The sequence below is a fragment of the Vicia villosa genome, linkage group LG1, assembly GCF_029867415.1.
Source record: "Vicia villosa cultivar HV-30 ecotype Madison, WI linkage group LG1, Vvil1.0, whole genome shotgun sequence".
Lineage (NCBI taxonomy): Eukaryota > Viridiplantae > Streptophyta > Magnoliopsida > Fabales > Fabaceae > Vicia > Vicia villosa.
In genome coordinates, this window is record NC_081180.1 from 144,564,699 (window position 1) to 144,708,877 (window position 144,179).

General features: G+C 34.6%; 7 protein-coding genes and 1 pseudogene across 10 annotated transcripts; 2 read left to right on the forward strand and 6 right to left on the reverse strand.

Annotated features, from left to right (window-relative positions):
* Positions 1-25,215: 25,215 nt before the first annotated feature.
* On the forward strand, positions 25,216-35,025 carry LOC131644403 (basic helix-loop-helix protein A). The gene is made up of 7 exons (XM_058914891.1): positions 25,216-25,630; positions 25,770-26,024; positions 28,389-28,485; positions 28,834-28,848; positions 28,980-29,036; positions 29,255-29,765; positions 33,765-35,025. Exons 1-7 carry the CDS (start codon positions 25,509-25,511, stop codon positions 34,670-34,672), a joined length of 1,965 nt encoding a protein of 654 aa, XP_058770874.1. The 5' UTR covers positions 25,216-25,508; the 3' UTR covers positions 34,673-35,025.
* On the reverse strand, positions 34,994-36,143 carry LOC131656438 (uncharacterized). Its single transcript, XM_058926162.1, has 4 exons — positions 35,862-36,143; positions 35,505-35,809; positions 35,329-35,418; positions 34,994-35,216 (listed from the first exon to the last, which is right to left on the reverse strand). Exons 1-4 carry the CDS (start codon positions 35,963-35,965, stop codon positions 35,062-35,064), a joined length of 654 nt encoding a protein of 217 aa, XP_058782145.1. The 5' UTR covers positions 35,966-36,143; the 3' UTR covers positions 34,994-35,061.
* Positions 36,144-44,098: 7,955 nt separating this feature from the next.
* On the reverse strand, positions 44,099-47,854 carry LOC131644404 (pentatricopeptide repeat-containing protein At4g02820, mitochondrial). 3 transcript variants are annotated; one of them, XM_058914893.1, is made up of 3 exons: positions 47,291-47,854; positions 45,761-47,055; positions 44,112-45,302 (listed from the first exon to the last, which is right to left on the reverse strand). In XM_058914893.1, the coding sequence occupies exons 1-2, from the start codon at positions 47,561-47,563 to the stop codon at positions 45,784-45,786; spliced, it is 1,545 nt and encodes a 514-aa protein (XP_058770876.1). In that variant the 5' UTR covers positions 47,564-47,854; the 3' UTR covers positions 44,112-45,302; positions 45,761-45,783. The 3 variants fall into 3 exon arrangements, with proteins under 3 accessions (XP_058770877.1, XP_058770875.1, XP_058770876.1); XM_058914894.1 differs by having other exon boundaries at positions 44,099-47,031; XM_058914892.1 differs by having other exon boundaries at positions 44,105-47,055.
* A 4,159-nt stretch (positions 47,855-52,013) lies between these two features.
* Positions 52,014-61,456, forward strand: LOC131644405 (mitochondrial Rho GTPase 2-like). Of its 2 annotated transcripts, XM_058914895.1 has the most exons (14): positions 52,015-52,342; positions 52,461-52,593; positions 52,691-52,840; positions 53,296-53,472; positions 53,577-53,825; positions 54,361-54,429; positions 54,551-54,606; positions 58,286-58,367; positions 58,996-59,207; positions 59,359-59,428; positions 59,626-59,738; positions 60,570-60,720; positions 60,850-61,033; positions 61,113-61,456. In XM_058914895.1, the coding sequence occupies exons 1-14, from the start codon at positions 52,119-52,121 to the stop codon at positions 61,178-61,180; spliced, it is 1,938 nt and encodes a 645-aa protein (XP_058770878.1). In that variant the 5' UTR covers positions 52,015-52,118; the 3' UTR covers positions 61,181-61,456. The 2 variants fall into 2 exon arrangements, with proteins under 2 accessions (XP_058770879.1, XP_058770878.1); XM_058914896.1 differs by lacking the exons at positions 60,850-61,033; positions 61,113-61,456 and having other exon boundaries at positions 52,014-52,342; positions 59,626-59,763; positions 60,570-60,706.
* Positions 61,457-89,457: 28,001 nt separating this feature from the next.
* On the reverse strand, positions 89,458-91,149 carry LOC131656459 (uncharacterized). The gene is made up of 2 exons (XM_058926175.1): positions 90,253-91,149; positions 89,458-90,036 (listed from the first exon to the last, which is right to left on the reverse strand). Exons 1-2 carry the CDS (start codon positions 91,147-91,149, stop codon positions 89,458-89,460), a joined length of 1,476 nt encoding a protein of 491 aa, XP_058782158.1.
* A 17,709-nt stretch (positions 91,150-108,858) lies between these two features.
* Positions 108,859-109,341, reverse strand: LOC131656479 (uncharacterized). Its single transcript, XM_058926191.1, has one exon. The coding sequence runs from the start codon at positions 109,339-109,341 to the stop codon at positions 108,859-108,861; it is 483 nt and encodes a 160-aa protein (XP_058782174.1).
* Positions 109,342-112,603: 3,262 nt separating this feature from the next.
* Positions 112,604-114,312, reverse strand: LOC131656490 (uncharacterized; annotated as a pseudogene).
* A 17,867-nt stretch (positions 114,313-132,179) lies between these two features.
* On the reverse strand, positions 132,180-139,350 carry LOC131644406 (probable transmembrane GTPase FZO-like, chloroplastic). The gene is made up of 11 exons (XM_058914897.1): positions 138,697-139,350; positions 138,046-138,590; positions 137,854-137,922; positions 137,086-137,280; positions 136,840-136,971; positions 136,664-136,750; positions 136,103-136,543; positions 135,843-136,007; positions 134,357-134,587; positions 133,332-133,447; positions 132,180-132,623 (listed from the first exon to the last, which is right to left on the reverse strand). The coding sequence occupies exons 1-11, from the start codon at positions 139,199-139,201 to the stop codon at positions 132,341-132,343; spliced, it is 2,769 nt and encodes a 922-aa protein (XP_058770880.1). The 5' UTR covers positions 139,202-139,350; the 3' UTR covers positions 132,180-132,340.
* Positions 139,351-144,179: the final 4,829 nt, after the last annotated feature.

Below are 144,179 nucleotides of genomic sequence, written 5' to 3' on the forward strand. Positions count from 1 at the left end.
TCTCCACGTTCAAATTTCTTTGAACTTCTGACGCCTCTGAACTTCCTTTGCTTGTTCTTCCAGAGTTGATTTAGCCTTCTGGAGATCAAGGACAGTTCATCTTCTTCTTCAGATTCTGATTCTTCAGGATCTTCTTCTCTAGCCTGAAAAGCGTTAGTGCATTTCTTGATATTGGATTTTAATGCAATAGACTTACCTTTCTTTTGAGGCTCATTTGCGTCCAGCTCTATTTCATGACTCCTCAAGGCACTGATAAGCTCTTCCAGAGAAACTTCATTCAGATTCTTTGCAATCTTGAATGCAGTCACCATAGGACCCCATCTTCTGGGTAAGCTTCTGATGATCTTCTTTACGTGATCAGCCTTGGTGTATCCCTTGTCAAGAACTCTCAATCAAGCAGTAAGAGTTTGAAATCTTGAAAACATCTTTTCAATGTCTTCATCATCCTCCATCTTGAAGGCTTCATACTTCTGGATTAAAGCAAGAGCTTTAGTCTCCTTGACTTGAGCATTTCCTTCATGAGTCATTTTCAAGGACTCATATATGTCATAGGCCGTTTCCCTGTTAGATATCTTCTCATACTCAGCATGAGAGATAGCATTCAGCAAAACAGTTCTGCATTTATGATGATTCCTGAAAAGCTTCTTCTGATCATCGTTCATTTCTTGCCTTGTCAGCTTTACGCCACTGGCATTTACTGGATGTTTGTAACCATCCATCAGAAGATCCCATAGATCACCATCTAGACCAAGAAAGTAACTTTCCAGTTTATCTTTCCAGTATTCAAAGTTTTCACCATCAAATACCGGCGGTCTAGTATAACCATTGTTACCGTTGTGTTGCTCAGCAGAGCCAGATGTAGATGCAGGTGTAGACTTTGCACTTTCATCAGCCATCTTTTACTGAAGCGTTTTTCTCTTCCTGAATCTTTTCTAAACACGGTTAAGTGCTTGCACCTTAGAACCGGCGCTCTGATGCGAATTGAAGGATAGAAAAACACTTAGAAAGGGGGGGTTTGAATAAGTGTAGCTTTAAAAACTTGACAGATAAAAATAAATTGCACAGTTATTTTTATCCTGTTTCGTTGTTAACAAAACTACTCCAGTCCACCCCCGCAGAGATGATTTACCTCAACTGAGGATTTAATCCACTAATCGCACGGATTATAATGGTTCTCCACTTAGTCAGCAACTAAGTCTTCCAGAGTCTTCTGATCACACACTGATCACTCCAGGAACAACTGCTTAGATACCCTCTAAGACTTTCTAGAGTATTCTGATCCACACGATCACTCTAGTTACAACCTGCTTAGATAACCTCTAAGACTTCCTAGAGTATTCTGATCCACACGATCACTCTAGTTCCTTACAACTTAATGTAATCAATTCTAAGAGTATTACAATTGCTTCTTAAAAGCTATAATCACAAACTGTGATATTTCTCTTAACGTTTAAGCTTAATCTCACTAATATATTACAACAGCAATGTAGTGAGCTTTGATGAAGATGAAGATTCTGAGCTTTGAGTAGAACAGAGTTTCAGCAAGTTAATGTAAGTTGTTTTTGTGCAGAATCGTTAACCTTGCTTCTCATCAGAACTTCATATTTATAGGCGTTGGAGAAGATGACCGTTGAGTGCAATTAATGCTTTGCGTGTTCCGTACAGCATCGCATTTAATGTTATACGCTTTTGTCAACTACCTCGAGCCTTGTTCACGCTGTGTCTACTGACGTTGCCTATAATAGCTTTTAACGTTCCTTTTGTCAGTCAGCGTAGCTTGCCACTTGTACTTCCTTCTGATCTGATGTTTGTGAATACAACGTTTGAATATCATCAGAGTCAAACAGCTTGGTGCAAAGCATCTTCTGATCTTCTGACCTTGAAGTGCTTCTGAGCGTGATACCATCAGAACTTCAGTGCTTCTGATCTCATGTTCTTCTGATGCTTCCATAGACCCATGTTCTGATTCTGCTTCGACCATCTTCTGATGTCTTGCCAGACCATGTTCTGATGTTGCATGCTGAACCCTTTGAGACAAAGCTTCTGAGCGCTGAATTATGCATACTCTTTATATATTTCCTGAAAAGGAAATTGCATTGGATTAGAGTACCATATTATCTTAAGCAAAATTCATATTATTGTTATCATCAAAACTAAGATAATTGATCAGAACAAATCTTGTTCTAACATTATGAAGACGGATTGGAGAAGCTCCGTAGGAAGCTGCAAAGAGGAGTTGGATCTTCGTCAAAAGCGTTCCTTTCTAGTTTTAAGCTTTTCCGTTGTTTTGTAATATTGGATCTTTGAATCCTTTTGTAAGCTTTTCCATTACTAATGAAAGAATGTTGTTATGTTTTATGTTGTTTTTGCTAATGTTTACAATTAATGTCTTAAAGTTCCTTGAAAACCAATAAAAATCATGTGCATTGCATTTCATGTATCATTCTGCATTTTGGTCTTGCTTCTGAGAGTATTCCCGAGGTCTTATTCAGTGTTCTTCATACAGAATCAAGCTGTCTCACCGGTATAACACTCGAGCTAACTGCAAGAAGAAGATGGAAGGTCTTGAACAAGAGAATCGTGAGCTACGTGAAGAGGTTGTTACTTTGAGATCTGGTGTGGAACGTCTCACTGCTCTAGTTGAGACATTGATGGCTGCTCAGAATCAGAATCAGAATCAGGTTCCTCCTCCCAATACCCAAGCTCAGGGTCAGGCTACTGTGATTTCTGAAATTGTCGCTACAACAATTCCTGCGGTTCCTGTTGGTGCTACTCAGCAACGTATGCCTAATGGATATCCCTGGAGTATTCCTGAAGGTTATCTATCTGTTCCTGAGATGACCCGTCCTTTGACTCCTGTTATGGTCAACACGTCTCCTATTGTTCATACTGGTCCTTTTGTCCCAGAGCCCATTTATGATGCTGCGCCAAGTGAAGGTTTGGGTATCCACGACAGAATGGATGGTTTCCAAGATCAGTTTGAAGAACTGCAGAAAGAGATGAAAGCCCTGCATGGGAAAGAACTGTTTGGAAAGAATGTGCATGACCTCTGCCTTGTTCCCAATGTGAAAGTACCTGCTAAGTTCAAGTTACCTGAATTCGAGAAGTATAAGGGAAATTCCTGTCCTCAGGAACATTTGGTGATGTATGTAAGGAAGATGTCCACTCACACCGATGATCAACGTCTGTTGATCCATTATTTCCAAGATAGTTTGACTGAAGCTGCTTCAAAGTGGTATATGGGCCTTGATAGCACCCATATTTGCACTTTTAATGACTTAGCTGAGGCGTTTGTGAAACAATATAAGTATAATGTGGACATGACTCCTGGTCGAGATCAACTACGAGCCATGATGCAGAAAGAGAAGGAATCCTTTAAGGAATATGCTCAGAGATGGCGTGAGGTTGCCGCCCAAGTGATTCCTCCGATGGAAGAAAAAGAGATGACTAAGATTTTCCTGAAGACTCTTGGCCCGTTTTATTATGAGAAGATGATCGCGAGTGCTCTTGTAGACTTCACTGAAATGGTGGGTATGGGTGTTAGACTGGAAGAAGCTGTGCGAGAAGGTCGTCTGGTTCAGAATGACAATCCGTCTGGTGGTACGAAGAAGTATGGTTCTTCTTTCCATAAGAAGAAGGAATCAGATACTAATGCTGTTTCTCATGGGAGGAATAGTCGATCCAGAAATCAACCTCAACAAGTGGCATCAGTGACTCCTGTTGTGAATTCAGTTCCTGTAGCTCCTGTTAATCAACAACCAGCGAGGCGGAATCCGTATCCTCGAATTAATTTTGATCCAATTCCCATGACGTACACTGAACTGTATCATGCTCTAATTCATAAGAAGTTGGTTCAACCAAGGCCACCGCCTCCTGTTCCAGAGAAACTCCCCTGGTGGTATAAGGCTGATGCCACTTGTGCTTTTCATAAGAATGCTCCTGGGCATGATTTAGAGAATTGCTGGCCTCTAAAGAATGAAGTTCAGATACTGATCCGTTCTGGTATGCTTTCTTTCCGTGATATTGGCCCAAATGTGCATAATAACCCATTGCCGACTCATGAAGCGTCTGCTGTGAATATGGTGTATGGGTGTCCTGGGAAGTATAAGATTTATCGTGTGGAACACATCAGAGGATCATTGGTAGAGATGCATGTCACTCTGTGTGAATATAGTCATTATGAGCATAATCATGCTGCTTGTAGGATTTGTTCAGTCAATCCTCGAGGATGTTACGTTGTGAGAAGAGACTTACAAGAGATGATAGATCAAAGGCTCATTGAGATTTTGAGGGATAGAGATGAGAATGATGTCAATGTGATTGAGCCGTGCTTTGAAATTCCGGAATGTGTGGAAATTGGTTATTATGGAAAAGCTGCTGTAGAACCTCTTGTGATATGTCTTCCTGGATCTGTACCTTATAGTTCTGATAAAGTTGTACCCTACAGATACAATGCCACCATGCTGGAAGCTGGAAAAGAAGTCGAGATTAAGCCTCTATTTTCTGTTGAGAATATAGCAGATGTTAGTAGAGTGACTAGAAGTGGGCGAGTTTTTACTCAGCCCCAAGCAGTTGTGGGTGTCGAGAGAAATCCTACTCAAGTGCCTGTGAACGATGCGACAAGAGTTAATGATGGGTCGTCTTCAGGAAAGGAAATGGATGAGATTTTGAATCTTATCAAGATGAGTGATTATAAGATCGTGGATCAGTTGCATCGCACTCCGTATAAGATCTCTATAATGGAATTACTAACGAGTTCTCCTGCTCATAGGGATTCTTTGATGAAGATACTTGATCAAGCCTTTGTGGATCATGATGTGACGTTGGATCAGTTTAATAGGGTTGTGAGTAATATTACTGCGTGTAACAATTTGAGCTTCAGTGATGAAGATTTGCCTGAGGAAGGAAGAAATCATGATTTGGCTTTGCACATCTCTGTCAGTTGCAAGGAGGACTCAATGTCTAATGTGTTGATCGATACTGGCTCATTGCTGAATGTCATGCCAAAATCCACTCTTGCTAAGTTGTCTTATGGTGGTACACCAATGAGATTTAGCAATGTGATTGTGAAGGCTTTTGATGGATCAAAGAAATCAGTGGTCGGAGAGGTTAATTTGCCTGTTAGTATTGGACCGTTTATCTTCAAGATTACTTTTCAAGTGATGGGTATCTTTCTTGCATACAGTTGCTTATTGGGACGCCCATGGATCCATGAAGCTGGGGCCGTTACTTCGACTCTTCACCAGAAATTGAAATTTGTGAAAGATGGAAAGATGATGGTCGTGAATGGAAAACAAGCTTTGTTGATTAGTCATCTCTCTTCATTCCGTGCCATAGAAGCTGATGAAATGGTCATTGGAACTGCATTCCAAGCCATGTTTGTTAACGATGAATCCAAAAAGGATGAAGCTTCCATTGCCTCCTTCAAAGATGCTCAGCTGGTGGTTCAGAATGGACATTCAAGAGTATGGGGACAAGTGGTGAGTCTGCAAGAGAACAAGAACAGAGTTGGTTTGGGATTTTCTGCCTCAGGCAAGTCTGTGATGAAGCCTGAGTCTGCTTTTCGTCCTTATCAGGAAATATTCCATAGTGCTGGGTTCCTACATCCAACTCTTCCAGAAGTGGACGCTATCATTGAAGATGAACCAGAGCCAGAAGTGCCAAACTATGTGACCCATGGAAAGATGATCAAGAACTGGATCACCATTGATGTTCCTGATTGTACTCATGCTTCAAAGTAATTTGCTTTTATGTTTTTCAAAATCCTTTCATTCTGCCCAAGATGAAAGTGAAATTGTTGGGGCTTTTTTCTGTTTGTTTCAAACATTAAAATCATCAATAAAAGTCATTTTGTTTCTGCATATATATGCTTTTTACCTTTTTGCTTTTTCTGGAAAGTGGTAACACACAAAAACCTTTAAAATATGTTTTCATAATCTGCACGATTACATGTTTGCATATATCTTTCCTTTTCCTGAAATAATAATCACTTGTGCAGATTAATCAATAAAACCGTTTAAAGTAATGACCCTGCACCCTCTCCTAACTTCGAGTGTCCTGTGTATGAGGCGGAAGAAGAGAGTGATGAATGTATTCCTGATGAGATTTCCCGACTGCTTGAGCACGAGGAAGACACCATTCAGCCGTATAAAGAGCCATTAGAAGTCATCAACTTGGGTTCTGAAGAGGATAAAAAGGAAGTCAAGATTGGGGCACTACTTGGTCAAGATGTTAAGAGGATTGTAGAGCTTCTTAAAGAATATGTTGACATTTTTGCGTGGTCCTACCATGTCATGCCTGGGTTGGACACAGATATTGTGGAGCATCGTTTGCCATTGAAACCAGAATGTCCTCCTGTCAAGCAAAAGCTAAGAAGAAGTCATCCCGATATGGCGGAGAAGATTAAGAATGAGGTCTTGAAACAGATAGGCGCAGGTTTCCTTGTCACTTCTGTATACCCTTAATGGATTGCCAATATTGTGCTTGTGCCAAAGAAAGACGGAAAAGTTCGCATGTGTGTTGATTATAGAGATTTGAATAAAGCCAGTCTGAAAGATGATTTTCCTCTACCTCACATTGATATGTTGGTTGATAGTACAACAAAGTTCGAGGTTTTCTCCTTCATGGATGGTTTTTCAGGATACAACCAGATTAAGATGGCACCTGAAGACGTGGAAAAGACAACCTTTATTACGCCATGGGGGACATTCTGCTACAAAGTAATGCCTTTTGGGTTGAAGAATGCTGGTGCGACGTATCAAAGGGCCATGACCACTCTTTTCCATGATATGATGCACAAAGAAATTGAGGTTTATGTGGATGACATGATTTCCAAGTCTCAGTCAGAGGAGGGGCACATGGAAGATCTTTTAAAAATGTTTCAGCGTTTGAGAAAGTATCGTCTCCGCTTAAATCCAAACAAATGCACTTTTGGTGTCCGTTCCGGAAAATTATTGGGTTTTGTTGTCAGTCAGAAGGGAATTGAAGTGGATCTTGATAAAGTCAAAGCAATTCAGGAAATGCCAGCACCAAAGACTGAGAAACAAGTGAGAGGTTTCCTCGGACGTTTGAATTATATTTCCAGGTTCATTTCCAATATGACTGCTACTTGTGAGCCAATCTTCAAGTTGTTAAAGAAAAATCAGGGATGTGTGTGGAATGAAGATTGTCAGAAAGCTTTTGACAACATCAAAGAATATCTGCTTGAACCCCCCATTTTGCTCCCTCCAGCTGAGGGAAGACCTCTGATTATGTACCTCACGGTGCTTGAGAATTCAATGGGATGTGTGTTGGGTCAGCACGACGAGTCTGGTCGAAAAGAGTATGCAATATACTACCTTAGCAAAAAGTTTACCGAGTGCGAAACAAGATACTCGCTGCTTGAGAAAACTTGCTGTGCTTTGGTGTGGGCTGCTCGCCGACTGAGACAGTATATGTTGAACCACACCGCCCTATTGATTTCCAAAATGGATCCAATTAAGTACATATTTGAAAAACCTGCGTTAACCGGAAGGATTGCTCGCTGGCAAATGCTGCTATCTGAATATGATATTGAATACCGAGCTCAAAAAGCTGTGAAAGGAAGTGTGTTGGCAGAGTATCTCGCTCACCAACCAATTGATGACCGTCAATCTATCAGAATGGACTTCCTGGATGAAGATATAATGTATTTGAGAGCTCAAGATTGGGATAAGCCATTGCCAGAAGAAGGACCAGATCTTGGATCCAAATGGGGTTTAATTTTTGATGGAGCTTCTAATGTTCATGGCCATGGTATTGGTGTTGTTATTATCACCCCGCAAGGTTCACATGTTCCTTTCACTGCAAGGATATGTTTTGATTGTACAAATAATATTGCTGAATATGAAGCTTGCATCATGGGACCTGAAGAAGCCATTAATCTAAGGATTAAGATCCTTGATGTTTATGGAGATTTTGCGCTTGTGATTAATCAGATTAAAGGAGAATGGGAAACTCGTCATCCTGGTTTAATCCCTTACAAAAATTACGCCAGAAGGCTATTGACATTCTTCAACAAAGTTGAATTCCACCACATCCCTCGAGATGAGAATCATATGGCTGATGCTTTAGCCACATTGTCTTCCATGTACAAAGTGAATTTCCATAATGAGGAGCCTCGGATTACAATCAGGCGTCTTGATAGACCTGCTCATGTATTTGCAGTTGAGGAATCAGCAGATGAGAAGCCTTGGTACTTCGATATTAAGCATTTTCTTCAGACCCAAGAATACCCACTTGGGGCATCAAATAAGGATAAGAAAACTTTGAGGAGATTGGCTGGCAGTTTCTTCATCAATGCTGATGTTTTGTATAAAAGAAATTATGACATGGTTTTGCTCAGATGCGTGGATAGACACGAAGCAGACATGTTGATGCGTGAAATTCATGAGGGTTCTTTTGGTACTCATGCTAATGGACATTCGATGGCTAAAAAGAAGCTTAGAGCAGGTTACTATTGGCTGACAATGGAATCTGATTGCTACAAGTTTGTAAAGAAGTGTCACAAGTGTCAAGTGTACGCTGACAAGATTCATGTGCCTCCGACACTTCTCAATGTTATTTCGTCTCCATGGCCTTTCTCTATGTGGGGTATTGATATTATTGGCATGATTGAACCCAAGGCTTCGAACGGACATCGATTCATCCTGGTAGCAATCGATTATTTTACCAAATGGGTAGAAGCCGCTTCATATGCTAATGTGACAGGGCAAGTTGTGGTCAGATTTATCAAGAATAACATCATCTGCCGATATGGTGTACCAAGCAAGATCATTATTGATAACGACTCAAATCTAAATAATAGCATGATGAGAGAACTGTGCAAAAGCTTCAAGATTGAACATCACAACTCTTCGCCTCATAGGCCAAAGATGAATGGAGCTGTTGAAGCAGCAAATAAGAATATTAAAAAGATTGTTCAAAAGATGGTTGTTACGTACAAGGACTGGCATGAGATGCTCCCATTTGCCTTGCATGGATACCGTACATCTGTTCGGACTTGAATTGGGGGAACTCCCTTTTCTTTGGTTTATGGTATGGAAGCAGTGCTCCCCGTCGAGGTTGAGATTCCATCATTTAGAGTTTTAATGGAAACCAAGTTATCTGAGGCTGAATGGTGTCAGAGCAGGTTTGATCAATTGAATTTGATAGAAGAAAAGAGAATGACGGCTTTATTCCACGGTCAGTTATACCAGAAAAGAATGAACAAAGCTTTTGATAAGAAGGTTTGACCTCGGGTATTCAGAGAAGGCGACCTCATGCTCAAAGGGATCTTGTCTTTCACCTCCGATTCAAGGGGCAAGTGGACTCCTAATTTTGAAGGACCATATGTTGTTAAGAAAGCCTTCTCTAGCGGTGCATTAATTCTTGCAACTATGGATGGAGAAGAGCTCCCACGTCCCGTGAATGCTGATGTAGTCAAGAAATACTTCGCCTAAAAATAATAAAAGAACAGCCCGCTAAGTTGAAAACCCGAAAGGGCGGCTTAGGAAAAAAAGAGCGTCTCGGTGGATTGAAAACCCGAAAGGGCGGTCCAAGCAAAAATTAGAGACATAAACAGAATAAAAAACCCGGTGGACTGAAAACCCGAAAGGGCGGTCCAGGCAAAAGTTAGGGATTCATGGCAAGTAACTACATCAGGCAAGACTTGATCATCAGCAGTCATCTGTTTATCATGAGAAGTTCAACACATTTCAACGGAAGCCTTTGCTCAGGAATTCCAAGTTGAGAGAGAGGATGGGGTCATTACATTTCAATGTACGTTTTTCCACAAAATTACCACTTTCCAAACTTTGTAATCATCCATGGGGTCTTGCCTTTTGCAGGCTACCATTCCATTAATAAAGTTTGAGCCTTTACCCTTTTATTGGCAATCTTATTTCTTTCATATCTCTCAAAATGTCATTTATTGTTGATAGTACTTTTTGAAACAAAGAGAAAATTGATTTCAACAAAATCTTTTTGAAAAATATAAAAGAAGTTTTGTTTTGATTCATGAGTGAATTACAAGGAATGGATATGTTGATGTATTCAGGTGCAAAGGGTATTCTAGTTGGTGTACCTTTGGCCTGGTTCAAATATGATGTAGAACTTAGCTATTTTGTTCTCTCAGCTCCAATGTTTCCTCCGTGTTGGGTAGCATTTATTCTGAAGCCGTCAAGAGTTTGTTGTAGCGATTTTCGATCATATTTGTGGATGATACCTCGAGTGCTCAGCTCGAGACATGCTTGATTATGTTATTTTTTGTACTCTATCTCTTGAGTTAATCCTTGTGCTAAGTTTTGGCAGCATGTGCATCATTAACATGCATCAAAAACAGTCATGCATTCATATTTGCTATCATGAAGTTTACTGTCAATCAGATTTCTCTTCCATTTAGAGTGTATTTAGGCAGAAAATACTCACTTTCATTGAAATCACCACTGAATTTGTTTCTATGTGGATAATATGTTTCAGTTATTCTGTTCAGATGCTTACGAACAGAAATCTAGTGGGTTATTCCCTCACTTGATCTGGTCTTATTTGGCGGTTTCATTCCATTTGGACATGGATTGAATTTTGGTCGCTGGATGTTGAGATTGTGCGTTTATGTTTGCACCCTCAACCTTTGATAAGAAAAGAAAAGTATTATTAATTGCTCTTCATCGTTAGTGGTACGTCGATGTATTTCTCTTTAATATCATCAGTGGAACGATGGTATATGTTATCGTCAATGGTACGACGGTACATCTCTTTTTTACCTCCAGTGGAACGTTGGTAGCTCACCTTCAGTGGAACGTTGGTGTATCTTGTTATATCTTCATCGTCAATGGTACGTCGATGTATTTCTCTTTAACACCTTCAGTGGAATGTTGGTATATTTTATCATCAATGGTACGGTGGTACATCTCTTTTCTACCTCCAGTGGAACGTTGGTAGCTCACCTTCAGTGGAATGTTGGTGTATATTGTTATATCTTCATCGTCAGTGGTACGTCGATGTATTTCTCTTTAATACCTTCAGTGGAACGTTGGTATATGTTATCGTCAGTGGTACGGCAGTACGTCTCTTTTCTACCTCCAGTGGAACGTTGGTAGCTCACCTTCAGTGGAACGTTGGTGTATCTTGTTATATCTTCATCTTCAATGGTACGTCAATGTATTTCTCTTTAATACCTTCAGTGGAACGTTGGTATATTTTATTTTCAATGGTACGGCGGTACATCTCTTTTCTACCTCCAGTGGAACGTTGGTAGCTCACCTTCAGTGGAACGTTGGTGTATATTGTTATATATTCATCGTTAGTGGTACGTAGATGTATTTCTCTTTAATACCTTCAGTGGAATGTTGGTATATGTTATCGTCAGTGGTACGGAGGTACGTCTCTTTTCTACCTCCAGTGGAACGTTGGTAGCTCACCTTCAGTGGAACGTTGGTGTATCTTGTTATATCTTCATCGTCAGTGGTACGTCGACGTATTTCTTTTTAATACCTTCAGTGGAACGTTGGTATATGTTATCGCCAATGGTACGGCGGTACATCTCTTTTCTACCTCCAGTGGAACGTTGGTAGCTCACCTTCAGTGAAACGTTGGTGTATATTGTTATATTTTCATCGTCAGTGGTACCTCGATGCATTTCTATTCATATCATCAGTGGAACGATGGTATGTTCTCTGTTAATGAAAGATTGGTATTCTGATTCCCCAGTGAAAGAGGATGCATATTTTCTCATCCCTAGTGAAAGAGGATTCCCCCTTTTTTTTCTCATCCCCAGTGAAAGGTGATGCTTTAACCTCTCTGGTGCGAAATGTTTTCCCCAGTGAAGTTTCGTTTCCCAGCAAAGTCTCGCTTCTCCAACAAAGTCTTGTATTCCCCCAGTGGATTTCTTCCTGCAAGACATTTTCTTTCCCCAGTCGAGTTCTTTTTCTCCCCAGTGGTGTTTTACTTCATCATCATATACATTCATTAAACATTGCATTGCATCTTAGGTTCAAAAATTGTGTGTTTTATATATTTAAGTCTCTTCAATCTCGTCAAAACGAAGATTTGCAATCATCGTATCTCCGGATCGAAGAAACTTAAATAGGGGCATCTGTCATACCCCAATTTTTTACCCTAAGATTATACATCATTTGCATTTTAATCACTAATCAAGAGCACCATTGTGAAGCTCTATCTTTGGTACTGTGGTTATCTCTGAGGTGAATGATCGAGCATTTAGCTTATTATTTGTTTAATACTAACCAAAATCCCAAAAATATGTATTTTGTCTCTTTTGTTTATGTTTTACAGGTAAAAGATCGGGCAAAAATCAAAACAGTGCAAGAAGAAAATTTTTGAAAATTTGAAGGTGGAAATCGATTTACCCATATGGGAAATCGATTTCCTGTGCGCAAAATTCAAAAAAATAAAATAAAATAAGGAGGGAAGTGTGACATCATTTTGGCACCTATTTTCTTTGATCATTTTTGCCATTTTACCAATTTTCCACCTCACCAAAATTAATTCCCTTCATTAAACCCATTTTAGTCTCATTTTACCATTTAAACACCCATTAAACACAAATTAATTACCAAATTCAAAATGACCAAATTGCCACTACTCTTGCTCCCATCCTATAAATAGAGGTCTCTACTCTCTCATTTCTCAAGCTTGGAAAGCCAACAAACCCCTTGCAATTTCTCTTCCCATCCCTACCAAAATCACCAAAGCTCTCTTTTCTTTCATAAAGTTTGTGAGTCACATCTTGAACCTCACAAACTTTGAGCTAAACCACCATCCATTTCACTCTTTTTTCTTCAATTGTTGAGAGATCAAGATTTGTGTTGGTGATTCTTGAAGTAGATCTAAATTTTGTTCAAGATTTGGTAATTTTCTTCATCTTTTTTCATCTATCATAATGTGATTCTTTTGTGCTTGTGTTTGATGCATCATTGATGCTATACTGGTCCTATTTGATGGTAAATTGATGGAAAATTCGTGCTCTAATTGATATGTGATCATAAGGTGTTTGAATTTTTGCCTAAATCAAGTTTTATGGTTCATAATGCTGTTTTTTTGAAAACTGTGCGCAGGAAATCGATTTCCTACAGAGGGAAATCGATTTCCATTCTGTTTTTTGCGCAAGATTTGAATTCTGCAGGCAGGAAATCGATTTCCTACAGAGGTAAATCGATTTCCAGTGAGGCAGAATGCTTGTTTTTGCTATTTTTGACTTGTTTTTGGTTCTAACTCTTCTTCTACTCCATTCTTTTGATATTTTCTTCGAATCACAAATTAGAGGCCTAATTTCTCTCTAATTTCAATGGACTTAGGGCGTCGATAGGATGAGAATCCAAATCCGCAAAATTAAGTGATTGAAATTATGGATGAAAGGAGCTTTTAATGTGGTTCCATCTTTTATTTCTTTTTCTTTTGATCGATGAAAGTCTTAATACCTTGACAATTCTTATGGATTTTTGGTGAAGACTAGATCGCTCCTTATTTTTATTTTCGTGCGGTATTGCTTTCGGAGAGTGATCTACATATCGCTTCTCTCGCATGCATTAGCACATAAAGTTTTGACCGGCCTCGTTGTAGGGTGATTTCTACATAAATAACTTGGCGATCTGCTTAACATAGCGCAATATTTCGTGTCCCGAATAAAAAAGATCAAATATGTAAGAGAATTGTATGCGGTTGATTTAAGACTTATGGAGGTTTATCATGTAGTCGCTATGATTCTATCAAGCTTCTAATAAACTTTCATTGAATTTAAATCCGAGAACATCCTTCATTCACCATCGATCTTTCTTACTAAATTTGATAACATACTTGACAAGTTTCAAGATGGTTATCTTTGACATCTAACAATTGACTTTAATTTCCGCAATTTATTATATTGCTCTTTATATTTTGCTTTATGCTTTATCATTCCATCATATTTACATTCCGCTATTTTCTCTTTGTCCATTTGGACACTATGTTTAAGTTTCCGCTATTTTCTCTTTGTCCACTTGGACCATACTTTACTTTTATGCTAAAACACTAATAATCAACAAAAATATAAAAAACTCTTAAGGCTCTCTTATGGACTATTGGTTACTATCCCGAGCATTTTGGAGATTCGGACTTATGGACTTAGTGCCTCTGGACCCTTATTCTGTTATTACTCTGTGATTGTTCTGTCTGTCTGGCATTGGATTGTTGTTTGTTTGTGTATGCAGGTATTTCCTTGAAAGTCCTTGATGGTTAATTCCAAGGCATTGAGATAAGGATTTTACCCGAAAACAACCGTTACTCTGCCCGATTTTCGTCAGAATTTTAATGTGCTTAATGCAAAGTGGTGCTAAGATAATAAGTTTCTCTGGATCCCCAAGTGATAATGTGTTGGTATTAATAGTCCAAAGGATGGGAAATCTACCTTGACTCACAATGTCAAGTGTTGGCTTCTTATTCCGGTTAGACCGATCTTTTCCTTAGCTTTTATTTTACGCAATAGGATAGCCTCTTCATCTCCTCCCATTCTTAAATTTTCAAAATCTTCTCCCTTTTTCAAAAACCTTCTTATGTTTGCAATCTTTTCAGAACCTTTTCTTTTAAAATATCTTTTGGCCCTTAGTGGCCTTTTCTTCAAAAGGTTTAGACACGACTAATTGTTGAAACGAGTGGCGATACCCCACGATTTTGAAATTAATTGATATAATGAGATCTTTTCCGCGTGAGAGAGCTAGTGGCATACTCGTTGATTTCTATCCGAGTTGGAGCCCTTCTTTCATTTTGCGATGCAAAGAACTCGTTTGTTCTCATGCTCAAGATCAATGGCTGAGTATTTCTCTCCGACGATGATAAAGTGTTTATTCGTTTTTTTTATAAATGTTTTCCCTTTTAAGCGGAACTACATTAGCTCTGACTTCTCCATTGCACCGAGGAGGTATGTAGGCACAAGGCTTAACGTCTTGCCGAGCTTATTTTAAAAATAAAACAAACTCTCTTTTTCTAGCACACACGACACATATTTTCAAAAAGGTTTCTGTGGAATACCACATATATGAGGGGTGCTTAAAACCTTCCCCTTGTATAAACAACACCCATACCTTAGATCTCTTTCTTGTTTTAAACTTTGGGTTTTACGTTCTTTTCCCTTTTCCTTTGGAAACAATAAAGCGCGGTGGCGATTTCAAACGAAATATTGAGTCGAGTCAATTCCTATGGCTTCGATCTCAGATTTTCCTCGCTACACCCGCGACAATGATAGAAGGGTATTATAGGATTTATATTATTAGTATTGTTATATTGATAGGGGTAATAATAGAACTTTTATTATTAGTATTGTTATTGGGTTTTTGTGTATTTGAGCTTTTAATTGAAAATCCATTATGGGAACTATATATGTAGTGTCTTTGACACAATTAAGGGTATCAAAGAAATCAAAGTTATCTTTATCTTTTATTTTAATTCTCTTAATTTTTAGTGTTCCTCCCCTTTTAGTGTAGAAAACCCTAATTTCATAGTTTTGATAGGAAACTTCCTATCAATTTTCCCTCTTTTCATCAGTCATTAACCATCTGCACCATGACCCTCTGGTCATGAGTATGCCTAAATCATCATTTGCATAATTCATCTGCATATCATGACTTCCACAATTGATTTCATAAGCATTCATCAAGTGAATAAAGGGTGATGACCCTAATGCTCATTTGTTTTTGTCTTTGTTTCTTGTTCTTGCTTTTTTTAGATCATGTGGTATATGAAAGTCAAGAAAAGCCTGGTTTTTAAGTCAATCCTCATTTAGCCTCCATAAGTTTCTTTACCTTTTATTTCATGAATACATCCGTCATTTGATTGATACACTTTTAAAGTCAAAATACTTGTTCTTACATTTTTGTTTGTTTGTTATAAACAAAAAAATTTCATTTAAAATTAAATCAAATCAAAATCATATCCATTTCATCATTAATAGACATGTTTTGATTAAATAATAAAATATATGGAGAAAAATGAGAATAAAGCAAATAATAATATTTCTATTACATTGGTCTATGTTTTAAGGGGACTTCTATGGTGAAGTCGACAAATTGACTTATTTGAAAAAGTCATTTTGACTGTCCAATCAAAAAAGACTAGTAAATCCTAAAATGCCATATCACTATTACCATACAAGCACTTTACCATAATTTTTATTTTAAAAACTTTCATTTATTGTAAATTAGTCCTTTATCAATTAATAACAATTAAAAAATATTTAATTAGAAAACCACTTTTTTACGTGTTTCTGGTCCTCCATCTTCTTCTTCCTCCACCTTCTTCTTCCTTTTCCCGTATCTCCTCCATCTTCTTCTTCATCCACCTTCTCCTTCCTTCTCTCGTATCTCCTCCATCTTCGTTGCTCAATTCCCTCATCGAATGGTTCAAAGTTATGCCCTCCCTTCTCAGGTAGTTTCTCATCTCTAAATCTTATATTTGCCTAAAATCAAGTTAATTTGGGTTAATACAGAGAAAAGTTCGATTTGGGTAATAGGATTTATATTTTAAGTTGAAGTTGATTTGAAATCTTAAACGATCGATTTGGTGATGAGGTTAAGTATTTTAAGTCGAAGTTGATAAACCCTTCATACCCATAAACAATCGATTTGGGGATTAAATTCTTACCCAGAAACAATGGACTCGATGATTAGTTGTGTATATAAAATTGAATTTAATTTGAATTCGATTTATGATATTTGGGATTAGGGCTTGTATTTTATCTAATTCTTACCCAACATTTATGAAATTGGGGATTAGGGTTTCAATTGAATTGTTAGCGTTTTCGGTTGCATAGACAAGAATCTATATTGTGATATCATTCAAATTTAAGTTGTGTGTTATTGTGAATTATGTTGATGATTTATTCTTCAGATGCTGAAATTTAAGTTGTGTGTTATTGTGAATTATGTTAATGATTTGTTCTTCAGGTTCTCAACAGTTAAGTAATGGGTGCAAATAGTTTACTCAGAAAGAGTTTGAACTCGAAAACACACACCCGAAGAAGGGCTTGCATGGGTAAACCAATCATAGTTAATGCGTGATATAAATAAGCACAAATGCGGTCTTTGTGAGGGATGCAAGGACATAGCATGATAAACACATGCCTGTAAATTTGAGATACACTCTTGTGCATTAACTGTTAGAATTTGTATGGCCAAGTTGTGTATTTGAGTTAAATAATATCAACTTTTTAGACTCAACTGAAGCTTGTTCTTTCTGATTATAATTTATCCAATATAATGATAAACATTTAAATGTTAGTCATCAAGAAAGTACAGAATTTTTTTAAATATAAAGTGAAAACTAAGTCTAATAAATTGAATATTTTGTCTCAAAGCAAAATGTTTGTTTTTTTATTACACCGGTGAATTTAGTATTGGAGTTCAATATCAATTTTGAAAACAATGCTAAATTATCACATTGAGCCTATTATTTGAAATTGATATTCACTTAAGTTTTGTTGCATTTTGAAACAGGGTAGATGAGTATGCAGCATGTTGATTAGAGATGAAGTCAACTTGTGAAGAAGGAGAATGTTAATATAAGAGAGCTCAAGTCAGATGTTAGCTCAATTAAGTTGTACATATCCGTCACAGAGGTATGTTAAATCCAGACGTAACATATCATTATTTTTTTGTTATTTGGAAAAAATTGTTATGTGTATTTGGTTTGTAATTATCGCATAGTAATTTGGTAGTGAATTTTATCAAAAAGGTCAAAACACATAATAAACGATACAATTATACAAAAGATAACCCAATTATCCATAGAAAAACATAGAAAACCGATAAGTTTAATAATCATAAGATAACACAATACAATCACATTTGATGTTTCATGGAGACCAAACCATGTGCAAATGTATCAGTACTTGTACTTTGCCTTAAACCGAATTACACATAAGACCCATTAGAAGTGACCGCCCCGACCTTCAAAAAAGAGTGACCAAATTACACAACTGACGTTTTAAACAAGAGAAGAGAATAGGTTCTTTAAAGACCTAACCTAGAGTATATAATATAGTAAAATACTAGTTTAGAAGCCAAAGAGGTCTTCAAGAACAATCTTCAAGAAGTCCAAAACAGTTGAGAAGTCCAAAATAAATAAAGATCAAAGAAATTTCAAAAACATTGAAAAGTCAAGCCATAAAAACAACAGATGAAGACAGAGAGTTAGATTATCTAAGAATATTTAATGGGTACTTGGCCTTAAACCAAAGTAATACAAAATAAAAATAAAAATCATCCAAAAGTCAATATGAAACAGCCTGCCATCATATCACAGGACACAGATAACCAATATTCTGCTTTTCTTTTTATTTTTTGTAAAATCAACAAAGTTACCACGTGGCATCATGCCACCCGTTGAATTATTCCAACGAACCAAAACATGTAAACGGCAGAGTGCAGTTCACAGAAAAAAGTTAGAGGATCTGTTTCCCATATTACAACCCAATTATGTTTTGTTAACACTTCAATAATGCAACATTTTTCTTTGAAACTAGTAGCATAAACCAACTACATTTTCCTTGAAAGGGAAAATAGAATTAAATTGAAACCACTAGCATAAACCATGCTAAGAAAATGTTAGATACACAAAATAGACCCAATACTAGCAATAACCAAACAACATCAAATCTAATCACCAAAACACCAACTACAAAGGCCTAACTTCCCCAACACGCACACCACCTACACCAGAAGGCATCACTTTGCTAAAAACGAAAACTAGACGCCAAAAAAACCAGACAAATAAACCCCCTTTCAAAAAACAAAAACCAGAAAAGCATTTCCTGTTACAAATAACACAAAAAATCGCATATTGGCCTCGACAATAGACAGCGCTACCGAACACAAACCCGTGCTGCACCAGAACAATAACCGTAAAAACTTCATTCCAATGGATTGACAACCATACAAAATCAAACTTCAAACTTCCTCCTCACTTTACCAATGCCTTCCTCCGTTTTTCTTGACCCTTCCAATAAGATTCACAGTTCAACACCACTTCATCCAACATGTTATTGCGTGAAAACACCAAAAATAGTGTGAGTTTCATTCTTGCAGAAGCCAGTGCCTGCATATAATGTATATAATTATGAAAATTTAGGTCAATTAGAAATTTAGCTATAGGAGAAATGATTAAATTAATGATATCCCATAAATTCAACATACAGTAGTGATGTCATCGAAATCACTATGGAAGACACACTCAATCATCCATCTACACAGAAAAACTCCACAGTCATTTCTGTGGGCAACTAGTAAAGGCATTAGTCTTTTCCTAATAGGTAATTATGTGGTCAGTCAGTAAAATAGAGTAATGTATGAGAGAACTTACAAATTAATCTGTTGTTGGTTAACACAATTTGGTTCAACAAGGGTGAATGTTGTTATTACATTTCCCGACAAAGTGGAATGACATCAGCAACATATTCATGACTCATAATTTCCTCAAGAAATATTGTAACACCCTCTAAACCCCACGAAAAATATCTTGCATAAATTAGAGTAAAACATGCATATCAAGAGGGCGTCATATGTATTTCAAAATACCACAAACTATAAAACGACATTAAAGTCTCTGGTCATGTTCATAACACACGTTTAATTATCATGTTTCATATGTACATCATAGCAGAAAAATAAAGTGATACCAATCATTAGATCTCAGAGCATATAATCATGCATAAACGTTAGGCACTACGACCACATCACTTAATTCAACATAATCGAAATGTAAAGAGAGTAATAAAATATCTCTCTACAACCATAAACATGAATTAAACGATAACCCCCAAAGTGTTACATAACCAGAGCATGAGTCCATCTATACCTAAGAAAACGATAAACGGAAAATAAAGCTTCTCGGCTAAATCCTCGAAAGCAACAAACACTTCTACTCCTCAGTACCTGAGCAACGTCGTATAAAACATCATTCCAACATAAGGGTGAATATTCATATCATTACGGAGACATATAATAATAAGCAATGTATATCAAATCATACAACCAACAAATTCATTACACTTCCAACAATATGGATTAAACACTTTATAAAATACACATAACATGTTTCGCATATACAACATGGCTCAAAAGATACAAGATATCAAGTAATCCAATAATAATTATCAACCAAGTACCAATTTACGCAATTAGCCCCTAACACACCAAATACAATTCATGTGACTCAATGCAAATGCATGTGGTACCATGTTATCCTTAGCGGATTTCTTCTGTCTCTCATCTCCAGACAGATAACCACCAAAATAAGTCTATCCTCTAGACTTCAAACTCATCTCCATGATTTGGGACAAGCCAATATCTCCCACATAACTACCGAACATTGCCTCTTTCTCACTTGATAAATGGATGCATGTGCAGATATCGACCACCATATGCAATTAAGACCATCTCTCAATCTTAATTATGCAAGCATATATCTCACCAATTCATCACATTTGAGTTCACCACACATTTGCACAAACATACACGTAATCATGTTATCACAAAGAATTGATTCAAAAGTCATCCAAACATCAATTCACAACATATACACACACACACACACACACACACACACACATACATATCATTTTACACAACCATGTAATGATTAAATCACCTACTTCAAACAAAACTATTTTTATTGAAAAAAATATCGCGCTAACTTTTTAACGCTTCAGACAATGCTTAAAACGGAGTTACAGTTCAAAAGCTATGAAAATTTTGAAGTTTAGAAAAGTTTACCAATGCAATGATGTAGCCGGTTACACCACAAGGTAACTGGTTACCTCAATCTCAGAATGCTGAAAAACCCAATTTTGCACCATATAACCAGTTACATCACAAGGTAAACTAATACGCGTGTGCTTAGTTCTGCGGGGAAAAAAATTGATTTTCAGTGAAAAGCACATTTTGTGCAAACCAAATGTCCTAATTCGCACATAACACACAATCGCATATTATAAGTATTAATCCTCAAATCAAAACTTAACATGTCAAAACCTAAAATTTCAATTCCCAAACCTAACATGTTACTACCCATTACTCATGCATCATATATCTCATAATAAGATGAAGACCCACCCTTATCTTAGTTGATTTCTTTCCCTAGGGTTGCCTCCTTCTTCTCTCTTTCTCTTTTCTCTTCTTTAACCTTTTTTTTCTTCCTTTTTTCTTCTCTTTTCTTACTATCTTTATCTTCTCTCTTAATTTTGTGAAAACCCCTCTAACTCATATTCTAAATTGGCTTACTAATTAACACCTCCACTATTTTTTTATACTAACTCAACATAGGCCCAATTAGCTTATATTCTCATTTTCACACTTACTAACCCAAAACACATATATCATAATTATATCACAAAACACTTATTTAATCAATTATCATACCATATAATAATTAATAAAATAAACAAACAACAAAAATAATTAATAAAATAATAAATACTAAAAACGGGATGTTACAAATATGGTCAACCACATAGTAGAAACCAAAGTTTAAGAAAGATAAACAATTGATTGGAAAGTAAAGAACACATTCACACACACACAAGCATACCACTTTTAATATTGCACGACATTTGAAATGATGTCTTTCAGGATCATCCCACGAGTCCAACCAATATAATTTTTGGTGGAAACAATCGACAATCAATAGATACTAGTGCACCCCTTGGTCGTTGAGTGGAATAAAAATATGTAAAAATGTAATATTAAGTTTTAGGAAGTAGAATTTTTAATGTGCCAAGTGTTTTGGGAACAAAGTAACACACAACTCACCCTAGAAATAACATTTTTTTGTTGTCAAGAATCGAGTTTGGTATATGTTCCTCACATAGTTCAAGATTGTTGTCCATCCAAAGCAAATTCAGTAGGCAGATACCAGATGGACTTGGTTTTTCCCACACAATCTATAAACCAGTTTTGTCTTGCAAGATACCGATCAAACAACTACTAAAGTTCCAAACGCGTGAGTTCATTATTGTGATACGTTATACTAGAAGATGGAGTCCAAGGCTATATATAGGATTAAAGTTCTTCTAAGTCCCACATCGCTTAATTTAGTGATGGAAGAGAGAATCTAAGGTTATATATAAGATTCAAGTTTTTCTTTACAAGATGTATCAGTCAAAAGCACTTTAAACTTGTATTTGATTTTTTTCTCTTATAATCTTGTTTTAGAGTGTTGTGAGGGGTAGTTAAATATTTGTTTTGGAGAGTGCGGGTGTGTTGGGGTCTTAGGATGGTTGGGGGTAGTATATGTGTTATAATAATTTTTACATAGTATTATTCTCTGGTTGTCATTTGACAACAGTCTTGATTTTTTCTCCAATTTTAGAGTTTTCACGTTAATCTCTTATGTTGTTATTTTGTTACTCTTTTTCTCTATGTTTTTTTTTTTCAAACACTACCTGCCTTTAAACTTGACCAATTTACTTTTCCAAAATGATCATATGGGATATTATGTCTAAACACATTACAAAGATGCAAGGTGAGATATGACCACCTTATCTTAGACCTTTTCTAGTTTCAAAATTATAATCAAAGATTTAGATAAAATATTATTGTAGAATTTGATTTATCTAACCGATTTAATTTAATAAGATAAGGCTTGGTTGTTATTGTTTTATTTTTTTAAACTCTAATTAAATTTAAAAAAAGAAGTAAAATTAATTCTTTTTAATTTCCTAAATTCCAATAGTTTAAGTGTTTTTTTGTCGATGTATTCTTTTTTTAGAACAACAAAAAGTTTACAAATAAGTGAAATTTTATGATTTTATTTTATATTTTAATAATAATAAATGTGTCATACTCAGAACTTTAAATTTGAAGGTAAGTTAGGTATATGTAATATGTATGGACATTTCACATCCATTCTCCATCTTGAAAGAGAATGGGAGAAAATGAAACCTTAAATAATCAGTATTCAGTGTTATATAATCATCCTTTTTTAAAAACTGAAAGAGTAGAGAGACGTGCCCACGTGTGAGCCTTAAAAAGGTTTGCAAACCTTTAATCTATCTATTACGAAGGAAAATGATGCATGGACACACAACATCTATTTCTAAACCTTGAGAGCAAATGAAATAGAGAAAGAGTGACGTGATAAGAAGAAACGCATAGATAAAGAAGAAACGCATAGATAAATGGAAGTGTTTAATGAATATATAAAGGTCTCATTTATTAGTTTTAAGAAAATGAAATTCCAACTATTTAATGAATCATTAGATTAAAGAATAAAGAAAATTAAAGGAATTTAAATATAGTCATTAGATGTCAACTTCCATTCTGATTCTCTAATTGAGACTTCCGTGAAAAAAAAATTCATTTAGGGCTCTAAAGATGAGAAGGTATTTCGAAAAGGAAATTGATTATTACTAAGAAAAATACAAAAATTAAATCTCAACCATTCATTATTACCACTATTCTAAAATTCTTATTAAAAAAAATCAAATATAAAATAAATTTAAAATTATTCTTTAAAATAATGACAAGTATACATTCTTATCTTTCTTGCTTAAATGATTCTTACTATATAGCATTACTCTTTCGAAAATAAAGAGGACAAAAATATATTATTCGGCGAAGTCTTTGTCCCATCTAAAATGCAAAGGACAATTATGGAGAGTTTTGGGATGCTTTGCAGTGAATTTAGAGGTGCAAAATATTCTTAGAGTAAAGCTTAATTCGATTGTGATTAGTATTAGAGGAGAGGCTCGTTAAATGTTTAAATAGAAATGAACTCTCAAATTTCAAAGCAATTTATTTTGAAAGATGATCTGATTTTTTGGAATCTTCGTAATAGATGGTTTAATTGTAAAATGTTACATGTCAATAGGGCGTACTTTACAGAAAAGAAGACAAATATGCCGATAGTCTTGCTAACTAGGATAATGAGGTTACAAATTTTCATGGGTAGGATACAGTTCTTCAATTCATTAAGAAGGTTTACTTCAAAGACTCGTTGGATTTGTGTCAAATTTCTTATTTGTTTGACATTCGTTTCTCTAGATCTTTAGTTTTGCAGTCATGCAAGTAAGTAGACTTAGTTACGGGTTTGGGTTCTCCTTTTTTTTGTTTTGTCTCGTTAGAGCATCTCCAATAGAGTTTGCTTAATGCATATGTGGATTATAAGTTCTGAAACTTAGTGTTTTAACCATTAGAGTAGATACACGTAGTGTTTTCTCTGCTGCTTAAATTTTTGTGTAAGTTGTTTCATGAAACAAAGTATAAAATGTGTTACTTATCATTGAATAATATTAATTTTAATAATTGGTGAGACCAAATATAAATTGATTGGGTCACGTATACATTACTTATTGAAATCACCGTTTGAGTAAAATTGATTTAAATTACTTAGATATTGCTTAAATGCAATATAATAATTAGTCCCACACAAAATAACTCAAAGAATAATTCTCTCATGCTCTTAGTATTTCGAATAAGGTCTATCCGATTTAAATATTTTTATTTTCATATATATAGTAGTATTTTATTTCTTTAAAAAAACATATATTTCTCGTGTTGGTTAATTTTCTTTTTCTTATAAATTTATTTTATTTTAAAACATATTTTAAAAACATTATGCTAGCAGTACTTTTTTTTTTAAATTATTTTGATTTAAAATTCACATAAACCCCATCAAATTTATACTAAACTTTCATAATTTTTAAAAGTATAGATAAAACTTCAATAATAATTTTTTTTAACACTTTGGTACCCTTGAGTTTAATTGGGTACTGGTACCCTTAACGAATCAGACACTATAATTCAACGCCACGTCATTTTTTATTTTATTTTATTTTTAAAATGAATTAAAATTTTAACACAAATTACATTTAATGTACAAATACTCAATTTAAATTCATGGGTACCTAAGAATTTATTATTTTATTTTTTTTATCAAATAGTGTGTTATAGATAATTTCTTGAAAGCCCTTGTCATTTAAAAATAAATAAACAAATTGGGTACATGTATATTTCAATGTTCAAATATGGTAACTGTTGTGAAAATTAGTATCACAACTAACTAACAAACCACAACTGTGGTACTGAGATACTTATACATATAGAACCCAAAAACTGTCTGGTAGACCAACCAGTCAAAAAAACACTCCATAATCTCATCATACCCATCATGCTATTCCTCAATTTCCTATCTCTTTTCTTTTTTCTCATTTCTTAACCAACAAACCTTCCTCCATTATCTCATCTCTTTCTCAATTTCAACTACAAGCCACACCTACAACTACAAGTCTACATACATATATATACACTCCTTTTTTGTTGAAACTTCACCTTACCATCTCTTCTTTCTTATATCTTACATGGTTTGATTTTCAGTTCATTTCACAAAAAACCTCATCCAAAAATCTCATTTTCATTGTCTACTTACTTGTCATCAAACAACACAACCCAACTTTTATTGCTTCACATTTTTTTACTATTTTCGAAAAAATATGATTATTGCTCAGAGAATTGAATGAGTAAACAAGAATGGCTGCTCCAACTCCATCTCTAGAAGGTGGTTGTAATAAGCTTCAAAACATGTTACAAGCCGCAGTGCAATCGGTTCAATGGACTTATAGCCTTTTCTGGCAAATTTGCCCACAACAATTGTACGTTTTCTTTTTCTTTGTTTTTATCTCGTCTTACCCAAAGACAGACACAGACACGCCTTATTAGACTTTTTTTTTTAAAATCTTAGTATCTGACCTTACGAGATTATACTTTATTATAACTATAATTGCGCTTTAGGATACTGGTTTGGGGCGATGGATATTACAATGGAGCAATCAAGACAAGAAAAACAGTGCAACCGATGGAGGTTAGTGCGCAAGAAGCCTCACTACAAAGAAGCCAGCAACTAAGAGAACTCTACGAATCCTTATCGGCCGGAGAGACGAATCCACCAACGCGACGGCCGTGTGCTTCTTTGTCGCCCGAAGACTTAACAGAATCTGAATGGTTTTATTTGATGTGTGTCTCTTTCTCATTTCCTCCTGGTGTCGGGTATAATTCACCTTCTTCTATTATTTGTTACCTAGCTATTATAATTTATAACTCTCTCTTTTCATACTATGAAAATTTCATTCACCTATACTATAGCTTTATCTAAAAACAAAATTAGTTACTTATTTATAAAATAATGAAAAATATTAATATACTTATAGACACTATATAAGTGTACCTAGCTAGGAGATGAGAACAGAAAGATTATAGTTATTTTTGGTGAGAGAGAAAAGCGGGGGATCTAGGTAGCTATTGAGAAATGAAATGCATGTGATCGAGTTTTAATGCAAAAAAAGCATGCAGCTGTAAAAATTTAATAACATGCCAATTATGTTAACATGGTTTTTGAAAACGAAATCTTTCCTTTCTTTTGATAGAACAAAATTGATGGCTGTTAAATCATTTTCTCATAAAAGAGCTTTGGCTTGTGATGAATGTGGAGTAGTATACATAATATCAATGCAGTTCCTTGGGTGGGATATGTATTTTGGTGAAGCATGCAGACGGTAACAGTGGCCCCTATCAGTTTGCTTAAATGCAACATCATCATTTTCCAATTTATGAAGTGTCACCAACAAAAATGAACATATACAACATATGTCGTCTTAGGTTTTCGCAATATGATTATTTTTTTAACTGTGACTAATAACTTATGAGGTTCTATTTTGTTATGGTTTAACAAAATAAATTTTATTTAATTACGGTTTAAATGTGTAAAATGTTGAGTATTATGTGATTGCTTGTCTTGTACGCCTTTATACGCCTTCAAAGACGGCCTGCAACAAAAAAAATTGTGGTTAAATGCAATATTATAGTTCTAATTGCGGTTGCGGTCACAAATGTAGTCTTAATTGTGGGTATTGTGATTGAGGTCATTGCGGTTGCTCCAATGCGCACTGCAGCCCGCCGTTGCAACACAAAATTTTGATTGAAAAGAATTTGAAATACGCCATTAAAAAACACTTAATCATTTTTCATAAGTAAATTGAGTTTTGGGGTCTAACTTTTGAATTTTGACCCCAAAATTCTAACATATAAATATTTTATTAGAACTTATTTAACTACGGTTTAACTGTGTAAAATTTTGAGTATTATGCGATTGCTCAAAATTTTGAGTATTATACGCCTTCAAAGACGGTCTACAATAAATTTTTCCCGTGGTTAAATGCAATATTATAGTTCTAAATTGCGGTTACGATCACAAATGTAGTCGTAATTACAGATGTTGTGATTGGGGTCATTGTAGTTGCTGCAATGCGCACTGCAGCCCGTCGTTGCAACACAAAATTTTGATTGAGAAGAATTTGAAATACGCCATTAAAAAACACTTAATCATTTTTCATAAGTAAATTGAGTTTTGGGGTCTAACTTTTGAATTTTGACAAAAATACTTAAAATTGCTTGATATGGTTTCTAGTGTGAAAAGACACGTTAAATCTAAGCGCAATTGCATTATGATTCGGTTGCAGAGACGGCCACATCAATAATATTGTAGTCACAATATTGCGGTTGTGGACCGCAACTTAATATATTCACTTATAGCTAGTATCAAATTGTCTATAGGCCAAAAAGGTAGCTAAAAACTTTATTACTTGATTCTATACTAGATACAATATGTTTCATAAAGTATAGTAGTAAAGAACTAGACCATATGTAAAATAGTGGATCTGACAATATTGAAATTGAGAGTTTGTGTTTGAATATATTTGAGGAAGAATATATTCGAAGCATTCTATAGAGTAAGAGTTTTTCTTAGCTGGTGAAGTATTTAGTTGCACATTATATGCTTGAATATGACATGCAGTTACTTGCTTCAAGAATTCAGACAAATATGAATGCATTTTCAGACTTGAAAATAAGTAACTTTGCTGTAAAAAATTCATACTACTTTTACTTCCATCCTATATGTGGAACTTTTCAACATCACATTTCACTGTCTTTGTCTCTATCAAAGTTTAACTTTTCACATATCATTAGTATTTGGATGATACCTGTTTTTATCATAGCTTCATATAGTTTCTCCTATATTGCTAATAATCCATTTTGCAACAACATCATAATGATAATATCAATTGGTCACTGTATATGCATATTCCTTACAGTGAGTCTAAGTAGTTTTGGAGTATTATAGAGTAAGAGGTAGGATAGTATATCTATAATAATATATATACTCCATAGTTACATTACATACCAAAGCTAAAGCTAGCTATAAGTATATATAATTGAATTGAGGACAAAGAAAAAGCATATTATAGTTGAGACTTGAGAGGGGTATAATAAATTGATGTTTTTTTGTTGAAAAACTTTTGAAATTATTAATTTTGGTAGAGTAAAGAACTAACTTATTTTTTATGTGTTTATTAGGTTGCCGGGAAAGGCATATGCTAGAAGGCAACATGTATGGCTCACGGGTGCAAATGAGGTGGATAGCAAAACATTTTCAAGAGCTATTTTAGCTAAGGTAATCTCCGATTATCATATAGTTAATACTAATTACTCTATCATGTTAAAATGTTAAATCAACTCAGCTGAGAACTGTGCAGATGATTAAAGATTTGATCATTAGACTATTAAAAATTTTATTAATTTTAAGATATTTTATTATTGATTTTTTTTAATAAAGTATAGGAATTGAAAAACACAACCACTTTATCAATTAAACTACTTAGTTTTGGCAAGTTTCCATTTAAAAATAAAGTTATTGGAAGTTGCTTTCATAATATGTATTTATTGAACATTATGAAGCATAATTTACTAACATTATTTTTCCTATGGCTTCTCAATGATGACAACTTTTTCTATTGGCTAGAGTGCTCATATACAGGTAACAATATTTCCAACTAGTTTTATCTATTTTTAACTTTAATTTTGTACTTTATTAAATTCTAATGAAAATCATAAAATAAACAAAATAGTACCTTTTTGTCTAATGATCTGTGCATATACAAACTTCAGACTGTGGTGTGCATTCCTGTCTTGGACGGTGTCGTTGAGATTGGCACAACTGATAAGGTACACATACTTTCTATTAGTAGAATAATTTTGTGAATTGAATTGCAATATAACACAAACAATATTAAAGGTGACGCTTAAAATTAAAGAATATTTATCTGTCTCGTTAAACCAACTCAGTTGATAATCGTGAACAGACATCAAACTGTATAGACGTGAATACAAACCTGCGATATCTTATTACATCTTAATTATGTTTGTGTTTGTTAACTTTTTAGGTTCAAGAAGATCTTAATTTCATCAAACATGTGAAGAGTTTCTTTTTAGACCACCACTCTTTCCCATCAAAGCCAGCACTCTCAGAACACTCAACCTCCAATCCAACTTATTCGACCGATCACATTCCCGCCATCATGTACACAGTGGCAGACCCACCCTCCACAGCAAATCCCAATCAAGACGACATGGATGAAGACGAGGATGAAGATGAAGAAGACGACGAAATTGAATCAGGATCGGAAGATGAAGCGGATCAAGGCCATAACCAACACGCAACCTCTATAACAGAGGTTGCGGAGCCGAGCGAGCTCATGCAAATTGAAATGCCCGATGATATTCGGATCGGGTCACCAAACGACGGGTCAAATAATTTGGACTCGGATTTTCATTTGTTGGCAGTGAGTAACCAAGGAAACCTATCTAGACAAGTTGACTCGTATAAAACCGAGAGATGGGGTTCAATCGAAGAACATGCAGACGATTCACTACAAGTTCAATTATCATCTTCAGGTAAACCTGCAACCATTAATAAAAAATTATTATTATAACTTTGAACAAACATAAATTACAAATATTTTTAAATTCCTTGATTTTTAAGGTATGTGCCAAATAAAAAAAAACATAAACACGCTTGCATGTAGAGTGGACTCACAAACTAAAACATACAACTAATAAAGTTTTTGATAGTGAAATGATCTGTTAATGATTTGAACATCTTAGTTTAGTTTAGTAGTATAGTGATTAAAATTCCGCTTCTTAGAAATGAATAAACGGAATGTCGCGGTTCAAACTCGCATCTCTAAAATCAGAAATCTCTACATTGCTATCAATTAAACTAATTTAACAGAATAATTGATTAATTATGTATGAGAATAGGACCACATACATTGAGTTTGGGGGGCTAGCTAGTCTTTAGATCCAAACCTATTTTCACCATCAATGTGGTCCATACTAATTAAGACCATTGTCTACCCCATTTTTGGTGGGGTCCCCTATCTATGAAAAATCGAATTCATTTTACTGGTCACTCACCAAAAATGTTCAACAGCCCCACATTACATTACACAAGTAATACACATACAACAACATACATTAAACTTATATAGTAGTAATAAAACTTATATGTTCCCTCAATAATTATAAAAGTGTGGAGTGTAAATTTGGATTGGCTTCAACTAGGTACTATTTTGTGGGCCTTAAAAACTTGCATGTAACGTTAAACAATGGTCGGAGTCTGTTTAGAAGCAGTGTCTGGTGATTAAGAAAAAATTGCAGAAAGCTACAGATTCTGACATTGGCAGGTGCTAACCGGGGGAAAAGATAACTTGATCATGTTTGAAAGCTATGGCTCAGAATTTTTCATGTTTGGAACCAAAGAGGAAAACAAGAAAAACATTAATTGCATGCATACGGAATTTGTCTGCACCAAAAAATCCATTTTGAAATTAATAACACCATTCGTACGTACTTGTTTATTTATGTTTGCTTCACTTCTAAAAGAACCAACAACTTGGAGGAGTGTATACTTGTTTTTTTTTTTTCATTGATAGAAAACCAACACAAAATTTGAAATACAGAACTATCATTTTCAACATCTTTGTGAGACACTATAAGTTCAACAACTTTTAAATGGCTCATACAATTCACACCCTTGATTATTTTGGGTATATTTGGATTGATGTAATGCGACGGAATAGAGCGGAATGGAATGGAATAATATTATGTTCCATCATTTGGATTGGTTAAAAGAGAATGGAATGGAGTGTAAGACAAATGGAATGCATTTCATCCAATTCCACAACTTACCTTCATTTTTGTTTCATCCGATTTGGACGGAATAACATTTTTTATTACATACTACCCTAAAATATCCAAACAATGGAATAAAATATTCATTTCGCTTCATTCTGTTCCACTTCATTTCACTCTATTTCATTCCGCTCCACTTCGTTCGTTTTGAAATATTCAAACTTAGCCTTAGTTAATAGATATAGTTATTTATTTAGGCTAGTTGTTAATACATAACCAATTGTGTCCTATATTGTTAAGTGATTAGCGGCTTAACAACTAACTAACTGAGTTAGTTAGTTAATTAATTAGATGGATTGGTTACTTTACCAACAAGCAATATAAAGTTATTGTGTAATTCAGTTTTCAATTAATCCAATAATTCATTCACTTTCAACACAACCTCATCTTCTCTATTGTGTATGAATTTTTGCTTGCATCACAAGAAACAATAGAGTTGTGTTTACAATTAACATCGAGAGCCTGGTTTGATTTTAGGAAAACACGAGAGAATTGTGGGGGGTTAACCATTGGAAAATATAGAGGGAGAGAGAGGAGTACATTTCAATATTCTTGATCAGCAAGAATGAACACAAATGACGACTTTCAACCAAACATCTTGGTTCTTGATAAAAGTAATTGGAAAAGATGGAGTGTTTTATTTGAAGCTCAATAAGTGCTTGAGATGGTGCAATTTATGAGAAATTGGGAATAGAACCCTCATAAGTGCAAAGAGTCATAGTCAAGGAGTCAAAGTAGTTGGATTACAAAGCTTTGTTCCACATTCAACAAAATGTAGATGCTCGTCACTTTGAAAATATCTCTAAGGTGACAAAAGATAAAAATAGGTCTGAGATATTCTAGAGAAATAGTATGATGGCGGAAAAAAGGTGAAGCATGTGAAACTTTAATCTTTAATGACGAAGTATGAACGAATGCATATGGAAGGAGACCAAAAAAATAAGTAATTACTTCACTAAATTGATTGCAATGTTGAATCAAATGAAGACTTGTGGTAAAACTATTACTAATCAACAAATGGTTGAGAAATTAATGTGGTCACTAAATTCAAGATTTGATTTCATAGTGGCGACAATTCAAGAATCCAAAGATTTGAATATTTTGAAAATCGAGGAGTTGTGGAGTTCTTTGGAAGCTCGTGAACTCAGGGTAATTGATAGAGAAGCATAAAGGTCAATTCAACAAGGCTTACAAGCTCATGTGATGAAGAAAGATGGTCATGAAAGGAAGTTTAAGACGAAAGGCAAAGGAAGCTTCAAGAGTGGAATTTGGCCCAACAATGCCAAAGTCAAGGTTGATGACAAAGTTAAATTCTCCAAGATATGAGAAGATCCTGGCACCCATAAATCAAATAAAAAGGAATTTAATAAATAAATAAAGCGTATTTCTACAATTTGAGAAGTATGGACATTTTGTTGATAAATGTTGGCACGAGAAAGAAGGCAATAAGAATCAAAGAAATGATGAAGAGGTGCACAAACCTCTTAATGATGACTATGATTTATAAGTTGTTTTGCTAATAGGCATAACAAGTGAAGAAATCTATGTGTGAGTTATAGTATCTAAATTCATGGTGTTCAAATCACATGAATGGACACAAAGAATAGCTCATAATTTTTTATCCAAGCAAAAGAACCAATATCATACTAACAAATAGCAAGTTCATGAGTGACCCTAAGAAACCACAACTTGTGGCTACAAAGAGAATACTCATGTACCTAAAAGGAACTACGTGACTTGATTTGTTATTTCCACCTGTTGTGGATGAGAAGAAGATATGATTGATATGTTACTTAGATTTTGATGTTGTGATGGCATAACTGATAGAAGGAGCCCTTCATATTATGTTTTCAAGTACAACTATGTTGTCATTTCTTCATGTACAAAGAAATAAATTGTCGCGGTTTTGTCATCTGATGAAGCAGAGTACATAGTTAGCCATTTGCTTCATGTCAAACAATTTGGTTAGATTCGTTGATGAAGGAGATGTAATATGAAGTACATAAGTCCTTAAAGTTTAGGATTGATAATAGGTCTGCAATAAATATTGCCAAGAATTCAATCTCACATGAGAGCTAAAACATAAAGACTAAGTTTCATTTTTTACGAGTGAATAAGCATGAAGAAAATGCTTGAAGACACCTATTATTCAACAAAATTGCAACTTGAAAATGGTTTCACAAAAACTTTAAAAATTGTTAAGTGATTAGTAATTAGTGATTTAACAAAGTTAATTTAGTTGTTGGGTTGGCTACTTAACTAAAAGTTATATAAAATTATTATGTAAATTTAGTTTTCAATTAATACAATAATCCATTCACTTTTAGCACCACTTCATTTTCTCCATTGTGTATATATATTTTTCTTCCCTAATAAAAATAGAGCTTCTCTAACAATTCAATAAACTTTAATATTTGTAAAGTTTTGTTTACAAAGAAGGAAGGGAGTGCTAGTATATCACACATAATCACATGTTCAAATTTATATATGTTGCAACATCTAAACTTGTAGTACTTGAGTTTAATTAACTAATGGTTAGTATTTGTTATCTAATATATTTATATGCCAATTAACTCATTTGTTTATTTCATAGAAGTATAATTAATTAATTAACTTATTAGAATTGTAGTAGAATCTCAAACATTGACATGTATATTGTACCAAAAAAACATTGACATGTACTTGTTCTTTTCTATGCAGTGCTTCATCATCCATTAGAAGACTTAACACAAGAAGACACACACTACTCTCAAACCGTAACCACCATTCTCCAAAACCAACGGAACGATTCACCTTCCATCAACTTCATCAACTACTCCACCCAATCCTCTTTCACCAACTGGACCAACCACCACTTCCACGCGCCACCGCCTTCAGACACCACCACCACCCCCCAATGGCTCCTCAAATACATCCTCTTCACAGTCCCATACCTCCACACCAAAAGCCACGACGAAACCTCTCCGCAAACCCGCGACACCGCCGGAGCCAACGCCGATCCCTCCGCCAGACTACGCGGCAAGGGGACCGGAACTCCACAAGACGAACTCAGCGCGAACCACGTCCTCGCTGAGCGACGGAGGAGAGAGAAACTCAACGAGAGGTTCATAATTCTAAGATCATTGGTTCCGTTTGTGACGAAAATGGATAAAGCTTCTATCTTAGGCGACACGATAGAGTATCTGAAACAGCTTCGGAGAAAGATTCAAGATCTCGAGACACGTAACCGTCAGATGGAGTCCGAGAAAAACGGAGTAACGGTTTTGGTGGGTCCCACTGAGAAGAAAAAGGTGAGGATTGTGGAAGGGAGTAATGGTGGGGCCGTTAGAGCGAAAGCGGTTGAGGTTGTTGCGTCGGTTCAGGTTTCGATTATAGAGAGTGATGCTTTGTTGGAGATTGAATGTTTGCAGAGAGAAGGTTTGTTGTTGGATGTTATGATGATGTTGAGAGAGCTGAGAATTGAGGTCATTGGAGTTCAATCTTCGCTTAACAATGGCGTTTTTGTGGCCGAATTAAGGGCTAAGGTTAAGGAGAATGGTAATGGGAAGAAAGTTAGTATTGTGGAAGTTAAGAGAGCGCTTAACCAAATTATACCTCATAATATTTAGTGAATGTTTGAATTCACAGCGAGTTTGACGAAATCAGACAAAATCAAGATGATTGTTGTGATTCTGTCAAACTCGTTGTAATCCAAACATAGTCTAATGATACATTAATGGTACACATTGGCTTATAATATGTACATAAAACTCTCAACTCGAACTCGAGTCAGATATGAACTGAAGTCTAATGATTAACAAGTAACGACATTTGCAGATTTGGATTATCTGAATTACAAGAAAGGAATATGTATTGTCTTTAGAATCTAATGGACTAAACTAGGTAGTTTTATTGAATATTAATTTATGCATAATTTATGATGTAGAAGAATGAATGGAAATTGATTTGTGTTCCTCTCAAATTTGATTCTTCTCTTATTTCAAATGAGGAGCTACTTTTAGTAAGTCCATTCCTTTGGGAGAAATATCTCTTGAGAAGAACATTTACTCTTAGATATATAACTACATTGCTTAGAAGCGTCTTTCTGGTCATTTTTCTTTTCGGTTGAACTTTTATAGTACGCTTCTCTGCATTTTGGTTTATATTTCTGAGCTGCAACCAGATGAAATGTCGTGTTAATTACCTTTTGTTGCAGAAAAAGAAGAAACTATAAATTTTGAAATTGTAAATTAAACATGTAAGAAATCATGTTCTGTTTTTAGACCTTGTGGAGGTGAAATCTGCACACCTAATGCATGGACATTTATGTTTAGAGCTTCAACAACTCGGGCGGGAAGTAGGACTGGTGCACAAGCTGCAAAACAGATGCATACATAAATCAAAATTCAACATATTATATACCTTTTTTTCGGAAAGTGATAGATGAACACAAATATCAACCTGGCCTTTTTCTTGGTTGGAACTTTGTGTCTGCTCTTTGAGGTAAAAACACGCCAGTACCACAGGATCCATTCCTCGATTCTAAAAAAATAGCCCGCATTCCGTTTCCAATGCCATGGTTCACGAGTTTTGGCCTTTGGTGTGAAATTGAAAACCTTGAAGCAGATATTGATTCTGATTCTCCAGATGATTTGTGATGATGCAACTTTTGTTGATTTAGTACCTTTTGATTTTGATGGTGATTTCTTATACATAGCTGAAGAAAGGGAACTATATTAAAAAAATTTATAAGATAAAATAAAAGTCTCATTTACATTTGATCAATGAATTCAATAAAACAGTTCATGTAATGTAAACCGAGTTCGAAAAATGCTTGCCTCGTCGAGAACATAAGAGGGTAACCAGAGCATTCCTTCTTCAAAACCAACTTCACAATCATCATGAACAATAGTAGTGGCCATGGCTAGAAAGTGATTATTAACAGAACAGCTTATTGTTGTTTTTTCTTAATGCTTTAGACTTTGAAGACAGATGTTATGTTATTCTGTAACGGTTGAGACTATAGACAACCTTTTAAAGCTCCAATAAAGTGTAAACTTTGATGCTTTTAGTGTTGTAGTTGCATAATAGAAAATTGAAAGTAACTTTGGTGGGTATGGTTGAATGATATGGAGAATATATGGGTTGGGTAAACCTCTATTTCTCTACTTCTTGGCTTGGTAAGCAAATTTTTAATACTATAAAATGTTTTGTTCCTAACTTTGTTATTTGTCTTTTGGTCACACTACTACCTTTGACTTTTTTTTCATATATTGTTTTTGATGGTCAACAGCTTGTTATTTAGGTGATCAGTTTAAAAGTATGAAGTTTATCATCCCAACTTGTCAAAAGGACAAAAAAGTAGAGAATGATTATATGATAATTTAAGGAGAAAATAAAAAGGCTTATGTAAGTTATGTTATCTAGGTCTTATGTTGTATACCAATAAGTGGAAGCTCGAGACTAGTATTTTCTAACCCACCACACCAAATCATCACATCATCTTTGAAATAATTGTGAAACAATCATGTCTAAATCTAATAGAGTGTTTGGTTAAGTGTAGTGTATATCAAAATGCACTAAAGAGAAAACAACATATATATATGAAATAAATCAAAATATCCAAAAATAAATAAATAATAATAATAATCAAAAATCAAATCAAAAATATATTAAATAACACATGTGGCACAAGTAAATTATAAAAATACCTTAAAACAATTATAAAAGTTAAAATAAATTACTAATAAATAATATACTAAATATTTAAGATAACGTTTAATTGTTGATATTTTCATCACCAAAACATTTTCATATATGCTCTATCAAATCTTGTTGAATGTGTTGATGAATTGTCAATCTTTTACATAGAAATGTTTTAAAATCAATATTAGAATCGTCGGGTGGTACAGTCGGATAATTGCCCAATGATCAATGCATTCAAGTGATATGATCGGATTGAAGAACTCCAAAGGCCTATTCCATATCCTTTCTTGCGCCTTTTTTTAGTTGTATAATTAAATCGACAATTCAAACCAAACCAAACCGAAATAAAACCTATTACTATTGGTTTGGTTTTCGAACCAAAGCAAATCAATAAAAACCGATATGGTTTGGTTTGGTTCTCGATTTTAATTTTAGGAACCGCCAAACCGTTGAACCGAACCAATAGAAATAATGACGCTATAAATATTTTATTTCAACTATCATTAAGCTCAAGTTTTTTATCGGTACAATCATTATCCATCTTTATTTACACTTCATTTCTTTCAACAAAACACACATCTTGAACCGAACTCTAAAACATAGAAAGTAGAAACCATAAGTCGCTAAAAAACATCTTTTCACTAAACTACTGCTATTGCTGACCGCAACCATTATTCCTCTCACTACCGTCAGTCTGATATGTTATGGTCGTCTTCTTCGTGTTCAAGTTTTCTTCGTTAATTTTCACATGTTTTGTTTTTCCTTTTTTGTTTCTTCTTCTTCAACAAAATTCATTCTAGTCTTGTTACAAAATAGTTTTAATGCGTGTTTGAGGTGTGAAACTTGTTAATTGATGTGTGTTTTGTTGTGTTCTATTTGTTAAGCTTTGAAACCCCTTTCCAACATTCTGATGTCAAGTGTTAACTTTTATATTTGATAGTGAACTTATTTCATGATGCAATGGAAATCATGTCACTGTTTATGGATTAAGAGCAAGTTGTAATTTGTTTGAAAAAATGAAGCATTAAAAAAATGACATGAAATATATAATTTTAAAAAATAATAGCATAACATACACAAAAAAATATGATAGTGGGGAATATAATGATGAATATAATATTTCTAAAAATAAACATTGTAAATCGATCAACCAAATCAAACCGAACCAAACCAGTTAGTTTGGTTCAGTTCCATTTTTAAAAAATGTTGAAAATTGAACCAAACCAAACCAATAAAAATATCATTGGTTTGGACTTTTTTTTGCTTAAAACCGGTCCAAACCAATCCAATTACACCCCTAGTATCATACTCCCTCCGTTTTTTATTATAAGTCGTTTTGGAAAAAAAATTGTATTTTAATATAGGTCGCTTTACAATTCCAATGAATAATTAATGTTATTTTTCCTATTATATCCTTAAATATTTATTATTCTCTCTCCTTTCAATTATATAAATTTATCTTCCACATGTCATTAATGAAGGATAATTTTGTAAAAACCTTCATAATTTATCATTTTCATACAACAATTATTATTTTTCTTAATCTGTGTGAAAAGTCTAAAACGACTTATAATAAAAAACGGAGGGAGTAGCATATAATAAATATATCATATAAATAATTATAAATATTTAATGAAATATTGAATGATTTTAATATCTATATGTGATTAAATTAGTTTTGTTGCTATTAAAACCTTTTAAAAAATTATTTACTAAAGTAGCCATTAGTTTACAAGTTTGTTTCTAATTGTAAACGCAAACTTATACGCAACATAGGTGAAATATAATGTTTAATTTTCTCTCAAGCTATTGGGTTAGAATTTCATTAAGTACATTTAATTTATATAATAGGCTAAGTTTATGTTAGGGCACAAGGATCAAGATGATGGAATAATGAATAAAAGAGGAATGACGGCGGTACGCACACAGAGAGAATAATTGTTGTTTTTATTACATGACATATACTCCCTCCGGTCTCAAATATAAGCAACAAAAAAAATTCTATGGTCTTAAATATAAGCAAAAAAAATTAATATTTATTACATTCAATGTCACTATTCTAAATATACCCCTATAATTTTTTACATTTTAAATGTTTGCAACAATTTTCAAAATAAAAAATAGGGGTAGAATTAGAAAGAGAGTAAAAATTAAATGCATTGAGACATTCTCCTTAAAGGGTGAGCTTTTTTGCAAATTTGCTTATATTTGAGACCGGAAGGAGTACTAGTCTATTTATACAAGAATAAAGTTGCCACATAGGCCCTAATGAAAAACTTGCTAACAAAGTTAAAAGGTACACAAATAGAAAATACTAAATTACCCTTAATACCATCCCTTAATTTATATTTTCTAAATAAAATTAACTACACCAATTTCATTCCTTAAGAGGAGAAATTGATCTGTCTTGATTGCCTTCGTCAGAACATCTGCCAGCTGCTTCTGGGTGCAACAGTGCACAACTTCTAATGTTCCATTCTGGACTTGGCTTCTCAAGAAATGATACTTAGTCTCAATATCCTTTCTTCTTCCGGGTAACACGGGATTTCTAGCAAGATTGATTGCAGACTTGTTATCAATCATCAGCTTTAGAGGCTTCTTCACTTCAATCTTTAGATCTTCTAATAAATTCAGAAGCCACACAGCTTGACATGCAGTTACAGCGCCTGCAATATACTCAGCTTCACATGTTGATAGAGCAACAATAGCTTGTTTCTTGGAACTCCAAGAAATAGGACCTCCCAGAAACTTAAACAAGTATCCAGAAGTACTTCTTCTATCAACTCTGTCTCCACACCAATCAGAGTCAGAATAGCTCACTAACTCTGATTCTTCCTTTCTCCCAGAAGGAAACAATACTTCGTACTTCAGAGTTCCCTTGATGTATCTCAAGATTCTGACAACAGCTTGATAATGAGACCACTTAGGTTTGTTCATAAACCTACTAACCATTCCAACTACATAGCAAATATCAGGTCTGGTATTGCATAAATACCTCAGAGAACCTACCAGCTGTTTGAAGATCGTAGCATCAACATCTTCACCTTCAGAGTCAGAATCCAACTTTTGATTCATTTCTGACGGTGTAACAACAACTTTACAATTCTCCAGCTTAAATTTCTTCAAAAGATCAAGTTCATACTTTAGCTGATGCAGAATGATACCACTTTCTGAGTGCAGAATCTCCATCCCTAGAAAATATACCATATTTCCCAGATCAGTCATCTCAAATTCATTCATCAGCACCTTCTTGAACTTGCTCAGATCTTCTGGACAACTCCCTGTAAGCAGTGTGCCATCAACATAAAGACACAACAGAATCATATTACTTCCAGAATGTTGCACGTAAACTCCATATTCCATCTCACATTTCTGAAACCTTTGCTTCTTGAAAAAAGAATCAATCCTCAAATTCCAAGCTCTGGGTGCTTACTTCAGTCCATACAGAGCTTTATGTAACTTGTATACCATCCCTTCCTGATTCTTTTTAACGAAACCAGGAGGTTGTGACATGTATACCTCTTCTTCTAATGGAACGTTCATAAATGCTGACTTTACATCCAGATGCATCAGAGGCCAGTTCTTATTTGTAGCTAGGGCAATCACCAGTCTGATTGTTTCATGTCTAGCTACAGGTGCAAACACCTCAAAGTAATCTAGTCCAGGTTTATGAAGAAAACCTCTAGCCACTAGCCTTGCTTTGTGTTTACCAACTGATCCATCTAGCTTAAGTTTCACCTTGAAAACCCATCTAACGCTGATGGCTTTCTTCTCCTTCAGAAGCTTACTCAAATCCCACGTTTTGTTTCTTTCTATAGCCTCAAGTTCTTGTTTCATGGCGTTCAGCCAGACTTTCTTCTTGAGCGCTTCTTCAATACCCAATGGTTCAGAGTCTACTAACATGGCACACTGAATGACATCTCCCTCTGAGTCAACTTCTGTGTCTTGCAACATGTCAAAATCTACAAACCTTCTAGGTATGGTTCTGATTCTTTGTGACCTTCTGGGTACGTCATCTTCTGAACCTTGTCCAGAAACACTATTTCCAGAATTACCACCTTCAGCAACGTGATCATCTCCAGAAATTTGTTCTCCGGAGCCTACATCTTCAGAGTTTGCTTCAGAGTTTATCCTTCCAAAAGCATGACCACCACCAGATTCTGGATCATCATCAGAGTTTGGACTAGAATCAGAATCACCATCTTCATCATCTAAGTCTTCAGAGTTATCTTCAGAGTCATCTTCTAACTCTGACTCTTCTTTAGAACTTTCAACTTCTGACAAATTTTCAGAAGTAATCTCCACATCAGAAGTGGGTTGAGACTTGCTCCAATCCCAACACTCTGATTCCTTCACAATGGTGTCTCTGCTGACTTCAACTTTGTTAGTTTCTGGACAATAGAGCTTGTATGCACCTGTACTGTGGTATCCTACCAATAACATCACTTTGCTTCTATCATCCAACTTCTTCCTTCTAGATTCTGGAATGTGTTTGTAACACACAGAACCAAAAACTTTCAGGTGGCTAACACTCTGCTTCTCTCCAGTCCATTTTTCTAAAGGAACAATTCCCTTCAGCTTCTGCGTTGGACACCTATTAAGCACATATGCTGACGTAGCAACAGCTTCTCCCCACAGATTGTGAGGAAGCTTCTTCTCTTTTAGCATACTTCTTGTCATATCAAGCAAAGTACGATTTCTTCGTTCAGCAAGACCATTGTGTTGAGGAGTATAAGGGGCAGTCACCTCATGCTCAATTCCATTATCATCACAGAACTTCTGAAATTATGTAGAGCTATATTCACCTCCACCATCCGTTCTGAGAATCTTTAACTTCTGACCACTCTGATTCTCAGCCTTCACCTTGAACTTTTGGAATTCTGTAAACACCTCATTCTTAAACTTAATGAGAGTTACCCACGTCATCCTTGTGAACTCGTCCACAAAAGACACAAAATATCTATTCCCTCCAAGTGAAGGTTTTGGAAATGGTCCACACACATCAGAGCATACAACTCCCAGAGCATGTTTTGCTCTTGAGGCTACCTCTGATACAAATGGCAATCTGGGTTGCTTGCCTTTCATGCATACCTCACATGACTTCTCAGTCTTCACAATTCTGGGAATGCCATGTACAAGCTTCTTAGAACTTAGATGCCCTAGGCTTCTATAGTTCAGATGCCCCCATCCTCTTATGCCACAACTTACTATCTCCTTCAGAGCCTTCTGCACTAAGACACTTTGTTTCAGCTGTTTCTACATTCACCTTGAATGTTCTGTTGCTTCCCTGTTCAGATTGCATAATCAACTTCTGATCAGAGTCATACAACTTCAGAAGATTGTTCTTCATAACAACTGAGAAACCTTTTTCAATGAGCTGACCCACACTCATCAGATTGCTTCTGATTCCAGGAACATACCAAACATCTTTGATCAGAACATTCTTCCCATTCTTCACTCTGACTTTGACATTTTCCACTCTTTCTGCATAAAGGGACTTATCATCAGCACATCTGATCTTTGTCCTCCTTTCAGAGTCAAAATCTATCAGCCATTGTTTGTTTCCAGTCAAGTGATTTGAACATCCAGTGTCCATATACCACCACTTTGACAAAACATCTTCCGTCATACTTTGAAGCCATCAATAGCACATGTTCATCATCTGAATTTCATCTGGCTATGTTTGCTTCTTCTGATTTCCTTCCTTTGTTTGACCAGCAATCTCTAGCAAAATAGCCAAACTGCTTACAACAGTAACATTGAACTTTCTTCTTGTCAGACTTTTCCTTCCCCTTCAGATGTTTCTTCTCATCAGAAGTTGATGTATCTGACTTCTGGAATCTATCACCATGTCTATTCTTGGCCTCTGACCAAGACTGCTTCTGGTCCTTCTTGACAAAAGAGGCTTTCAGAGCTTGCTCAACTTCCCTCTCAGAAGTTCTTTCAGTCAGATGCAACTCATGCGCTTCCAGACTGCTTTGCAGCTCTTCTATTATCATGGTTTCCAGATCTTTAGAATGTTCAATTGCTACAACAATGTAATCAAATTGAGGAGTAAGTGACCTTAATACCTTCTCTATGATTACTTGTTCAGAAAGAGTTTCTCCACAAACCTTCATCTCATTAGTGATCACAATCACTCTGGAGATATACTCTGAAACCTTCTCATTGTTCTTCATGTTGAGATTCTCATATTGCTTTCTCAAGGACTGAAGTTTCACCTTCTTCACTGATGCGTCACCACCGTAACATCTGACCAGTGTGTCCCACGCCCCCTTTGACGTCAACGAATCAGCAATCTTCTCAAACACATTCACATCCACACACTGATGGATGAAGAACAATGCCTTCTAATATCTCTTCTTCGCGTTTCTCTGCGCCTCTCTTTCTTCTTCCGTCGCATTTGCTGCAATCGGAGTATACCCATCCATTACAAGCTCTAGAACATCTTGAGCCCCAAATAACACACGCATCTGAATCATCCATCTGTTCCAGTTCTTGCCATCAAAAACTGGAAGTTTGGTACTCAAACTGCCGTTTTCGTTCATCTTCTACCTTGTGCAATACACTCAAATCCTCACTCACAGTGTTTCCCAAACCCACAGAATAAAAAAAAAAGTGATTCTGTTACGATTTTGTTCAAAGATTCAACACGAACCCAGAAGCAAAATCAAACACACAAACTCACGTTCACTCGTGTTTCCCTGTGTTTCTAACCGGAGCTCTGATACCAATTTGTTAGGGCACAAGGATCAAGATGATGGAATAATGATTAAAAGAGGAATGACGGGGGCACACACACACAGAGAGAATAATTGTTGTTTTTATTAAATGACATATACTAGTCTATTTATACAAGAATAAAGTTGCCACATAGGCCCTAATGAAAAACTTGCTAACAAAGTTAAAAGGTACACAAATAGAAAATACTAAATTACCCTTAATAGTTTATACAGAGTTCCAGCTCTCATTTTGTCAGGTAACAATTGGATATCATAAAATGAATAGAGCGGAGTGGAACGGAACAGAGCGGAATGGAGCGAAACAGAGTAAAAATTTTAGGATGGAATAAGAATAGTTGTTAAATTATTCATTCCGCCCAAATCAAAAGGGAGTGAATATGGTTGTAAGTGATGGAATGGAACAGAATCCATATTCTATTTCATTTAATTCCGCTTTGTACTAGTTGATTTCATCAATCCAAACAAAGTCCAAGGCTAAGTTTTGATACAATAAAATGAACAGAGCATAATGAAGTGGAATGAATCGGAGCATAATAGAATAAAAAAGACATTCTATTATTTGAGTATTTTATGACGGAGTAGATCAATTTTCTCATTCCCCTCAAATTAAAAGATACAAGAAGTGATAGAAAGTAATGGCATGAGATGTCCATGAGATTCGGCTCAATGCCATCCATTTTTAAGTAATCCAAATAATAGAATATAAATTTATACCATTCTATTTATTCTATTTCATCAATTCAAGCATATCCTAAATGAAATAACTCGCCTAGTCAATTAGGCTTGCTCCTATAAAGATATCAACTAGAAATCGCAAGAATCCAACCATGGTGGTGTCACCTGCATGCATGATGCTCAAGAAGAAACTAAGAGTTGGTTCTAGACATAAAAGACTGTGGTCCATATATAATATATTCAACTACTTATAAAAGACAAACATAATAACACCATCAAACAAATAGCCAAGTAGCTTCATTCCCAGAAACACCAAGTGGGTCATACTCACCACAAACTTAAATGATTAAATGAAGCTAAAATTTAGATTACACAGATAAGTTTTTTATGTTGAGCAAAGATATATGTATGTTATCCCAAAAAAAGTGCCAGCAGAACTGACTTGCAATAAACTCATTGTTACAGATATGAGATGTCATAAATCAAACTTTATGCATAGGATTTCAAAAACAAAAAGAAAATAAATAAAAATAAACTAACAAGGGTTCACGATTGCAACGACCTTCATAAGGGCACCAACAATCACATCCCATATATTACAATTGTCATCAATCGTCATCAATCGTCATCATTGCTACCAGAACAGATGAAGAAAGGATTGTGTTTAAAGTGAGCAGCACCACAAATCTGAATTATTCGATTCTTCACATCAATGATTTGTTAACAAGGGAATCAACCCTAACTGGAGAAATAATAATGATTCTTCAACATTAGCTGATGAATTCTGTGGCTTCGGCAGAACTGCTTATCACAGTTAGGCCAACCAATTTGCAACGGATCTATCATTGTTCCATGTATCTCGCGATGGCTAGGGTTATTGTTTGTGAATGTATACCTTCCACACTCTGACTTTGATGATATAGTGAAATAAACTTTGCAAATCTCTCATCAGAAGTATTTGGTAAAAAACTTGGAATGTATGTATGTTGTAACTTACAGGTCAGGGACTTTTGTCCTCCCTCATTGTAGATAGCACCACACATCCAGACTCGAGACTTAGGTCAACAAAACTCCCATCTTAAAGGGCTGAGCGGTAATTCAAATTACAACACTACTCTGATTCTCTAAACAAAACCTGTAGTTACAAAAGAAAGTAAACTGGAAAATCATAAGACGAAAATGGATCGGGAAATGCATTTCCTCAATTGCATGTTTGATAACCAGTGAAAACTAGAAATTTAATTATTCTCATAAATTTCTGAAGCTCTCTGATTGGTGCTAAGACTAGCAATGGCTTGTCCGTAAGTAAGTCACACCAGGACAGCAAAAGTGTGAATTTGTGACAAATTGGAAGAAACAAAATCATAATAAGCCGGCAACATGTCATCATGAATAGATTGAAGTATAAAAAAAACCATGAAGTTCAACTGGTTCTGCCACTAAAGTCAAGGTTTGGTACTTGATTTCAAAATCGGTATTTATTGAAAATTCGTATTACATTCACAAATACCAACAATCCAATCAAGATATTCAGAAATGCGATGGATATCACACAAAAATAGCAGCCAAACACGTATGAGCCTCCCACATTACCTTAAAACTCCTTTAGTGTGAGCTTAGGACAGAACCCCAGAAACATCGCTCACACACATTTTACCAGTTAGATCCAAGAGCCTATGTGTCTCTTCATCCGGAAGAACGTTGTCCTTTTTCATCCTCTCAGCAACAATGAGAGGCATTTTACCAGCTGCAGCATAAGTTTTCAAAAATAGGTTATATATATTAGTATTCACATGCCCAGCATTTCGAAGGATAACCAACAATTGTTCTGCTCCTTCAATATGAACTTGCTTCTCCATGACTGTGAATGCTTCTTGTACTAAAATAGGATCAGGAATCCAAGTGTTCACACTAGATATAGCTTTCCTAAAATAAAACAGAAATTTTTTTACATCGCTCTTTTTCAAGTACCCCCTTGTAAGTAGCTCCCACGTCGTGTAAGTAAGACAGACACCCTTTTCCACTAACTGATTACAGAAATTTTCAGCCATTTCCATCTGGCCTTGGTCAACATATGAAGTAAGAAGTAAGTTTGAAACTCTGACATCATTGGTACCAGAAACAGATTCCCACTCCCTATAGAGATTCTCAACTCCAGCAAAGTCTCCAAGCTTCACAAGCGATGATATCATGCAAATGTACTCTTCATCACTCATTTTGCGAAAGCAATCCTTCATTTTCTTCCATATCCGATTAACTTCGTCCACATTCCCCATGTTCGCATGCAAACTCAAGAGAGAGGAATATGCAGGTCGAGTTTTCCGCCAGGTTCTCTTCTCCATCTCCTTCAAAGTAGATGCCGCTTTTTCTAAACAATCATTCTTTACGCTAGCATTTCTTATGTACAAATTCGTCAATGTACTATACGTTACCCAGTCCGGGTCTACTTTTGCCTTCTTTAACTGAAGCATTACCCTTTCTGCAGTTTCAACGTCATTTTCCGAAGCACAAGCCGTCAACAACAAATTGAAGGTAACAACATCCGGAGAAGTATTAACCTCTAGTTCCTCAAAAAGTTTAGGAACCTTATCTATCTTCCCTTTCGAGATATACAGCGACATCATGTGATTATAAGGCAAAGGACTTCGCATATAACCACATTCCGACATTTTTGACACAAGGGCTTCCGCTTTATCAACCAAATTGTTTTGTACATAAGCATGGAGAAGAGCGGTGCAGGTCGGTTGGCCTCTCATCTTGTCGGGAAGATCCTCGAAGAATTTTTCTGCACTGTTTAAACCGCGAACTTTGGTTATCAAATCCAAGTGAACGGCATAGTCTCCTTCCACTAGCTTGATATCCTTCTGCAATGTCATCCATTCACATACCTGAATTTTCAAATTTCAATAACAAAACAAAACTCCAATCACTATATTCAATAATTCATAATAATTTCCAATTCTCCAAGCAACATTGTTTTTACATAATAGACTCTATTATACAATGAATCGGTTTCGAATTATAGTATGCAAAACAATTTTGAATTAATATTTAACAATCAAGAATGAAAAATTTCAGTGGTGCGCATAGATTAAGATGAGAAAATGCGTAGACAGAACGAACCTCGAGCGCGTGTTTGAAGCGTTTGTTCTTGCGGAGTTCGCGAACCATACGATTGAGCTGGTACTTGGAGGGGAGTGTGTGGCCTTCTTCCTTCCATTTGTTGATTGCGATGACTGCGCTTCGTTTTGGATACACGAGACTGAGAAGCCTGCGTCCTAGTGTGTCTACTCCGCCGGTGCCGCCGGAACCGGCGGTGGAGGTGGTTCTTCGTGCCGCTTCGGTGGAGAAGTGGCGAGCGAGTGCGAGATATTTTCCGATGGAACGAAGCGACATTTGGGGTTTAGTAAAGTCTCGAGGAAACTGGGTTTTATCGTTCGTTCGCCCTTTGACCTTATGAATGCAAGGTGAACTGCTCCTTAAGCCCTAATTATTGAAGTACACTAGTATGTTTTTGAAGTAGTAATTTTTATTTTCTTACTTTACAAACATGCCCTAGTTACCTCTCTAGAAAAAATTTGTGTCTTGTACTCATGAGAACGTGACTTGTTTCAGGATGTTGGCACTCGAAAGAGAAGGTCAGGGTGTTAATGGATATGGGTTTATTCCCAAACTTGCTGATCTAAAAGGAACTACCATTCCTTAGTTGTGCTCATGCATCTTTGTCCAAAATAAAAAATATTCCAAAAATTTAAAAATGTATTTTTGGATGTATCTCATTTCACATTTCATGTATTCTTAAGTGAGTCACACTTTATTTTGCAAAAAATTAGTAGAGAGATGCATATTCGTAACATCTTACTCAAATATACATCTTGATAGGATTTGACTCAAATACGCGTTAGACATTCTTCATCCTCATATCTATCCTCATATCTAGCAAAATCACTCTTAATCACTTATAAGCTTCTCTATTCAAGTGCATTTTTTACATTCAATCCAAAAAGAGAAATGGTGGTTCTCAAGTTTGATTTTGGTTCATTCAATATAACAAAGTTCATTTATGATTTCAAAATTCAAAAGTCAATTACAAAGTCCAATACATTACACCATTCCAAAATTCATACATTCCAACATCCAAATATACATTCCAAACCATTCAAAAGTCCATACAATTCATTACAAAAATAACCAAATGTCCATTCAATATTCAAGTATTCATTTCCATACATCATTTAAAGTTTCATACAAAATTACACAAAGAACCAAATTCTGCATCAAACCACACAGACATCCCCTACAAACTTCAAAGGAACTTAACAAAATCCTGCAGCTAATTACCTCAAACTGGCACCACAATCCTGCATAACTCGAACCAAAATCCACAGAACCGCACCTTCAATAAAACCATACCTGCATAAAAATGCAATTGATTCACAAGTAAAATCAACATAGACCTTGCGACCAAAGTAAACTAGTAAAAATTCTACATCGAGAAAACCGAACCGCGACAACTCAAAACAAATACAAAAGGGAAAACCGCCCTGCAATAAAAAATACACAAACTAAACCTGCAAAGTCCATCTGCAAAGCAACACAAACCAGTTCACAATACTTGTCAGCTCATGAAAAAGGAAAATGCATAACAGAAGTGGGAAGAATCAACATAACAAAATGGAAAAGAGATAATTTATGAGAACAAAAAAGCTAACAAAAATATAATTGATAACAAAATTAGAAAAGAGGAGGACTCGCAGAAATGTAACAAACTACTTCAACCATTGCTCTCTTCACAATCCAATATTGACAATAATCTTTAATTATTCCTCTCTTCACAATACACGAGCTTATAAACTTTATTGTCCATACTCTAAGAAGGTGAAATTCAGTAGAGATGTCATAGTGAAAGGCTTAGAAACTTGGGATTGGAACACGTCTAATCCTGCCTTTGGTGTTGGAGGTGCTTTTGAAGGAATCTTGGAAGTTGTTTTTGAAGATGCGTCAGAATCAGAAGATGATTCTAATTTTGAAGGTGAATCAAAGTCTGAAGGTGACTCTGGAAGTGATCTAGATTCTGGAAGAGATCCAGACTCTGGAAGTGATACAGACTCTGGAGGTAGTCTAAAATCTAGTGGTCCAGACTCTGGGGGTCAAGCTTTTGGAAGCAATCATGCTTATGGAGGTGATCATTCTTCTAAAGGTGGTAATTTTGAAGGAAGTGTTTCTGGAGAAGGTCTAGAAGCTAACATTGTTCCAGGTTCTATAGAAGATTCAAAACAAGTTCAGAGACCACAAAGAATGAGACAACTACCAGAAGGTTTGTAGGTTTCGACATGTTACACGATACTGAAATATATTCTGAAGGTGAAGTCATTCAATGTGCCATGTTAGTAGACTCTGAACCTATGAGTACAGAAGAAGCACTCAAGAAGAAATTTTGGGTTGAATGTCATGAAAGAAGAAGTTGAGGCTATAGAAAGAAACGAGACTTGGGAGTTGACTGCGTTTCCGAAGGAGAAGAAAGCCATCAACGTCATATGGGTTTTAAAGGTGAAATTGAAGCCAGATGGATCAATTGGAAAACACAAAGTGAGTTTAGTAGCTAGAGGATTTCTTCAGAAACCCGGGCTAGATTATTTTGAGGTGTTTCCATATGTAGCTAGACATGAAACAATCAGGTTAGTGATTGCTATAGCTGATAATAGGAATTAGTCTATGATACATCTGGATGTGAAATCCTCAATTTTGAACGATCCTTTACAAAAAGAATTTTATGTGTCACAACCTCCTAAATTTGTAAAAAATAACCAAGAAGGGATGGTGTACAAGTTATATAAAGCTTTGTATGGATTGAAGTAAGCGCCTTGAGCCTGGAATTTGAAGATTGATTAATTTTTCAAGAAGTATGGGTTTCAGAAATGTGAGATGAAATATGGTGTCTATGTTTAACATAATTTTGGAGGCAATATAATTTTGGTGTGTCTCTATGTTGATAACATATTGCTGATTGGAAGTTGTTCTTATGAGATAGTCAAGTTCAAGAAGGTGCTGATGAACGAATTTGAGATGACTGACCTAGGAAAGTTGGTATACTTTATAGGGATGGAGATTTTGTACTCTAAGAAGGGTATCATCCTGCATCATCTGAAGTATGAACTTGAGCTTGTGAAGAAATTCTAGGTGATAAATTGCAAATCTGTAGTCACACCTGTTGAGACGAATAACAAGCCGGATTTTGATGATGATGTAGATGCTACAACTTTTAAACAACTGGTAGCCTTGCTGAGATATCTCTGTAATACCAGACCTGACATTTGTTACGAAATTGGAACATGGAATAGATTTATGAACAAGCCAAAGTGGTCATATTACCAAGCCGTTGTTAGGATTCTGAGGTATATTAAGGGGACTCTGAAGTATAGAATTTTGTTCCCTTTTGGTATTGAATGTGAGTCAGAACTGATGTGTTACTCAGATTCTGATTGGTGTAGTGATAGAGTTGACAAAAGAAGTACTTTTGGATATTTTTTTAAATATCTAGGAAGTCCCATTTCTTGGTACTCCAAGAAGCAACCAGTGGTTGCTTTGTCAACTTGTGAAGTTGGATATATTGTAGGTGCTTTGTCTGCGTGTCAAGCTGTGTGGTTGTCGAATTTGTTGCAGGATCTGAATACCAAAGTGATGAAGCTTGTGAAGTTCATGATTGACAACAAATCTGCCATAAGCTTTGCCAATAACTCAGTGCTGCATGGGACAAGCAAACACATTAATACAAAATTCTATTTTCTAAGGAATCAAATCCAGAATTGAGTGCTATAAGTTGTACACTGTAACATCCATAAGCAACTTGCAAATATTCTGATGAAGGCTGTAAAGACTGGACACTTCATCAATTTGAAGGATGAAATTGATGTTGTTGAATTTTGTTCTGAATGTAAATTAAGGGATGATGTTGAAGTGTACACTTTCTCTCTCTTCTTCCATCTTCATCTTGTTCACTTTATTCCGATGTGCACCAACACAATGTGTGTGTAAGTCAAAATCAGATCAAATAATTAAGAGAATCAAATATATAGCACCACACTATGTTATTATGTTTAATCATCTTGTGATTTTTTTAATAAATCGAATATCATCAACAAGTAAATATGGAGACTAACCTTCGAATCGAAAAAGACCATAATAGACAATAAGATTTTCTTTCAAAAGATTTAACACTGTTGTGTACTCAAGATTAAATTCAAAGATAAGACTTCTGATTAAAATAGAAGAGACCGTAACATCTTAACCAAATACTCTTGGATGACTCTGCTCCTATCATATTCACAAACAAAAATATATTTGATCGATATTTTTTAAATTAACAATTTTTATATTAATTTTTACATAAATATAAAATTATTATTTGATATACAATTACATCAAAACTAACATCATAAAATATTTTTTTTTAAAAATAGTAAAGTAAAATAAATTTATACAATATTTTTTTCAGATGCAATTTTGATTTTTTTTATATTCTAATCAAATGTTAATGTGGGGCTCATTAATACATTTTTATTTTTTATTTTAACACATATTAATCAACTTTATTTAATATTTAATTAAATATGAATTTTAATCTTCTTTCATTAAAAAATATAACTTAAATTTATTATTATTAATCACATACTTAAGAAGTTGTTAAAATTGTTTGAAAGCATTTAAATTTGATAGTAATTTTTATTTCATTTATCTGTAAGTCAAAAACCAAATTAAGATAACAAAAAATATAATATTAAAATTGCACAAAAAATATAACTTGAATTTTTCCATTTTTTTCTTAACATAAATCCTCTTTCTCGATATACACGTATAAAAGCAAACATCAATCATAAAACTCAAAATCACACAAAACCCCTCCTTCCCTCCCTCGTTCACTCTCTTTTCTCGATTCTCCGTCACAATCACAATGGCATTTCGCTACAAATCCACCACCACCACCACCACCACCATTCCCAAGGAAGTCACAATCCTCGTTATCGGCGACAAATCCACCGGAAAATCCACCCTCATTTCCGCCATGGCCTCCGATTCTTTCCCCTCCACGGTTCCTCCGCTGCTTCCACCCACTCGTTTGCCTGCTAATTCCTTCACCGATTCTGCTTCTCTCTTCGTCATTGACACACCTTCAAGGTCTCGTTCTTTCCTCCAAAGCCACCATTACCACATTAAAACAATTTATTATTGGTTAATAAATATACGTGCTAGATTTTTTGGTAATCTTGAATTTGCATATGATTTTGTTTTGTAGTGTGGTGCAACAAGGTAAGCTAAGTGAAGAATTGAAGCGTGCGGATTCGGTGGTTGTAACCTATGCTTGTGATGATAATGTGAGTTTTGAGCGTGTGAGTTCTTACTGGTTGCCTGAATTGCAGAAGCTTGAGGTTTGTGATTGGTTTTGATTCTATTACTATCAATTGATGAGAATTGATTTGAGAAAAATGAGAGTTGAATAGGGAATTTATTTTTTATGATTTATAGGTGAAGGCACCTGTGCTTGTGGTTGGTTGTAAGCTTGATCTTCGCAATGAAAGAATGCAAGTTAGCTTAGAGAGTCTCACCACAGGTATCATGAACCAGTTCAAAGAAGTTGTTACCTGTATTGAATGCTCTGCAGCTACACTTTATCAGGTATATTGGTTATGCAAATTATATAGTGTGAATTTCTGTGAAATGTCCAAAACGTCTTATAATTTAGGACGGAGGGAGAAATTGTTAGTTTAGTGTTGAGTTAGACAGTAGCATCAAAATTTAAGAGAGGTTTGTTTCTTTAAGATTACTCAATCCTGTAATTTAAGAGAGGTGTGTTTGTGGTGGTGTAGATGCGTAGTTGATTTGTTTTAGATCTTTAGGTTTATGAGGACGTTTTGAATTGCGGTTGTGTTGAGACTTTTACGTTGTGGAAAATGTTGGTCAAATATGCTGCAATTCCAATAACAACGTGGTCGTGGAGAGATTATAACCTTTGGACCATTTTTCTAAAACCTTGATAAGGATATCTTCTTGATGATATTAGAGTTATCGTTTGTTTTCTTAATTTGTAAATCTCAAACGCATATGTAATTGTTAGTTTTGGTTACTTATAGGTTCCTGAAGTTTTTTATTTTGCACAAAAATCGGCACTTCATCCGGTGGATCCTTTGTTCGATTATGATACAAATGCTTTAACAGATCGCTGTGTAAGGGCATTAAGGAGGATTTTTAATCTTTTTGATTTCAACCTGGATGGCATCTTCACTGATCGTGATTTATACGAGTTTCAGGTTTTTGATAGACTTGGTTCCCTTTTCCTCTCCTTTTGGATTTCATATGCTTTGAATATTTATTTAGTTTGGTTTGTCCCTTTATTTTTGAAAATTATCAACAGACTAGCTCCTTCGGTGCAGAACTGCGACAGTCTGACATAGATCAAATCAAAACAATGGTAGAGCAGAATGTTCCTGAAGGAGTCAATTCTCAAGGTCTTACTTTTCGTGGCTTCGTAGAAATCCATAATATGTTTCTAAAGAAAGGGCGAACAGAGACATTCTGGGCAGTTCTAAGAAAATTTGGATATGGTAACGATTTAAAATTGCGGGATGATTTTCTTCCCGTTCCATCTAAGGCTTCTGATCAGGTCATACTTTTTGCTATTATGAATCTTCATTTTTGTCTTCCTGTTTGATTTAATTGGAAGTGTTGTTAAGAGTACTGGCTTAGTCGTCTAGTTATTGTAAGTTTCAATTTCATTACTTATGAACTAAAGAAAAACCTTTTTTTTCTTCCTTTTTACGGCTGAACCATAGGAAAACTTAAATAATAAATATGGGCTGTAATAGTAACATTGGCAATTACCTACTAGTTATGAGCTACTTGGAATGTATTGCTAGGATTAGTGATTATTAAAAATTTAGATATTATATTTGTTCTAGAAAAAGTAACTTTTATGTGTTGCATGATTACTTACTCATCGTCCAGATTTTGAATATATTCTTGTACTTAAGCATTCAGTTTGTAGTTTCTAGAAATATGGCAGTTTGGGTTAGAATTAGTTTACTGCCAATACTTGACATATTGTAATTTTATACCTCATTTGTCATTGTTTTACCATTCCTATTAAACTAGCAAACCCTGATATGCAAAAGTTTACTTTGTTTGAAATCATTTTGCAGAGTGTGGAGCTGAGCAGTGCAGCCATAGAGTTTCTGAAAGGTGTCTTTAGATTATTAGATACAGATAAGGTATGTAGTTGTTTTTTTTTTAACACTGCTATGCTCTTTGAACATCCCACCTTAGGTGAGTTTCCATGTGAAATATTATATATTTTCTGACTTTCTCTCTAAAAACATGATGTTTTTCTAGGATCAATTACTACGGCCTGCAGAAATTGATAAGCTATTTGATGCTGCTCCAGAAAGGTAATTTTTCCCTTCAATGGCACTTAAAAAGAGTTTTCCCTTATATCTAAACCATGTCATTAGCTTTACCCTTCCTTACCATTGATGGTGTAGTCTAGAACTTGTTGATTTCCTCCAACTGCTTGAGCTATTGCTTCTGTAGCAAGAGAAGAGCTTTTATACAATTCCCAGGTTTAAAACTCAATAACATATTGATAGGACCCAAGAGGACAACAAAATTTACGGATTTAGTAAGGTAAGAGAATGGGCCCGACCCTTCCCTTGGGTCTTCAATAGCTTTACAGTATCACGTTTCTCTTTTTAGCGAGGAAGGAGAATAAATGTAGGTGACTAAGAGTAGTTGTTGAATAAGTTAGGAATTGATAGGAATTAAGTTAACTATACAGGAGGAAATGAAAGAAGGGGGGGGGGGGGGGGGGGGGGGGGGGCAAATATCCTAACTTAATCTCTAGAAGTGGTTTGATTGGGTCGTGAAATTCATGTTATGTCTCAAGGTCTTAAATAATTGATGGATTGTTCCTGTTCATGACATCTTGATACATATTGACAATGCTCACATAACTATGATGAGAGCTTATTATGTTTGGTAATTATGAATTTGGAATTTTTAGTAATGCCATTTGGAATGATGAATGCTCCTTCAATATTTCAAGCGTTGATGAATAATATTTTCAAACCTTTGTTGCGAAGGTTTGTGTTGGTATTCTTCGATGATATATTAATGTACAACACTACTTGGAAAGAGCATGTGCAGCATCTTAACCAAGTTCTACAGGTTCTGATGAAAAACAGGTTGGTGGTTAATAAAAAAAAAATGCTATTTTGCAGAGTTCAGTGGAGTATTTGGAACATGTTATTTCTCATGAAGGGGTTGCAATGGATCCAGGGAAAATCAAATGTGTGTTACAATGGCCAACACCAAAGAATGTGAAGGGAGTAAGAGGATTTCTTGGTCTTACCGGCTATTATTTGAAGTTCATTAAAGATTATGGCAAGATAGCAAAACCCGTGACAGACCTCACTAAGAAAGTGGGGTTTAAGTGGGAAGGTAAAGAGCAAAATGCTTTTGAAGTACTCAAAAACAGGGTCACTACAGCACCTGTGGATTTCAACCAGAATTTTTATATTGAAAGTGATGCTTGGGGAAACGACTTGGAAGGTCGATCTATTGCCTATTACAACAAAACTCTTGGTGAGAGGAATCTAACCAAATCGGCTTATGAAAAGGAGCTAATGGAGGTAGCGTTATCTATTTAGCATTGGCATCCTTATTTGCCGGGGCGGAAATTTACTGTATATACTGATCAGAAAAGCTCGAACCAGTTGTTGCAGCAGCGAATAACTACAATGGATCAGCTGAATAGGGTAGCTAAGTTGTTGGGATATCAATTTGAAATAGTTTATAAACCTGGTCTGGAAAGTAAAGGGGGCAGATGCTCTGTTTCACATGCATGAAGGTCTTGAGCTACATTCTTTAATTCATTACCTGGAATGGTTGGGCAGCAGAGAAGTGTTAGATGTAGTGCATAATGATGCTTTGTTGAAGAACATCATTGCTGACCTGACAAAGGGGGACACAACAAAACCAGGCTTTGCCTGCTGTAATGGGGGGCAGCTGTATGAGGACAGGTTAGTGTTGGCTGCAAACTCTAGTTGGATTCCTAAATTGTTGTTGGAATTTCATTCATCTCCTCAAGGTGGTCACTCGGGATTTTACCGTACTTACTGAAGAATTGCTGCAAAGTTGTTTTGGTTTCAAATGAAGAAACAAATTATGCAATTTGTTCAAGCTTGTGATGTTTGCCAATGACAAAAGTAGGTGGCTGCTGCTCCAGGAGAACTTCTGCAGCCTCTTCCGATTCCTTCACAGCAGGGCCGGCCCAATCAACCCGGAGGCCCGTTCTAATTTAAAAAATGGGGCCAAATTTAAAAAAAAAAATACAATTATAATAATTAAAAATGACACATCAAAAATATAATTATATATTAATGAAAAATAAATTTAATTATAATTATTTTGACTTTTGATCAAATTTTTTTTTTATGTATTTAGTTTTTATCATAGCATTTTTTGATTTATTAGGTTTTTATCATAGAATCTTTTTTATCTCTATTAATATTAATGAAAAAAAATGGACCTTCCAAAATTTCGAGTCTTGTGCTTTAGAGCTTGTTGCTGTGGGAGATTGGGTATTTTTGAAGCTCCGACTGCATGTGCAGGCGAGTGTGGAGGTGAGAGTTAATCCAAAACTCGCTCCACGCTATTATGGCCCGTGCCAGGTGATTGAGAGAATTGGAGCGGTTGCTTATAAGCTCAAATCAAACGGCCAGATACTGCTCGGATTCATCCATTTTTTCATTACTCTCTACTCAAGAAAGCTATTGGGAATTATCAGGTTGAAAAAGATTTGCCTACTGGTTTGGAAGGGGAGTCAGGTGGACTGTGGGAAACTATTGAGGTGCTTGCTGACAAGAAAATTACCATGGTAGGGGACACTGAAACAGCTGCTGATATGTTGGAACAGTAAACCAGTTGACGAAGCAACTTGGGAAGACGAGTTCGTTATGCGAAGCAAATTTCCTACGTTTTGACTTGAGGATAAGTCTATTTCTCCATGAGGGAGTATTGATAGAGTCCCAGGACCTAAAGTGTGGAAGATGTACGTGAGAAAAAATAGAAAGTAGGGACCACTGCTGATGTGGTAGTAGGGTCAGACTAAGGGGAGTCGGGTAATTGCATTTTCTATTAGGCAGAGAGTGTATTTCTCTGTGGAGCATTTACTCTGTGAGTAGTTAGGGAGAGTATTACCCCTCTACTGTTTTCTATTTCCCCATCAATAATAGAGAAGCATTCTTACCAGTTGAATTGTTTTTCTGTTACTGTTTTTATTACCTGATTTTCTGGTTTCCATCGGTACCCTTAATTAGTCCATCAACTTCATCTATGAAGGGTTCATGTTGTTTTTTTTTCTTCTGTCATTTAATCCAGTCCTGTGGGCTTTTAAATGTGTTTTATTGACCGTGGGTTTTGTTGTAGCAGTTCATAGTAATGTTATTATAACTTTCTGACATCTCTATTATCTTGGAGGAATGAATTGTTTCAGTTACTTGAGAAATCTGAACCTTAAAAAATGTGATGTCCTGCTTACCTGATTTGGTTATGACTCCTTGTAACCAATATGTGAGTCTGTGGCTATGTGCAGATACTTTTTGTGTTTTTTGTTTCTTGGCATGTATCATTGCCCTTTATAATTACTGATGTCACAGAGATGTTGCACCCTAATTTTTATTTGAAATAACCTAACCATAATCCATTTTTACTTCTTTCCTTCTACATCCTATATGGTTAGCAATTAGCACAAAGTGAAGTATTAATACTATACCAATTCCTATGCACATACATCATTCTGTACCTCCAAATATGCTACATTTCTTGCCACAATATTTTCATTACTTTCTTTTATATAATTGAAGGAGCGGCTCACCAAACTATTTCAAGCTATGAGAATTTGCTTGTTTCATTCATTATTGTACAATTTTGATCCATCAATTTATTTTGAAGCCGATCAAGTTCATATATTAATTGAATTCTTCATAACACATTGAAATAATCCTTTATGTCTGAGTTTTCTACACCTGAGGTTTTACATCTCATATTTTCTTCTTGTTTTTCATTTAGTCCGTGGAAGGATACTCCATATAAGGATGCAGCTGAGACAACTGAAATGGGTTATATATCTTTAAACGGATTTTTGTCTCAGGTGATTATTTATTACTTTTTTTTTTTTTGTTTTATTCTTAAATCTGTCATTAATTAGTAATATTTTAAAAAAAGATTTATATTTCCTGATTCCGAGTATTATTATTGATTATATGATCTACAATGGTTTTCTCCTGCTACTATCATAGAGAGTGAGGTTGAGGTAGGTTCCAAGTTCTAATTTAACCAGTTTGGGGAGACAATTTCTAGTGATTATTTAAAATAAGAACCAGGAAAGACACAACAACATGCCTTTGTCTCTTAAAATTGTTAAAATGACTTGCCTATCATAATCAGTGAAGATTCGAATTTAGCTATTTCAAGATAGTTTCTTCATCTATTTTCTTGGGAAGATATTTGAATTTACTCATTGCTATTGTTTCTTTCATTTAATCTATAGAATTCCAGTGTTCTGGATAACTATCCAGAACTTTGAAAGTGTTGTGCCATGCCTTATTTTCCCATGAAGAAATTATTGCTCTGTGGTTTCCTTGTGGGAGACCCTCCCTCCCTTTCATCGAATGATCATTTTCTCTCTTTGCTGTATTTTTTGAATGGGATGGGTCATCTCCACATTTTGTTGGTGATTGAGTTTACTATTGACATGTCTTTTAAATTGCATGGTGCAGTGGGCCCTTATGACTTTACTGGATCCAAAATATAGCTTGGCCAATTTGATTTACATCGGATGTAAACTTAAGCCTGCTGCAGCACTCCGTGTCACTCCTAGAAGATCAGAAGAACGCAAGAAGCAAAAAACAGAAAGAAATGTGTTCCAATGCTATGTTTTTGGTTCTAAAAATTCCGGAAAATCTGCTTTTTTATTTTCATTATTGGGAAGGTGTGCTCCTGAACCAATTGTCATATATTCATAATCATTGTGCCCGAGCTTGTTTTATTAGTTTTAGTCTATCAGCATTTAGAATCTTATACGCTCATATTGTTTATTTTTGTTTCCTTCAAAGGAATATTTAACCCTGTCAATTTCATAGGCCTTTCTCAGCTTTCTATACTCCGACAACTGTTGAGCGGTATGCAGCAAACAACATTGAATTAATAAAGGTAAGGATGAATTTTATAATGAGAAAGTATTAGTACCATTTGAACGATTCTGAAAAATGAGACTGTCTTCCTGTCTTGTTTTCCCTTGATCTAGTGTACCTATTGCTGATAAACTAATAAAGTACCATAGATGTAGCTGATATTGATTGCTTCAAGATGCATTCTATATACTAACAATCCTGGTGTTTACCATATAGGGAACTAAGAAAACTCTCATATTGCGTGAGATTCCGGAAGATGAAGTATCAAGTTTTTTGTCAAAAAAGGATTGTCTGGCTGCATGTGATGTAGCTGCTTTTGTACATGACAGGTGTGGTGCAAAATGATTTCATGTGGTAATGCTTGCTAATGTTTAGCTATAGAAAAGCGGCATTGCATTATAGTTTCACTTTAATTTCAACCATTATTATCATTTGTTTGGAAACATAACGGAATAAGATCTTCTGGATCTGTTTATGATATTTATATTGGTTCGGAGGAAACTGATAGGATCTGATATAATATGATAACTGCTGTATACAAGAGCAGTTACAGTGGGAATATCTTTATTCAATGGAAATTGTTACAGACACATCATTAAGAAGTAAATGCCAATTAAAGGAAAAAACTGACACAATAATAACCTACCTCTAGGAATTAGTATCTAGTCTCTCCCTTAACCAAACCACAATTAACAACGATCCGATGACCTCTAATTGTCATCCTTATTCTATTTAAAACACACTAAATAACATAAATCGGGCCTTATTACTTGGGCTTTTGGTTTCACACCTAGTATAGACAAACTTGATAGGAGGCCTACTAACAGAAACATAACTGAAAGATCTTCTACAACCGTTTATGATCCCTTAAAATGACTTCCTTACATGCCGAGTTCCCTTTGAGCTGGTTTATTAATTTATTTTGAACAAATTTTCTGAATTATAAGCTAATACTTAAATCCTTAAAATAGTTTCTGACCTATGGATCATTTTAAATGTAACAAAAATCAATGTGAAATCTAATTTGGCCTGCATTTTTGTGGTTCCTACTTTTCTGGAAGAATATGATGCAATTGAATTTCATCCCATACAATACCATACACTGAAAAATCAGAAGGGCACAGGATTTAAGCCTAAAATCTTTGTTTCTTATTTTTCAGCTCTGATGGATATTCATGGAAGAAATCCATAGATTTGCTTGAGAAAGTTGTTAACCAAGGAGAGCTAACTGGTCACAAATTTCCTTGCCTCCTCATTGCTGCTAAGGATGACTTAGTTCCATTCCCAAGGGCAGTACTAGATTCATTTAAGGTAATGTGTTTTCAGCTGATACTTACCACTTACCATATCGTTTCATGCGTGATGATAATCTAAAAGTTCATTGGCTCATAGTTATACCTGAGTTCAGCATTTTATCTTCTATTTTTCGTTATAATGTAGGTTGCTCAGGAATTAAAAATAGGCGCACCTATTCGCGTGAGTATGATGTCAGGTGATTTAAACGATGTGTATAGTAAGATTGTCAATGCTGCAGAACACCCTCATTTGAGAATTCCAGAAACTGTGTTTGTAAGGAAAAGAAAGCAACAACAACAACTTCTCCACTCTTTCATTTTTGCCCTAGGTGAGCTTATTTTTCTCTACCTCTCCATTTTTCTGTGTTAAACTTTTAAATATCTTATGATTATGGCTTGAATTCACAGCTGGGGCTGCTATGGCATTTGCGGGATTGACAGTTCGTCGTGCACGTGCAAATAAAAATTCTTCTTAGCCACATCAAACAACTCTTGTTGACTTTATTTTGCATTGTAAATTAGCTTATAGGGTTGGATTGGTTTCGAAATTAAATAATTTAATCCAATTTTATTGGTTTTTATCATTTTATTATCTAATTGTAATAGTTTTAGTTTTAAATTTTATTTGACAGCTCAATATAAAGCATTTGAGTTTGATTAGTTTATTTATGAAACATTGAATAAAAAAAATATATAAAGTAGCAAATTTTTAAAACAGTTTTCATTGTATTCTATTGCAAATTGCTGGTGTGAGTGAGAGTTGTAAGTTCTGATTATTGAGTTTGAATTTTATATATAATTTTTCTAAAATTTTAAATATAGACATCATCTTATGCAAGTTATTATCATCTATTTAAAGAGTACCTATAATCATGTGTTGTATCAATAGAAAGAGTTTGAGCCTTTATGCATTTGGCTTGTTTCACGTTGATTTGTGTTGTCCTTCATAAACTCATAGTAAGTCGGGTGCTTCCCCACCGCGGGGAAATTAGTAAATTAGTAAGTCACTCTTTGGATGCATATTTTTAGCCACTCATCTGTGCAAATTATTAAGTCACTCTTATTTTGTCAAAAGTTAATCTGAAGATGCATCTCTGGATCATCAATAGAGTGAGTTCAGAGATGCATCTCTGTAATAACTACGTAATTCAAAATTAAGTAAATTTTACGGAGATGCATTTGTAGAATATGCTCGGTTAGACCAAATTAGAAACAATGGCATAATGTTGGAAAAACAACATAATTCAACATCAAAATACTTAACATTACATAAATGATCGTTAACATAAATTTAACATTACAATTCCTTACAAACGAGTGACTCAGAACGTTGCAACATCTTTAGAATATCTTTGATTGGTCTTGTAATCGTCGCATCCAATTCAATCAGATCCTTTGATGAGTAATGGTAAAGTGTATTCCACACAACCTTTAAATCTTCACCCGTCTTCAGTTTAAGTCTGGTGAACCATAAGTTCACTTCGCCGTCAATCGAGGATGAATGATACTTGAGCTTGATAACTCTTCGATTTTTTGGATATCGCAGGAGAGTATCCAATTTGGACTTTTGATTGACGAGATGTATAGCCTTGGAGACCCTACATTGAAGTGGGGGCTTTGCGCCATTGTAATGCACAACTGCAAGATGAGGATATGTATTCATTATGGCGTGTTGTGTTTTTGTAAAGATCATAGGATGAGAGACTCTCTACTTATACAAGTTCTAGATCAATTTAGACTTTAGAAATAATATCCTGTCATCATAAATATTTTGGATATGCATATCCAGACCCATCCTATGTTTTTTTTTTACAAAATAAAGGTTTTTATGGAGATGCACATCAGTAAAAGCCCATGTTTAGTTGTTATTACAAGTAAAAATGAGTTTGTCCAGAGATGCATATCCAGAATCACCCCATAAAGCACTGTTCATACATAACAAGTATATATGCAGGGTCGAATTTTAAAACAGGAAAAGTGTCTAAAAATTACCTTCAAATTCTATAACGTTAATGTAGAATATACATTACATATGTCTCAAGTTGTATTGATATTGTATCATTGACAACATTACATAGAAAAAACAAGTTAAATTATTTGATAAAAACTAAAATGCATCAAAACACGTGTGACCACCTAAATCTATATATATTGGTGGTTTCTTCTTTGACCATTTCTTATTTGATTCTCTTTCAATGTCGTTCAACTTAGTGAACTCTTTCATCCTTTTCAGAAAGTGATCCGACCAAGTTTCAGTCTCTTTTGTGAAATGTGCCATCCACTATGGTGATGTCTATGCTATAAGACACCCCAATTTCAAATAAACTTGAATAAAATGTTGTGTTTTTGAAAGTCACCAAATACACATGTTGCGTTCAGATGGGTTTTGCGGTGACCTACTCCAAAGTGGAAAAAATGTTTTTGAGAAACCATATCATGTCAAATCAATACACACTCTATCGTAAACACTTGCTATAAGATGTCGCATTTCCGGGAGGCGCATCCATTTTTCAACTGGTGCTAGACCACTAACAAAAGGAACAAGAGCATTGAGAATTATATCATAATGTTCTTTTTTCCTATATAGCGCTTTGTATGATTTCCCATGCGTCATCAACTCTTGTATAATTTGATAGCGGACAAATGTGCGATTCTCGTCTCCTTTATCGAGCAAATCCAAAACAACTCGAGAACTGCATTTTCCGTCACCATTAATATTTACTATCCGCTCAATGTAGTTGTACATAAAAAAGCGACATGTCATCAATGTGGATGATTTTTGGTAACAATGGTGAAGGAGGTGGTATTCTAATTCGAGCATCCTTGAAAACACTTTTTTTTGATATTTTGGAGTTGAAGAATTTGAAAAATGTGAGTCAACATGTTCAAAGTATGAAGGAGATTGTCTCGTAGAGTTGTCACTATTCCAGATTTACCTTTTTTAGGGTCACCCTTTAATTTAACCAATTCTGACGGTGGTTATAAATCTTTTGTTTATGGAAATTCAATATTCCTTAGATGCTCTTTAACGTGCAATGTCATATTGTCTCAAGCTTTTAAAAATCTCTCTTGGATTAATTCTCATTCGGTCATAATAATTATACTTAATTTATCATCCTTCATCACATCATTGTCATCAAACCAGAGACTTTTCCAGTGAGTGTAAATTTCATCCATACGTATTGCTTTAAACAAGCACATGGAAGACCATATGTCTACATAAGTGTATAACTATACTTTGAGCTATCTGAACCTGTTCTATCTATTCGCTTTGCTTCGTAAAAAATAAAATTCAATCCCACCTGAGACATGTTTCCAACCAACTGTGAATAAAGGATGTGTCTTTGAATCAATGTTCTAACACAGTAACTGTTAGACGATTGCCTACGATCTTGAGGGGGTGAATAGATCGCAAACGAAAATTTAATATTAAAATTCTATTTTAAAAACTGTTTAAATATGGTGCGTGGACACAATCCCGGATCGACAATCTTCTATCCCGAACCGTTATCGAAAAGACCGGTTATGCATTGAAAATTCTGGTATGACAGACTCGGATGTCATTCACGATGTCAAGACATCTGACCTGTTATTAATGTAGCAGAGGCAGAATAGAAAGACCCCTCATTTATTAATTACTCCTAAACTGGAGTCAATGAGACCTGGGATCACACATGTTTAGTAAATATAACCAGATTGAAACAGTTATATGGTTCTGTTCAGGAACAGCTAACACTTCTGAACCTGATGTTATAAACGATGTCATAACATTCATAACTGAACAAACAATGCAGAAGATAAATAACACAAAAAATTGTTAACCCAGTTCAGTTTAACTACCTACTATGGGGGCTACCAAGCCAGGGATGAAATTCACTATCAGTAGTATCAATTCAGAGTTGAACTCCCAGTTTACAACTCCTCATTTAATCACTACCCAATGACCCTTCTACCTAGGTTCTCCCTAAATATGCAATATCTCCATTCCACTCCCAATCGTAGAAATGATGTCTAGCAGTCAACAACTCAGCCACTGCATCGACGGCCTAATTTCCAACAATCTAAGCACACAAATAAACATAACCTGGAGTTGCATAACAACTTCCTCCAAGGACAAAAACTTCACTCATTGCTTCACAGCTTCTGAGTAAGTAAAACAAACCTCTTACCTACAGGCTTCGAGGCACAAATCAGTGACCATCCCACAACCCGGGTGGTTCACTTACACGGCTAACCCTAAAGACTACATCTTTCTAAAATCCGGATAGCTTATTAAACTAGGTTACAAAGGTTTCTATTTATAACCTGATCCCAATTGGACTTGAGCTTACAAATCGCAACACTCCTTGCTGTTACAAATCTGCAGAAATATTCTGCTACAAATAAGGTCTTTTAATCATGAGTTTCCTAATTTATCTCCTAAATTAGAAACTGCTGAATCTTCAATCTTCTGATCTGATTCTTCCTGAATCTCCAAACTTCTGATCTGATTCTTCCTGAATCTCCAATCTTCTGATCTGATTCTTCAAATATTCTTTTGACCTTTAAACATGCGCCACATAGGATTACAAAATATTCTTCGAATATCCTGTATTTGTTGAGTACAAACTGAATCTTCCTTCCAGTTTTGCTGGCGCGATGTCATGAGTTGATGTCATGACATTCCATATAACATCTTGATTGTACCTGTTTTGTTCATTTTCTATTTGCAAGATTCACAATTATATTATGTTTTACTGCTATTATGTTTTAGCCAAACATAGATGCCAATCAGCCAATAAAAGCACTAACAATCTCCCCCTTTGGCATATTTTGGCTAAAACTAAGCATTCATTAAAGTGCAGCAAAACATAACTTTTTCAACTTTAAGACAACAAAGAAGAACAAAATTTTACATTCTCAGAATTGGGCTTTAATCATTACCTTCTGTTCTTCAGGACCTGAACCACATCATAACATCTTCAGTCTGCTACAAAATCCTTTGTTTCTTTTTATAGTAGCAAAATCAGAAGATGATATCTCTCCCCCTTTTTAGACATAATATGACAAAGAATTTAAGCCGATGTCATAAAATGCAGTGGAACATCTTCATGCAACACTGATGTACACGAGGAAGACGATGGGAGAAGGCCTTTGTCTTGGAGGACCAATGGTGGCATAAGAGACCCCTTCCTTAGTCTTGAACCAGAAACCAAATCCTAGCTTAGACCCTGAGAGAGGACTTGAGTGAAAACTGTCCACCAGTCCTAGTAACTCAGAACACAAATCACAATTGTGTTCATAACTCAGATCACAAATCACAATGAAAATAGTTCCTATACTGAAGGTTGTATATGGTGGAACATCTTTGTTGTTATTGCAGAAAAACCCATGGTAGAGACCATCAACATCCCCAGCCCGTGTTTTTCTTTTTCTGAGGAGCTTTTGGTACAGCAACCCATCACAATACCAAACCCAGACACGACTCATAAGAACACACACGAACGACATCTTGAGAGAGTTTGATTTCTGCAATTCATGGAGACGCTATTATATAGCCATTAGAGATTATAGGAAATAACGATGGTCTTTGATCTTGTTCAATGGTCAAACGGTTAATTAGGAAATAGTTCCAAAAGCAATTACTCTTTCCAAAGCAGTTTTTGACTGTTTTTCTAATAGGAGTTATCTTGAAATACCAGTACATGCATAGTCATTGATTGTACTTTACACCGACCACTGATGTGTAGATAAACTTCAAGTCAGATTTCCTTGTTTGACTTAGAAGATTCAATGTCTTAAAACATGTCATGACATCCTGTCAGACATTGTCACTTTTCTTCCCTTTAAGCACATAGCTCAAGATTCTGTAAAAGATTAAGACAGAGCATCTTTTGGACCAAGTAACAGACTCCCTACTTACTCACTAGTCATAGACATAGACTTCTGTTGTTCTGAACACCTTGAGACTGTTAGACACACAACTACCTCATTAGTGTTGAGAAGGAATCGTGGTTACCAGTTGCACATGGTTAGCTTGAACCATTCACAAATAACTGACAAAAGTATCACATTTTCTTCATGATGTTAAAGTAGTTTTAACCAAGAAACTTTTCTTGACAAAAGAAGTTACTCCCCCTATCTGAGATAGTCTGAGCTCCCCCAACGGAATAAGCTTGAAATGATGAATGGAAAATATAAGACTCATCTTCATATCTTCAAGAGCCGCACCCTCTGTTCAACAATCCTGCTGAACACACTCACTATAGCAAATTTGTTCCTTACAATAAATACTTACACCAGAAGTAGAATGTCATAACATTGTGTCTGACATTTGTACTACCAGTATTCTCCACAAGTTTCATCTCTTTCTTCAACAGATCCTTGCCTAACAACTTATCTCCTTCAGAAACGATCAACTGATGACCTTTTGATACTAGAAGCACACACACAGAGGTTTCCACAATCTCAACAAATAGAACTGCCACTCCTTGAACTTTGTTGAGCATAACCTTACCATGTTTGAATCAAATCATGATCTGCTTAAGAAAATTCGACATCCTTCTTGATATGGTGTTTTTCAATCTCACACATTGATTAACATGCTCATTGATCAGAAGAGATTCTCCTTTATCCTTAGCTGTGTTGATCCGATCATAGAACTTTTATCTTCATAGTCATCTTCACTAAGTGAAGTCTTCATCATGAAAGTAATTATGTATTGCCAGAACACATTACTTACATCCAGATCAGAACCTGCCCATTCTAATCCACATTATACCTGAACTGCCACTTTAGACAATAATGTTTCCTTTTCAAACTTCTCATGTATATTCCCAGTCCTTCTTCCAGGAAATACGTACCTTGTAATTTTGACATCACTTAAGACACAAGTTCATCTGAACTCAAACAAACTCTGACTATCCATAGAGATAACACTTCTCTATAGAGGACTTGGAACACAAGAAGCAATTTATGTTCACGACACGAAACAAGACTCTTTATTCTTTACCAAACAATTGTAAAGAATGACCTCAGACTTAGCAACGTCTGAACACTACCCTTAAACCCTATGATTGACTCAATTAGACAATCATAAGCCAAACTCTAGACACTTCTCATATTCGAAAGAAGAACATGAGGGACTCAAACAAGAATCCAACAAAACGAAAAGACTCTATAAACCTGAGCAATTTAAAAAACATACCTAGACTTTAACCAAAGTCTTTATCAAGAAATGTTATTTGAAGACGAACTGCACTAGGTGGACTTGTGCATAGGTTGGATCATTCACTAGATCAGAACAAGTGATACACACCATCAATTCATGTCGTCAGATGATAATGCAAAGATTATTCTTTGCGGGTCTTTGAGAATAAACATGACTTGAGTTATGTTCTGAGGTTTTTGTATGACTTTGTTCTTCTTGCTTCAAGATTAGTCTTTGAAAGACTTTGCAAATGGATAGAAGTAGAACAACATTGTCTTTTCTGATCTTCATACTCTTTTACTCCCCATGAGATATACAACTTTAGGACACCTTTGATGTTCGTCCTTGAAGTTCCCTTTATTTGGAAATTGCCACAATTTCCAAGTTTTAGAAACCTTAGTTTGCTTGCTACACAAGATTCAGATTGCCATACTATGTAACTTGAAATAGAAGAAACTATGATTGTATAACCATAAATTGATCTCCAATATACACATCTGAGTTCTTTTATACAGATATTGCAAATATCCAGCTCCTATCAAGATATTTAACAAAATTAGTATGCTACCTCAGGGACTCTTGCCTTCTTCTTTGATGTGTGAAGATAATTGAGAACTCATGGCTAGAAGAACTTCTTCTCAGTCCAACATCTAGGTTCTAAACCTAATAAGTACGAAGTCTCCCGTCAAAGTACTTACCAGCTTTTCAGTTGGAATTTGCTACTCACACTAGGTCATTCTGACTGATTACCTCTTAACATTTATACTTTCTTTTCTTGGCAAATAAACACAAAAAGAACTGAAGATCTTGAGATGATGTTGTAACATCAGATATGACATCATCCTTCATGGTTCTTGGTTCACATATTTAATGTCAAATTGACAACACTCGGGGTAATAACAGAATAATCCAATTATCAGCAATATCCAGACATATCAAGGGATAAAGTAGCCAGCATCTCAATAAGTTTTTCTTCATACTTTCATTCTGATTTTGAGATGATGGATGCCATAGTCTGTACCTATAGAGGATATTCCCTCAGTTAGGTTTCTGGAACAGACTTAGATATAACATGACACTAATTTAGTCAGGTTCATCTGACTTCCTTGATTTCAAACAAAATACCCTTTCTTAACTAGGGAAATACACATTCTTGACCATATTTCACTATGATTGAGACACAGTATTCAGCTCCAACAACTGCTCTATAGTTATGAATACTTATCTGGTTTCTTTGATCAGAGGAAACTCTCAGATATAAGCTCTTCTTAAGTACAACATAAAGGATCAGAAAGGAATACCTTCACGAGTTTTCTCAGTAGCATTGAGCACATGTTAATCGTGTCCTGATTAACTTAGCCAGATGTCTCCTCTTCCAGATCAGGAGTAGGTTCCAAACCAATGTTCTCACACTACATTAGTTTAGCACCAGAACATCTGTTCTTCGGCTGGTAGCTGCATACTAGTTCTTAATGTCCTAACATCTAGTAGGACATTTGTTCCTCCTTCTAAGAACACTCAGCCTTGAAATTTTCAAGGTACTCACTTGTAGATAATTATGAATATCATTGATTAGTTGACATTCATCAACTCTAATAAACCATGCCATTATGAGTGGACTTGAGAGATTACTCAAGTATCTTTGACACTTTAATTATAGCTGTCAATATCTGCCATATATTCTGTTAAATATAATTAACCCTAGGGTTTCTCATAGACTATGCAGCGGAAAATAGTCATACTTCAACAGAATTCACACAATGCTTACTTTATGTGTTAGATGTAAGCATGACAACTACAGATTGATTGCTACTCAACCTTGCACAATGCTTGCTTCTGCACCAAGCAACAGACTAGACCAAACCAAAATCCTGACTTGAAGAACTCACATATACACAGAGATTACCTTATCAATATCTTCACTCCTGCGTGAAGGTTTTGATGTGATTCTTCTCTGTCCATAGATGTCGGTAAAATTAGTTCTGAAATGCAACTTCTTCACTCCCGCATGAAGCCTTTGGATTTAGCACTCCTTGTTCCAGCATCACCGCTCTTAGTCAGGTTGGTCTAATATTTCACACATAGGTCCACCCTCCACTTCAAGGGACCATACAATATGAACATTCCTTGTTCAAACAATCTTCTACGTTTACCACAACCAGAATTTATCCCTCACGGATCTCATCCAGAAACAGACAGGATGCCTGCTCTGATACCAATTGAAAATTCTAGTATGACAGACTCGGATGTCATTCACGATGTCAAGACATCTGACCTGTTATTAATGTAGTAGAGGCAGAATAGAAAGATACCTCATTTATTAATTACTCCTAAACTGGAGTTAATGAGACATGGGATCACACATGTTCAGTAAATATAACCAGATTGAAACATTTATATGGTTCTATTCAGGAACAGCTAACACTTTTGAACCTGATGTTATAAACGATGTCATAACATTCATAACTGAACAAACAATGCAGAAGATAAATAACACAAAGAATTGTTAACCCAGTTCGGTTTAACTACCTACTATGGGGGCTACCAAGCCAGGGATGAAGTTCACTATCAGCAGTATGAATTTAGAGCTAAACTCCTAGTTTACAACTCCTCACTTAATCACTACCCAATGAACCTTCTACCTAGGTTCTCCCTAATTATTGAATATCTCCATTCCACTCCCAATCATAGCAATGATGTCTAGCAGTCAACAACTCAGCCACTGCTCGACGGCCTAATTTCCAACAACCTAAGCACACAAAATAAACATAACCTGGAGTTGCATAACAGCTTCCTCCAAGGACAAAAACTTCACTCATTGCTTCACAGCTTCTGAGTAAGTAAAACAAACCTCTTACCTACATGCTTCGAGGCACAAATCAGTGACCATCCCAAAACCCGGGTGGTTCGCTTACACGGCTAACCCTAAAGACTACATCTTTCTAAAATCCGGATAGCTTATTAAACTAGGTTACAAAGGTTTCTATTTATAACCTGATCCCAGTTGGACTTGGGCTTACAAATCGCAGAACTCCTTGCTGTTACAAATCTGCAGAAATATTCTGCTACAAATAAGGTCTTTTAATCATGAGTTTCCTAATTTATCTCCTAAATTAGAAACTGCTGAATCTTCAATCTTCTGATCTGATTCTTCCTGAATCTTCAATCTTCTGATTTGATTCTTCAAATATTCTTTTGACCTTTAAACATCCGCCACATAGGATTACAAAATATTCTTCGAATATCCTGTATCTGTTGAGTACAAACTGAATCTTCCTTCCAGTTCTCCAGGCGCGATGTCATGAGTTGATGTCATGACATTCCATATAACATCTTGCTTGTACCTGTTTTGTTCATTTTCTATTTGCAAGATTCACAATTATATTATGTTTTACTGCTATTATGTTTTAGCCAAACATAGATGCCAATCAATCAATAAAAGCACTAACATGCATTAACTGATAGAAAAAATACGTAAGATGAGAAAAACAATCAATACATTTTCAACTAATACATTTGAATAAAAATCACACAATAGTAGTCCATTTCCAATGAAATAACAAACAAAAATTGACTTAAGCAATTTGTCAAACACTTAGTGTGCAATCTATTCAAATCAGCTTTTTATTTAATTTTGTTGAAATGAGAAACCAATCACAATCACATAAATTGCAATTAACTCACCAAAAACAGTTTTAAGTATTAGACAAAGAAATTATCTCTATGCATCGATTGCACAATCAACGGTTTCACACTTTGCAAGTAAGCGTAAAAGAGAAAGATAGAGAGAGAGAGGAACAAGGATTTGTTTAGGAAGTTCCCCAAATCACAAATTCCAAAGAAATTGAGATAATAAAAATTAACCTTTGCGTATGTAGTTTACAAGAGAAAAAATAGTAATCCAACCCTCAAAACCCAATGTTTTATGTTGGTCCCAACTTCTTCCCTTCCCGTGATCTTGAGCTCGATCAAGTAACACAATACTTCCAATTGAATCCTCCGGTTACCCTTACTCCTTCAATAGAACCCTTTTCTTCGAAGCTTTCACTCGGCTGAATCTAAATTATGAACGAATTGTGACCCAAAATTACTCAAATGATCCTCCGGTTACTGTTACTCCTTTGACAAAAACGTCTTTCTTCAAAGCTTTCACTCGCCGAAATTCAATTTGCGAAATCTTGTGAAAAACCCCAAACCAATCCTTGATATCGGAGGAAAAACCCAAATGGATTTATCTTGAAACACCCAAATAACTCTCAACCCAATTTGATTACACCAATCATAAATTGGACCTTATCATCCTAAATCTAGATGGCACCCAACAAAAATTATCATGCGTAGTTGTTGTGTGTATGCATAGAGAGGTTGAAGATAATGAGCAATGCTTTGTATATTTCAGACTTCAATCATTTGAAATGATGCATGAATCTGTATATATATGTGTAGTGTTAGAAAGCAATAACAGAAATAATTGATCAAGCAAATTTATAAAATTGGACAATTTTAAGTCATGGGAGTTGGGAGTTGACATTTTAAACTATAATTTATACAATGACAACTAATAAACCTGTAAAATTTATAATTAATGCATTTACAAATACTACTTTGATATTATGTAATGCAATGTTATATAGAGTGTAAAATCATAAATAAAAATGAATTAGTACGATAGTTCTATACATTTGTGTGAGTTTTTTTGACAGAGGTGAGAGGGCGGGGGGGGGGGGGGGGGGGGGGGGGGGGGGTTAAACCTGTTCTAGAGCGAACCAAGTTAAACAAAAGTGCATAACCTATCACAGTGAATATCCAACCACCAACCCGTCGGCAAAATCAAACAAATCGATATTGAGGAAAATCCAATTTATTCTAAGAGAAGTCTACTCTAATGAAATGAGAAACCTTACCCCACCAAATAATGTCCAACAACGCATGATCATGATTAACAAGCCTATTTGTGCACTTATTTCATTCTCTATAAATATGAGTGAAAAACTTTAGACTACGTAGGTGTTTGCAGTTATTCCATCTGTTCCAGAGTTTCCAAGACATTAAACCTTCATTCATGATGCACTAGAGAGCGGCTTGGGAGTATGATTCAACCCATATTTTATACTAGCCTTTAACTGTCGCAAGCTCCAACTCTACCATAATAGAGAGGAGTTTAGCCTCCAAAATTGTCCGTAGTCCAAAGTTTGACGAAAAAGCGCCCAGAGATTTCCCCTGATGGTCCCTTGCAATGGCGCCCCCTATAGCTAAGTTATCTCTAACAGAACCATCTGTGTTGGTTTTTCGTCCAACCCCGATTTTGTTTTTGCCAAATAACTGTAATAATTTTCGGAGTTCTTCTATATTTCAACTAAATTTGTAATTTGTCCAATATGTTCCTCTCTTAAGTGAGATACGCAAGCCATCCTTGTGAAATGGAGGAGCTCAACTTAGTATGCGTCAAAATGGCTCCCACGATGAACTGAATCCTAACTACATAATTGTTGAATCGTTTCTCATTTCTGGCAAGCCAAATATGATGTACCATATGCGGCCAAACCGCCAGGGTCGTGTCTTTAAGTTTGAGAAAAATGAAGTCTTTCCATATCATTTGTGCCCATTCGAGGGCAATATGAAGGTCAACAACATGAACTTCTAGAACTTTTGGAACTTATGGGGCATCGTGGGGGTCAATAGAGGACTCGTCAGTTTCTACCGATTTTGGTTCTCAAATACTATTTATGTTAAAACTATGTTAATTTTTTGTTAAAACTATGTTAATCAACTTCTAAATCACATTTATTTAATTATATAATGTCATCCATATTCTATATTTTTATTAATGTTTAACAAACCACCCGTGCGATTGCCTAGTTTACTATAAAAATATATTACATGATTTGTACAACTATGAATTTATTAATACTTTAATAAGAAATATAATTTTTAAAACTATTTTATTTATATATCTTATAAATACAACAATAATTTATAAAATTCCACACAAACTAATTTATTGAAAAAGCTAGAATATTTATTATAAAAAACTCAATATTTAATTAGGATATGAATATAAAACATAATTAAAAAGTATTTAGTAATTTTATTTAGAACTAAAATTATATAAACTATAAATATTTTTCAAGAATAAAAGAAAAATTCCATTATTAAGTTTTTGAAAAATAATATTAATCTTAAAATAATAATAAACATAAATTGTTTTCTCAATTTCCTAATATTAGAAGTTATTTTTAAATAAATGCTAAATTATTGTTTTGGTCCCTCAATTTTGTTTTATTCACGAAATTAGTTTTTCTATTTTAAATTCAAATAGTTTTAATCTCCTATTTTAAATTTAAACAGTTTTAGTCCCCTCATGTTTTTTTCATACAAAATTGATGAGATATTCGATTTTTAACTTATATTTTTATCTATAAAGTTCAACAGTATGTTTATATTCGATGATTCATCATGTTTCTTAAATAATTCGTCATTTAAAAAATAAAAACATCGTTAATGGTAAGTGTAAAAGTATGAGAAAAAGGAACAATATTGTTTAAATTTAAAATATAGAGATCAATTTTGTGAATCCGATAAAATAGAGGACCAAACCTGTAATTAAGTCATATATATATATATATATATATATATATATATATATATATATATATATATATATATATATATATATATATAATTATTTTATATATTTATAATTAAATTTTGTTAGGGCACAAGGATCGAAGATGATAGGAATATTGGAATAAAGAGAATGACGGCTACACAAAAGTGAGAGAATAATTGTTGTGTTTTAAATGACATATACTACTAGTCTATTTATACAAAGATAAGGTTGCCACATATGCCTAATAAAAACTTAGTGAGCAAGATAAAATGTACATAAATAGAAAATACTAAATTATCCTTAATACCATCCCTTAATTTATATTTTCCAAATAAAACTAACTACACCAATTTCATTCCTTAAGAGGAGAAATTGATCCGTCTTGATTGCCTTCGTCAGAACATCTGCTAGTTGCTTCTGGGTGCTACAGTGCACAATTTCTAATGTTCCGTTATGGACTTGGCTTCTCAAGAAATGATACTCAGTCTCAATATCGTTGCTTCTTCCGTGGAACACAGGATTTCTGGCAAGATTGATTGCAGACTTGTTATCAATCATTAACTTCAGAGGCTTCTTTACTTCAATCTTCAGATCTTCTAATAAATTCAGAAGCCACATAGCTTGAAATGCAGCTACATCGCCTGCAATATACTCTGCTTCACATGTTGATAGAGCAACAACAGCTTGTTTCTTAGAACTCCAGGAAATAGGACATCCCAAAAATTTAAACAAGTATCCAGAAGTACTTCGTCTATCAACTCTATCTCCACACCAATCAGAGTCATAATAGCTCATCAACTCTGATTCTTCCTTTCTTCCAGAAGGAAACAATACTTCAAACTTTAGAGTTCCCTTGATATATCTCAAAATTCTGACAGCATCTTGATAATGGGACCACTTAGGTTTATTCATAAACCTACTAACTATTCCAACTGCATAGCAAATGTCAGGTCTGGTATTGCACAAATACCTCAGAGAACCAACCAGCTGTTTGAAGATCGTAGCATCAACATCTTCACCTTCAGAGTCAGAATCCAATTTATGATTGGTTTTTGACGGTGTAACAACAACTTTACAGTTCTCCAACTTAAATTTCTTCAGAAGTTCAAGTTCATACTTCAGCTGGTGCAGAATGATACCATCTTCTGAGTACAGAATCTCCATCCCTAGAAAATATACCATATTTCCTAGATCAGTCATCTCAAATTCATTCATCAGCACCTTCTTGAACTTGATCAGATCTTCTGGACAACTCCCTGTAAGCAATATGTCATAAACATAAGGACACAACATAATCATATTGCTTCCAGAATGTTGCACATAAACTCCATATTCCATCTCACATTTCTAAAACCCTTGCTTCTTGAAAAAAGAATCAATCCTCAAATTCCAAGCTCTGGGTGCTTGCTTCAGTCCATACAGAGCTTTATGTAGCTTGTATACCATCCCTTCCTGATTCTTTTTAACGAAACCATGAGGTTGTGACACGTATACCTCTTCTTGTAATGGACCGTTCAGAAATGCTAACTTCACGTCCAGATGCATCAGAGGCCATTTTCTATTTGCAGCTAAGGCAATCACCAGTCTGATTGTTTCATGTCTAGCTACAGGTGCAAACACCTCAAAGTAATCTAGTCCAGGTTTCTAAAGAAAACCTCTGGCCACTAGCCTTGCTTTGTGTTTACCAACTGATCCATCTGGCTTAAGTTTCACCTTGAAAACCCATCTGACGCTGATGGCTTTCTTCTTCTTCAGAAACTTAATCAGTTCCCACGTTTTGTTTCTTTCTATAGCCTCAAGTTCTTCTTTCATGGCGTTCAACCAGACTTTTTTCTTGAGCGCTTATTCAATGCCCAATGGTTCAGAGTCTACTAACATGGAATTCTGTAAACACCTCATTTTTAAACTTAATGAGTGTTATCCACGTCATTCTTGTGAACTCGTCCACAAAATACACAAAATACCTATTTCCTCCAAGTGAAGGTTCTGGAAATGGTCCACACACATCAAAGTATACTACTCCCAGAGCATGTTTTGCTCTTGAGGCTACCTCTGATACAAATAGCAATCTGGGTTGCTTGCCTTTCATGCATACCTCACATGACTTCTCAGGCTTCACAATTTTCGGAATGCCACATACGAGCTTCTTAGAACTTAGATGCCCTAGGCTTCTATAGTTCAGATGCCCCATCCTCTTATGCCACGGCTTACTATCTCCTTCAGAGCCTTATGCACTAAGACACTCTATTTCAGCTGTTTCTACATTCACCTTGAATGTTATGTTGCTTCCCTGTTCAGATTGCATAATTATCTTCTGATTAGAATCATACAACTTTAGAAGATTGTTCTTCATAACAACTGAGAAACCTTTTTCAATGAGCTGACCCATGCTCATCAGATTTCTTTTGATTCCAGGAACATACCAAACATCTCTGATCAGAACATTCTTCCCATTCTTTACTTTAACTCTGACATTTCCCATTCCTTCTGCATAAAGGTACTTATCATCAACACATATGATCTTTGTCCTCCTTTCAGAGTCAAAATCTATTAGCCATTGTTTGTTTCCAGTCAAGTGATTTGAACAGCCAGTGTCCATACCACCAATCTGACAAACATCTTCCGTCAGACTCTGAAGCCATCAATAACACAGGTTCATCATCTGAATCTCCTCTGGCTATGTTTGCTTCTTCTGATTTCCTTCCTTTGTTTGACCAACAATCTCTAGCAAAATGGCCAAACTGCTTACAACAGTAACACTGAACTTTCTTCTTGTCAGACTTCTCATTCCCCTTCAGATGTTTCTTCTCATCAGAAGTTGATGCATCTGACTTCTGGAATCTATCACCACGTCTATTCTTGGCCTCTGACCAAGACTGCTTCTGGTCCTTCTTGACAAAAGAAGCTTTCAGAGCTTGCTCAACTTCCCTCTTAGAAGTTCTTTCAGTCAGACGCAACTCATGCGCTTCTAGACTACTTTGCAGCTCTTCTATTCTCATGGTTTCCAGATCTTTAGAATGTTAAATTGCTACAACAATGTAATCAAATTGAGTAGTAAGTGACCTTAATACCTTCTCTATGATTACTTGTTCAGAAAGGGTTTCTCCACAAGCCTTCATCTCATTAGTGATCACAATCACTCTGGAGATATACTCTGAAACCTTCTCATTGTTCTTCATGTTGAGATTCTCATATTGCTTTCTTAGGGACTGAAGCTTCACCTTCTTCACTGATGCGTCACCACCATAACATCTGACCAGTGTGTCCCACGCCCCCTTTGACGTCATCAAATCAGCAATCTTCTCAAACGCATTCACATCCACACACTGATGGATGAAGAACAATGCCTTATGATCTCTCTTCTTCGTATTTCTCTGCGCCTCTTTCTCTTCTTCTGTCGCATTTGCTGCAACCAGAGTATACCCATCCATTACAAGCTCTAGAACATCTTGAGCCCCAAATAACACACGCATCTGAATCATCCATCTGTTCCAATTCTTGCCATAAAAAACTGGAAGTTTGGTACTCAAACTGCCGTTTCCATTCATCTTCTACCTTATGCAGTACACTCAGATCCTCACTCACAGTGTTTCCCAAACCCACAGAATCAAAAAATGTGATTCTGTTACGATTTTGTTCAAAGATTCAACACGAACCCAGAAGCAAAATCAAACACACAAACTCACGTTCACTCGTGTTTCCCTGTGTTTCTAACCGGAGCTCTAGATACCAATTTGTTAGGGCTCAAGGATCGAAGATGATAGGAATAATGAAATAAAGAGAATGACGGCTACACAAAAGTGAGAGAATAATTGTTGTGTTATAAATGACATATACTACTAGTCTATTTATACAAAGATAAGGTTGCCACATAGGCCATAATAAAAACTTAGTGAGCAAGATAAAAGGTACATAAATAGAAAATACTAAATTACCCTTAATAAATTTAATTATTTTAAAGCATTTTGAGGTTAATTTTGGGACCTAAAGCTTTTGCTTGGACTGTTTGGCCCTTGCGCTGGGCTATATGCGACGACAATTCACTGCAAAGGCAAATTGTATTAACAAAATTCCCAATGGTGGGGTAGTAGTGAGAATGAAACTCTACAGGGAATTACTCAATGGTGGAATATTAGTTAATGATGATTGATGAGGTATAGTTCAATGGTAGGATACTATTCAATGGTGGGGCATTTTTCAACAGAGTGATGAAAATCCGGATCATGTGAATTGACACATAGACTGCACTTAAGGACTATGTGGTATCATTGTAACTTGTTCTTATGGAATATTCTGTTAAATGTTATATGTGTACATAATTGATTCCTTTAAACATTGATGTTGATTTATTAAGCTTTTAAAATATACTAGTAAAAAATTCATGTTGTCGTTCGGGTGTATTATTTGTGGTGTAGTATTTTACAAACGATACAAAATCTGTGAAATAAAGAAGTTTGACCAAATTGCATATATAAAATCGAAATTAATCATTAAAAAATTTGATAAGGCTTAATTGCTTAAAAAAAGTATTATGGTGACAGTGACCCACAACCGCACAAATAAATTCATTCATATCTTTCATTTGATAAGATTCACTTCAAAATAAACTAAGTATCTACACGCATAAATTAAATATCATAAAAAATATATTTATGTGCACATATAAATCTAAAATAAATTATTTAATTATAAAATAAATAATTATCAAATTTAAATGTCTCTCAAATAAAGATTGATGGAAATAAAATAAGTATTTGATTAACAATGACCCCTAAGATAGAGTCTTTGGCTATGATTGGTAAAATTAGCGGTTGAGTGATAAGCTAGATTATAGCTGATAGTTTATAGCTGATGGCTGATGGCTTGTAGCTTATGACTGATGACTTATAGCTGATAAGCTAATTAAAGTGTTTGGTAAAATTAGCGGTTTAACTAGCTAATAAATGTAAAATGACATAAAAAGTCATTTATTAATTAATGATTAAATATATATTTAAAATAATTAAAATTCATAAGGATATTAATGGAAAAAAAATGATAAGCTATAAGCTATAAGTTAAAATGCTATTTAAAATAGCGTCTTAAAAATAAGCTATAAGCTAGTAAAATAAGCTATAAGTTCGTGATGAAAATACTGTTACCAAACAAGCCTTTTATTATCATATGAGCTTATAAGCTATAAGCTATAAGCCATAAACTCAAAATATGACTTGCCAAACAGAGCCTTTGATTATCATATTTATGTGCTAATACAAACATCAATCAAGCAATGCAATCTAATTATAAATATTTGATATTATAAAAATTAACCAATTTGATATTATAAATATTATGAATACTTTTTTCAATTCACATATATAAATGTGGTACTCATATAGCATCCAACCAAATGCAGTGAGTGCGTGATATTTGTTAGAAAATTAATTCCAATCAAATGGATCGAGGCTAAAATCGTGAACGTAATCACTTTTCTTATAAGTATTTCAAACACTCTCAATAAATCTTAGAGTTGGAACGCAGGAATACCCAGGATAATTCAGCCTTTTATCGAGTTTGCGTAAGACCGACGAAAACTGGAATGTAGCAAAGAGTGTCTGGAATTTTAGTGAATATGGTAGGCTTATCATATGTACATTTTTGTTGTTAATTTCTAAATCCAGAATGAAGTTTTTATAGGCCACTTTATTATTGTTTCATAAGGTAGCCACCCTTGACGAAACAATTCTTTTTTCTAAAAGTTACAATGCTTGGCCTATTGTAACATTTACCAAGAGTTGCATGTTTTCATTCTACCAGAGTCATTATCATTACAAAAATTTTAATTTTCAAAATAGTATAACAACCTAAAAGATATTTGAAAAATTTATGTAAGCCCTCCATAATTCTCCAAAACTCTCCTTCAATACAATTTTGAGTTCCCCCATTTTATGGGGTTTTTGGTGTTATGAATAAAATCAAACTCTCCTACCCAAAATCTTTTTATTCTTTTCACCTAATTCTTCATATTTTTTCAAAACCCTCCCTTCCCCTTCCCTCAAAACTCCTAAACATAGCCTAAGACAATCGCCGTATAACCATGTGATTGGTCACTGTATGTCTCTTTATGGGATGACACCAACATATATCTTATGCATATGTCATACTTCCTAATGAATAATGATAGTATATATTTTATGAAAAAACTTTATATCTATACTTCTGCCATGTGATGAAACACCTAGGTGTTAAAAGAGTGAATTAATTTAAAAGTGGCTATTGTATTGCATATAGTATAGGTGTAGCATGTATAAGTCATAAACTCAAGCTGCCTAATACATATTAAAAAAATCACATGGTACAACAAATAAACACCTTTGTGAAATTTCCTTGATATAATTCTCGCGATATATAGCATTGTTTTTTTTAAGAGGACAAAAGAAGTAATATATTATAATAGAAAGGCACAAGAAATGCCTCTTTAATAGGTTCCAACTTTCCAAATCGAATAAGTAAATACCTCTTGAACTAAAAATACACCAAACCACTACACAAGTACAACAAAACTGCAGGCCTAAAATGCAGACATATGGAACTTCTCTATATTAATATATGGTCCATCACAACATTTAACAGTGATTGTTGGAAGTGCAGGACCCAATTCACTTCCTTGATTACAGTATCTAGACCAGGTACATTAGCATAGAAGTAGTAAGTTTGAAATATCTAATATAATCTGGTAAATTATTCACCTCTTTATAGTAGTGATGAATTGTCCATAACCATAAATCATTCATCAGGTTTCCACAAAATTGTTGAAATGTATATTACACTGAAGTAAAGTTTTAACTATGACCTTGCAAATTACAAATCACCATCCAATTAGATAACGTGTATATTAATTTACAAATTGTTTTGTTCGCGTCACAATTTAGTTTAGTGTTGGTGTTATAATATTGTTATGCAAGTAATACTATGTATATCAATTTAACTGTATAATATTTGACATAATATTTGTGTATGTTTTCTTCTTTAAAATGTAAATGGTTATGATTTATGTTTATCCAACTTTGCATTGAGCTGTTTGTGTATTATTGATTTATATTTTTTATCTGTGTATAATATGTGTGTGTGTTTTATTGATTTATATTTTAACAGATATATTTCCATTATTGTATTCCAGGCTAACAAAGAGCAGTTAGTGCAACTAATGTTTGAAACTTTTTATAAGCTGTTTTGTTTTTAAAACTTTTTATAAGTTTTTTGTTTTATAAACATCTAGGAGATTAGTTCTCCATGTCCATGTTTACATCTTTTGAACTTGCAAATAGATTAATCTACATTATCTACGTTTTTTATTTTTTTTCTGATTTCTAATTTTTTTCTTCTGATTACTGATTATATATCAGTTCAAATATAACATTAACATCTATTTCTAATAGATATGTTCTTAAAGTAATAGTTATGTTTATTTTAATTTCATATTGCATAAATCTCTAAGATTTGAATGAAGTCATTTCTTTTTTTGTTACCACGAAACAGGAAAATAATATGGTAATTAGAACATCTAAGTTGTTTCAGATTAGGGAGTTAGATGGTAATTAGAAGATGTTAATGTTGAAACTTGAAACTAAAAGTTGATGATAATTTCATATTTCAATAAATATAATGCAGTGATGGTACTATGCTCTGGAGCAGGATTTTGGGAAGATTGGCCAAGTTAGTAAAGTTGTTGATGTGAGACTTTTATAAATCAAGGTTTAAAAGGTGTTGAAATATTATTTGCAGCTTTATGTTTATTATATTATGACAGTTGCACATAACCTGTCTCTGTGAATACCATGACCTAAAACAGTACTGGTTAAAAAGTTCATTTAAACTTTTATCCCAATGGTTGTGGTGTTACAACTTTTCTTTATTATTTTATTCTATTTTATCTGCTGATATACACTTTTTTTTGCTATGGCTTCCATAAAGTACTTGTCACAATCATGATTTATGTTTCTTCGCCCAGGATTAAGATGGTTGAAGCTAAAGCTGTCATGAATTAAATTAAACCAGTTCAATTGTAACTGAAGCTTGATTAATTAAGAGTTTTACATACATTAAGTTGGGCAACATCTTAACCAATGCTTTTTTGGATATGTGTAGAGTTGTAGAGTACTATTTATAGGTTTGGGAAAATTGTACTGTTGTGGAAAAAGAAACTCAAGGGTATCACTTTATATCCTGCTAACTAATTAAATAACGAGCATGTTTCTTATATAGATTGATTTTGAAACACATATAGTTAGATTTGCATTAGTTTTTAATGAGTTAAACACACAAATTGAGTTGACAAAAGTAAGACTCGGTTGCATACTTCATTGAAACGTTTAATTTTGTGCAGTAATTGATTGGTAATAAGAATTATATAATGTGGTTGTATATTCGTTCTTTTGCTTCCCTCACTACATGTTTCTTTTTGAATTATTCAAAATCAACTTATGCATGTTAAGTTGGAATGATCAAGTTAAAATTTATGGTAGACAAAATTAGCTTTCACTTGAACCAATCAAAATATTATCTAATGCAAGTTTATAATGAAATGATATTAATCCAGTTTTGGGGCCAAAATATTGTTTTATAGATTCCTCTATTAATGAAATATTATATCATTTTTCATTTTAGAATTGAGAACAGTCATATATAACCCATATAATTTAGTATTGAATTTAGAATGGTAGTATGGCCTACATAAATTACTTAGAAAGTCTGCTGATATGAATCTCACAAGTTGACTGCATTATTCAAGCAATCTCACTACTATATTCAAACCAAAATTTTCAGCAATCTATTTTTAATATTAGATATTTTCATCTCAGAACCTAATTTCAAATTCTATATTGGATGTTTAAATGATAAATGAAACATCACAACTTGGAACTCGAGAGATTGTGCCACTTCTTGGGGAATTAGGAATGATATGAAATTTTAATATATGACCGTCATTACTAATACGAACATTGATTAATGTAAACAGTGGAATGTGTCTATAGCCTCAAGTCAGTTTTTATCCGGTCTATGTTGGCAATGGAGTCATAGGAATAATGTTTTCGTTGGTAAAGAATAGCCAGGTCTAACCACATATATTGTGTTTCTATCTGAGCATATTGTTTTCATAAAGGATCCAAATAATTTATGAAAAAGAATAAAATGGGAAAATGGATTTACAATGCTGATTAAATTAGATTGAATATTCTTAATGTGTATTAGACATAAAGTTGTATGTTCTACGAATTACATTGAATATTCATAATACTCAATATGCAATAGATTACATTGAATGTTTTTATTATACAATAAATTACATTAAATATTTTTGTGTATATTTTAGTCTGAATATTCAAAATATACATTATGTATTTGAATCGATTTCTTCCTAAATGTGTAGTAATAATTAAAACTATGCTTGTTGAATGCTACATCAGGTCAAAGAAAAACAATTGTGTTCCCCTGACAAAACCTATCCATAATCTTTGGTGAAAAATCTGTGTTAATATTTCTATCAAATTATTTAAACATTTTTTTATGATTGTTCTTTTATGTTAATGTCATACATTACCTATTTTTAATTATAAATGAATTTTTCTGTTTTTAGTTATAATTTTATTAGTATATTAAATGAATTATCGTTGACATAATTAGTCTTGATATTTTTTGAATTCATACTTTATCATTTATTGTTATATATATATATATATATATATATATATATATATATATATATATATATATATATATATATATATATATATATATATATATAAAGATGTATTAAAACAAAGACATACATTCAAATTTTTATTTTTTGTATTGTAAATTTGTAATGTCATTTCTATAATATAGTTTAAGATATAAATGAATTTACCCATACGTTCTACTAGTATTAATATATGGTCCATCACAGCATTTAATAGTGATTGTTGGAAGTGCAAGACCCAATTCACTTCCTTGATTACAGTATCTAGACCAGGTACATTAGCATAGAAGTAGTAAGTTTGAAATATCCAATATAATCGTGTAAATTATTCACCTCTTTATAGTAGTGATGAATTGTCCATAACCATAAATCCATTCATCAGGTTTCCTCAAAATTGTTGAAATGCATATCACACTGAAGTAAAATTTTAACTATGACCTTGCAAATTACAAATCACCATCCAATTAGACAACGTGTATATCAGTTTACGAATTGTTTTGTTCGCGTCACAATTTAGTTTAGTGTTGGCGTTATAAAACTGTTATGCAAGTAATACTATGTATATCAATTTAACTGTATAGTTCAATTGTCACCTAATATGTATATCACTTCAATATTGAACTGCTATGATTTTGCTATGTAAAGATAAATGAAAAATAAATGTGTTGTCGTTAAAAAACAATATATGAGTGAAGATTGGAATTGCTTTAATCATAAAAATAAACACTATAACTAATAAATCTAAATAAGCATAGAACATGAACTTATGATGAGATCATAAACAATAGTATATAAAACATTAGAAACAAATGACACTGATAAACATACACCATGTGTCTGATGATAAGTAGTTACGTTTTTGCGGCACCGCTGACAGTGTGATGACGATAACAACACCTTAAAAAACCATTTTGTTAATGAAATTTGCATACAAAACCAGCTGCTGACCATTTTATTACCTGAATGTTTTCTCTGTGATGAGGGCATACAGAATATACAGGTGCTTCATGGCCCTCAAAAGTAAATTGCTTTGCACCAGTGACTGCATCCCATACCTGTAAAACTTTTACTTTTAATAATTGTTTTTGTTTAATCCATTAGATATATATTTATGGTAAACCAACCTTGATGACCCTTCCTCTCCACATGTTACAACACAAAGTTGTTTATTTGGATAAGAAAAATCCAAATCAATGATACTCCCAGCTTGAGCCTCGATTTGAGTTACAAAGACTAAATAAGAAGCCATATATAATGAAGATAAACGGAAAGCTGTAATTTAAATAATAGACAAATAATGATCTCGAAGAACATCTATAACTTTAGACAAAACAAATCTATAGGTGGTTTCTCAGATCATCCCCGCCATGATAGGAATATATGATGACAATATGTTTAGAATATGCAACATCTGAAGTATCAATAAGGATAAAGCAAATTTTAGAATTCCTTAAAAAATGGTATATAAGCATATTTTAGAATTCCTTACAAAAATGGTATTCCCATCAAGTTTTATACCATCATCCCAGCTAGTCTCTAAACATAAACTTAAACATGGTTTCTACAAACTAAAAGCTCTCATCATTGTGTTGTTCCTCATTCACACCTCTTTCTTCTTCAATCCACACTGGCTGGTTGTTTCCCTCTAATTCCTCCTCTTCTCTCTGCATCATGGCAACAAAAGAAATGAAAACTATTAAGAAAAGTTGTTTAAATCGACGAATTTGATTTTATCTACAATCAGTATAAGCACTGGAAGAACTGTTACACAAAGATAATTGAAACACAAATAAGGACTCATTATGTAAACAAAGCATATGATATGATATAATTACCAAATTCTGGTTCGAGTCGAAAAAAGGAGTTACACTCTTCTTTGTGGCTTCTTTCCCACAGTGAACCCTATCTTTATGAAAAGAACCATCTTTTCTACTTAATCTCCTGTAGTTAAAAGTGATAGTGATAATTAATAAATAAGCTCTATGAGTAATCAACTTAAAACTATGAAAAACATAAAAACAATTAAGCATCACAAGACATTACCCAACTTCAGCTGAAAGAATCTACTTTTTGTGTTTCACAGCTTCCAATTTCATTCTCATGGCTTATGTTTCCTGAAGAACAAAACATCAAAATCATGAGAATAGTTTTTCCTTAATCTCATAGACATTGTTATTTTCCAAATCTGTCAAATGTTCACAAAAAATACGTTAACAAAAGGCTTGATAGGTAGTATTAAAAGTGTCAGTTAGTAAAGATTTAATCTTTACTCAATATTACTCAATAAACTCGGTGTTATAAAGATTACAGTGACAGGTAGTATCTAAAGTCAGACAAGAATGTAAAAATTAAACCTTTACTCAAGAAACACGGTCTAATGGCTAAAAGGACCGATAAAGTCAATATCAAAACTCAGAAAAAGGATGCAAATATTTTATTTGTCCTCTCATAAATTCAATGTAATAACTAAAAGGGATGAAAATGGGTAAAAAAATCTAACCATTTAACATTACAGGATGTAAAGAACTGATTTTTACGGAAGAAAAACTCAAAAACGTAGAACTCATAAAGAACCAAGCTTTTTCAACTCAAAAATCTAAATAAAGGAAGTTTAAAAAACCAAACTTTTTCATGAAGAACACATAATAACTAAAAGGGATGAAAAGTGGGTAAAAAAACACAATCTAACCATTTAACATTACAGGATGTAAAGACATGATATTTATGGAAGAAAAACGTAAAAACGTTGAACTTCTAAATAGTGTATGTTTACAAAACCATGGTTTTTCACTTCTAACACATAAATGTAGAACTTCCATTAAAGTGAGGTAAAAATGGTAGTTAGATGATATATTTACATACGGAAAAAAGATGAGGAAGAAAGTGTAGTTAAATGCACAGAAGAGAACACGTAAAAATCGTTGCTTTTCTAAAGAAATGGTCTCAGGAAGAACAATATAATATTGTAGTTAAATGCAAAGATGAGGAAGAAAGGAACATGGTTTAAATATGAAGAATGAAAAGCTTCTGCAGAGAAGAAAAGGTACTTTCACTTGGGTTATGAGAGGAAACTGTTGGACAATGCTTTTGTTGGAGGGAAGTTGAATTAATTATTTCGGACTAATCAAGTTGGGACATTTGCCACGTCGGTAGAGAAAAGCAGCAAGTTTGGAAGACAGAATTTGTTAATTATGCAATGAAGGAGTGAAAAACACTTAGAAAGGGGGGATTGAATAAGGGTTTCTTCTAAAAATGGTAGATAAAAAATAATCACACAGTTATTTTTATCCTGGTTCGTTGTTAACCAAACTACTCCAGTACACCCCTGACAAAGTGATTTACCTCAACTGAGGATTTAATCAACTAATCATTCTTGATTACAATGGTTTTCCACTTAGACAACTTCTAAGTCTTCTAGAGTATACAGATCACAACTTGATCACTCTAGGAAATTCCTTTTACAAATATGTAAACAAATATAAAAAGAGTTTAAATTGCTTCTTAATAAGCTATAATCACCAAGTGATATTTCTCTTAAGATTAAGTTCTAAACACTCACTAAGATATTACAATGTTTTGAGGTTGAAGATGAAGTTTCTTGGTGTTTTTGTGTGATAACGTTTTGGCAGCATTTTGGTACTTAGAGCGAGAGATTCGTTAGCTGCTTCAGCATCATAACTTCTTTATATAGGCAGTGAGAAAATGTGAATGTTGAGAGCATTTAATGCTTTGCGTGAATAGTACACTGCTGCATTTAATGTTTCACTCTTTTTTCAACTACCTCGAGCCATGCTTCAACTGCTTTTGCTGACTTTGCCTTTTGTAGCTTCTAACGTTCCTTTTGTCAGTCAGACAGATTTGACATTGTAGCCTTTTCATCTTGTACTTGCTTCTGGACCCAGACTATTAGAATAACGTTTGAATATCAGAGTCTTCAGCATTGGTGCAGATGCAACTTCAGTCATCAGACTATGGAAGTGCTTTGTAGCGTGATACCTTCAGATCTTCAGAGCCTTGCTTCTGATTGCCATCTTCTGATGCTTTCCAGATCAAGTTCTGATTTTCTCATGACCATCTTCTGATGTCTTCCAGACCATGTTCTGATGAAGCCATCCAGATATTCTGGGTCAGAGCTTCTGAATGCTGATTTTGTGCATACTCTTTTAGACTTTTCCTGAAATGGAAAACGTGAATAATTAGAGTACCACATTGTCTTATACAAAATTCATATATATAATGTTATCATCAAAACTAAGAATATTGATCAGAACATTTCATGTTCTAACAATCTCCCCCTTTTTGATGATGACAAAAACATACAGAATTGATATGAATCTGTATCCAGAATATCAGATGAAAAAGACAATACACAGATATAGCATAAAAGCATATTAATCAGAGTGTATGAATATGTCTCCCCCTAAGATTAACAATCTCCCCCTGAAATTAATACTAGAAGAATTTATAAATAAAAGACTTCCCTGAGTATTTTCCATTTCATATGAGACTTTCACGTTGAACTTTAATCTTCAGATGATTCAGAGCTTCCTTTCAGAGCTTCTATTGGACAGCTTCAGAGCTTTGAATCTTTCTTAAGAGCACTTGGCTTTATCAGAGCATCAAAATGACTTCCTTCACATTTTGTGCAGAGCTTTAACTTCTTGTATCAGAGCATAGCTTGCTTCTGATCTTGAAACTTCTTGTATCAGAACATTAAGCTTTATTTGCTTCAAATCTTTGGAAGATTTTCTTCAGATACATTTCTCCCCTTTTTGAGCTTGTTCAGAGTAACACATTCCTGCAAAACTATCAGAGACAGAAAAAAAAACTTTGCAATATTTGTTAGGAATGTTGAGGCTTAAGCCCAACAACTGATATTATAAATCAATTCAAATAACATGTTTCTCCCCCTTTTTGTCATAACATCAAAAAGCATAAAAGATTTAGATGAAAGACACACAAAGTGAAGAAAGAAATCTTTTCATTGATAACCAGGGGGAAGAGTACAATTAGATGCAAAAACAAAACAGATGCAAGAAACAAAGAAGACTACTAAGACACAAGACTCAGACTAAGACTGGTTAAGCTTAGAAGCTAAGGCTGCCAGAAGGTTCTTAATCTCAGCGGTGTCTTCTGCTTGTTTCTTTGAAGATTCTTCAGTTCTTTGCATCCAAGTTCTGAATTCAGCATTGGTGTCATCCTGCTTATCCAGACGATTGAACACTGAAGCTTGATTCTATTGAAGTTCCTTCAGAGTTTCCAACAAAACGGATGTTAAAGGACCAGCAGAAGAAGCAACAGGGTTTTCCTCAATAGCAGGAACAACAGAAGCTGGAATTATTTGATTATCAACAACATTGTCAAAGTCTAAGACTACGACAACAAGTGGAGATGAAGGATTCTGGGGAGTAGGTTTAAAAGGGCGAGGGTTGCGAAAGAATGAATCAGATGAAAAAGATGATGGTGAAGAAGGGAGATTGAAGTTGCAAAACACAGGAGTGTCAACAACTGGTTGGGGGTCATAAGGTTGAGGTTGAGTTTCAGAAGGTGGAGGTTTAGCAGAAGTGAAAATATTTTCATCTTGAAAGATGGTGTTTAGAGGTTTTGGATCAAGAATGGGTTCAGAGTCAAGGATAGGTTGTTTGCCTTTAGATTTGGAGGAAGCAGAAGATGGAGATTTAGAGGTTTTGGTGGTTTGAGGATGAATTTCTGGTGATTTTTCTGGTGGAGATTCTGTTGATATATGTTCAGAATTTAAAATAGGAATAGGAACAGACTCAGTTATAGAAATACCTGAAGATTTTTTCTTATTCTTCTGAGGCTTGGAAGGTCCGTCTCAAACAGACTTCCTATTCTTCTCCTTCTTTTCTTCCTTTTCCTTCTTCTCTTCTTTCTGTTCTTGATTTTCTTCTTTCTTCTCTTCTTTCTTTTCCTTCTTGTCTTTCTTCTCTTTCTTCTTCTTTTTCTTCTTCTCTTCCTCTTCCTTCTCTTGCACTTGATCAGCTAAAGTGGGAAGCACTCTGTTGCTTACCCATACAGGATCATACTCAGAGCCTTCCTTTTGACACTTTTCCAGATAGTAGAGGACGATGCTAGGATGGTCATTCTTGAAGAACATCTCAAAATCAGCCAGAGCAAGAACCCTTCTGGTCAAGATCTCATTTACCACTCTGGGAGTAGCGGTAATGGTCTCTATCAATTTCATCTTCTTCAGAGTGTGGGCATTTATAGTGCTTCCACACGTTGCATACAGATCCTTAACAATTCCAGCATTTACTAGATCATCAATCAATCCAGTTTCAACTAGAATATCAGAAATCAACCTTCCAAAGGGAATGATGTTCCTTCTGATCTTTGGAGTCTTCAATCTGGCTTGTTCTCTAGAGTCCCTCACATGATTCCACACGTGGATAAACAGAATATAAGGAAGATCCACTTTCTCGCCTTGACCAATACAATACAGAATGTATTGTTGATCCTGATTGATGTAGTTGGGAGATACAGTTGCCTTTCTGTGGTAGATGCAACCCAGAAGGATCTTGGCCCATATTCTGTAGGGATTCTTCAAATCCTTGATTCTAGTAGAGCCTTTTCCAGATTTGAAGATTTCAGCATAGACAACGTCCCAATCTGTTCTACCTATGATAGCTCCAGAAGCACCTTCACAACCTTCCAGACCTATCAATCTTCTGATCAGATTTTCTGTAATGGAGATCTCTTGGCCACAAACAAAGGAAATGATTGCTTTTGGCAAGAGCATTGCATGAAACCAAAATTCTTTAACCAATTCTGGATATACTACTCCAATCAAACGGTTGAAGAACGGTTCCCAACCTTGAAGTAACATGTTATTCTTCAGGTGAAGGTTGTGTTTCTGTAGATTATCAAAATCAACCATCATTTCACAAAGAACTTCTAATTCATCCATTGGAATCAGACAAGTCTTCAAGGAGAGAGAACATATTGTTGTTGCTGTTGTTGTTGTTCTTGTTGCTGAGAAGACGAAGCATTGTGTTGAGTAGAAGAAGAAGCCATTGAAGAACCCTTGAGATTTCTGGGTTTCTTAGATTTAGGGTTTTTATGAAGGCAAAAGAGGAGACAGAAATACATAAACAATGAAAATGATGAAGGAGTGAAAAGAGAGAAAATGAACATGAGATGGGTTTATATAGACACGAACTTGAAATAGAAATGCAATGAAATTCTGAATGCAAGCGGTTACAGAATATGAATCAATCACATTTAATGTTGAGAGACGTTAGTGGAGATAGCATGAGATTTGAAAAGATTTGCACAGTTACCTAGGGCGGCGTCTCATCAACTGCACGTATGCTTGTCCCTTCAGAATGAACACGTGGTCATCATCTGGAATAGCTGGTGACAGCTGTTTTGCTTTAACAGAAGTTCTGTATCATACTTAGACACATGAAACGTTAGTGATAACAGATTCAGAGTATCCATATGAACATACATAAACAGAACATCTGATAAGAAAATAAATCAACATCTTCAAACTAATCCATATATCAGATCATCTCAACACCTTCATTCTGGGCATAAATCCGTACTGATGTTCTTCAAAATGAACTTAAACCTATCTTCTGCAAGGGGTTTTGTAAAGATATCAGCCCATTTATGGTTTGTATCTATAAAGTTTAAAGAAAGAACACCCTTCTGAACATAGTCCCTAATAAAGTGATGTTTAATCTCTATATGTTTAGCCTTAGAATGTAAAATAGGATTTTTAGATAAACAAATAGCAGAAGTATTATCACAGAATATAGGAATGTTACCCTCATATATCTGATAGTCTTCTAGCTGACTCTTCATCCACAGCATCTATGTACTACATCCAGCAGCAGCTACATATTCTGCTTCTGTAGTAGAGAGTGCAATTGTTGCTTGCTTCTTGCTGTACCAGGAGATCAGGTTACTTCCCAGAAACTGACAGCTTCTAGAAGTACTTTTCCTTTCAACTCTATCTCCAGCGTAATCAGCATCACAATATCCTACTAAGTTGTATTCTTCAGATCTTCTGTAGACTAAACCAACATTAGTAGTACCTTTCAGATACCTAAGAATTCTCTTAACAGCAGTTAAGTGAGATTCTCTTGGATCTGGTTGGAATCTAGCACACAAGCATACACTAAATAAAATATCAGGTCTAGAAGCAGTCAGATAAAGAAGATATCCTATCATACCTCTGTAGATCTTCTGATCTACCTTCTTGCTTACCTCATCCTTACTTAATACGTAAGTTGGATGCATTGGAGTTTTTGCTTATTTGATCCAGATAGATTAAACTTCTTCAGAAGTTCTTTGACATACTTAGTCTGATGAACATATGTTCCTTCAGAGGTTTGATTGATCTGAATGCCTAAGAAATATTTGATTTCTCCCATCATGCTCATCTCAAATTCTACCCGCATAGACTTAGCAAACTCATTTCTAAGTGTAGCATTAGATGTTCCAATAATAATATCATCAACATAAATTTGACAAATTAACATATCCTTTTTATAGGTTTTATAGAAGAGGGTTGCGTCTACTTTTCCTCTTGTGAAACCATTATCTAGAAGGAAAGAACTTAATCTTTCATACCAAGCTCTCGGAGCTTGCTTCAATCCGTATAATGATTTCTTTAATTTAAAAACATGTTTTGGAGACTTAGAGTCTTCAAAACCAGGAGGTTGGTAAACATAAACTTCTTCATCTATATAACCATTTAAAAAGGAACTCTTAACATCCATCTGATACAGAGTGATGTTATTATGAGTGGCAAAAGAAATTAATAATCTTATAGATTCTAACCTGGCCACTGGTGCAAAGGTTTCATTATAGTCAATACCTTCTTGCTGACTATAGCCATGAGCAACCAGTCTGGCTTTGTTTCTGATGACTTCACCTTTCTCACTTAGCTTGTTTCCGAAGACCCATTTTGTTCCAATGATATTGAATCCTTTAGGTCTTGGAACCAGATCCCAAACATCATTCCTTGTAAACTGATTTAACTCTTCTTGCATAGCAATTATCCAGTCGGCATCTTCCAGAGCTTGATCAACAGAAGTTGGCTCAATCAAAGATACTAAACCAAATTGACATTCTGCATTGTTCTTTAGGAATACCCTTGTTCTGATGGGATCATCTTTCTTTCCGATTATAACATCTTCTAGATGTGCAGAATTGATTCTAGAAGATCTTCTTAGTGTTGGCTCTTCAGATATTCTGAGATTCTCTAAAGACGCTGCAACTTGATCTTTTGATACATCCTTTCCCTTGGGTTCTTCATGATCTGAGTTAGAGATGTCTATATCTGCAAAATTCTCAAACTGCCTTGGCTTTTCAATGCCAAGCTTATCATTAAATTTGATATTGATCGATTCCTCAACTATCAGAGTTTCATTATTGTATACTCTAATGCCCTTAGAGTGTTAAGAATATCCAAGAAGGAAACACTTCTGAGCTTTGGAATCAAACTTGTTCAGATGATCTTTAGTATTCAGAATATAACAAACACATCCAAATGGATGGAAATATGAAATGTTGGGCTTTATGTTCTTCCACAATTCATAAGGAGTCTTATTTAGAATAGGCCTGGTGGAGATTCTATTCTGAATATAACAAGTTGTGTTAATTGCTTCTGCCCAGAAATGCTTAGCCATATTAGTCTCATTGATCATGGTTCTGGCCATTTCTTGTAGATTCCTATTCTTTCATTCTACAACTCCATTTTGTTGTGGAGTTCTAGGACAAGAGAAATCATGGGCAATACCATTTTATTTGAAATAAATTTCAAAGAGTCTGTTCTCAAATTCACCACCATGATCACTTCTGACTTTTATGATTTTACATTCCTTTTCAGATTGAATCTGATTACAGAAGTCAAAGAACACAAAATGTGACTCATCCTTGTGTTTTAAGAACTCTACCAAAGTCCATCTGCTGTAGTCGTCTACAATGACCAATCCATATTTCTTGCCTCTGATTGATGCAGTTTTGACTGGGCCAAAAAGATCAATGTGCAGAATGTAACACCCTTCTAAACCCCGCGACAATTTACATAAATAATCATAGTAAAAACATAAACACAAGGGTGCCACAATTATTTAAAAACAAATAAACCAATTATGATCGAAGTCATGCTTCATTAGGAAACGATTTACCAGAACATAATCATGTTTATCACAGCGGAATATGAAACATCATCAATACGACCAATGAAATGTAATTCAACACCAAATGAAATAGAATAATCTCATAAAACTCTAAAACTATCGTTCCCCAGTGTTACAAGATCAGAGCATGACCGACACGACCCAACATAAACGGATAAGCTCTACGAGTCATCCTCACTGAGCACTAATGTCGCTACTCCTTAATCTAAAAATGACAACATGTAAGGGTGAGTCTCATTCTCAATTAGTAAATATTATGCAATTCATAAGCAACAAGCATCATAATATATCGTTCACCCAATCATACATATTCAGATTCACCACTATTATTCATCAATTCATACAAAATAGATTACACCGCATAACACTGAAATCCATACAATCATGTTATGACAAAATGCATATGACACAACTGACACTATGCATGTGGTACCAATAAATCGTGGAATTAATCCACCTGACCGATCTACGCCTCATCGAGATACGGCCCACCGACACAAATTCCGCACAATGAGAATTATGTCCACCATCGATCCAAACATCACCGGGATCCATCACCGAATGCATATGAATGAATAAACACACATAACATACTTAAAACATCACCGATCACGATGAATAACTCATATCCACACCACGTCACCGAATAAGTATGTACATGTTTTCAACATCATTCAAATAGTCATGCATTCATCACAATCATAATAATAATCACAGCCGAGTCATCATCACATCAATTACATTGTCACACACATTTCATATGCACACAATGTTCAATTCTCATCAAGTAATTAAATTGAGTTTTAAAGAAATAAAGTCGGCCACTGCCCATATTCATCATTCATCATATAAAACATTTAATTAATTTTACAACGCCCAAAACGGCACTAAGAAAGGATACACGGATCAAAAGATACGCTATTTTAAAGTTTAGAAAAATTTCCGCACAACAAGGTTCGCTCAGCTGACAACTAGCGACGTTAGACAGAAGCTAACCAGGTCGGGTCCTCGTTGGTGACATTTATACGTTCTAAAACGGCCTGGATAGAAGAACCCGAAAGTTTCTTCCTTCATGCCCTAACAATGGTGAAATCTCCATTCTGCATCAAAACTTTGAAACGACGGTTCTAAACGGCTTTAAACCTCAATATGAACATGAGTATATGCTTATAAATCATTTAGAGTGCATGAATTGACAGTTTGAATTCAAGAACAAGGCAAACCGTGATTGAATAGCATGATGCCTCTCCACGTGCTCCAGGCTTGTTCGTTGAGTTATATGGCTTCCTGAGTCGTCAAGGAGGGAGATGCAAGGGCTGGGATTGACTGAATATGGCTGAAGACAGGGTTTCGAACTTGCACCAATTTTTGAAGTTTTGGAAACCTCTTTTTTAGGGTTCTTACGGCCAATCCTCCTCTCCCCCTTGCTGAGTGTTGTTGTGCATCTATAAGAGAGTGAATTAGGGTTCTTTTTGGACTTGGGCTCTTGCTTATTTGGTGAGTTGGAAGTTTGAGTGAATATGTGTGTAATCTTTCTATTTTTTCACCCAACCTTTCCTAATCCAATTTCCACGAATATCTCTTGATTTATTTGTTATTTTGTGGTATAAACATGATGACAAATTATGACCACGCCTTCCTTAAATAATTCTCATGATTTAATTGTTTTTAAATTGAATTAAAATGTATATAATTCAAAATAAAATGAATAAAAATCATGGGAAGTTGATAGATGAATTCATGGGACCTAAATATCATCACAAGCATGTTTAGAAACAGCAACTTAGGCACATTTGCTTAAAAGTCAAAAATTGCTCCATTAGGGTTTCGTATATTTCTTGAAAATCGACCAACTTCTGAGCCTCGTATCTCCTTCAATTTTTATCATATGACCATGTTCTAGGACTTTTTAGAAATCCCAAGATGTCCTCTAAATGACCCTTTTGGTTTCATCTCAATTGAATTTTCCATTTGCAAGTTATGAGCTTTGACCCAAAAGGTGTTTTTGTTGACTTTTTGGAGGACCTCTAATCTTTTGACCCATATCTCTCAAATGAAGCATTTTTAGCCTTGGCACGTGAGAGACAAAGTTGTAGAGAACTCAATTTCATTTAAAATGAGCGTTGTATGGAAAATTTCTGATGTTCCATGTGAAAGTTATGGCTGGTCAAAGTTCAGTTGACTTTCTTCTAGAAAACCCTAATTTAGAAACTTTAGGTTTTTATTGATTTCTAATCTTTTCTTGATGAATCATGATCAATCCTTGATAAAATGATGAATGATACTTCAAAATAAGGTTGTTGACAAAAAATTAGGAGTTTTGACTGTACTTTGACCACAGTTGACTTTTAGGTCAAACTAGTCGATTGCTGACCGTTTGAGCTGTTGATTGAGCAATCTTAGGAATCAGAGCTTGGAACTTGGCATGAGGATCCTTTGAAGCATATGAGAGACCATGAAGTCCACTTGAGGTATCAGAAGTTGATTTTTCTTGGAAAGAAACAAAACCCTAGTTTTGGTCCTTATTGTTTAGGAGGAGAGTGAACATGCTTGCAATTGGATATCATATGAGCCTGAGGAGACTGCTTGAGCCAAGATATCTTGAAATGTTATGGGCAAATTTTGGGGTATAACAGCTACCCCTGTTCAATCTTCTTATACCTGAGGATGTAGATTGACATGTGTGCCTGTCGGAATCTGAAGGTAGAAGAGGATTGAACACTAGAATACCCAGAAATTTGCACTATCGGGGATGGGCTTAGAGATGCCACCCAGTTATTGAGAGAATTGATTGAGATGGGCTTAAAGGATGCCATCTGGATGTTGGGAGTATGAAGTGGGCTTAAAGATGCCACCTGACTTGATAGGTTTGAGAGTCAGAATATGTCGTATGTTAGACTATATGTGAAGGATATACTTAGGATGAGTCGCACGTTAGACTGAATCCATCGTATTGTTAAGTGTCAAAGTAAGTCGTACGTTAGGCTATACTTTTTAGGGCGATTCGTACGTTAGACCAGATCCAATTTTGCATCGGTGGATGTCTAGAAAGTCGTGCGTTAGGCTAACGGATGGGTCATGCGTTAGACCGGATCCAATTACATTGGTAGATGTCTGGAAATCCGTGCGTTAGGTTGAAGGATGGGCCGTGTGTTAGACCGGATCCAATTGCATCAGTAGATGTCTGGAAAGTCGTGCGTTAGGCTGAAGGATGGGTCGTGCGTTAGACCGGATCCAATTGCATCGGTAGATATCTGGAAAGCCGTGTGTTAGGCTGAAGGATGGGACGTGCGTTAGACCAGGTCCTCTGTGTTAATAGTTGTTAGAATGCACCGTACGTCAGGTTGCATCCTAGGATGAGTCGTACGTTAGACTGAATCCTTTGTATTGAGAAGTATTTGTTGGAGGTCGATCATACCAGCACTGTTCGTGGTGACAGAATTAGATCTAAGTCTCTTGATTATCTTTAGACTATTCATGGAGCATACCCGAAACTAAGTATCAGAACTAAATCATCATCTTGATTATCTCTGAACTATCTTTGGAGAATACTCGGAAATAAGTATCAAAACTAAATCTCTGTCTTGATTATCTCTGAACTATCTCTGGAGAATACCCAGAACTAAGTATCAGAATTAAATCTCTGTCTTGATTATCTCTGAACTATCTCTGGAGAATACCCAGAACTAAGTATCAGAATTAAATCTCTGTCTTGATTATCTCTGAACTATCTCTGGAGAATACCCGGAACTAAGTATCAGAATTAAATCTTGGTCTGAATTATCTCTGAACTATCTCTGGAAGATACCGGAACTAAGTATCAGAATTAAATCTCGGTCTTTATCATTTCTGAACTATCTCTGGAGAATACCCGGAACTAAGTATCAGAATTATATCTCGGTCTTGATCATTTCTGAACTATCTTTGGAGAATACCCGGAACTAAGTATCAGAATTAAATCTCTATCTTGATTATCTCTGAACTATCTCTGGAGAATACCCGGAACTAAGTATCAGAATTAAATCTCGGTCTTGATCATTTCTGAACTATCTCTGGAGAATACCCGGAACTAAGTATCAGAATTAAATCTCCGTCTTGATTATCTCTGAACTATCTCTGGAGAATACCCGGAACTAAGTATCAGAATTAAATCTTGGTCTTGATTATCTCTGAACTATCTTTGGAAGATATCCAAAATTAAGTATCAGAACTAAATCTCTGTCTTGAATGAGTGTCAGAATTAAATCGTTGACTTGATTACCTTTGCACTATATCTAGAGGATACTATTTATATGTAGGAATAGACTGAAAAAGCAGTATTAATTTTATGCAATGTCGTGATGCATGTATTGTAATGTTTATTTTTGAAATGAATGAATTTTGTATGCATATGCCATGAGGCGTATATATGTTATGTGTGTGCCATGAGGCATATGATGTATGAATGCAAAATGTTTGTTAATAATGATAGAAGATTGTAGCAGCGTCTGGCGGGGAAAATAAATCCTTGACTGTTGTGGAGAATATAGAACCCGAGGATACTTAGCTGGGGATTTTTGGCTTCTGCTTGGGGATGAGAGCCATTTGAATGATTGATCTTGATTTACCTTGACTGGGGATAAGAGAGATGAATAACCTTGTTTGGAGAAGCGAAAAGAGTCAGGGAATCGGCAGCGTCGAAGATGTAAAACTTTGTTGAGGAATTATATCTTTGTTGGGACGAGAACATTTGAAGGTATCTTCTTAATGATTACTCTGTGGGGATATGATCCTGTGAAACCAGCTTTGTGGGAAGATATGGATGTCTTGAATGTTGCCCCCCCAGTGATTATAGCACTTGCCATTCCTGGACTCGTATTGATTGGAAGCGCCAATGAGTATTGATCGAAGCGTTGAACATGCCTTGCATAACTTTGCCCCAGCTATTAGGGAATTATGACGAGATTCGCTTCACGAGGACCTTATGAGATGTGTACTCTGGGTGACATGCCCCTAATACTTAGTATGATGTCCCTGAATGATCGGGAAGTAGCTTCGGAACCACTTGGGTTCATGCCCCTGATTGTTGATGCTTCTGAGAGATTTTTTGAAACTTGACCTGATTACCCCAAATTGATCGGGAAATAGTTTGAAACCCACTTGGGATGTACGCCTTTGACTGTTTGGCATTTGAGAGATTCTTGGAATCTTGACCTGATTGCCCCAGATTGATCGGACAAAACACGTCGTGCCCCTTGTATACGTAGGAGACATTGCTTCTGGAGTGATCTTTTCTGTTGGGATAACTGTTAGTCATTAGTTGTACCCTGTGCAAGTTCTTCCTTGTTGCTAACATTTGAAATTATGTAGCAGAATATGTTTAATAATGTATTCATGAGATGCAATGCATATGTTTGTCTTGAGTTTGTCGAAAACATTTAAACTGGAGATGTAAAAGCGCGATGTTTATAAAAACGTGATGAAATATTAACTCAGCATTTGTGGTAAACCTTAAGGAGTCATGATACCTTTTTGGTGACAGTATGCTTTCGAACTAACCATGCTTCAGTTAGGACTTTCAAGGGTTGTAACGTGGCTTGGTTCACAGTTTAAGAAACAAAGGATAAAAGGCTCAAATTTTATTTGTACCCTTCCCAATCTTCGTGATGTTTTTCGATCTTATGCTCAGTTAACTTTGCGTTTTGAGTTCTAGCAGAGCTTGAAGTTGTAACATTGACATTTTGACGGTGGTTTCAGCACAACAGTTTATTTGGACAGGCAGTCATCCTTTTTTGTTTTTCGTAATACTTTCTCTTTGTCGAGGATTTGTAGTGACCTCTTTTGAGATGTTTTCTTTTGTCGAGGATTTTTAGAAACCTCCTTTTTGTTATCCGTAACTTTTGCCTGAACTGTTTATTTTGAGATTACAGTCAGCGGGATGTTTTGATTTTTGATAAATCTCCTTCATAGGTTTTAACTTAACAGTTTCTTCTCTTTTTGACGGATATTGACTACCTAACTTAATGGACGCGGGAACCTATCATTATTTTTGTAAACGACAGCTAGTATAATTGAGCTAACTGAGTAACTACCCTGCCCCAGGTTGTGATTAAGGGTTTGATTTGCATGAGAAAGAAACTCTACTTCTTAGGCTCAAAGGAATTGACGAGTGATTATCATCCTTATATCTCCACTGTTTAGGAATTGAAACAATGTCTGTACATTGTCAACATAGTCCGTTCAAAAGCATACTGTATGAGGTTGCGGTATCATTTTCGTCATCCTCCCTTAAAAGGAATACAGCTTTAGCAGGAGTCGAATATCACAAAACATATGCAAAGTAAAGACGCAATTTAAAATGAGTGATAGTGAAATAATTTTTTCAAGACAAACATATGCAATGCACTGATGATGATTATTAAAACAGATAATTTCTATCACGAGTTGAATGTTTAAACAAACAAAAAGGAAACTTGCAAATGAAAGTAGATCTAATGATCCAAAGGTTCGTCCGTCTAGACGTCATTCAGTCTTGTCATGACTAGGCATAGGAGCGGTGATCACCACAGGAGTTTCAGGAGAGTTGAATTTGATTTCTCCGTCATTGATCAGATCTTGAATCTTATTCTTCAATGTCCAGCAATTGTTTGTGTAATGTCCAAGACTGTTGGAATGGTACGCGCTCCTCGCATTGGGTTTATAGCCAAGAGTGTAGGTGTTAGGATTCTTAGGAGGGTCCCTCAGAGTAATCAATTCTATCTTCTACAGATGTTGTAATGCGTGGGCCAATGTCATATTAATTTTGGTGAATTGACGATTAGGTGCATCTGGCTTGCGTCGTTGTTGTGGAGCTGGTGTAGAGATCAGAACTGCCCCCACAAATTGGTTGCGTTCATTAAGGCCTTTCTGGTTATGTGCAACATCAGTCATATGAGGTCCTTCAGGTGAATTGAAATCAGTGATCTTGTCGTCGATTAAATCTTGGATCTTATGCTCCAATGGTCCATGATCCTTTGTATCATGACCAGGACTATTCGACTGATAAGCACATCTTGCATTGTACTTGTACCCAAGAGCAGGATTGACAGGACTTGAATATGGAGGCAATAGGGTTATCAAGTTTTGATTGAGCAGTTGTTGCAAAATTTGAGATAATGGCATGTGCAATGGAGTAAGCTTTGCCGCATATGCTAATCCGTTTTCTTCTGGCTTAACAAGGTTTTTTAACTCGTCTTGCCCCTTGACCAAGATCAGATTCAAAACTTGGAACCGAATATTCTGAGCCTGAAGATTTTTGACTGATTGCTCGAGATCTATTTGTGCTAAAATAAACAGCGAGAGAGAATGGGAAGCCTATTGCGGAAACCTGTTATGCAATGTTTATGAATGTAGATGCAATGTTTTCAAGGATCTATAGGAAATTTAGTTTGCGACGTAAGAAAATAATTGGTCGCATCTTTTTCTGAAGAATTCTGACTTTCGTCTTTGAACATCCTTCTTTGAGAATCAAGCTTACCATATTGTGTGGGTCATCGCCTCTGATTCGGGATACTTCTAAATTTGAAGGTACATGGTTAGAGGAAAATAAATCCTCTTACCCCTTGATAGGTATGATGTCTCTGAACTGGAAGGCATACGGAAAGAGGAAAATAAATCCTCTTGCCCCTTGATAGGTGTAGAGTCTCTGAATTGGAAGACATATGGCTAGAGGAAACTAAATCCTCTTGCCCCTTGATGAGAATTTAGTCCTTTGATAAGGGCACCTGAAATTGTGCGCCCTAAATTCCTAAGATCCTTGAAAGGGTTAGTTAACATGTTATGTTACGATGTCATGATGTCATGATGTCATGCGAATGCCATACAATAGGTAAAGCATAAGGTAATAAGGACGAATGTCCTACAAGCAAATCCTGCAAGGAAATAGAAGGGTTAGTAGCACACACAAGCAAGTCACACAAATGTCCTTAGGTATAAGGCTTGCATGGAGTTTGACTAGGTAACTACCCTTCCCAAAAGGTACTTCTAAGGATAAGGATGAAATCGGAAACATGTTCTACAAAGTTACCCAGAATTGTCAGTCCTTCAAAACCACCCTCGGGCATGATGCATTCGCATCATGCAATGATACTTTAAGAAAGAACCTATCTGAGTTGTAGTATCGGGTAGCGACTAGGCCCTCAACATTTGTCAAGAGTATCCCCCCCCCCCACTACGTCCTAAAGGCCAAGATGGGTTAAAGGGTAACTAAAGGTCCTTAAGCTCCGGCGCACCCAAAGTTACATACATAGACCTCCCTCATTTGAGAAAAGTGTGCATATATCTATGGAGTCCTAACTCAAGTGTGAACTTCATATTGACTCATCTCCCACATATGTGAAAGAGGTCGCCATGACTATGCCACTCCTATCTTAAGTGTACTTGAATCCGGGTATAGGATTCGTCCTTCATTTAATTCCCGAAACAACCCTGAAAAAATAAAGCAAGCAAAACAAACATTAAGTGATCCTAAACTTTAAGGTAACCCCTCTTTTATTCGAAAAAATCCCCAGCAGAGTCGTCAGTTCTGTAACACGGTGAACTGACTTTTAAAGAAAATGTGCGGATAGCAAGAGTTGCCACCGACTTTTATTTTATCCAATTAGGAAAGGCAAAAAGAACAGGAAAGACCTTTGAAAGATTTTGAGTTCGGGGGGTAGGTTATACAAAGGGAAGGTTTAAAGCACCCTTTGTATCCATGGTTATCCATGGGCTCTTAATTGTTTGGCTCACTTGTTTGTTTGAATTGTTTGAAAAGATTTTGAATAAGGACTTTAGCAAATAAGTGTAGCCTTTTTGAATTGTTTTGAAAAGGAGGTGTGAAAAGTATTTTGAATTTGATTTGATTGTGTGAGCAAGCATTCAAGAACACCTACCCTAAGATTGTCTTTCTTGTTCTTTAAGTCTTTCGGGCGAAAGGGTCTATCTGTACCATGAGAGGGTAGGAAGCCTTTCAATTGGATGTGCGGGTCATCGAAGGGTCATCGAGAATAATCGTTCGCCACAAGACTGTCCCTACCATAAAGAGGGCAGGTAGTCTAAGGGAAGGATATAATAGTCATTTAGGCAACAGTAAGGATACCTTAGCATTCGAAGGGACTATCATCATTTATCGAGGCAACATCGAGGGACGAGATCATTTTATTCATAGGCAACTCAAAGGGACTATGATCTTTTACCAAAGGGACTATGATGATTTGAATTCGTAGGCAGGAAACTAAGGTATCCCTACATCCGAAGGGGACTTGACTATTTGATCGAGAAGGCAGCATAAGAGTGGTTACCTTAAAGGTGTGTGTGTGTGTGCACCAATCACGTGAGTTTAATTCGAATATTTATCTTTACCGTTTATTAGCTACGTTTAATTATTAGTTGTCACTCCCTATTTACTAACCACGCAGTTATAGCAGAAAATAGCGCAAGTTTATAATTACAACAGAAATCATGAGGCGGGAAATAAAGCCTTATGGCCACAGCAATACAACCCGAATGCAGTTACATAATTGGTAAAAAAATGCGAGGAAAAATGACGGAGAACATTCTAAGCAAGCAATACAACCTGTGAGCAGTTACATGATTTATAATAGCAAGCAATAGTATTGAGGCAAATAAAAGGATAAATAATAAAACCAAAATTAATAAAGAGAAATTAAAAAGGCACGCGAAAATCATAGAGTGTGGGATGAGAGGAGAAATTTGCAAATAAAAAATCAGGGTTAACAAACCTAATGGCAAACCTAAACCTGTAAGGTTAATGGCTAAATACCTAATGATATTAAATTGATCATTACTATAAAAACCCTAATCATAAACCTACAAAGTTTATTTAAGAAAACTTACTGTGACCTAAAAAGGTTTGTGAGGTTTAGAAATTGTGTTAATGGGCAACACCTACCTGAGGTTACCTAGGGTTCGTGAGGCCAAAAAACCTAAAATGAATTATTGGTTATAAAACCTAATTAATTTAATCGAACCCTAATTTTCTAATTAATTAATTAATTAATCTAACTGTTCTAATTATTAATTAAACAACTAATTACCCAAAAAAATTAATTAATTTAATACCCTAGAAAAGCTAATCTAAAAAAGAGTTTAATGTTAAAAAAAGAAATTAAAATAGAAATAAAAAAGTAAAAAAAAAAAGAAAAGAAAAGCCAAAAGAAAGAAAAAACAAAAATAAATAAATAAATAAATAAACAAACCAGGATAGGGCGTTGGATCCTGTGTGACATGTTTCTGAAGGTCCATGGTGGACAGGCGCCCCTGAGGCCCTTTGATCTGAGCGAGTAGATCTCCAACGGTGGAGATGGAAAGTTGCACCGTAAGCCAGCAGAGAACGGGTGCACTGGATCTGCAAGGCGCTTTAGGTTGTAAAAATAAAATTCGCAGGCATGGTTCGAACCGTGAACCCTTAAGTCCCAAAACTCTCCCTTTCACCAACTGTACTGTGCGTTCAACTCATTAAAAATACAACAACCAATTAATAAATATTAAAAGTAATTGCATATGGGAATCCAAACGACGAGTCAAAGTGGACCCTTGGGATTCTGACGCGACCCAATAGAAACTGGAGAGAGGGAACACAGACTTTGACTAGCCATTCACGTTTGCACACACATCGTTCGTGGGTCCCTCGTTGATCATCATCTTCTTCATTCAGCCCCAAGATTTTTTCTACGCTTTTGCTTTGGCATGGCTATGGTTTTGCTACGGATATTTTGTAGTTATTGCTGCAAAATTAACAAACTCGTAAAAAGCAATCAAACAAGGACAAGGGAGACCCAGACCTCTTAATCGGAACGTCACGACCTCGTTGGTGACATTTATACATTCTAAAATGGCCTGGATAGAAGAACTCGAAAGTTTCTTCCTTCATGCCCTAACAATGGTGAAATCTCCATTCTGCATCAAAACTTTGAAACGACGGTTCTAAACGGCTTTAAACCTCAATATGAACATGAGTATATGCTTATAAATCATTTAGAGTGCGTGAATTGACAGTTTGAATTCAAGAACAAGGCAAACCGTGATTGAATAGCATGATGCCTCTCCACGTGCTCTGGGCTTGTTCGTTGAGTTATATGGCTTCCTGAGTCGTCAAGGAGGGAGATGCAAGGGCTGGGATTGACTGAATATGGCTGAAGATAGGGTTTCGAACTTCCACCAATTTTTGAAGTTTTGGAAACCTCTTTTTTAGGGTTCTTACGGCCAATCCTCCTCTCCCCCTTGCTGAGTGTTGTTGTGCATATATAAGAGAGTGAATTAGGGTTCTTTTTGGACTTGGGCTCTTGCTTATTTGGTGAGTTGGAAGTTTGAGTGAATATGTGTGTAATCTTTCTATTTTTGAACCCAACCTTTCCTAGGCCAATTTCCACGAATCTCCCTTGGTTTATTTGTTATTTTGTGGTATAAATATGATGACAAATTATAAACACGCCTTCCTTAAATAATTTTCATGATTTAATTGTTTTTAAATTGAATTAAAATGTATATAATTCAAAATAAAATGAATAAAAATCATGGGAAGTTGATAGATGAATTCATGGTACCTAAATATCATCACAAGCATGTTTAGAAACAGCAACTTAGGCACATTTTCTTAAAAGTCAAAAATTGCTCCATTAGGGTTTCGTATATTTCTTGAAAATCGACCAACTTCTGAGCCTCGTATCTCCTTCAATTTTTATCATATGACCATGTTCTAGGACTTTTTAGAAATCCCAAGATGTCCTCTAAATGACCCTTTTGGTTTCATCTTAATTGAGTTTTCCATTTTCAAGTTATGAGCTTTGACCCAAAAGGTGTTTTTGTTGACTTTTTGGAGGACCTCTAATCTTTTGACCCATATCTCTCAAATGAAGCATTTTTAGCCTTGGCACGTGAGAGACAAAGTTGTAGAGAATTCAATTTCCTTTAAAATGAGCTTTGGATGGAAAATTTCAGATGTTCCATGTGAAAGTTATGGCTGGTCAAAGTTCAGTTGACTTTCTTCTAGAAAACCCTAATTTAGAAACTTTAGGTTTTTGTTGATTTCTAATCTTTTCTTGATGAATCATGATCAATCATTGATCAAATGATTAATGATACTTCAAAATAAGGTTGATGACAAAAAATCAGGAGTTTTGACTGTACTTTGACCACAGTTGACTTTTAGGTCAAACTAGTCGACTGCTGACCGTTTGAGCTGTTGATTGAGCAGTCTTAGGAACCAGAGCTTGGAACTTGGCATGAGGATCCTTTGAAGAATATGAGAGACCATGAAGTCCACTTGAGGTATCAGAAGTTGATTTTTCTTGGAAAGAAACAAAACCCTAGTTTTGGTCCTTATTGTTTTGGAGGAGAGTGAACATGCTTGCAATTGGATATCATATGAGCCTGAGGAGACTGCTTGAGCCAAGATATATTGAAATGTGATGGGAAAATTTTGGGGTATGACACTTCCCATCCCCAATCCTCCACTGCCCATGCTCCAACAATTTCTCATTGGATTTTGTAATGTCTTTCCAAAGGTTGGAGTCAGTGCTCTTAGAAGTTAGTTTCCCATTATGACCATCGCCTTTATACTTCCCTCTGAGAATTTTTCACCAAAGATCATTATCACCATTGATCATTTTACAACCCAAATTCATAATACACGCATCATTCATCACATGCAATTTACGAAGCCCGAGACCCCCAAACTTTTTAGCTCTCGTACTCATGTCCCAGCTGACTGCATGATACCTCTTCTTTATCTCATTGTCCCCCCATATTAAATTCCTTTAGATCTTATGAATTTTATCTATACACGCCTTGGGAATACGATTCGTCATCATCGGATAAATGGGAATTGCTTCCATAACACTCTTTGTCAAAGTAACCCTACCTGCTAGAGAAAGATGCCTGGATTTCCAGCTAGCCAACTTCTGTGAGATTTGCTCAATAATATAATCAAAGTCTTGTCTTTTCAACTTATTCCCTTTTAAAGACACCCCAAGATATTTACCAAGATTCCTAGATTCCCTAAAGCCTGATATATGAACCAGATTGGCTCTTAATCTGCTAGCCACATTTATAGAGAAAAGAATACTTGACTTGTCATTACTTACTTCCTTCCCAGACATCCTGCAAAAGTTGTCTAGAATATTCTTGATGCACACCATCTAATTTTCATGAGCTTCACCAAAAATTAGCAAGTCGTCAGCAAACATAAGGTGAGTAATATTCACTCCATTCCTCCCCATTTTAAAAGGCTTCAGTTTCTTTTGATTCACTTCATGTTCTATCAGATGGTAAAGTTTGTCCATGCAAAGAATAAACAAATAAGGTGAAATTGAGTCCCCTTGACGAATCCCTCGATGCGGCTTGAAAAACTTTCCCCTATTCCCATTCCAATTTATATTGGTCTCTACACTAGTGATTCCATGCATTATGACATTTATCATATTAGCCGGCAGACCAATCTCCTCCATAGTTCTCCATATAAATTCCCAGCTAAGTTTGTCATAGGCTTTGGACAAATCAATTTTTATAGCAAAGAACCCTCGTTTCCCTTTTTTCTTGTGCATACTATGAATCACTTTGTTAGCAATGATGATATTCTCGTGGATAGATCTACCGGGAACAAAGCCCGTTTGATACGGAGAGACTAGATGTTGAATATGAGATTTAAGTCTCCCAACAATCACTTTCGTGATAACTTTGTAAAGTGTATTACATAATGATATTGGACGAAATTGTTGCACCGTATGCGGATGATCAACTTTAGGAATCAGGCAGATATCAGTCTTGTTAACCTCAACAATATTTCCAGGGTTCTTCCACACATTCTGCACAAAATTATTCACACTTGTACCTACTGTAGTCCACGCCTTTTGGTAAAAGCCAGCTGGGAAGCCATCAGGACCTGGAGCTTTCCACGGTTTCATAGAAAAAACAGCTTTTTTAACTTCCATACTACTAATATCTTTACTTAGGTTCTGCAGACTATCCTCATTGAGCTTCGGGTACGTTAAATGCGTCTGCGTCCAACTACTCCACTTATTAGGGCTCGCAAATAACTTCTGGTAGAAACTCGTGACATGATTTTGCAACTCCTCCATATCTTCAATCCACTCCCCATTATCATCTTTTAACATCATAATCCTATTTCTCTTCCTTCTTGTAATAGTTTTCATGTGATAATATCGCGTATTACGATCACCATCCGCCAACCACAAAGTTCTAGCTCTCTGGTGCCACATCGATTCTTCCTGATTAAGAATTCTACTTAATTCCTCTTGCAAATTAGCCTCTAATTTTCTCATTCCCCAATCATTATCATGTAGCTGCAGCTTTTTCTAAATGCCCTCTAACCTTCTTATGATTTCTTTCTTGCTTCTTATTGTTTTGTCAAAGTTTTCAAACTTCCAGCGATGAATTCCTTCCACCACATTATTCAGATTGGAAGTAATATGTAATTCCTCATTCTAGGATTCATGCAACATGCTATCATAGGTTTCATTTAATAGCCAAGCATTCTCAAAACGGAAAGGCCGATGGTACTTCACATGCTTATCCTCTTTAAGATTAATAATAATAGGATGATGGTCTGAAAATTCTACTCTCATCAGAACTTTCACGAAGGCTTCGGGGAACAGTAATCTCCACTCATCATTACTGACTGCTCTATCAAGCTTCTCATAAATCCGTTGGCCTCCATGAAAAACAGGCCCCCTCCATGTAAATTTTGGGCCTCTAGCTTCAAGGTCAGTCAACTTACACATCTGCAAACTGTTACGAAACCTGGTACATCTGCTCATAGAAGCTTTCACCCCTCCTCTTTTCTCCTCGATATGGGCAATATCATTAAAATCTCCTGCAACAAGCCACGGTCCATGAGTATCTTCGGCTAATTTGTGAAGCTCCTCCCACATAATTTTCTTATTATTCTCCAGAGGACTTGCATACATCACTGTGAACCACCAATCCTCATTAGAATCCATAACAACCTTAAAGTGTATGAACTGCTCATTTTTTGCCACACATGTAACTTTATTTCACTATTTTTCCAAGCCACCACAATGCCACCCGCAAACCCTTTATTCTCTATGCTATCAACAATATCAAATCCCAACCGATTGATAGAGTTACTTAAGATAGTAGGGTTACATCTAGTTTCCACGATCACCAGGACAGTTGGTTTATGAATATTCACATAATGTTTACAGTATCTATGGAAGGAATTGCCAGCTGCTCCTCTGCAATTCCACACCATTACTTTTAAATTTGTACACATCATAAAACCAGCAAAGAAAAAAGGTTTAAGCAGTCCATTGGGTTTCCCCTACTGCCTCGTCTTCCTCCACTATATCTCGTGCATTTTGATTGGTCTTCTCTTCAACAAACACTATCGGCTCCAAAACATGTTTGGCATTTGGATCTAGTAATAACTTTTTATCTTTTAACTGGGGAGTTATATTAGGAGGCTTATCAAAATTGAATTGAAAACATTTCTCTGCATGAGAATCTTCCAAATGATTATTCCCATGTACGACTATGTTCATATTATTATCCCCCACTTCTGTACTTGTTTCCTTCATGTGTAGATTAATAGTGTCAAAAGTGTCGGCCATAGCATTATCTCCTGGTTTTAGCTGAGCAAAGATTCCTTCAATACCTTTTTTGCTCATTCCAATAACTTTATCCTTCATTTGGATACCGCCACGTGTAGCCAGTGAAACATATTTACTTTTGACCTCATTTTTATTCTTCCTGCCACCACTGTTTGTGTTTCCTGCTGTTTTCCTATTATTATTATTTCCATGATTGTGCTCATCATTAATACCTAAAGTATTTAACGATTTGACTAACTCCACATCCTGATTATTCTTTGGCCCACTGCTAGAATTTCCCATGTGTAACGCACCAGCTGTCCCATTGGTCCTTTTAATGTTTTTAGCATAATCAATTTGTTTTTCCTTTATCAATTTGTTTTCCTTTATTTAAGACCGTTAGAGAATATGCATTATTCTCCAATAACTCCTCCATTACTCCTTCTTTTAAGGCTGCATCAATATCCCTAATTTCCACATCAGAACTTTCCAAAGCTAGGAATCTAGATCCACCGATCTGGGCTCTTGCATTAATTCTCGCCGGAGCAGACATTTTCCGGCCATCCACTGCTTTCTTTCCTCGTCTACGCTTTTGAAAATTTTTCAAGGGACCATCGATATTTCCTAGTAGCAGTTGTTGGTTTCCATCAGTATTCTTGTCATGCACCTTATTGATCATGTCTTCATTTGCTCCTTCCATGCTAGCCTCAGCCACCTTCTCCTTGTTCTTGCACCCTTCCTAGTAATGTCCGTAATGTCCACAAGAAAGACATAACAAGTGGAGCCCTTCATATTCAATCTTGTAACTCCTTCCTTCAATATTAAACATCGCTAGAAGTGGCTTTGTTAAGTTAACTGCCACACAAATACGCGCATACTTTCCTCTTTCCTGCTTGATTGTCGTTCCATCCAGTTTAATGGTGCGGCCGATACGATTTCCAAAAGCCGTCAAGGCTCTCGGATCATAATATTCAATAGGCAGGCCCAATATTCTCACCCACACCGCCACTTCATCTATAGTTTCACTATCTGGTTGAAAATTCGGACGCCAATCTTTGACTGTTAAGTAGTGATCATAGATAAACCATGGTCCATTTGCCATGGCCGCGATCTTATCATCTTCATGTGAGAAAGACACCAAGTAATAGTCATTGCTTAGATCGATAATGCTAATGACGCCTTTGCGCACCCACATCTAATTCAATTTATTCTCCAGAGCTTTGTAGCCTATTCTTCTTCCCAGCAACTTGACAATGACACCTCTACGCCAAGGTCTACGTATTCTTTTTTCTTCTTCTGCAGAATATACAAAAGTTGGACATTCATAACCTCCAACCATCATCTCCTTCACTTGGATGTTCCCAAGCTCTTCTTCCAAAACCTCGTCATCCTCATTTTCCTCATTCCGTTCTTCCTCCATATCATCATTATTCCTTCCCGTGATTATATCTCTGAAAGATATACCCTTCCCAGCAAAATTTGTACTATCACCGACTCCTTCTCCATGCTCCGTCTCTTTAACTTTTTTTGTACTCCTTTCTTGCAAATCTATCTCTGCCGTACTCTTCCCCGGACTCGCCGGAGGAAAAAAGGAACTCATCGTGAGTCGCTCTATTATTAAGTGGTTCTAAATTGTTAACACGTTAAAAAGGAACTCATCGTGAGTCTAGAATACATAGTTGTTAGCGTATCAATGAAGGTAAAATACTTGTATGGTCATAATTATTTGGGCTCCCACACATTAAAAAAACATATTATTTTCAAAATATAGATTATTTAAATATTTTCTCTTTAATATTCTTTTGAGCTCTAATATTCTTTGATTTCTATTTTAACTAGTGTTTTAAAAATCTAATGGGTCATCGGTTTGGCTGGGTTGTTAAATCGGGTAGGCTATTCAAATAGTAAAAACCGGTCAAAATCACCCAAAATTGGTAAAAACAAGCGAACTGGAAGTTTTAGAAAACCATGGTCGTTTTGAATATTTTTCAAAAAAAAGAAGTAGACTTTGTTCAAAACTTATATTTTGTCGTGTGAGATGATTATGTTTAGAATTTGAATTTATAGAATGAACTTGTGAAATTATGATATTTTGAAATATTATAGGTGTCATGATTTTTTTGGAGACAGAGTCATTCGGTTCGATCAGTTTAATAACCATATAGTTTTAACATACAGATCGATTTATTCAATCAAGTTATCTGGTTTAGTCATGTGGTTTGACTAATGACCCAATGGTTCGACCAATGAACCTGTGACCTAATACCCCCACCGGTTTCATGACCGGTGTGGTTTTTAAAATATTAATTTTATCAAAAGCCAATGACGCGAGAATGTTTAATGGTTAATGAAGAAATTGTTTGATATGGAAGAAAGATATTAATTACAAATTTCTTATGGTAATCAAATGCAATTAAAAAATAATAATAATAGTTGTTTTTGTCTTAACATTCATATCTTAGATAGCTCATGAGGAAATTAAATCATAATACAAAACTATACCAATAAAATTTAAAATATAAACTTATTAATCCCACGACCTCAATCACTTGTTAATTCAATAATATATATATATACAATAAAGAAATTCTATATCTAACAATTATAAATTCATAGGATCTTATATCTTTGTGTCGAGTGGTAATTGATCAGCCAAATAAACATACATATGTCCCATTGCTCCAGTGATAAACTCATTTTTATATCTTGATTCTACTGTTACATTTTCACCATCTTTAATCTTGATCGAATCTGGTTTTGGATAACATACAGACATTCCAACTGCATAACCATTCTCGTTCCCTGCTTCATTTCCTGTTCCATATCTCGGTGTTGATGTACACAATATTCTTCCGTCCTAATTAGTTAATGCAAAATAAATAAATAAAAATTAGAGATTATTCATTCACCACCAGAAGATTATTTTGAAAATACATATAAAATTAAGAAAATTTATTGTCACTCAAAGAATAAGCTAAGTAAACATGATTTTATTGAAAAAAACATAGTAAATTTAATTTTAAAAATTGTACATGTCCGTATAGTGTTGCATTAACAACACCTGTGTGCATATGAGCAGTGCCGTAGATAAGATAACCGCCTTTTTCCATAGGAATACTTAATTTTTGAACATGGAAAGGGTCACTACTATTACTTTTTGGAATAGTATACTCAGTCTGCATCAAAAAAAGAAATATTTTTGGATAACTTTCTTCAATATATAGAGTAACCAATATACTACTATACTTTTAAAAATAGTAATACACATTATCATGAATATTTGAATTTAAAATATTTTTAGACAAATGTTAGTTGTTAATATGTTATGTTTGTAATTAGGGTTTCAACCCTAATTATCATACTCCTAAGTATCACAACTTAACCATATGAGCGCTAAATATGTAGGGAAATATTTCAAAAATTATGAAATGGAAAAACAAAATATTTTTCAAGAAATTATTTTGTTACCAGACAGTCATGGATTATTTGGGAACCATTTGTCAGCACACAATCTGTGGAATCGAGTATATAAAATCTAAGTGGAATTTGGTGTTGGTCCCAATCTACCCATGTTACTTTGTATCTTAGTGGAAGCTTTCTCCTTGGTGCTTCAAACCCATTTTTCAATTTGCACCGAAAGCTATCTTGACAGCAAAAAATTCCTCCTTTATATTTAGGTGTCAATGGTTTTCCATGGATATCTTTTGACACATCATAAAAATCCTCTGGGAGATTAAATTGGTCACACCTACATTCAGTGCAACTTCTCTTATTTTCTATGCCACGTGTATCAATGACCATGAGGGTAAATACCCATTTCTCTTCCCATCCTTCTGGAATATTTGCAGGGTTACCATGCTCAACTGCAAATGGATCAGGAATTTTTGTACTTGTTCCTCGTGTTTCACTTCCAAAACCCCAATATTATGGAAGAATGCCATTGTTGCACATCCCATCATTTCTTCTGAGAATGGGATCCCCGGAAGTTTTGATATGATCATTATGATTGTGTGACAATGACATATTCTTTTTTACGATAACTTTTACAGCAAAATAATGATGGAGGTAAGCTTCATGCAATGGTACAGACTTCCCTTGTTCATCAACTAGATCAACATCAAAACTTTTAAATCCAATATGACCCCTTGGAAACTCAATATCAAACATTAATTTGGATGCAACTTCTCCAGGCCCCACTTCAAACTTTTTTGACATGTATGTAGCTGATTGGTTAAGTTTTTGAGACATTAGTGTTTGTGAGTAAGTTCTGCTTGGTAGCATCATCATGGTTGATAACCAATAAATAAATGATATAGATATCATTCTCATGTTTACGTACACATGAATTATTATTGATATATAATTAGTTATGAATAATGCTTGTAATGTTACTATTTAGTGTAAATTTATAGATGAACATTAAAATAACTGTTTGAAACGTGTTAGGAAATTAATAAGAATAAAATGTGTACCACATAAGATACCATAGTGACAATTTGATCCTTGTTGAGAAGCTTTTGAAATCAAAAATTTATTGAATATCTCTTTTTGAAGATGTTTAGATCTTTCATCGTGACTACTTTTATAGTTGAAATCTATAAGGTTAGAACAACCTTTAATGTGTTGATATGATATGTTTCCTACCTTTTTTTTAGGATACAATACATTTGTTGAATCTTTTTAAAGACGTATGAGGTGTTTTCATGTATTCATTAGTTTCAATAATAGTAAAAATCATTTCGAATTTACGGAAAATTTGACAATAAAATTGATTTTAAAAAATATTTTTAGAAAGTTATTTATGACTACATAACATTATTTTATATTATAACTATTTTTCTACCATGAAAATATTAATTTCAGTGTTAATTAGTTATATGGTTTTGGTGTAATCATTTTGTTGAACAGATTCATTAAAAGAAACTCTGAATCATATGAAGTAAAACCAATGTTACTTCTTATACATGTTAATCGACAAACCAACAAGAAATTTCTTAAGAGATACAATATTGTCTATCTCACAATGTCTTGTGGTGTCACGCTTAATCCTTTATAGTTACAAATAATATTTAATAGAATTTTATATAATTTTATAGTTTACATTAACAGGTTTTATTTTATCATTTATAATAACATAGTAAAATTTCCAAAATAAATAAATAAATTAAATGTTGGAGAATATGGTTACCTTACAAAAATAAAAGTTCAATTAATGATAATAGCTTTTTATTTAATTTTGTTTTTTTTTTTTGACAAAATAACAAACGAGAGTAAAAAAAATACTTGGCATAAAAAATACCATAACGAGTATTTGTAGGAGAGGTTTTTGTAGGAATTGTGTACTTGTTAATAATATAGGAGTGTGTGGTACCTCTCAGCTAGTAAATTGAGCATTGACACTGACAATCCGGCCTAATAATCAATCATAAACAAATCCTCAATTTTCTGAAAGAGGAAGCATTGAGCATAAATTAAAAGTAAATCAAATATGCCAAATTGTTGTCATTGCAAGATTTAAGATAAAATCATCAAAAAAAAATCCAAATCAGGGACACCCCCTAGGTTTGGGGAGTTTAGCTACTCATAGAAATCAAAGAAAACGTAGTAAAAGTCATAGCTAAATTAGTCTTCAATCACGAAAAGCTTTTGAAGATCTTCATCCACCTTGAAAATCTGAGTTTTCCAGTTTTCAGAATGTCTCTTTGCCGTAAAAAATCATCCAACTCTTGGAATTTCGCATTCTGGAGCTAAATAGAGGGAAGATTGGTCTTCTAGTGTTTCAAGGCCTCCATACGCATATGGACTCACCTCATACACTTATGGACCAAGGTGGCTCATATGGTCGGCCTGGTCCCATACATGTAACCTATTGCACGGGTTTTGGCCTACTTCTGCTAGCGCCCATACGCATATGATTACACCTCATAGGCATATACACATATGTGCAGGAACTTGGGTTTTTCACCCTTCTGCCATTACGTGTATTGCACATGGTGGGTTACAAGGTCGTACGTGTATGACATGAGGCCATACGCGTATGGACAGGAAACCTATATTTTTCTCCATTTTCTTTTGATTGTGCATTCTAGCCCAATTTTTTATCTAATAATTTTTCCTTTGTTTCTTCAAACATGCAAACTACACCAAAGGCATAAAAATAGTTATGGAAGTCAAACCATGACAAGAACGGACTTCACAAAAACTGACTCAAGTAACTAGGAATTAAGATATAAATAACACATTTCACCTAATTCTTGGACGTTTAAATGATGATAAATATAACACATATGGTGACTGATCAGAATTGCATTCATTCACCCATTTTGATCCTATTTTGAATAAAATATCTTTGGTGAAATATGAACGCTTGAACAACAAAGTGTACATCTTGCATCCAATTATTCGAAGAAAAGTTGTAAGTACATCAATTCGTCACTTTTTATCCGAGTTTACGATTCAGTTATTTGATTAATTTTGAAGCGTTATGTTTGAAAAAAAACTTGATGTTGATCAAATTTTGATTTGGTTTGGTTGAAAATGATTGAAAAGTTTGGAAATATTTTAGATTGGTGTTGAAATGGTCAATTCTATTCGCGAAGGTGAACGTATATTAAAGAGAGATATTATCTTACAAAGTTTTATTTTTGTTTTTTAAAAGTCCTTGATGCTCATCAAGGGTTTAAAATTAGAAAGATTGATTTTATTTGTCAAATTATTTAATTATCCCAATCAACTAACTAACTAAAGATAAAAGGCAAAAGATAATAGAAAAAAAGTAAAGCAATTGGAGGACGGAGGTACATTTACAACATGGAAATAAAGAGAGCAAATAGAAAACGGTTTAAAGTCCATTAAACAATAAATAAGAATAAAATTTAAAATAATATAATAAAATAATAAAATACTTTTAAAAACATGGAGTGCAAGATAGTAAAAGGGATATGCTAAGTGGAGGCCCAAGACTCATCCCAAGGAAACCCTAATTCACATTTAATAATATAAAAATTAAAAAAAAATAATACCCATTTTGGTTTCTCACAAAAAATTACACAATCCAAATTAGTTCTTCACAATAAAATAGACCCGATTTAATCCCTTACAAAGTTTAACCGGACCATATTAGTCCTTCTGTTAATATTTTTGTCAAATAGGTTTTTCTCTTGTTTTAAACCGTGACATGACTGCCACGTTGGATTTTATTTATTTTTCATTTTTTAAATACTAAATTGATTTTTATTTTTAATTTCAGTTTTAAACAATTATTAGTTAATAATATAAAAAAACCAAAATTATTTCTTATAAGGAGTTGAACTCTGGCCCCTTAAATCATATCTTACATCTTTACCACTCAATCCCCTTAAATCATATCTTACATCTTTACCACTAGAGACCATTGTACATTCATGAAAAGTAATTCTTATGATTTTTAGTAATCTTAAATAATTTTGAATTAAAAACAAAAATATAAAATTTGTACTAATAGGATCTCGAACTCAAGTCCTTTCAGGTTAAATGACAGTCAATTTACTACAATAGAAATTGATTTGTCTATTTGTAAATGATAGTCACTTTACTAACAAAAAAAATTTGATTTGTCTAGTTGTTATTGATAGTCACTTTACTAACCATAGAAATTGATTTGTCTAGTTTTAAATGATAATCACTTTATGAACAATATAAACTAATTTGTATAATTGTACATGATAGTCACTTTACTAACAATAGAAACTGATTTGTCTAGTTGTAAATGATAATCACTTTATTAACAAGTAAATGATAGTCACTTTACTAACAATAGAAATTGATTTGTCTAGTTGTAAATGAAAATCACTTTATTAACAAAAGAAATGCATTTGTCTAGTTGTAAATGATAATCACTTTACTAACAATAAAAATTGATTTGTCTAGTTGTAAATGATAGTCACTTTATTAACAATAGAAATTGATTTGTCTAGTTGTAAATGATAGTCACTTTACTAACAATAAAAATTGATTTGTCTTGTTGTATATAATAGTCACTTTACTAACAATATAAATTGATTTTTCTAGTTGTAAATGATAGTCACTTTATTAACAATAAAAATTGATTTTTCTAATTGTAAAGTGAATATCATTTAACCTGAAGGCACTCTGGTTTAAGACCTCGTAGATAAAAATTTGAATTTGTTTGTATTAGTAGAAATCATGAAAATTACTTATCATGAATGTATATTGACCTAATGGTGAAGACACATAGATGTCTTGTCTAATTTTTTTTGAAAAACTAATTTAGGTTGTATAATATTTATGAGGTGTCAAAATAGATCTTACTCTAAAAAAAATAAACAAATAGAAGGGGATGCGAAGTTCTATCAAATAAGACTTAAATCTAGATGTTGAATGCAGGCCGATACCAAATAGGCACTAAAGATAATTCCAATAATAATAATAATAATAATAATAATAATAATAATAATAATAATAATAATAATAATAATAATAATAAATTTAAAAAATAATAATAATACAAGGGGAGGCGCCCCTTTTATTTATTCTCTTAATCCTCACACTTTATAGAGCAAACAAAAAAGTGGAAAGGAAAAAAAAAAAGGGGGAAAGTTGACTATTCAATCAATTATTAACATCCAATAGGGTGGCGTCACATGGCCGCCTTTTAGGAAAATATATATAAGAAAATGAAATTAAAGTAAAGAAAGAAAATATATTTAAAAGTTGAACAATTCGATATCTTTGAATTTGGTTGAATACTGGTATCTTCGTTCAATCAAATAAAAATATTAAATTTCACATTATTTTTTAATATTATTTTATTTTTAAAAAAAATCTAATTTTAAATCAGAATTAACATATATATATATATATGCCCTCATATATATATATATATATATATATATATATATATATATATATATATATATATATATATATATATATATATATATATATATATATATATATATATATATATTAAATTTCACATTATTTTTTAATATTATTTTATTTTTAAAAAAAATCTAATTTTAAATCAGAATTAACATATATATATATATATATATATATATATATATATATATATATGCCCTCATATATATATATATATATATATATATATATATATATATATATATATATATATATATATGCCCTCATATATATATATATATATATATATATATATATATATATATATGCCCTCATATATATATATATATATATATATATATATATATATATATATATATATATATATGTGTATATATATATGTGTATATATATATATATATATATATATATATATATATATATATATATATATATATATATATATATATATATATATATATATATATGAGGGCATATCATATGAGAATGTCATCTTTATATGAGAATGTGAGAATGAATCTAAACCATTGGATTTTAAAATAAATGGTGGAGATTATGTGTGAATATTTTTTTCTCTCTCCTCCATCATTAAAATAAAAGATTGAAGAGAGATAAAAAAAAGATCTACATATAATCTCCACCATTTATTTTAAAATCCAATGGTTCAGATTCATTCTCACATTCTCATATAAAGAAGACATTCTCATATGATATGCCATATATATATATATATATATATATATATATATATATATATATATATATATATATATATATATATATATATATAGGGGACGACTCAAGTGAGAACACTTGGTTATTATGAGAAATGAGAACAATAAATCACGACCATTAAATTTGATTTTAATGGACTGGATTGGTTTATCTTTCTAAGACCCAGTCCATTAAATATTAAAGATCTTAGAAAGATAAACCAATCCAGTCCATTAAAATCAAATTTAATGGTCGTGATTTATTGTTCTCATTTCTCATAATAACCAAGTGTTCTCACTTGAGTCGTCCCCTATATATATATATATATATATATATATATATATATATATATATATATATATATATATATATATATATATATATATATATATATATATATATATATATATATATATATATATATATATATATATATATATATATATATATATATATATATATATATATATATATATATATATATCGTATCCGTACAACTAAAATTAAAAGATACTAAAGAATTTGGCTATTTAAAATACACTTATTGACCATGGAAAAAATGCTCCTCGCCTTCATATGGTCAAATATTCAACCCTAAAGGCCAATGAAGTATTGACACTTGGCTGACAATTAAACAAAATAAAATAAAAAAGCACAAAATACACAAATATTACATATAAGTTGTGGCTATGAATATTGAAGTTTGTTTAGAATTGGTGAGATAATAGTGTTAGTGTATGATGAGAAAATGAGGGTGATTTATTAGTGATGATATTGTATAGTTGAGAGTGATGATATAGGAATGAAAGGGAATTTTTGAAAGAGAGTTTTGTTGCGATTAAAAGTGAAGAAACATGGAGGTTAGTTTTGTATGGTTTATGATGATGGGAATTTAAGAAATACTAGAAGATATGGTGTAGTGATGTTGGTAGTGGAAGGAGAGTTTATTTGTAGATTTTTGTTACTTTGATATTCTCCTCCCTTTCCTTTGTTCACTCATTCATGCATATATAGATTAACAAGTAGTTTTTTTTTTTTGTCATTGTGAGGTAATAGTGTGTGATTGGTGAGCATATATGATGTGCAAAAGATTGGTTAGTGGTGGAATTTAAAAAAGGTGGTGATGGTTGTACGTGAGTGAAAGAATTGGAAATGAGATATAGCACATGGCAACGGGGTGGGTCGGGAGGTTATTTTCTCCCACAAACCCAAATTTGAATTCTCAAATAATATATGTTTCTCATTCCAAACTCAAACGGGAATGAAGAATTAAAACTCAAACCCGACTCAAATAGATTCGAGTTGTGTTTGGATATCCCCACCCCGCTGTTGAGAATCAAGTGTGAGGAATAAGTCTCACATTTGTTAGAAAATGGAAGAATGAACACTTTATAAGTGAAAGAACCCACACACTTATCACCTTAAGGTTTTAGGTGGGTAAGTGGTGTGTCTCTCACAAAGTGTGTCCCAAGTGTAATATGCTCCCTCGTTAACCCCCTCAAAGTGTCTTTGTCATACCCCAAAATTTGCCCATCATATTTCATCATATTTTGACTCACATCACTTTCAAGTGCTCAACACTATGCAAGAATTGGGCACACTTACTTGTCTCCTAAGCAACAAGCCACAACTAGGGTTTTGCTTCTCTCAAGGGAAAATCAGCTTCTGATATCTCAAGTGGACTTCATGGTTCCTCATATGCCTCAAAGAATCCTCATACCAAGTTCCAAGCTCTCATTCACAAGATTTCCCAGTCAACTGCTCAAATGATCAACGATCGACTGATTTGACCTAAAAGTCAACTATGGTCAACATACATCCAAAAATCCTGATTTTTGGTCAACATCAATATTTTGAAGTTATATTCATCATTTGATAAAGGGTTGATTATGATTCATCAAAGAAAGTTCGGAAATTAACAAAACCTAAAGTTTCTAAATTAGGGTTTTTGACCTAAAGTCAACCAAACTTTGACAGGCCATAAGTCTCTCACACTTTATCAGAAATTCCCCAACCAAAGCCTATTCTCAAGGAAATTTCATCCTCTACAACTTTGATGTTGGTCCCAAGATCAAGAAATGCACTATTTGAGATATATGAGCCAAAACATTATAGGTCCTTCTAGAGGTTCACAAGAAGCAGTTTTTTGTCAGGAGCCATATCTTCAAGATAAAATCCTCAAATGCAAAAATTATTCCAAAGTGGCTTATAGATAACATCTTGAGATTTCCAAAAATTCCTAGAACACCTTCATAGGATAAATATTAAGAGAGATATGTTTGGTAGAAGTTGGATAATATTTGAGAAAAAGCTTGAAACCCTAAGTGAGGAATTTTGGTTTTCTAAGCAATGGGCCTATATTTGTGAAACTTCCACGTGATATTGGGTTTATAAGGAGCCCATGAATCAATTTCCAATTATTTTATGGTTTTATCTTATTTTATTTTGATTTTATTCATCTAAAATCAAATTAAATAAAAATAAATCATGATTAAATGGAATGAGATTGTATAACACATTCAATTAATCCAATATCAATCTTTTGAATCAAAAACACGTGGAAAAAGGGATTGAAAATAGATTGTACCAAAATAGAAAGACTTGGTGCAACTTTCAATCAAATATTTTCCCAAATTTTTCTCTCACAAATCATTCCATATCCAAGTTAATTTTGAACCCTAATCTCACTCTCTATATAAGTACAATAATTTTGGCATCAAAAGGGGGACGAAAAAAAGAGGTAGCGGACGTTTCAAAGAAAAATTTCAAAGAGAAGGCACAATTTTATACCCCAAGTTCCAGACTAATTCAACCACGTTAAAGCATCCATCCACACTCCTTAGGATCCCAGGAGCCTGTTCATAACATCTTGGGAGCTTGCAGCATCGTGAAGCATCTCCTCAAACTCGTGGTTTGAATTCACCTTCTTTAAAACTCAAACTTTTGACTCACACTATTTTAATTGATTCTATGCACTTATACATGTTGATAACGTTCTTGAGAGTCAGTTTGACGTGTTGCTTTGGAGGTTTAACGCGGGAATGGCAAAACGCCATTGTTAGGGCTTTAAGGTGTGGAGCTTTCGTTCTCTCTCTCTCCTTCCCATTGGTTTACGTGTGGGCCCGACTCTGATTTTGTTGACCTTTTCATTTAAAAACTTATGTCAATATTTAACTTTTCTTGTGCAATATTATTTCAAACTAATAATGCAGTGTAGGTGGAAAATTTAAGGCGTTGGTGATTACTGAGTCCTGGGTTTGATCCCCAGGCCATACAATTTTATTTTTAAGTCATTTGATCACATATCCAGCGCACCTGGCTCTCTCACGCTCACCATATGTCCTCAGACCTCCTTCGTTGGATCGTTACTACGTCCAAATTCAAAGCTCCAGCGCGCATGCCCACTATGGACACTCAAAAGGCCAACAACATCGGATCCAAGCCTATGTTTTTTCTCCTTTTTGCTGTTTGTTTTTTTCTATTTTTTTCTGTTTTTTTTTCTGTTTTGTTTTTTTTTCTGTTTTTTTTTCTCTGTTTTTTTATTGTTTAAATTAATTAAACTAATTAACCGCCAACTATAATTAGGTTTAGAATTCATTAGGATTAGCTCATTTTAATAATTAGGTTTATTTTTTTATTTAGTTAATTAGGATTAACATTTTTAATTAATTAATAAAATTTAATTTAGTAATTAGGTTATTTTGATTAATTAATTTAGTGATTAGGATCTAATTTTAGATTAAATATGTAGGTATTGTCCATTAACCTTCGCTTAGGTTTTTAACCCTGTAGGTTTATTTTACCCTTAGGTTTTCTAACCATTAAGCTAACCTTTAATATTTAGGGTTTATCACTATGAACACCTCATTTGCCTTCAAACCTTGAATTTCTAAAATGCGCAATTTCTCTTCTCATCTCTTATTTTGTGATTGTCGAATGCCTTATGTTTAATATTTTTTTTCCTTTTAATTTTGCCTTTTAATTTCTGCCTTTTATTTAAAATTTTGCCTTTATTTCAATTATTTAATTTTCTGCCATTTCAATTCTAGAAAATATGTATAGGTCGCAATAAGTTTTCTTGTAATAGTAATTAGGGTTTATATTTCTGCGTTTTAAGTTTTCTGCCTTTCCCCCGGTTTTTGGTTTGTAATTCCCCCTCCCCGAAGCCTTGTAATAGCGTAGGAACTCTTAATTTCTGCCTTTATTTTATATTAACTGTGTGGTTACTAAAGTATGGAGTGATAACCTCTAATTGAATTTAGCTCGCCTAATACAAGATAAAAATATCTGAATTGAATTCACTTGATTGTTGCACCCACACACCTTTAAGGTAATCTCTCTTATGTTTCCTTCTCGATTATAATAGTTAAGTCCTTCAGATGTGGGGATACCTTAGCCTGCTGCCTATGAATAAAGTCATCATAAAAAGATCATATTCCCTTCGAGTTGCCTACGATAAAATGATCTCGTCCCTCGATGTTGCCTTCGATTAAATGATGATAGTCTCCTTCGATTGCTAAGGTATCCTTACTGGTTGCCTACGAATGACTATTCACATCCTTTCCTAAAGACTTCCTGCCTTTCTTATGGTATGGATAGGCTTATGGAAAACGATGACCCTCGATGACCCGTACATCCAATTAAAAGACTACCTACCCTCCTTATGGTATGGATAGCCCTTTCAAACAAAAGACTTAAAGAACAAGAAAGACAAACTTAGGGTATATGGCTCTTAACTGCTTGCTCACATTCAAATCAAACTTTCAAATGCTTTTCACACCTCTATTCAAAACAATTTCCAAAAGGGTACACTTATTTACAAGTTAAAGTCCTTATTCAAAAAAATCTTTTCTAATCACACACTACACTTTTTTCCAAACAATTCAAACAAACAAAATGAGCTAAGCAATTAAGAGCCCATGGATAACCATGGATACAAAGGGTGCTTACACCTTCCCTTTGTATAACCTACCCCCCGAACTCAAAATCTTTTAAAGGTCTTTCCTGTTCTTTTTGCCTTTCCAATTAGATAAAATAAAAGTAGGTGGCGACTCTTGCTATCCGCAACATTTAAAAAAGTCACTTCTCCCACCGTGTTACAGCCTCCAACAGTGGTATCAGAGCCTGGTTTGAGAAAGGGATAGGCTTACTTGTAGTTGAAGAAAGTCAATGGATACAAGTGAATGTGAAAGAGAGAGCTTTCACATGAGGGGGAGTGTTGAGAATCAAGTGTGAGAAAGAAGTCCCACATTGGTTAGAAAAGGGAATAATGAACACTTTATAAGTGAGAGAACCCACACACCTATCACCTTAAGGTTTTAGGTGGACAAGTGGTGTGTCTCTCACAAAGTATGTCCCAAGTGTAATATGCTCTCTCGTTGACCCTCTCGAAGTGCCTCCAACACCCGCCACCATCCACTTAATGAAATCAATTACTTATTTTTTTTTCAAAATCAAATTACATTATAAAATAAAACAATTTCGAAAAATCCCATACATACATTTCAAATATTTTAAATAATAAATATAAATCAAAATATCAAAACAATGGCCACATATTTAATATTTTAAGTTATCCAAAATAAATAATAATGTACATAATGAAATAAACAGGACGGATTCTGGATTGATACTAGTGTCTCCATTACCCGTCTCGTCCCCATATTTTATAATCGGTAAAAATCCAAACCCAAATCCAAACTCAGTCAAAACGGGTTTTCTCTATAAACTTCGAAATGGGTATGGGTGGGTACCCACGACTACAGGTTTTCCCCATACAGAAAGATATTTTCTTTATTTTGTCCTATAGTGCCAAATAAACTCGTTTATTAATTTAAAGAGAAAACAAAAATAATTAACCAATCCCAATTAAAAATGTTAATTTTTACATGGAAATTTGTATTTTGATTTTCACTAGTTGAATAAAAAATTGGATAAAATAAGACCAAATTGGGTAAATGCTAACGCGAAAAAAATGCGAAAATAAATAAAACGAAAGCACTAAAATAATCTATTCGTGCCAAAGTTCACTAAAACAGTCTGGTTCAGATTAAAATTACAATTAAAAATACTCGTATAAAAAGGCTTAGAATGATCAAAATGCGAACGCACTCTGATGTGAAAAAATAAAATGAGCATACCAAAATGACCTACATGTACTGTAGTTCGGTAAAATAGTTCGGTGCAAGTTCGAACTGAAAAAGTTTCGTCGGATAGTTTTACGCACAATTGAAAAAAAAATTTATCGGTTTGTCTACAAAACTCAAATTTTATTTTGGACAGAACAGAATAAAGCTAGTTAACTGAAAAACAAATTAATCCGGATAAAATTGGGATATGATGGCTCCCTCTTAGAATCCAGAGTCTGTGATTTCCTCAAAGGGAGGCAAGGATCCTTCATGAGGATCCAGTGTTTCTGATCGCCTCAAATGGAAGCAAGGATCCCTCACGAGGATCCAGCATTTGTGATTGCCTCAAAGGACAAAAAGGATCCCTCATGAGGATATAGCGCCTGTGATCACCATAAAGGGCGGCAAGGATCCCTCAGATCCAACGCTTTGACCATATCAAAAGGTGAACTTCTTCAATATCCTGTTCACCCTCTTCTTTGGATGGCTCCTTTACTCTTCTGGGTCTGGAGATTTCTGCATCGTCCTGTCCTCATAAATTGGATCTTCATGACCCTTCAAAGGAATCTCCTTTGATGTACTTTTTGAGGTTTCTCTTTTGGATCATCCATATGATCTCCTTCTTGAGCTTATAGCAGTATGTAGTGTAGTGCCCTTTAACTTTATAGAACTTACACCATTTTTCTAGCTCAGGTCCCACAATGTTTGCCTTTGTGGCTAGAGGTGCAGGGATATTAAGCAAGTGGAGAGCCTCCCTCTAGATACGTTCCCAACGAGTGTTAGGGGCGTAAAGTTATTCACCGTCTTTTCTACTCATTTAAAGGACGTTATTTCCTTGATCGGTGAGGTTTAATTTATCTTTTGTGTTTTCTAGAACCTTTAGCGCTAGGTACACGTTCTTTTATGTCTCGTGCCATTTTCTCGGTGTTGCTCACCTCGTCCTTTATGTAGCATTCTGCCCTTGTAACCACTTCTACTAATGAAAAAGTCGGTCTCTAGGCGAGAGACTTGTTGAAGTGTCCTACTTTGAGACCATTTTGGAATTCCCCCACAAATATCTCTTAGTTTAAATGGATGACCCTTATAGTAGTCTCATTGAAGGGAGAGGTACTCATTCAACGACTCTAAGGGGCCATGTCATATATTAAATATGACGGTGGTGGACCTCCTTATGTCGATTGGCTATAAATTAGTGTACAAGTTTCTTAACCAAGTCCTGATAGTTGTCGATGGAAGCTCGGGTTAATCCCAAATACTAACGCAAGGCTACATCTCTAAAAGTGTCAGACAACAGTTTTCACTTCAGGGAGTCAAGCGCTCTGATGATGTCCATATGTGTGTTGATGGAGGCGACATTCTCATAAGGATCACTACACCCATCAAATTTAGACAAATAGGAAGGCTTGACTCCTCTAGGGTCAAGTGCTTCCTATATTTTATCTAAAAGTTGTTGGGGTCCAGCACTTCCATCTCTTTGGATGGGGGTTAACCTCTTGTTGGAACTGTTGGAAGTTAAGGATCTTGTCCTCTAGGCTTTTATTCTTGTGGTGCAAATCGTCCTTGGTGGCACGCATCTCCACCAGGGCATTGGCATCACTGCTACCTCCGCTATCTTTCGGCATGGGAGATGAAGCTCTCCTAGCAACCTTGATTGGCCACAATTAGGCATATGAGTGAAGTTTTCAATGGGTATCAAAGTGATGATGATAAAGAAAATATGTGGCCCATGTTAGTTTTACTGGGGGCCTACGGTGGGCGTCATTGTACTTGTCAAAAATTATAGGAGTGCTTGGTACCCATAAGATAGTAGGGCTGACCAGGGGGGCTTAGAATTTTTCTTGTGGTTAGGTTTTGCCCACGATAGATAAAGGCCTGTTTGGTGGTGTTTTTAGTTACAGAGAGAGAAAGATCATGTGAGGTAAAAAGCTATGTGTTTATGTGATATTATGAGTGTGTTATGACCAATCTCTTCAACCCTAAGGTTGGAGTATTTATAGAGGTGCATAGGCATAGAATAAAGGAACCCCTAAAAAGTGGTAACTCTCCCCTTTGACGGAGGGAGGTTGTTAAATGCCTATTTTTTAGAGCGTCATGATTTTACTCTATATTGTTAATCTCGGAAAGTGGCGCGGTGCAGTCAACCTCAAAATGGGAGCGGCGCGTGCGTTATTTCAGTAACACGGGCGCTATTTTAATGACATTTACATTCTGAAAACATACTAGCAAACATTGCAGCATACTTCCAAATATCAATAAAATTCAAGAAAACAAACATTTAACATCTAAATCTTAAAAAAAAATTATTGCCTTTTGATTTTATGTTATGTGCTATGAAGTATTTTTTTTTAAAGTGGTAATGATTATTACTAATACTATTATTGTTATTATTTATTCTTTTTGTGTGCTACAGTATAAGTTACGTATGCGTGTGGTATACAGGTGTGTAAATTTTTTAATTTTTCGACCTTCTTTTTCAATTTATGTATTATTTATCCTTTTTTACTATTATTCTTTTTAAACCTATGTAAATAGTTATTGTATCTGTATCATACAGTGTGCATTGGATTTTGTAAACTTTTTTTACTTTTCAAACTTCTTTTTCCATTTATTTATAATGAATTTTTCTCTGCTAACTATTTATCTCATATTTTCTTTCTATCGTTTTATCTTTTTCATCTTCTTCCCTTTCTATCCTTAGGGTTTCAAAATGTTAGTGTTTGGACCCGACCCGGTTTCAAATTCTAGAAAAAAAATTCGCTTTGGATCGCTCGCTCCACACCCTAACCTCGCGATCTCGGTCGCACCAGAAGCAACCATGCCAGAATTTTCGCATCAGGTCGGCCTCTATTGACAGCATAGGTTTTACTTTGCACACATAAATAGGGGATGGGTAAATGGTATTACTTGTGTCTTCCCCATGGATGTTGGTTTGATGGAATAAATATGATGTTTGTTCCGAATCTGGTGTGGATAAGACTTGCAAAGTACTAAGAGACACTCTTACGCCTAAGTAAGGGACCTTAGGTTAAACCAAAACATATATTATGAGGGGAAAATTATATTGTCTAATGGATATGGTATTGGGATTGGCTCTGTCAAAAATTGTAGCCCCCAACTAGCATATGGTTATACTGGAGTTGACCTATAATCACACCCATTATTGGTGTGTTAGTATATAATGTTAGTTTAGACTAGGAGTAAAGTTATACATATAATTAATGTATCTATGTGTTTTGAACATATGGTAATCCAACATACATTCGTTTAAATGAGACACGGTCGTGAAATCCAACATACAAGTGTTTGACCTGAGAGGGTTAGACTTCAAAATGAGAAGGCCAGAGCTAAGCGGAGAACCTTCCCTAGGCCTCTTGACGGGGAAGCATCAATTTCTAGGAGCTTCCTGTCACATGGGTCCTTTTCCTAAGGGTGCGTCTCCCCTACTCACATAAACCATAAGGAAGCTCCTACTGCACACGATGGTGTCCCTTCACTTGCTCATTGGCGAGATGACGATTACACTAGATGGCGTCGCTTACCTTCTACACCTTTCCATCGGGGAGAAGTTACTTGATTATTACAGGATCAAATGCGGTGAAACCCAGGAGATGATGGTTATTTATTTGGGAGTTTACCCAATGGATTCCCTGATGCAGTGTGAGTATACAAGAGGTGCTCGTACCAAATTTTCATACTTGAATGAGCCATTGAACAAAACTTGTAGTTAGTCGGTGATTCTGACACCGATGAACTACATGTTACCTACAACCAGGAGTGTGCTTTGAGGTGTCTCCTTCTATTCTTGGTTGGCATGTCCATGTTTGTGGACAAAAGTGCAACATACGTCAATGTGGAATACCTTAACTACTTCATCGACTTGTTGGTCATTCACGAGTGGAACTTGAGGGTCATTTATTTGGTATATTTGTACTCTAAATTGAGTGAAGGTTATCTTTAGATGACAAAGCAAATAATAGGCTTCTGTACCCTGTTGGCGATAATTTTCATAGCCACTATTAATTTTAAAAGCATTTTTGTACACTTGTTACTATTTTTTTCTTATTCATTTTTTGGGATGGGTCTTATCCTACTTTTACGGCATACGTGGGTTAATCTGGTGATAAAGTATACTGAGGATTGACCACGTGCTTTCATTTATTTCCCGCGTAGAGGGAAATATGTTGTGCGGTCTTTTCGTGTGTATATTGATTGGACTCAACATGATGACAACGAATGGACACCATACACCACTCACTGGGACATTGTTGCCTTCATCCCTATTTCATATTATTCTAGATGGTTGGCATAGGGGAGGAATCTAATGTGCAGGTATCTGTCGGAGCGATGCATGCTTCCGTTTGGATATGTGAAGATCATTTTGAGACCCCCCTTTCTAGGATGCCCCTAACAGCATCGTTTGGAAACATCTTGATGACATACTGACGAATTTCGAGAGTCGTCTGATACTAGAGAAGTATCGGAGTATGTCAGCTACAAGTCATTGATATTATGCTGACGGTTACAAGACTTGGTTATATAGTGTGCCACACCTTGTCATGACACTAGACGCTCCTGAACATCCACCTATGTCTGCTCATGAGGAGATCTTGGGGAATGAGCAGGTCAAGGATGATCATGTCATTGATGTGTTGTTGATCTATCAAAATATAACGTGGATTACATGTGAGCGCATAGAGTCTGGGCTATTTGAGAAAGGTGACAATGATGTGATTGCCCTAGCACGTTCCATTCTTACGGAGACATGATATACCTTGGGTTACCAGCGACAGAGGAGGAGCCAATGGTTTGAATTAGACATGCGCAGTAGGCTATGTTTTTTTTAATATTTTGGGATATTTTAGAATTATTTTTCATACTTTTAGAATAATGTTTGTAATATTATAGAATGTTTCTTTTAATTAATGCATTACCTCGTTTTATTATGTTCGTGTGTATTAATGTTTGAAAGGTTGGCATGGCCTAAGCATGGCTTATGGCGCTCAGTTTTTTGGCCTGGTCTGATCTTTTTAAAAGCTTGGCATGGCCTTAAAGCCTATTTAAAAGCTTGTATCTCATTAGAGTTTTTAATTAATCCATATTAATTAAGAAGTCTTATAGGTCGGCCTATATTTGCATATATAAAGCGACCTATTTAGCATTTGTTCTAATATATATATATATATATATATATATATATATATATATATATATATATATATATATATATATATATATATATATATATATATACATAGGCTAGCCTCTTTAGCCTTTTTTTTTCTATTATATATATATATATATATATATATATATATATATATATATATATATATATATATATATATATGCATACATATATATAGCCTCTATTAGCCTTTTTTTTTCTATATATATATATATATATAATATATATATATATATATATATATATATATATATATATATATATATATATATATATATATATATATATATATATATATATATATATATATATATATATATATATATATATATATATATGGTCCAACCTATTTTAGCATATCTCTAATATATATGAAAATATAGGTCAATCTATAAGGTTTCATAGGCTTTTTTAATAGCCTAAGTCTGGCCTATTTAATAAAATAGACTTTTAAAAAAGCCTTAGTCTAGCCTCTTTATTAAATAGGCCTAGTCTGATCTTAAGTAGGTTAGGCTATAAACCCCTATAGACCAGCTTGACCTATTCTCACCCCTAATCATAAGCAAATGTGCAGTTTGGTGTAACCAAAAGAATAACTTTTCTGTGAAAAATAGTGAAGTTTTTGCTAGACGCGTACTATAGTTTGGTGTAACCAAAAGAATAACTTTTCTGTGAAAAATAGTGAAGTTTTTGCTAGACGCGTACTATAGTTTGGTGTAACCAAAAGAATAACTTTTCTGTGAAAAATAGTGAAGTTTTTGCTAGACGCGTACTATAGTGCACAACCAGAGAAGATAATTTAACCTTCCACCTCAAAATTAGACACTATCCAATATTTTTATAATGTCAAAAATATCCTGATCAAAAAATGAACAAAATTGTCAAAGGAAATTCCCGATAGTTCATTCAAATTTCCGGTAATGAGATTTTTGTTAGTTCATTCAAATTCTCCGAGAACATGCATTTTGAAAATTTTAGTAAAAAATACTTTTACCAGAAATTTTAAAATTCCCGATAAAAACGCTCACATTTCGAAATTGCAATAAATTTTCATGAGTTTTTACTAGAAATTTTAAAGTTTCCGATGAAGTTTCAAAATTTTCAATAAAAACTCGTGAAAATTTTAATTTTTCTTTAAGAAATTTTCGATAAAAAAAAAATCATACTTTTTAAAATTTGATAACTTTAAAAAATTTCAATAAAAAAAACTCATACTTTTTAAAATTTAATAACTTTATGCAAGAATATAATATAATAGTAAAAGCATACGATTTAGAGGATTGTGGTGTGGATTGTCATGATAGCATTTCTCTTTATTTTCATAAAAATCGTAAACATTTATTATTAATACTACATAAAAATTGTGCGCATTAATTACCTCCATAGCAAACTAAATGTGGACGGATTTCCTATTGCATCAATAACAGAATGAAATAGCCGAAATAACTCATGACACATGAAGATTTTGGATCTCAACTTGTAGTGTTCTAAGTTTCTTTTCAATGTTTGATATTTCTTCCTGAATCTCAACTAGCTTGTTTAGTCTATTCTGTGCCTGATCTTGGTAAGGTTTGCCAATGACTCTAACAAAGGTATCCAAATTTTCTACGGCTTCAGCCAAATCTCTCTTCATGGCTTCTTCAAGCTCATATGCCAAGGTATCTGCTTTCTTTTTCACTTTATCTATCACACTCTGCCTTCGAGTTGGGAAATTTGAAATAGCTATGTACCTGACATAAACAAAACAAATGTCCAGACCCAGATGTTAGCAGCAAGTGAACAGCCCAATTATACAGTCAATTAGAGTTGTTTTTTAACCATTCTATATCATCTTATCCGTTAGTGAGATGCCATGCTTAATACTACATTTGTTCTAAACTCCTAATTTGTAAGCTCCCTTGATACTTTTCTTATTACATTAGGAGGAAAAGCTGATAGTGAAATTAATGTGTACATTTTATGTATAACTTATCAATTGTCTTTTGAATATAGAGGCTTTCAAATTAATAGTATTAATAAGAGATATATATATTTGAAAAGAAAAATAAATGTATCTAGTAATTTACAACAAGGCTTATATTGAAGAACTTTCTTTATCAAAGAGGCCTTACAATAGGGAAAGAGGTAATAACAATTATATAGGTGAATAATTGTTGATTAAGAGAAAAGATCATGAAACACTTCCTGCAAGAGATGGGAGATATTTAGAGGTGAATAATGGTGTCCATGTAACTATGTTCATGTTATTGTTTGTACTGGTGCAAATTTCAAAGATACATCAACCCAATAACAACTTATTGTCTCTTATAGGATAGTGCAGCTGAAATATTTATAATAAAGTTTAAGACCGAAAGTCTCGTCAACTATTATGCATGCATGCATTTTCAAATATAACCCGGGCAGTCATAAAGGAGCTCTAATTAAATATAATACATTACCCGCCAAGAGAACAAATTCCAAGAGCAAGAAGATCTTCCAATGTGGTTTGCAGTACAGAAGTTAGTAGCGAAGCAGAAAAACCAGCCACTCCTAGTTGACCAAAAGTCCCTAAAATCTACACATAATGAAGACATTTTATATCAGGTTTGTTTAGAAACGGTAGTTGTGGTGGTGGTAGTATGCTAAAACTTTGTTAAAAAAAACAACAAAAAATACTATATTCACCACTGAGGAAGATTCAGACAATATTCATTGGTGTATGGCTAACCAAGTTCAACAAAGATTAAATAGGGCGATTTTGCAGATATAAAAACTTATTGCTAATGAGAAAAATACATCATTTACTTGTTATATAGCTCATAGCAGTGCTATAAAAAGATTCTAAGGATCACATGAATGCAACATTCAGTAGCAAAGCAAAATTATAATAAAATTGTAAGACAAAGCAGCAACCTAAATAAATCACACTGCAAAATAATTATTTCTCAAGTTTTAAACAACCCTATTAATCATTCATCTAATTTTGAGGCTTTTACAGCGCTTTTCTAGCACCATGGTTAACCATAAATCATTATGAATGTGATCCTTAAGGCAGTAGCCTAAACATATTTCAAACTCGTTGTTTGCAGCTTAGTCAGCTAACGCTATTTTAAATTTGGGATATTTCGTGAATTGCAAAACTTCTACTCAAAATGTTTCAGAAGTTTGTTGCACATACAGATCCCCGTTTCATACAGTTTTGGTCCCCTGTTTATAATTGCTTCCCATGTACAATTTAGTTTTCAAATTGATGCAGGAATATCCTTCCATCAGTTATTTCTTCAACGGAAGTGACTTAGCCTTGCTGATACGGCACAAATCCCCTTCAGCAAATTTTCCTTTTGATGTCAAATCATAAGAGAAAAAACAGCAATTGAACTAAAGAGACGGAAACAATAATTTCTCTAAAACAGGGAACCAAAAGAGATCTTAAGACCAAAATGAAAAGAGTTTCAAATTATTTTAGAAGAAATTCTAAACTTACCATTTCACGAACTTCTTGCTCAAATGACTTTGAAACTGCACTGCTGCTGAAATTTTCAATCACTTTGTAGCCTGCTTGATCCCCTTTCTTTAGCAATTCATACGTCTCAAAAGACATCTGACCATTTTCATGAATCAACGAGGACCAACGTTTCTCAAAAGATTCCTTACATAGTCTCCCTTGTTCGGTATTTTTGGAGCATAACCAATTATCATATTCTGCAAGTATTTTCTGTGTCCAATCAACCAAAAACATATAAGCAAAATATACCCAGCTAACGTTACACATATTACATTATTTTAAATCTTGCATTAGTATTTTAATGTATTAGCCATCATGGAGACATCCAAAGCAAAAGCATAGTCCGTCATGGTTGAATCCGGTCCCAATTAATTATGAGAGACAAAACCAAAAAACAACAAAACCATGAGCTCATTTTTTGTCTTAGCTTTTTGAATGTTTTGACATATATACACTCTTAGGCTTTGTTTGGGAGTTTGGAGGGGAAGGGAGGGGAGGGCTTGAAAAAAGAGAAGGATTGAGTGAAAAGAATAGAGGGATTTAGGTGGAGAGGTTTTGGGGGATTTATTTTTATTCAGCAACCAAAATCCCCCTAATTTGGGGAACAAAAAATTGTATTAGAGGAGGAGTTTGAAGGGTTTCGGAGGACTTACACAAATTGTTCAAATATAATCTATGTTGTTAGTGTTCCGAAAACTAAAAATATATTAATCATAAAGATCTTTTTATCATTTTATACAAAATCATTCTTTCAAAAAAAGTTAAAGATTTCTCTATATATTTTTAAAAATTATTTTTCCGAAACCCTCCCTTCCCTTCCCTTCCCTTCCCCTCCCCTTCAAACTCCCAAACAAAGCCTAAGGCTCTTGGAGGAAGGGGAGTAGAAGGGAAAATAGAGAAATCTTTCCCATTTTCTGCGAGTGCTTGCGAGAGTGCTTTTGTAGAAAATAATAAACAAATGTTTAGCATTAATGTATTATTAATTTTAAGAATATTATAACATAGAATGAATTTGAAGAATTTATCTATAAACCCTCACATCGGAGGGTTTTGAAAAATTATCTAAATTCAATTCAGGTTGCAATTCTTAAAATATTAAAAATATATTAATCACATGCATTCATTTATCATGCTATACAAAAACATTTTTTTCAAAAAAGAAAAGATTTATCTATTTTTTTCTTCTACACCTCTCCCTCCAAAGCTCTCTTTTCCCCTCCCCTTCAAACTCCCAAACAAAACCTTATCGAAAATTGTGAGACAAAAAATAAATCCACTAATATTAAAAAGACAAACATATCAAATGAGGTTAAAAAGTAAGTTAAACAATAAATATATCTAAAAATTGTAACATTTTCTTAGAAATAAGACCCAAAAACTCTCATAAATAAAACAAGAGGGGATAGTAATTAGTAAACATGAGTAAATACAATCTGAATTCACTAGTTTACAGCCAAAAACTAACCCGAACAGATGATACAGAAGGATCAATTATGTCATTCTGAATTCTTGAGGTGGCAGGCATTGCACGTTTCTCTCCTTTGAAAGCATATGATGCAATAGTATCAAGATTGGACAATTGCATGGTAGCTTCTGCAAGCTCCACAACGCGTGATTTAGTGGATTCAATCTGACAATGTATACCATTGCAGTTTAAGAGCATACCAATTAAGAGGAAAACAAATTGTCCTGAAATTAAAAAATTATGATCTTTTTGTAACATACCGTAGATAGAGTTTGTCTCCTCCAAGAAAGGCTCTCAATTTCCATATTCAATGCAAAATCATTTACACTATCAACAACATCATTTATTGCAATCAAATCCTGCTTGGCAGATCGATAGTCTTGTGTCACAAGAGTTTCACATGCAGAAATTAGTCTATCTGCAATTCCAACGGGTGTTTCAAGTTTAAGCTTCATTCTATCCATTCCAGCCATTGTTGACCCATCTAAAAAGCTGTGTAGGAACTTCTCAAGCTCAAGAAAGCTGCTGGGACCATATTGAGAACCAGAGACTGACAATTCTTCATTAAGTTTCCCAAAACTAGAGGTAGCCATAAGTTTTGCTTCAAGAGCAGATCGTGCAGATACAGGATATAATATCACATCTTCTGTATTCAGCAACCTCTTTATGTTGTCCTTAATGAAGGACATTGCTTCCTCAAGCTGCATTGATTTGTGAATATATAATGTAAGCCTAATTTGGCAAATGACTATATCAATACAAAAGAACAAGATAATACAATTATGACAATACCAAACATGAACCGTGAAACATTAATATACCTCATGATTACTCTGATATATGTCAGCTTTATTCAAAACAAAGACCACCTTTTTTTTCCATTGCTGTGAATATCGAAGAAAAGCAACCTGGAAAATAACATAAAACACCACATCATACCCCTAACTGGGTAATTATACCAGAGTATGCCCTATGCACAAATAATGACTAGGCATACCTCACTTCCAGTTAAAGGACGGTCAGCTGAAATAACAAAAAGAAGCAAGTCTGCACGAGGCACAAATTCCTCTGTAAGACGCTGCTGTCTCTGGAGAATTACATTAGTTCCAGGTGTATCAACAACTGTCATCTGTTTTCAGAAAGATAAAGAAAACTGTTGAGGAACAACTAATAGCAAACAGAAATTGTGACCAGAGGAGAGAACCAAAACAAAAGGAGAAAACCAAAAAAATAATTGACTTACTTCTCTGAGAATTGGAGCAGGAAGGTAGCAAATATATTGACCATCTGGAAACCTTTCACAACGTTGTTTTTCATTATCTAGGTCATTAAACCGTAAAAATGTGATCTCATTCGTTGTTGGAACAACACCCTCTTTGAGATATCTTTCCCCAAGAAGCGCGTTAATCACAGTAGATTTACCAGAGTTGAATTCCCCCTGGTAATAGTGTCAAATAACATCAGCTCTTTGTACCATATTTCTATGAATTTTATTTAAAACCAGTTTTTTTTTGCATCTCACCCAATTGAAGTTTGATTAAGAAAATTTATGATAAATGGTAATGGGAAGCTAATGAATCAAACAACTACTCATTCTATAAAATAACATGTGACCTTTGATGAGTATTGACAGCTATGGCTGCCATCAAATCTATTCATAACATGTGCATTGTTAAGAGTAGAATAACAAGAACAAAGCACAATAACATGAACTATATGAAGGGAAAAAAAAAACTCCTAAAAGCAATATAGCTTCTAAATTTTGTAAAGATTTCTCAGTGTAAGCAGACAATTAACCAACACTCAAGTAAATGTTTATACATGAAACTAGTCAATTAAACGCAGAAGAACAGTGAACAATGACGACGAGAAAAGTCCACAACAAATAGCACTTATTTGTTAACTAGTTCCAAACTATATGTAGTAACAGAATATTTTCTTTTTGAAATTTAGAGCTAATACCAATGTATATCCAGGAACCAGAATTTGTTGAGATTCAGCACACTATTACCACTATAACCAATAAGAATGGCTCATCAATCTGAGAAACTGCATCAACGAGAAGCGAAACTTCCTCCATCTGCCATTTTAAACCAATCCCAATTCAACACAGTAAAAAATATAATGGTCAAAACACATAACAATGAAAGAAACAAAATTTATATATCAATTTAAATACCAACTGTTTTAATTAAAAGATCACCAGAGGTGCAGCTTTCTTTATAACTCCAATAGCTTCATTCAACACCAACCTCTCCATCTCAATTAACTGTTTCTCCCTATCCTCCAGTTTAACAAATCCACCAACAACCTCCCTTTTGCTCTGCAAACCACTACTTGTATCAACTAATTTACCATCATCAATTTTATCCAGTATTCTCTCCTCATTCGCAATTCCACCATCCAACAGTTTGCGAAGAAAATCATCATCAAACAACCCAAAACTCTCCAAACTAGTAACAAAACCACTAGCACCCGAAGCAAGCAAACTCGAAGCCTCGGCATTTGACAAGTTTTCCCCCACAAACGATGCAAATATAGGTATCTTCACATTCTCAACTACATCACCAATTTCCTGATTTAAACCTTTCAAATCACCACCACCATATATAAGAAAATCAGCACCTTCTGATTTAGAAGCATTCACAGCAGCATCTACAGTTTGAACAAATCTAGCCACCAATGGAAGCACCACCAAGTCACTATTGGAACCTAACATTGTATTCCTAGCAACAACAGTAGGAAGACCTGAAACAGATACAAACGAATTTTTTTCAATTATTTTTTTCAATTATTACAAATAAAATGTAGCACAAGTGTTTGAAGAAATGCTCAAAAGAGAAAGAACGAGAACCTTTATCGGAGAGTAAAACACCACTGGTGGCGGCAGCGGCGGCGATATCGACACGCTCGGCGACTAACAAATACGCGCGGTCACGAACGAGTGATTTCAGCATGCAAGCGGCTTCGTAAAGCTTGCCACCGGTTTGTTCGTTACTGGCGAGAATTACGATTCCAACCGACTTGGAAACTGCTTTATCGATCAAGTTTAAAGCGGCGTCGCCACGTGTCAGGATCTCGTCGGGGTTGAGCTGGAGAATTAGAGTGGGGATTTTGAGTTCGGGTCTCTTGTAACCGCCGGGGAAGAGTGTTCGGGGTTGGGCTTGGGCTTGGGCCTGAGGAGAGAATTGTTGGTTGAAATGGCGAGAGGCATTGGAAAAGATGGAGATGTGACGAGAAGAGCGTCGGAGGGGGAGGTGAGGAGAGCGAGAGAATGAGGTGTGGCGGTGGCGAGGAATAATTGAATTTGAAGGAGTGAGAAGGGAAGAAGAAGGGGTTAGTGTGGAACAGAGTACCATGGATTTGATTTGAAGGAAGTAGAAAGAAGAGGAAAGAAGGGAGATAGTGTTATCGGGTGAGAGATGTGCGTCCGTCACTGAAATCTCAGTTGTTATCTATCTTTTGGATCAACTTTCCAAGGACCGCATGTGCTTCCAATTAAAATCACAGTCAACTTTAAAAGTAATTAATGCAATAATGTAATAATGCTACACCCATTAGTGCATACTTTTTCTTTTAAAATCCTCACCCATTTAAAAAAATAATTAATTTTACGACTATTAGTTAACCACACTCTACTTGGGTCAAGAACAAATGATTACTTCATACTACTATAGTTAGGGTTTAAATATGCTACTTGCCCTTTGTTTGAGTTGAATAACAATAAAATTATGTTTAGATTGGCAAAATTGTACTATTAAATAGAATGAAATGAAATTAAATAAAATAAATTTAGATCTGCATTAATAAAAAGACGTTTAGTGCTTTTTTTTATAAGATTTTTAGGATTTATAAGGGTCTAAAATTTTATAATGCAAATATTATAGTATAATTTATTGTGTTATCTTACAATCATCTTTCAATCATTTTATTGGATCATGTGTTTTCTTGTGATAGGTTTGCGCTTGATCCCGAGGTCCTAGAACCTTCCTTGGTTCTATAGTTGGTGGTTGGTCATGTTTGCCTCACGTCACTTGTCTGGCGTCATGGTGGTGTCTCAATTAAGCAGTTTCTTGACTTTGTAGATTAGTTAATAGGTTAATTTAGATATATTATTCGGCCAATAAATATTGTCTCTGTCAATGGGAGAATAGTTATCCCTCAAGTCTAGTCCAGTTAGACAAGGTGTAACTTGCAATCTTGGTTTATTTTTTCCTACACCCATGTGGCCTTTACGCCTTTGACTCCTATCCAACTTCATTGACTTGGATCTATATATTGATCTTATACTTCTTCTTTTTCATTGATATACAGAAAGACCGTCTTTTGATGTTTTGTCATGCAGGACTAATTTAGTCCAACATGATCTATCTGGGACCTAGTTGTCGTAACTCGGTTTCAGCCTTTGATGTTGTAACTCAGATTGGGAAACTTTCAAATGGTACTGGAACTAATAATCATTACTTTGTTATTATCGCCATAGGACACAAAACATCTCCTTTTAGGAGAGAAGCGAGAGAATAAAGATTTGTCTCCAGTCATATACTTTGAACAACTGTTATCAAGGTACCACTTAGCTTTTACTATTGTAAAGCATTTCTCGACATCTTCATGATTTTCCATAAAATAGATGTTTGCTTCTTATTTTTCTAATTCATTTGAGGATTTCATATCATTCTCATTCTAAGTTATATAAGTCTTCTTTGTTTCTTTTTGAGGTCTTATGAATTTTTCATCTTTATTCATCATCTCTTAGTCTTTTAAGCTCCATTGTGTTCATTCTAACCCTTTTTACCTCGGTATTACCCTCACGGGTAACTTTAATGGTGTACCACATTTCTTTTGCAGCTTCACTGCGACAAACACGCAAAAACTCATCAATACCCAAAGCGATAGTATTAATGGGTTTTTCTTTCAAAATGCGTTGCATTTTTTCTTTATCCTCTTTGGTCCAAATATCTTTATCTTTTTTTCACAATAACACCAACTATATGTGTGGGAACAAAAGGACCATTTTTTATAGAAGTCCGGATATCTTAATTCATTTCCACTATAAAGATTCTCGTTTTTTGTTTCAAATTTCAAACATAAGAGATGGTGAATTGTGATATTCAAATTCCAAACATAAGAGATGGTGAATTGTGATATTCAAATTTCAAAAACCGGTTTATATAAACTTTTGGATAAAAAATTATTTATGTTAGAAGATAAAAATGAAGTAGCAGAATAAAAAAATGAGAAGAGACAAAGAAATAAGAAGTGGAATAAATAACAAAAAAAATAGATAAGGATAGAAAGATCACACCATAAATTTATTTCGGTTCACCCTAAACCACTTGGTCTACTCTAGTCCCTAAGAGTTTTCCCTTGTGATTTCCACTAGAAAAATCTTGACCTTTTTTTCACAGGATCAAACCAAACAACATTACAAAACAATTTGAGATTTTCCATGGGATCATATCAAGAATCTTAAACAACCAGAGCTTTTACACAGAGTCAGCTTAAGAACCTTAAACAACCAGAGTTTTTATAGAGACTTAGTTCAAGAACCTTAAACAACTAATTTTTGTACACATGTTTACAGGTTTAGCTTGCAACCTCCAAAACTATTACAAAAGAATCACAAGAGAGCTATGCTCTTGGATAAACAATTTCAGTACAACACAAATACAACACAACTCTCAAATGAAAATTTTCACTCCCTTGACACTAAGGATACTCTAGTGAAAAATGAACTTTATAAAATAATGGGAAAGAAAAATAATAGAGAGTTTCTATTCAAAAAACCGGTGTATTTTGAAAAGAGGAGACAACTTTGTGCCTTTTTAATTATTAAATCGATTAAAATTATGTGTTGATTAATTAACCAATTCAAAATAGAAAATTTTGAATTTCAACGCTACATAATCGATTATAAGCCTCCTTAATCAGAAGGACCCCTTAATCAATTAGTCAATGTATTTTAAAATTATAAAATTATGTGTTGATTAATCAGAAGGACCCCCTTCAACGCTACAAAATAGGAAATTTTAAAATTATGTGTTTATTAATTACACTTTAATTTTTTCAATTAGAAGGACCCCTTAATCAATTAATCAATGTATTTTACCTTCTTAATTGATTAAATAAGCTTCTAATCAATTAAGCACTTGCCCTGATTGGTTTTAAGAAGTTTTATCAAAAGAGATAAGAATTTTTTTTAAATACTTTTTTATGTGTGCATTGTCTTAGTGCCTCGAGATTTACTTTGTTTCTTTTACAATAAAACGATCAACAACTGGATTGAGCACTAACTGAAGAACTAGACGAGTTTTCACACTTTACATCTGCAAAAACTCAAAATTTGGTCAAATCCATTAAAAAGATCCAAAAAAGTGGGTTGGGTCGGGTAATTGGATGAATATGAGTTTAAAAACTAAAAACTACATTAAAAAATCGGGTTTTAGGTAAAATCGGACCCATACCCAAAAAAATCTATTGACCACCCACTCCCCCCAATCAAACATTTATTATTACAATTTTAATGATTTTGATGAATATTAACTTAGTTGTTACAATTTTAGTCTCTTGAACATTTATTATTTTAGTGACCCGTGACTTTAACTAATTTTAGATGTTTCACTATTTTACTATTTGGATGCTAATATGAAGTTATGTCATGCAACTTTAGTTTGTTGTTAGTTTTTATGATGATTTTTATTAGTTGATGTTATTATTTATTATTTTATGATGCTAAAAAATAGTACAAATAGGTTATCTAATTTTTTTAAGATAAAAATATTGAGTAATTTTTATGAAAAAATATGATGACTCGTGATTTAGTCATTTAATATTAATAAAACAGAAAAATTATTTGGACAACCCACTACTCTACCCAACTCAACCCGAAAAATTAGTGGATTTTCCCAAATCGACTTATTGGTGTAGTGGATGGTTATTTTACCTTACCCAAACCGGAGTGTCCTATGTGAATTGGGTATTGGTTTGTCCAATTCTAACTCAAACCGTCTCATGTACACCAATATTCCTAATGATTGAATTTGTGGAAGATATTTTACATGTCAGTTTCCTAGGTATGGCATTAGAATTCGCTATTATTGCTTCTAGTTTCCATGTACCTCCTTTAATGTCATTTATTTTCGAGTTTGAGGTTGGTTGCATATATAATCTTTCCTAGTCTTGGAATCATATTTGATTTTTTTTACAATTGTGTGGTCTTCTCCATATACGACCTCGTGCTTAGGTGTTATGTGTTATATTTAATTCTACTTGAGAGCTTAGTGGTCATAAATATGGCTTAATGATATTCACACTATTTCCCCATGTTTTAAATTGTTTCCCTGATTTGCTGGAGATTTTTTGATGTTATTAGAATGACGTTTTAACCCCTAATTGTTTCTTATTTCAAAATTGTTGCAGACTATCTATTGGCTGCATATATGATCTTTCCTAGTCTTGGAATCATATTTGATTTTTTCGACACTTGTGTGCTCTTCTCCAGATAAGACCTTGTGCTTTGGTTTTATGTGTTATATTTAATTCTACTTGCGAGCTTAGTGGTCATAAATATGGCTTAATGATATTCACACTATTTCCCCATGTTTTAAATTGTTTCCCTGATTCGCTGAAGATTTTTTGGTGTTATTAGAATGAGATTTTAACCCCTTAGTGTTTCTTAATTCAAAACTGTTGTGGACTGTTTATTGACCGCCATAAGCATATTTTTTTATAGGGTGATAGTTTCACTGTGTCTCGTATGGGTCACCTGAGTGGTGAGTAAAGGTGTTTTACCTCTTTCTCTTGGGCGTGATGCCAAGTTTTCTTCAATTGCAAGTGGATTTTGAATAGGATCCTCCAACTGTGTGGAAGATATCGTGAGTCCGTCTTCGAGAGTGTGTTTTCCCTTATGACCTTACTAGCGATAGATTGTGCATAGTTGGAGCTATGTGTAGTTATTTTTCCATGATTTCTATTACGACGTTTGAGTAGGTGGTTGTGAAGTTGCTCAAATTCATTCCATTATGGTTTTCCCACATACATCACTTGTGATCTTCCCTGAAAAAGTTCATTCACGTGGTTGTGAAGTTGCTCAAATTCAAGCAGTTCTAGGAGGTGATGAAGTTCTCTAAATTGTGGTTCATCATCTTGTAACGGGTGGTACTTGTAAGCATTCTAACGGCCAAATAAATTGTATCGAATGCAAGAGGTATTTCTATGAAAAATATATGTGTACCTTGATTTGACATTAAGTGCTCTTTTTATAGGGAGTTTGTAGGGTTTATGGGGGCTAGAACTTTCTAGTATAACGATTTTCCTTCAATCTTTTGCATGGATCAA

What these genes read in the sequence shown, in the direction of transcription:
- LOC131644403 (XM_058914891.1), top strand. Translation starts at nt 25,509, where the DNA reads ATGGCTGCTCCAACTCCATCTCTAGAAGGTGGTTGTAATAAGCTTCAA. An exon ending in TCATTTCCTCCTGGTGTCGG is followed by an intron (nt 26,025 to 28,388) that starts GTATAATTCACC and finishes TGTGTTTATTAG; the next exon opens with GTTGCCGGGAAAGGCATATG. An exon ending in AGTTCAATTATCATCTTCAG is followed by an intron (nt 29,766 to 33,764) that starts GTAAACCTGCAA and finishes TTTTCTATGCAG; the next exon opens with TGCTTCATCATCCATTAGAA.
- LOC131656438 (XM_058926162.1), bottom strand. Translation starts at nt 35,965, where the DNA reads ATGGCCACTACTATTGTTCATGATGATTGTGAAGTTGGTTTTGAAGAA. An exon ending in GCAAGCATTTTTCGAACTCG is followed by an intron (nt 35,810 to 35,861) that starts GTTTACATTACA and finishes AATGTAAATGAG; the next exon opens with ACTTTTATTTTATCTTATAA. An exon ending in GCAGATTTCACCTCCACAAG is followed by an intron (nt 35,217 to 35,328) that starts GTCTAAAAACAG and finishes ATCTGGTTGCAG; the next exon opens with CTCAGAAATATAAACCAAAA.
- LOC131644404 (XM_058914892.1), bottom strand. Translation starts at nt 47,563, where the DNA reads ATGTCGCTTCGTTCCATCGGAAAATATCTCGCACTCGCTCGCCACTTC. An exon ending in GCTTCAAACACGCGCTCGAG is followed by an intron (nt 47,056 to 47,290) that starts GTTCGTTCTGTC and finishes TTGAAAATTCAG; the next exon opens with GTATGTGAATGGATGACATT.
- LOC131644405 (XM_058914895.1), top strand. Translation starts at nt 52,119, where the DNA reads ATGGCATTTCGCTACAAATCCACCACCACCACCACCACCACCATTCCC. An exon ending in GCTGCTTTTGTACATGACAG is followed by an intron (nt 59,739 to 60,569) that starts GTGTGGTGCAAA and finishes CTTATTTTTCAG; the next exon opens with CTCTGATGGATATTCATGGA. An exon ending in CAGTACTAGATTCATTTAAG is followed by an intron (nt 60,721 to 60,849) that starts GTAATGTGTTTT and finishes GTTATAATGTAG; the next exon opens with GTTGCTCAGGAATTAAAAAT.
- LOC131656459 (XM_058926175.1), bottom strand. Translation starts at nt 91,149, where the DNA reads ATGGATGAATTAGAAGTTCTTTGTGAAATGATGGTTGATTTTGATAAT. An exon ending in CTGAGTATGATCCTGTATGG is followed by an intron (nt 90,037 to 90,252) that starts GTAAGCAACAGA and finishes TCCAAGCCTCAG; the next exon opens with AAGAATAAGAAAAAATCTTC.
- LOC131656479 (XM_058926191.1), bottom strand. Translation starts at nt 109,341, where the DNA reads ATGTATGCAAGTCCTCTGGAGAATAATAAGAAAATTATGTGGGAGGAG.
- LOC131644406 (XM_058914897.1), bottom strand. Translation starts at nt 139,201, where the DNA reads ATGGTACTCTGTTCCACACTAACCCCTTCTTCTTCCCTTCTCACTCCT. An exon ending in TAAAGAAAGCTGCACCTCTG is followed by an intron (nt 137,923 to 138,045) that starts GTGATCTTTTAA and finishes TTAAAATGGCAG; the next exon opens with ATGGAGGAAGTTTCGCTTCT. An exon ending in GGAGACAAACTCTATCTACG is followed by an intron (nt 136,008 to 136,102) that starts GTATGTTACAAA and finishes ATACATTGTCAG; the next exon opens with ATTGAATCCACTAAATCACG.